General features: G+C 46.5%; 3 protein-coding genes across 6 annotated transcripts; 1 reads left to right on the top strand and 2 right to left on the bottom strand.

Moving 5' to 3' along the window:
* Positions 1-9,670: 9,670 nt before the first annotated feature.
* On the top strand, positions 9,671-28,794 carry EDAR (ectodysplasin A receptor; the record flags this gene model as incomplete). The annotated part of the gene is made up of 12 exons (XM_082851271.1): positions 9,671-9,761; positions 13,054-13,254; positions 13,713-13,873; positions 14,229-14,410; positions 18,357-18,442; positions 23,321-23,407; positions 24,711-24,839; positions 24,922-24,996; positions 25,114-25,186; positions 25,827-25,986; positions 26,793-26,853; positions 28,472-28,794. The coding sequence occupies 12 exons, from the start codon at positions 9,671-9,673 to the stop codon at positions 28,792-28,794; spliced, it is 1,629 nt and encodes a 542-aa protein (XP_082707397.1).
* Positions 28,795-31,748: 2,954 nt separating this feature from the next.
* CCDC138 (coiled-coil domain containing 138) lies at positions 31,749-80,454 on the bottom strand (the record flags this gene model as incomplete). 2 transcript variants are annotated; one of them, XM_082851974.1, is made up of 15 exons in its annotated part: positions 31,749-32,203; positions 33,852-33,990; positions 42,154-42,330; positions 49,091-49,283; positions 58,512-58,628; positions 63,873-64,037; positions 66,504-66,611; positions 66,724-66,801; positions 69,740-69,859; positions 72,640-72,798; positions 74,764-74,951; positions 76,656-76,778; positions 79,231-79,356; positions 79,843-79,900; positions 80,362-80,454. In XM_082851974.1, the coding sequence occupies 15 exons, from the start codon at positions 80,452-80,454 to the stop codon at positions 32,038-32,040; spliced, it is 2,010 nt and encodes a 669-aa protein (XP_082708100.1). In that variant the 3' UTR covers positions 31,749-32,037. The 2 variants fall into 2 exon arrangements, 1 of the variants encoding a protein (XP_082708100.1); XR_014326653.1 differs by lacking the exons at positions 31,749-32,203; positions 76,656-76,778 and adding an exon at positions 34,099-34,196 and having other exon boundaries at positions 33,901-33,990; positions 74,764-74,948.
* A 1,175-nt stretch (positions 80,455-81,629) lies between these two features.
* RGPD4 (RANBP2 like and GRIP domain containing 4) lies at positions 81,630-135,391 on the bottom strand. Of its 3 annotated transcripts, XM_082851923.1 has the most exons (29): positions 135,237-135,391; positions 130,447-130,514; positions 129,047-129,158; positions 128,389-128,541; positions 124,061-124,291; positions 123,579-123,724; positions 121,825-122,017; positions 117,884-117,971; positions 115,780-115,989; positions 114,611-114,792; positions 114,348-114,523; positions 114,066-114,189; positions 113,234-113,395; positions 112,828-112,965; positions 112,605-112,751; positions 111,365-111,544; positions 111,194-111,277; positions 108,190-108,325; positions 104,804-104,898; positions 99,149-103,934; positions 96,037-96,207; positions 95,335-95,427; positions 94,855-95,033; positions 88,702-88,906; positions 88,015-88,116; positions 84,555-84,700; positions 83,391-83,664; positions 82,939-83,264; positions 81,630-82,567 (listed from the first exon to the last, which is right to left on the bottom strand). In XM_082851923.1, exons 1-29 carry the CDS (start codon positions 135,306-135,308, stop codon positions 82,262-82,264), a joined length of 9,285 nt encoding a protein of 3,094 aa, XP_082708049.1. In that variant the 5' UTR covers positions 135,309-135,391; the 3' UTR covers positions 81,630-82,261. The 3 variants fall into 3 exon arrangements, with proteins under 3 accessions (XP_082708049.1, XP_082708050.1, XP_082708051.1); XM_082851925.1 differs by lacking the exons at positions 81,630-82,567; positions 82,939-83,264; positions 83,391-83,664; ... (5 more) ...; positions 96,037-96,207; positions 99,149-103,934 and having other exon boundaries at positions 104,697-104,898; XM_082851924.1 differs by lacking the exons at positions 108,190-108,325; positions 111,194-111,277; positions 111,365-111,544; ... (13 more) ...; positions 130,447-130,514; positions 135,237-135,391 and having other exon boundaries at positions 104,804-105,081.
* Positions 135,392-144,179: the final 8,788 nt, after the last annotated feature.

Raw genomic sequence — 144,179 nt, 5'->3', positions numbered from 1 at the left:
GGGCTGGCCTCCCCCGGGCTCCTGCTTCAACCCCACACACAGCTCGGAGGGAGGATGGACCACCCAGCACCTGCCCACAGGCAGAGCCCGCCAAGCCGAGGCCTTACGACAAAGCGCTGTGGCCAGGCCTCCTGCAGAGACGGGGCCCCTCTGTGGGACGGAACCAGAGACGGCAGAGCTGAACTCCACTGTCCCGAGGTCAAGGCTCTGGCCCCGCGGGGACGGGCCTCCAGTGCCCTGCTCGTCCTGACATCTGGAAGCTTGTTGTAGAGCTCAGCCAACAAAACACATTGACAACAGAGAGAACAAAGTCAGCACTCGAGCAGCTAATAGAACGCGACGCGGAGACATCTCTGAGTTCTTGAAATTTAGTACATGAGATGGAAGTGCATGCAGAACAGACCAGGAGGAGAGGATTCTTCAAAGTCAGCCCGATCAGAACCCCTAGGCGTGCTAATGGCCCCACTGCTGTCCATCCAGGGCTTGGGTGATGATACATTTATTGTGCATGTTGGGTCCCGGTTGCAAATGGGGAGGTGTCACTCACAGATAAGAGACCTGGGCCTGAATTTTATAGCCTAATTTAATTAGCACTGATCTGAGGCTGGTAGTACCTGGTTTTTCCAGTTCTCAGGAAATATACCTTTGCCTGGGGGTGGGTGGTAAGCGGGTACGGAAGATACAGGTTGGGGGAGGGCCGGTGCGGGGAGGGGCCAGGGAGGTGGGCTGTGAGACATGAAAGGCTCAATATTGAATTTCATCTGTGATGTGATAAAACCCCAGGCCTGGCTCTCTTCACGTGCCAGTGAGCATTGCAGCTGAAACCCCAGGAAGGGCAGAGACTGCCCTCTGCAGCAGTACCTGAGCGGAGGATGAAAGGGAACACAGACGCCCCAAGGTAGGAGCAAAACCCAAGTCCCTCTGAGGCCTGTGGAGGTCGGGGAGTCGGTCCGCAGGGCTGAAGGCCCCTAGGGTCGTCCTTGTTTGCAGTCTCTCTGGGACGTTTGTGGTTACTGAAGGACATAACCATGACCTTGGGGACTCAGGGAAAACCCCACCCCCAGACACAAATTTTAACTCTCTGGGGGAATATGAAATAAAGAGCAAGGTTTTAGGAAGTTAGTGTAAAATAAGCAGGTTGCATAACTGAGGACAAAAAGCTTCAGATTGTTAAAAACTACATTTTAAATGCTGAGCGGAACTTCGTAGGACTCAGTTAGAATGAACGAGGTACCCCTACTCTAAGTGTGGTTTGCGAAGCTGCGTGGTGTGTACGTAGGACTCAATTAGAATGAATGAAGTACCCCTACTCTGAGTGTATTTTGCGAAGCTGCGTGGTGTGTAGAGTTAACTGCAGCTCGGGGCCTTGATGGAGAAGGACTGGGTCTCCCGGGAGAAACTTCCCCCCACCAGGGCGGGGACACTCCTGCATGGGCAGTAGGTTCACCTAACAAATGGCGTCGAAGCCAGTGCTTTGTGAGCTCTCGTCTGGATTTACTTCAGTGCTTTTTTCTTCGTAGAATTGGTTTGCTATTTGCTGTTCCTTTTGCTCATAGAAACTTGGTTCTTTAAATAGGGGTCTCTTAATTGTCGAAAAATGATCCTCGTTTCCACCACTGGTTACCATGGGGATTTTTCCCCAAAAGTGTCTGCTTTGCTGTTTAGAAGATGAACTTTTATTTCCCATATTTTGGGTTTCACACTCCATTTAGGGGAAGGATGAGAGAAATGTTGATGGGTTGGTCCTGTGACCTGGGCACGGAGGTCATGTGACCTGGGCGTGCGTCCAGCTGGGGCACAGACTCACTGAAGGCCGCCAAAAAAGTCCTGGACCACTCGGAGCCTCAGTTTCCTTGGGACTGAAGCTCACTGCCCATCCCACAGGGAGGTAGATGGCCACGTAGACATGCCTAGATGCTTAGAACATCTGAGAGGTGAGAGATTGAAGGGCTGTCTCTGTCCTGCCTGGTGGGGTCTCCACTAGCCACAAAGGACTGTACCTTTAAAGTGATTAAAGCTAATTAACGTTCAAGACACAGTTCCCCAGTCACACCAGCCGTACTCAAGGGCTTAGCGGCTGTGTGGACAGTGGCCGTCATCTTGGATGAGGCCGGGCTCAGAAAGCAGTGGGGAGGTGAGTGTAGGACCGGCCGGGGCGGGAGCCGGGGCTGGACTCTGCTGGAGCCCGGCCCACAGATAGTCCAAAGAGCACGGGCATCCTTGCTTCCGCCTCCTGTCCACGTCTTTTCAGGTAGAACTGACAGAGTGAAGGGCCCGCCGTTTGCAGGTGGCAGGTTGGGGCTAGGCACCCCCATGAGACCCTCGGCCTGGGAATTGCCCTGCACTGGTCAAAACACCCAGAGCCCAGGTTCATCCTTCTGCTGAAATGGCAGCTCACTCTTGCAGTTGATGGAGTGTTATAAAGAGTCTCTAGAAAGTTCTCTCGTAGCTGTTCTGTACCACACGCCTGGGAGACACCCGACTACAAAGTTGTGAGATGAGACCATTGGGGTCAAGGGGACATGGGTCCCTCCATTATTTCTCACAACTGCATGTGAAGCTACAGTTACCTCAAAACTAAAGGGTTAATATTTTTGAAAGTTTCCCCCTTGTAGTTCCGACAATGCAAATCTTTTTAAAGTTAAGAATGTCTGCCCTGGGCACCCGAGGAGCAGATTGTGAATGGCCTTTAAAAGCACATTAAATTTTTTCTCATAGCTCCTACAAACGTCCCCTTGACTAAACCCGGACTTCGCGAAGATCTCTTTGCACTTTACATTTGCCCGAATTTCAAACAAGGACTCAGCGTAAAACTACTTGATGGTGTTTCCCAAACTCTGAAGTATCTCTGTGTGTGGGCCCCAGCGATCTGAGTCAGGGCTGTGAGGGCCTGGAGCCCCTTCTGGGCTGGACGTGGGCCTGTGAGTGACTGGCGGCCTTGACCGCCAGCAGAGCCATAGCATTTGGTTCCCTCTGATGGCTTGTTGCTGCCGAAATCACTGCAGGAGCTAGGACGTGGCGGCCCCTCCGCTTGGCGTCCCCGTGAGGCGCCTTCCTTATCCTAGATCAATGCTGGGGGTGTTGGTAGGTCTTCATCATAACCATCACAGACCGAGGGTCTTGGAATTTGAAATCAGTTTTTCTGCTCCGTCTTTTGGACGAGGTGGTGGTACGTGGCCTTGACGTGTGTGTGTGTGTGTGTGTGTGTGTGTGTGTGTGTGTGTGTGTGTGACATCATGCCAGGCCTGGGGGCAGGGTGGTGGCCTTGGGCCGCTTTCGGCCTTGGGTGGGAAGCCCTGGTTTGACTTCCTTCATCCCTTCCTGGTTGTGTGAACGTAGACAGTAACCTGACCTCTTTAATCCCCAGTTTATCGGTAAGATGCACACATGAACCCACCTGTTTCGTAAGATTTTCACGGGCAGTAAGTTGGGTTAGGATTTGGGAGTTAGTGGCTCACGGCGGGCAGGGCGCTGGTGGCCTCAGGAAGCCCGGAGGAGAGGCAGGGGTGCTCTGAACGCGGCCCATGCGGCCCCTGGCAAGTTCACGTTCCCACCTGGTGTCTCCGTGGATTTCCCCTCTGCGCTTTGCGGATAGAGTCTGCACAGGGAGAACATCTCTCCAGGGATTTACCAAACTGCTGGACGCGGGGAGAGCAGGGGGGTGGGAGGAAGGACCCAGCTTCTGGCCGCATTCCCCCCACCCCGCCCCCGGTTTCCCGGAACACAGCAGGGGTCCTTCTTACAAACATCAACTTGGAAACGTAAGCGAAGGCCCGGATGCACGACACAGGGCTCCGGCCTCTGTCCTTTGGCAGCACGAGGACCCCTCGCACAAGGCAGTGGCCTCACGCTCAGCCCAGAGAGGTTAAGAGCCACCCCCACCGTGAACCTCCCTGCAACCTAAGCCTGAGCGGCCCAGGGCCCCTGCATGAGAACCGAGTTCATTCTGACCACAGGGCTTTGGGAAAGGAACAATTATAACCTCTCTGCCAGTAACGGTCACTTGGTGCGTCTGTACTTCTCAGAATCGCTGTAATCAGAAAGGCAGTTCCACCTTGGACGTGTAAATTTGATGTTTGTCCCCCAAGACCTTGGCTTGTCCCTGTCTGGGTCCACTCTGCTCCTTGCAGAGATTCCAGGTGAGGGTGGCCTGGGTGGAAGCTTGGGCTCCGGACCATGTGGCTCCCTCCCCCAGGAGAGGAGGGAAGGGCTGGGCGGGGCCTTTGGTTTAGCGTCCTCTTCACTGTGCGTCTCCGAAGTCGAGTCCGGGTGGACCGGGCCTGGCCGTGGGGGCTGCTCTGCAGACTTCGCCCCACGCCACACCCCACTGCATCTCTTGGTCTTGGACCCAACAGTTCTGCCGCCAGGAGTGTTTTCTGAGGAAGAATCAGAGTCCCTCACGCTGTGTGACTTATATACGGCGTCGTCACATTGATGACAACAGTGGAAGATACTGGGATAAACACGAGTGTCCAGCCAGGGGTTGGGTTACCTGCTCCTGGGCCTGTGAGGTGGGATCCACGTCCGCAGCTGTGCTCCTGCTGTGTCGTGACAGATGGAGATGCTGGTTAAATTATTAGGCAAAAAGGATACAACGCTGTATACAGCATGACTCTCAATTCTCTATGTATATAAAATGGAAGGAAATATATCAAAATCTCAATAATGTTTCGAAGAGTAGGACTCTAAGTGACTTTTAAGTTTCTTCTTCATACTTTTACGTATTTGAAAATATTCTATGAAGTTTTTATAGTCAGGAAATTAAGAAAAAAATGGAACAAATGTCAGAGACCAAGGCCAGGTGACTAAGTCCCCATCCACCTTTCCTGGGGGGCCAGTGCAGGCGTGAGTCCCCCATCTGGCCCCTCGGGCCCCATCCCCCCAAAAGTTCCCAAAAATATCTGTCTTTGATGGTCTTGGCTTGAGAACTTCTGTTCTGCACCGTTTGGGAGGATAATGTTTGACCACCATCCACAGCGCCTATGACCTCAACCCACCCTCATTAAACATTCTGAGGTTCCGATCGCCTGCTTTTGTTCAGATCAGGTCCTAAAACCAGAGTTAGAACGTGGCGACCATCGAACACAGGGCTGTCGGTTACCGCCGGAGAAACCACCGCCGGGAGACACGGTGCGCGCGCGGGCGGGGCTGAGCCAGGACTGCCCCTCGGAGCCCGGCCTGCTCCCGTGTGGTCAGGAGCCCCTCCCCGGAGCTGCCTTCCCCCCTGGTTGCTGGTGGGAGTTCCATGCCCGTCCCCCCTGGGGCAGTGTGTCCTCAGCTGCCAGCCCCTCCCTGAGGGCCTCGTGGAATCAGTTCACTCGTGGGTCACGACTCGCACCCTGCCCAGGACCGGGATGCAGTGTGTGCGCTTCCACGTGGCAGAAAGAAGTGCAGGCCGCAGGTGCCGACCGTGGGTAAGTCTCTTATTTCACTTAGACGCGCGCGTGCCGGGGTTTTACGAGGGGCCCGAGCCCCGGGGTGAAGTCCTGCGGGAAAGCCCGCATCTCAGAGGGTGTGTCGTTCTCGTTTCCCCGCACCGTCTCCGCCAGGCTCTGCGTGACCACGCAGGACATGGTGGGGGAGAGCCTGGCCTGGCCATCAGGACAGCCCAGTGGCCCGGCCACTCCCTCCACTTCCAGGGCCACGTTCGCAGGGGCCCCTCGGCCCGGCGACTTCCTTGGAACCAGGGTCCCTGGAAAGCTTACAGCCTGAGTTGTTTCATCCCAGAAAAGCGAGGTGCGGAGGGACGCAGCGCCAGGCTGTGACAATCGAGAGGCCCCTCACGGGCCACACGGTGACCCCTCGTCCGGCTCCTCCCTGGACTCTTTCCCCTCTGCCACAGGCGGTCTGCTGTCCACTTTCCAGACTTGCCTCCAGGGGCCGCTGCTGTAGCCCCTGCGTCTCCGAACTCGGAAAGTCCCTCTCCTCCCCAGCCCCTTCCTCTCTGGGGAGAGCTCAGCGCCTACCTCAGGGCGCAGCCCCAGGCCGCCACGTGGGTGCCCTGACCCCGGGGCAGACTGGGCCCCCGGATGCCCTCGCTGGCCTCGCTGCAGCTGATGCTCCGCCCCCGTCACCCCCGACCAGCACACACTCCGTCAGGCCTGAGTCCAGCACGTTCTCAGCCGGGAACCCCTGGCAGCCACGGGGCTGGGCGCCGACTCCACTGCTTTCCTCCCTGGTCCCTGAGCTCAGTGTCTGCTCTCCAGCCACGGAGGCCGCTTCCTGGGGACGTGTCAGCGGGGAGGCTCTATTTCATTAGCACTGCAGCTCCCAGATGCTCACGACCTGCGCCTTCGTCCTGCTGCAAACCCACCGCCTTCTCTCGTCTGGGAGCCTGCAGGACCCGATCCCCATGCCGATCTTTCTGATGCGCCTTAAGCTCTCAGCATCCCGGTCCAAAGCCTTGCTCTGGGGCTTTACCCGTGGGGGTGGGGGTGGGGTGGGGGTCCAGCAGAGGGCAGCCCGCAGGCCCGGGCTGGACTCCAGGGGCCCCTACACTGGAGGGTGACGGGCGGAGAGGCAAGTGCCCGGCTCAGCTCCGCCGCCGCCCAGCCGCGGTCCTGGGGCCACAGAGTGGCTGTGAGATACCCGCCAGCTGCCCCTCTGCCCTTGGCCCCGTGCCGCCGCGAGCCTCGGCCCATGGAGTGCATTCGCCTGTTTGGGTTTTGTACCTGCTGAAGGAAGGAATACTTCACGGTTATTAATGAAAGTGATAGCGATCCCGGGTGTTTATCTTGGATTACGCGATCGTTACAAGATGAAGCACCCAGCCCGTCGGCCTGTGGCTGATGCGAGAGCAGGCGAGTCTGGACGACGAGCATGAGGGAAGGTGCTGGGTATAAACCTGGGCTTCAAACAGCCAGGCTGCATTCCAGACTTCGGAGGCGCTGTGTGTGCGGGGACTTCTCCCCCCTTCCTGTCCTCAGCCCCGGCCTGGAGGAGGATGAAAGTGCAGGCGGGCGTGCGTTTAGGCTGACGATGAGGGCGAGGCTCGCGGGCACGCTAATGTGGCAGCTTCAGCGCTTCCTGTAACAGTTTTACTTTTTTTTTTTTTTTATCCAAAGCCTGCTTAAAGACAAACATTTTTTGTGAAACTGCTGGTAGTTCATTTTGTGCAGGAACCGTGCAATTAATCTTGTTTACATTAAAGAGACAGGCTGCCTTTGCCAGCTTTCTTGAGCTATAATTAATGAAGATCAAAAATGTTACAAAGACATAATACTTAGCTCAGTGAAGATGCGGCCGAGCCACAGCTGCACCCATCGTAGGAACACAAGGAAAGCCAGCATCCTTCCCTTCGGAATCGCTCGGATCCATCAGAAGGCGAGGGTCCTCAGGTGTCTTCCCTCCGCAGGCTCCCTGGTGGGCCTGGTGAGACAGGAGGCTTGGGCGTCAAACGGTTTTCTATGCCCCGTCAATTATGCTTTAAATGCAGCTGGAGGCAAGAGCATCTTTCCTCACTCAGCTGAAGTGCATCCAGGTGTGAGGCTGTGGATACGGAGTCTGGGCACTTCAAGCAGAAGGTGGTGACGAACGTGGCGGCCACGGACCCTGGTAGAATCATCAAGCCCATGGCGGGGGTCTGATTTAGAGCCCGCGTTTGACGACTATTGTTAGGAAACGAGAGATTAAATATATAATTATCTTCCCAGTGACCCTTGGCTAAATAAAGTCACTGAGGGACAGGGTACAGGTGAGCAGGCAGAGACTTCTGAGGCTGGTGAAACACCAGATGAGATGCAGGTCTGTGCGGAAGAGGCGTTGAGTACGATATGGAAGGGCAGGCGTGTGTTTCACAATGTTTCCAAGAGGAGTTGGTGCGGAGTGTTTTTCCAAGCATAGTTTCAGGGCTGGTGGCTGCGTGGATGCAGCAGGCCCAAAGCACCGACCCAAAGGTAGCAGGTTCTCCAAACCTGGAAGAGGGCAAGTCGGCTTCAGAACATCTGTGAAATTCTGTTAATTAATGAACCATTCAAATGATAAAACATTAGGATGGGGAAACTGCAGCACATATATCGCAGGTCTTATCAGAACCATCTGCCGAGGGCACCCCCATCCTCCTACTGGACCTGGAACAGGGTCCTTGTTCTGAAGAGCAAATGGTCCAGGACAAGAATTTATGCCATAGAAACGCCTCCTGTGCTACCCAGGCTGCCATGAGTGAAGGATTTTATAAAACAGATTCTCTACAGCACATCATTACACTGTGCAGCATGAAATAAAACATTCCCAGACATATGAAGGAGATGGAAAATGTGACCCAAGAATCCAGGAAAAAGCAGTCGATAGAAACAGACCCGGAGACAACCCAGATGTTGGAATTAACAGACAAGACTTAGGACGTCCAATATTAATAGTGTTGCCAAGAGCTTTCGCTGTGTAGCCTACATGTAACCATGGACTAGTAGAGGTGGAAGGACACAGAAATCGTCTAGCCTGAGACCCTCACTTCCCAGTTGAAGAAACAAGCCTCTTAGTGGGGTTCTTACCCAAGGCCCCACCCTGGTCCAGCACTCTTTCCTCTACAGCACATTACCTCCATCTCTATAGGGCTACACGAAGGATGTGACACAAAGGCCTCAGACATGCATGTAAATCCTGATAAGACTAACCCCCTTCCATCAAGATTGCTTTATATCGGATTCCTTTCAATTTCCCTGAAGTTCACTACCTGTTGGAACGATCATCACAGAAGCCTCTGGTTGAATTCTTGTCTGACCTCGGACACAGCGTTGCCCAGAAAAGAGGAATAACAGGAAGCTCAGCTCTTTGTGATCATCCGCCACGTTTAGAGGTTCCCTAGGACCAGCCCTGTGGTGTGGCCACTAGAATTGGGGCCCACTAGTCTGGACGTGCACGTGGGACAGACGCTGAGACAATTCCACCGCAGCTCCTGCTGGGGGACTGAACCGGCATAACCATTAGGAAGGGAAAGACAAGAGCCCTCGGAGGAAGAGCCTCTCAGGACGCTGGGAACCCCCAGGGTAGGTAGTTATCAGCCTGGGGAAGAAGCACGAGAAGTGCGGGTGGAGTAGAGCCTGAGTGCGCCTCCCAGATGCTGGGAGGATGGATGGCGGGTGGCTAGCAGCTGAGTCCCCCAACCTGGCCACTGCCCTTGGGTGGAGAAAGCTGCCTCGCCCGAGCCACAGCCCGTCATGGTGCCCTTGCTCCCATCCAGGGCAACTCTGTGGGCCCACCCCAGCCAATCTGAGGTCTCTGCTGGGACTGCATCACAGCCCCACTTCTCAAGCCCACCTCCCGGTCAGCATCTCGCACGCAGATCTCCAGTTCAGGGAGTCTCTTGGGGAAGAAGAGAAGTAGGTGACGGAGGAACTTAGAGCCGAGGGGAAGCTCAGGCAGAGCTAAGGGGAGAGCGTCCGGCAGGCATCAGGCAGGGAGCCAGAGCCCGGGGGAGGTGAGGTCTCCCTGTCCCACCCGCAGGCACCTTACGTTGGAACGTGAAAGAATGAAGGTCCCTCGCACCCCCCGACTGACCAGCCCTGGCTGCCCACCTGCTCACTGGCTTCAGCCCTTGTCGAGAAACTCGGTCTTAGAGGCTGTTGTCAGCTCTACTGCACCCGTGGCAGCAGCTCCCCAGCCAGGAGGCACCGTCCTGGAAGTCGCCAGGGCACCGTGGCCGCGGCGGAGCCCGTGACCGTGAGCATCGACGATGGATTTGTCCCGCTCGCTGCACCCACAGTTCCAGAGGCAGGAGTTCCAGCTGCTCCCAGACACACCAGAGTCTTCAGAAACCTCAGGACGTGCGGGGACTAGCCTCAGTCAGCTCACAGGCCTTTAATGTGGAAGGGGCGTGTCATCCTGAGGTCATTTCCAGCCCCATCTGCCTCTAAGGCAGCATGAAGACCTAGCCCACGAGAAATCACAGGCTGTGTCCGGCACTGTTTCCGCTGAGCCACTCCGGAGTTAGGGAAGAAATGAGAACGTTTCCCGTGTGGCATTCAGGGCTGGCGGGAGTGGATGTCGCTTATGTGGGCAAGATTATTTCCCGCAGCCCCGAACCAGTCCTCCAACCTCAAATGATTCTTGTTTATGGGCAAGAGTAGGGATGTCATCACAATTGTTAGGAAAAAAAGTAAAGTGAGTCACGCACTGGTTCTGAGGCTGGTTCTGAGGAGCACGGCAGCAGGAGGATGGTGGTCACGGTGGGTAACTGGACGCGCCAGGCGATGTTCTGCCGGACGGGACACAGGCCTCTACCAACACAACACTTTGTAGGATGGGAAAACTGGCCTCAGGTAGCCCTGTTCTCCCATTAACTCGAAAGCAAAATCACCAAATACTTCGCGTGTGTGTGAATATCAATGCCATTGCTTTAGAGTATGCTTTAGAATAATTATTTTCAAGATAGCCTATGTCCATAGGAAAAAAAAATCGAGCAGTATAAAAGTATGAAGAGCAAAGCAACAAAAAAATTCTACTTCTGCCACCCAGCAACAGTCATTACTAACATTGAGATTCAAAGTGCGTGCATATACCTGTGAATGTGTGAGCGTGCCTGTGCAAGTGTGTGTGTGCACGTGTGTGTGTGTGTGCATGCACTTGTGTGTGTGTGTACCTGTGTGTGTGCATGTGTGTGTGTGCATGCATGTGTGAAGTCCTTGGCACACCTCCAGTGATGAGTTTCTGTCGGCCTTTCTTGCACTGTTCCCACCATGCGGCCTGGGCCCCGTGGCACCCATGGCGTGGCCCCTCCCTCAGGCTGTGACAGCAGTTGTGGTCTGAGACCCTGGACATATGACAAACATATGAAAACAAGTGGGGGTCACGACGGGGAGCCACTTGGCTCCAACAGCTCCCAGACACTGCTGGGGCAGGGCTACCCTCTGTGACGGCTCAGACCTCGGGGCTGCACTCCTGACCGGGCACTGCCCTTGCCTCTCTTCCTGACTCCCTTCCTTCTCGGGCAGTTGGGGTTGATGATGGAAATGCAGCCAAAGCCACAGGCTCTGCTTCGCTTTCTGCGTCCATTCGAGGGTTTGCTCATCCAGGAGCCTGGACAGCCCTGAGCTGTGGCCCGGCCCTTCTCGGGTTTACAGGGAAGGCCTCCCAGGTGCAGCTATATTTAGAAGTCAGTTAAGTGAGAAACCCTTGGCCTTGTCCTTGGAAGGGCCCCAGGGCTGCCGGCAAGGGAAACCCACCATCCCGACCCAGGCCGGCTGACCCAGGGGCCAGTTCCTAAGTTCCGGCCTTTGTTTGAACCTTCCCTCCCCACCTGGCGGGAGCAGACCCGGTCCCCTCGCCTCCCTAGCGGCCCCAGCTTGCTCTTTGCTGGAAGGAAAGCATCCAGGAGTTCAGCACCAGGTGGCTGGGGCTTTAATCTAGCCGCGTCACTTGGCGTTTGCAGCCGTAAACGTAGGTCTGAGTGCAGGACTGTGTGGAACGTGGGGAAGGCACTCTGCGTCTCTTCAGTAGATTTCAGAAAACCACCCCTCCCCAGAGCCACCCGATGTTACTGGGGCAAGAGGCCAGCAGGGGAGCGATCCGGAAGGACCTCCGCCCCAGGGCCCTGCCCGCCTCCCCGTATCTCTCCCTGGGGTCGGCGGGGCATCCTCCCCAAACCGTCCTGCCTCTCCTCCTGGTCACACAGCTCATTCGTGGAAAGGGGTCGCTCCCCATAACCTCCCTCAATCCGTGGTCACCCCTCCCTCCCCCCTCCCTGCTGAGAAGTCTTTGTTGAAACGCCAGAGGCTGTTGCTGCAGAACTGCTTCCCCGCGTGTGGGGAGCTGTACAAACCAGCCGGAGCGCCTCTGGGGAAGCCAAGCCTGCCCTGCACCCCCTGGGCCGGTGGCCCACAGGATGGCGTTCGTGAGAGTGATGAACAAGCACTGACTCCCACGGCCCCACCTGGACCTCACCGACCCCCTTCGCGTGGGGAGCATGGGGTCAGGAGGCCGACGGGGCCGCTCGGACGGCCCGCCAGGGTGGGAGGCGGCTGGACGCAGAGTTCCCGGGACAGGCCCCGGCCCGGCCGCTGGCCACGTGTGTGTGTGTTGGGTGCTTCTCCCGAAAGTGCATCTCCCCCAAAAGTCTCATTGAGCAGAGTCCTGGCGGTTTAGAAAAGAAGGCCCGTTTCACAACGCCGGCTACCCCCGCCCTTCCCTGACCCCCAACTTTCTCCAACAGTGATCTCGTGGCAGCTTTTCTCCCGGGGCCCTGAGGAACCTGATCTGTACACACGAGGTCCCCGGAGCAGGAGTGGGTCCCTGCGTCAGGGCTATGGCTCGAGGCACCTGCTCCGTCTCTGCATGGGTGGGGATTGTGGGTTTCCGTGACCAACGGCGGTCGCCAAGGGGACTAGGGGTGGGGGTGACCTTGGGGGCTTCCCGAGATGAGCTGACCTCTGGTCTGAGTCGGTGGTTGATTCTGGAAGCTCCTCCCACAGGCCAGCGTCAGAACGGGGTGTGTTCTTTTGTCACGAATTCAAACCCCGTGTCCAGGCGAGACAGCAGTGGCCCGAATGTGGCTGCTGGGGAACGAGGAACACCGGGTGAGCCCGGCATCGCTCTGTGCACCAGGCTCCCAGGTAAAATCGCTGTGCGTCGGAAACACAGGCCTCTGATCCTGAAAAAGGATAAGTGACAATGACGGCAGGGTTTGGTTGGTGAAGCGGGCTGCGGTCGCCCCGTCCGTGTGGCAGCTGTGTGGCCTTGGGCCAGCCCCTGACCTATCTGGGCCTCAGCTGTCTCAACAGTAAAACTACAGGGCTGGACCCAACTGTGCTCTGAATGGCTCCAACGGGTGCCAGGGAGGAAGCTCACATCAGGCAGGGGCGGCAGGAGGCGGGGGCAATGGGTGGTCTGGGTTCTGACCTCTCTCAGGGCGCCCCCGCGGCTGGGGGATCGGGACCTGCTTCTTCAGACCCTCCGAGCAGGAGAGTGGCCATTACCCTGGGCTTGTGCATCGGCCCTCCGTGGGCTCTGGTCCTTCGTCTCTGGAGCTCTTTCCCCGGGAGGGCACGATGCTACGGGGGCCGTGGGTGGAGGCCGTCCAAGGGGCCTGGGGCTCAGCTTAAAACCTGCCTTTTCTTTTAGGGCGTATTCATTCCTGCTGTGCCTGCCGGGAGGCCCTCAGACCCGGGGGCAGTGAAGGTGGGGCTGGGTGGGGCCGGGGTCCCGGAGCTGCCTTCGCCTGCAGCCCCCGCACAGATGAAGTGTGTCTTTCAGGTGACCCCTCGGGAGAGAATGGCCCACAGGAGAGGCGGCACACGGATGGCCTGGCTGCCCATCCTGGTGGTAAGTGGCCAGGGCACCTGGGTAGGTTCCAGTGGGAGCTCCACCCGGCCGTGCCCTTCACCAGCCGTGTCCTTCTCGGCCTGTTTGTGTGGCAGCGACACGGGCGATCACACACCCCCTTCACTGCGCTCTCCAAGGCGCCAGCAAAGCCCCGACTGGCCCCGGGCCCCGAGGTGGCCGCTGCTTGGAGCTCCCTTGCCGGCCGCGTGCTCTGCGCTCCTGCAGCCACAGAGCGGGGGAAACCAAGCCCCCGGGCTCCCCAGGAGTCGAGGGCCGTGGGGAGGGGAGTCGGGGGAGCTCCTGGGGTGGAGCGTTTGGGATGGAGCCTACGACAGCAGGGCGGGGGCTGCCTGGTCATTACCGAAGTCGCCAAATCAGCGCCGGGGGCCGCAGGGCCCCGCCAGGTCCTTCCGCCACAACCTCCGGAAGCCGACCCCGAGTTGGGGGGCGTCTCCCAGGGCGCGTGGAGGCCAAAGGAGACCCTTCCTCGAGGCAGGCGTCCCTGGCATGCTGGGCCGGAGCGGAGGACGCCACCTGCAGCGAGAACGAGTTCTACAACCAGACCGCGGGCCTGTGCCATGAGTGCCCCCCGTGCGGGCCGGGGGAGGAGCCCTACCTGGTAAGACCCCGCGCCGCGCCCGCCCCGGAAGTGTAAGAAGCGCAGGCGCGGGGGAGGGGGCGGCGTCCTGCCCCGCGTGGCTGGCGGCCTGGACGCGGCCTCTCCTCCTCCGGACGAGCTCCACGCCGTGATCTCAGGTCCGGGAGCCCCAACGCGGCTGCGGTATTTGGGGTTCTCGCGCAGCCCCGAGAGTCGGGCGCCCAGGCCTGCAGCTCCACCGGCTTGAGTTTATCCGGGACCCGGCGGGAGCGGCAGCGTGGGGCCGGGCGCCGCGGGGCAGGAGGGCTCAGAGGGACCAACATCGGGTCATGGCGGGCGCGGCCGCTGACTCACCTGTGTCCCCGGCCCCGGCCAGTCCTGCGGCTACGGCACCAGAGACGAGGACTACGGCTGCGTCCCCTGCCCCGCGGAGAAGTTCTCCAAGGGCGGCTACCAGATCTGCCGGCGCCACAAGGACTGCGAGGGCTTCTTCCGGGCCACGGTGCTGACGCCGGGGGACACGGAGCACGACGCCGAGTGTGGGCCCTGCCTGCCCGGGTGAGCTCAGGGCCGCCCCGCCCCACCTCCTCTGCCGCCCCGGGTCCCACGGCAGGCAGCCAGGCCTGCGGATCAGCAGGGCGCACATGTCCAGGGTCGGGGTCCCTCCCTCCACCTTCCCCGGGATGGGCCGCCCACCCAGGCTCCGCGTGTGTGTCCCTAAGTGGACATCGTCATCATAGCACCTCTGAGCTCTCAAATCAAGGAGATCTGTTGAATACTTTCAATGAGACAACACATGTGGAATGCTCTGGAGGAAAGAAAACCAAGATTCCATACCAATGTATTATATTTGGTATTTTTAGTATTCTGGAAAAAACTTAGTGTAAAAAGCTACTAATAGAAATATTTGAGACATATGGTGCCTGTAATTCCACCACAATTCTGTTATGTGTCAAAAGTCTTCCCAAAAAAGCAAAGTGAAAGCACAATTAGCCTAAAAGACAGTCTTCCTTCTTAGACAAGACAGTGGTAAGTTCCCCTTGGGAGAAGAAAAGTACAACCCTGACACCCAGTGACTACCTCCCTCTGGTGGTCACACAACCTGTGCTCACAAGGGCTGCAGATAGAGACCGAGAGCAGTGGTGAAAGCCACTGGTGGTGGTGACAATGGTAGAGGTCATGGTGGTGATGCAGGTGGTGGTGATGCAGGTGATGAAGGAGGTGATAGAAGTGATGGAGGTCAGGGTGGTGGTCATGGTGGTGATGGAGGTGGTGTTGACGGACACAGTGATGATGGCGGTGGTCATGGTAATGACGAAGGTGATAGAAGTGATGATGGAGGTGATGGCAGTGGTCGTGGCGGTGACGCAGGTGATGTTGATGGACACGCTGATGATGGCAGTGGTCATGGTGATGATGAAGGTGATGATGGCGGTGGTCATAGCAGCAGCAGTGTGAACAATATTTCGCAGCCGGCTTGTCACTTGTTATCCGCCCGCCCCTCCCACCTGGAATCACTGTATTGAATTAAGAGGAGATAGAAAATAAGAAGACTGTGTGCAAACAAGAGCAGTGGACGTTAGTCTATAAAAAAAGGGCAGTGCACAAAGACCCTTCAAGTTAGAGACAGATTGAAAGTGAAAAACTCTTTAAGATGAGGGAGATATTTTAAGCTCGCAGAAATTAACCTTAGTTCAAATGTATGCTGGGAAGCATCTATTTCCTCCGCCACCCCCTGCTGGTGACCATCCCCACCCCGAGTCTCTGCAGCTTTCGGCCTTCGGTTCAGACCCGCCTCCTGAGCTGCAGACCTTCATGGCCACGTATCTGCCTGATAGGCCCGCATCCCCATCCCGGACACAGAGTACGATCCAAACTGTTTGTCAAACGGGTACAGGAAGCAGGGGAACATTATTTCTCAATGTGCAAAGAAACAGGTAGCTACACCCAGGGAGGATAGTAGGCTGTTCCTTTAGAAAGTTTGATAAGAATAAAAGTTCTCGGGCTTCCCTGGTGGCGCAGTGGTTGGGAGTCTGCCTGCCGATGCAGGGGACAAGGGTTCGTGCCCCGGTCCGGGAAGATCCCACATGCCACGGAGCGGCTGGGCCCGTGAGCCATGGCCGCTGAGCCTGCGCGTCCGGAGCCTGTGCTCCGCAACGGGAGAGGCCACAGCGGTGAGAGGCCCGCGTACTGCAAAAAAAAAAAAAAAAAAAAAAAAGTTCTATAGCTGCCAGCCTTTCATTTAGTTGTGGAGGTTTTCGTGTTGCCCTGTGCCCACCAAAACGAACATATCGGAAGAAGTAGAATTGAGGTTTTCCCACCAGTGACACAAGCATTGCTGAGGACTTTGTGCAGACACTGCCCAAACAAGAGAACTTCAGTAGGACCTTGACCTTAGGTGGCTGGAATCAGTCCCTCGTAACATACACTTCCTAGGTCTTTGCCTTGACTGGTCTTTATTGGTGCAGACACATAATTCACGAGAGAAACGCAGTTTCGAGGATTAACTACAGCTGTGCCGAGGAAAAGCTTGCACACCTGGCCTTGCTCACCTCGGGAAGAAAATAATGCTCTTTGCAAAACCTCAACTTACTTTGAGAGCTTCCGGGTGTGAGAATCGGATCTGACAGGCACAACCTAGCGTAGCAGCTCCTGTACTTACTTTCGTAAACCTCTGACTTGAGAGCCCACCAGGTGGGTAGTAGTAAGACAAAGAGGAGAACTTTGTTCCTCTCTTTGCAGTGGAAAATCAGTGAGGGCAGGTATGCCCAGTCGTCTAGGGGTCCAGGAAGGACCCTCCTTAGTGGCGGGGGACGGGGGCCAAGAAGAGGACAGGGCTGTCTGAGGCAGATGCTCAAGACAAAGTACAAGGGGCCGTGGGGCTGTGGTCCCTGTGGCCAAGCGGAAGGTGCAGGCAAGGCTGTGGGGATGGGCAGGGGGCAGGGATGGCAAGTCTTCACTTGGTGCCGCTGCAGGTCCCCTGCGGACTTCGCGGTCGCGTAGGGTACTGTCGGGCTGCATCCAGAACAAGGAACCCGGCCGCTTGGGGAAGAGACAGAGCCGGGACCAGGCAGGGGAGTCGTGGGAGCGGGCGGGAGCAGAGGCAGAGGAAACCTTTAGAGCAGCTGGAAGATCCTGGTGACGGAGCCGCAGACCGGATCGTGTGGGATGCCTGCCCAGCCAGCCGTGAGGGCGGTGATGCCTCTTGCTGGGATGTGGCTGCAGGAGGTGGAGGGGAGATGGAGGAGGGGTGTGTGGAATTCGAGGCCGTCCTAGTGTCCAGACCAGGACACCTAACACGTGGATGGAGACAGGTGTGGAGCTCAGGTCCGACCTCGGAGTCACCTGCACATTCGTGATCTGGATGGGCTCCTCCCATGATTCCACTTCGCAGGGCAGGAAGCGGGTGGGTGAGGCTCGCCCGGGCCGCTCCGACCCAGCTCAGCCCTGCGAGTGCATCCTGGGATCTGTGTGGCCGTGTCCCTGCCTGTGGTTTGGCAGGCGCTGTGTGTCAGCGGGAGGCCAGGCCCTGGCTGCACAAGGAGCCGTCCACGGGCTTTCCTGTGAGAAAGGCTGTGCAGGAGGCCGGGGAACAAAGCACGCAGAGAGGCTGGATTTCACTGCTTCCCCACGACAAGCTCCCGCTGGCCGCGGCCACTCCCTGCCGGGCCTCCTAGGACGGAGGGAGGATGGGGTGAAGTTCATGGTGGCTTCTGCCCGCCAGCACGGGGGGAGGGCAAGGGAGCGTCCGCTAGCCTAGGAGCCCCGAGCGGAGGAAGTCCTTGGGGAGAAGCTACACCCTGTCGACTCGGAGGAAGATTCCAGAGGCCCCGTATGAATTGAGTCTTGTCTTGGGCCCCCCACCTTAATCAGCCCTTGAAGAACAGGAGCAAACAGAAAACAGAACTGGGGAAGGTCACAGTGTAGACCAGAGTGTGGGCAGTCTGACCTTTACACAGAGACAGAGGGCCGCGGGGCCCTAAGGGAACAGCCAGCTTCGGGTGGAGGGAAATGAAGCAGCTGAGCTGCATCCTCACCCCCCTGTCCCGCCCAGGACAGGCCGAGTGAGCCCCGAAGAGAAAAACGTTTCTGAAAATTTCGGGGCGCAGCAGGTGCTGGAGACCAGCGATGGGTTGAATGCAGGCCCAGTTAGGAGGAGGCCCCTGACAGCTCCTGGAGGAACATGCTAGAAACCCTGAGAACATGCTTCTCACTGGGCCTTCAGCTCATCACACCGCTGGGCCCAGGAGCCTTGTCAGGCTGGGGCACAGCTCAGACAGCCTCCCCAGCAGGGGCCTGTGTGCCAGGAAGACGGAGGAGGGCCAGGGTGGGGGAGGGTCTCGCCTAGACACCGCTGCCCGTAACGCCGCCAGGCTGCAGACTGTGCCCGAGGGGCCTGCCTGCCCTCCTGTGTCCGGCGTTGGTGGCGGGCATGCCGAGTGGTCAGCACGCCCCGTGCTCACGCCTGCTCACCTGTCTGCTTTGTCTTCTCTCCGCCCCGCAGCTACTACATGTTGGAGAACAGGCCTCGGAACATCTACGGCATGGTCTGCTACTCCTGCCTGCTGGCGCCCCCCAACACCAAGGAATGTGAGTGTCTGCGCCCCGGCAGTGGTCCCAGCTCAGCTCCGATACCTCGCGTTACACGGGAGCTTCCCACCCTGGCTCGTGACCGACCGTGAGAGCACAGAGATGATCTGCACGCTGGCAGCAGGCTGCAGCAGGTCCATGGGGCGGGGCAGGGTTGCAGTGGCAGAACCACGAGTCAGATGCAGGTCAGCACCAGTGCAGGACCTCTGTGAGCCTCAGTTTTCTCATCCGTAACGTGGACCATCCATCTCTCACGATCTTTGCAAACACCCACAATGCCGAGGTGTTTTGCTGAACGCTGCAAAGGGCTCAGCAGTTGTGAGTTCTCACATGTGTTTTATAAACCAGACGAGGCCAAGGGAATATGAGGATTGACCACAACGCACGTGCCGTAAACAGTCTCTCAAGTTTAGAGTCTCACCTCGGGCTGCTTCTTTCCTGCTCTAATTTTGGTTTGACGTTCTTGGGTGTCCATTTATGAGGAAGGGCCAGGAATCTCTGCTTCAGAGAAGGCGGTGTGTGGCCTCTCAGGTCTGTGGTCGGGAGAGACACGAACAAGGTGGGACAGGTGGACGGATGGACGACGGGACGGCCGGGAGGGAAGTGGGGGTCTGGTCCTGGGCTGCGTGCGGCCCCGCTCCCATTCCAGAGAGCTTGAGGGTCTGCACTGGGGCCCTGCCCACCCCGCTTTCTCACAACATCTTGTCAGGGAGACTAGAACAAGGGCCTGCCTCCTGAAAGCACCAGGAGGAAGCAGAGGAGGGCTCCTGCCCTTGGGATCGGCTGGAGGAGATGCCTTGGGCAGTGGGAGGGCGTTCCCTCCCGTCCAGAGTCCTTAAGTAGATGAACCTGGCAAGGACAGTTTGCACGGCTTTAAAGCTGAGCTTTCCCACCCAGCCAGATGCTAATTAATTCACAGATTAGAGGAGGGCCAGAGGCCTGGGCTGCCACTTCTGTGGCTTCTGCTGGGGAATCTAAACGGGTCAATCCCAGGGGCCTTTGGGATGAAGTCCTGTCTGGGAAGACTGGCAGACACTCCCCCACCTGCTGAGAAAAAGCTCTTTGCTGTGGAACCTGGGATTCGTGCAGCTCTTCCCCACGGGCCTTCATCTGAAAGCTCACGGGGCCCGTGTCCTCGTCCGGGGGGGACCCCACTAGCCATCCCGAAGCCGGAGAGCTCTCAGCCCGGGAAGCAGCCCCTCCTCTCCTCCAACACGAGACCCATCACACAGGGAAAGATAGCAGAGTCCCCGAATCCAGCAGACTTCGACAATGAGCGCGTAACCCCCGGCCCCCAGCCCGTAATTAACTGCTTATCTCAAGAGCGGCCCCCAGTGGGTTCGCAGGATCCAGCCCTGACGGAGGCCAGCAAGGAAGGGAAGGTGAGAGTCAGGGGACCCGGAGTTCTGCTGTGCAACCTTGAAAGTCACCTGACCTCTGTTTGTCCCTCTGGGAAATGGGGAGATGCAGCCAAGAGGCTCTGTGGGCTTACGTGGGGCGTGGAGCCTGCTGGGTAGGGGGTCTCCAGGGTGGGCTCCACCTCTGGGGTCTGCACCTTCCTCTGTGCTGACCTTTTATCTGGGGCTTCTGCTCAGGGGTCAGCAGACAGGGCCAGAAAGGCTGACAGTGGCCAACTCACGGGGCTGCCAGCAGCCCCATCCCGGGAAAGCCAGGAGTTGGTCAGGTCCCCGGAGTCGCCGGCTGGATGCCTGGGTCCCACCGGTCGGGATCCCAGAGCCCCTTGCCTCCAGCCTTTGGTTGGATGTAATCGCCTGGGCTGGACCCCCGTGAAGCCAGCCCCTTGACACCCCAGGTTGCTGGACAGTGGACCCTACAGACCACGTCAAAGAGCATGGCACGGACCCCAGGGCAGCGTGTGACACAGGCCCCACGTCTCAGTGCTGGAGCAGCCCAGCCAGGCCAGGCCGCGGGAAGCTGTCCTGCAGGCCGAGCCCTGGGTGTGCCCCCTCCCTGCGCGCAGCGCCCGCCCTTGAAGAAAGAGGCCTCTGCACGGCGGAGCCTCGCGATGAGTTTCCACTCCTGGAAAGGTCCTTGACTTTGCGCCCCAGTTTCCTCGTCTGTCAGGGGGACACCCCGACCCCCGTCCAGCATGGTAGGGACAAAGGCGCCCGAAGCGCCCGGTCCAGGGCCAGCTCTCTGCCCAGCAGTGCTGCTGCGCGAAGGTGAAGCCTTGGCCCCAGCGGCAGGATTCCAGCTGTTTCTTAAGGCAGAGCTTCTCAGCCGGGAGGGCGCACACCCGTCGCCTGCTCCTGTCGCAGCTCCCGTGGGGTCCAAGCTGCGTCCGAGAGCAGCCAGGCCCTGGTGCTCCGCCGCTGCCCCAGCCTCTGCACCGGGGCCACCCCGTGAAGCCGTACGAGTCCATAAATCGTCCCTAAAAATCCAAACTGTGCCCTACATGGAGGATCCCAGCCGGACTCTGATACAAGCCGGAGTATCCACAGCTTGTGGATTAATAGACCAAGGGCCGCAGAAACTCCGGTCGCCCGCGCCCCCCAACCCCGGCGTGGAGGTGCGGCCACATTAAGCCACGTGCTCGGTGCTCAGTCCCCAGAGCACGACCCCCACCCAGCGGAGGGCCGCGCAGACCCGGACCCGGACCCAGACCCGCCTGCTCTCCTCTGGGGTCTCCTGCCTCGCCTCACCCCGGTTACAAAACGCCGCCTCTTTGCTCCCTTGTGGGTGGAGGGACGGACCCGCCGACCACCCAGCCCCGAGGAACATTCTCGTCTCAGGAGCCAGCCCGGGAGGCACGTGCTGGATGGACAGAAACCTCTCGACACCAAATACTGGTGCTGGTGCCGAGTCAGTCCTCGTGGGACCAGAGCAGAGCCTGGGACGGGGACTCAGAGACTCGGCTGTGCAGGGTCCCGGTGGCGCTGTCCCGAGGGCGCCCGCCCACAGAGATGCCCACCGGCAACGCAGCCTCCCCACCCCTCAGTGTGCCCAGAACAGTCCGTCTGATCCACTGGAGATCAGCGAGGATCCCAGGGCTGTGCAGGTGACACCAGCTGGAGGCCCCTGGGGGTGTCATGAATCAGGGCAGAGGCCCAGCTGCCACCCGGCGGGGGCGGGGCACCTGCGGGGCAGGAGATGTGGTCACTGTGTGCCAGCCCCTCCCGTCGGGGGGCAGAGGCATCTCGTAAGTCCAGCCGCCAGCAGCTCTGGCTGTGTCTCTCTAGACCACAGGCCTGGGCGCGTCTGTGTCCCCAAGCCCGTCACCAGCCGCATGGGCAAGCCCAGCAGAGAGGGACAGGAACAGACGGAGACGACAAACACCCACACGCAGAGCCCACGGGGATTTGTCTTCCTGAGATGCGGCTCCAGCTGCCTCAAGCCCCTTAGACAGATGGCCTGGTTCCCAGCAACCTATTTGCTTTTGAAAGGAAATCGGGTGGTGCTTGACGCTGCCCCCCACCCCAGGAGAGATGGCGAAATCGATGCCGGTTAAATCTCGCTTCAGTCACGAGATGTGTCGGACGTTGGTGGGTGGGGGAAAGGCCGAGGGACGTCCCTCTAGGCCCTGGACGCACTCAGGAGCCCACCTGGGAGAGGATGCGAAGACCCACCGCGGCCTCCCGCGCCCCTCTCAGCGGGAGAGCTAGGACTCACCCGAGGGCCAGCAGTTGGCAGTGGCGGGGACCACGGGCGCGAGCCTGGCGTGGGGAAGGGGCTGCCCCGCCGTGTGCAGAGGGCAGAGGGCAAAGGGCAAAGGTCGGCAGCTCATAGGGGTGAAGGCCCTGGGCTGCAGGAGCCGAAATCTCCAGCGAAGGCACATCTGGTCCTGGGACACCTGAGCAGCCGGCGGTGTTTTACGGACGAGGGAGGCCGCCCAGGGGGACAGCGGCCTGGTCGGGCTGCGGGGACCACGTGTCCTCCCCCCTCCCCCCCGCGAGGGTCTCCAAACAAACAGAAGTGCGGTCACTCGGAGCCAGTCCCCCACTGCCTGTCCCGCCCAGCCTCCACCCTCTCCACCCGCCCACCTCCAGAGCTGCCCAGGTCCTGCAGGGCCAGGACGGCCGGCTGTGGACACGGGGCCCCGCGCACCTGTCCTCACTCAGGCAAACCCGAGCCGCGAGTGACCCCGGACCAGGAGAGACAGAAGCCAGACAGGAGGAAACGTATTAAAACACGATCCTCTTCCCGAATCACAGAGCTCAGCCTGACCTAAGGAGGTTCCACCGTCCGGGCGGTTTAACAGGACAAACCGCTGCTGACTCAGCCGACCCAGAACCAGACGCTGCGACACCGCTCACGAAGGAGCCAAGTTTGTGCTTCACAGTTTTGAGGGAAGGAAACCTCATCTCTGTTCTTAAACCGTTCGGTCACCACTGTTTCAAAAACGTTATCAGAGGAAAATTCTAGAGGGAAATACGTCAAAATGTCAACTTTAGACCGTGAGGCTGTGGGTGATCCTCTCCCTTCTTTCTTGGGTTCTGATATTTTCCAGATGTTAAATCACGAGCCTGTATTTGTTTTATAACTAGAAAAAGTATTACAAGAACGTCCCTGTTCGATGCAATGGAAGGAATCCCTCAGGTGTCTCCCCCCAAACACGTGCGCACACACCTGCTTCTCTCCTCCCCACGGGTGCTCGTGGAGACCGAGTCTGAATCCCTCAGATTGAGCAGCTGTGAACCCGTGTGTCCCACGTAGGGAGCAACACCGCCGGCGAGGTCCGGGCACCCTGTAGGGTTGTCATGAGCTCTAAGAGGTGAAGGGCCCCCGGCCCAGCCCCTTCCTCATGAGAATTCTGGATCCCTGGGGCCGGGGGCGCTCAGCCCGCAGCCTGTGCTCCATCTCCAAGGCTGGGGCAGCCGGGTCCTTTCGAGGGACCCATTGTCACCGCCGTCCCCACAGGTGTGGGAGCTGTCTCGGGAGTCCCTGCCAGCTTCCCGCGCACGCCCGGCAGTAGCACCCTGTCCCCGTCCCAGCTCGTCCACAAAGGTAAGGCGGCGAGGGTGCCTGCCCCAAGGGGTGGCCGAGAGTGAGGGGGGACAGGAGGGTCATCAGAACGGGACCTTCCCCACCTCGGATCACTCCCCTCGCGTGTCAGTCGCGCTCAGGCCCTGGCTGCTGGAAGTTAGCAACTTTCTCTGCAAGGAGGGGAGCCAATCCCTCCACCGGTGCCGGGGCCCCTTGGACCACGCTGGTGACCCAGGTGTACGCAGCAGGGAGCCGGAGGGGAGGCCAGCCCCCTGGGCTTTGGGCCTGACTCAGGGGAGCCTTGCTGGCTTTCAAATGAACCTGCCCACCCGACACTTTAATACTTGTTTCCAGTAACTGTGCTTCACCCCCAAGTCCTCAAGGCTGGGGGGCTGCAGGACCCTGGCCTTGGTGTCTCTCGGAGCAAGACTGGGGCTTGTTCCCGTGCTGCCCGGTTGGGAAGCACGTTCCGGGCCCACGTCTCAGAATCCCAGGGCGCGCGGCCCACCAACCTGACCCCTGCATTCACACGGAGCACTGAGGCAGGAACTTAGCTGAAGTTCTGGACCTCACTTCCTCCAGGACGGAGGTGGCACCAGCACAGAGGAAAGGAAAACACGAGGACCACCCAGACGCACCCCACCCGAGGGGCAGCGCCTGGCCACCGGCTCTAGTGCCTTTTAACAAAGGGGCCGGGGGCCGGGGGCCGGGGGCCTCCCGCCGGGGGCCGGGGGCCGGGGGCCTCCCTCCGGGGGCCAGGGGCCGGGGGCCGGGGGCCTGCTTCGGGAGAGCGGGTCCTGCTTGGTTCCCTCAGAGAGTTAGGACCGGTCTCCCTTTTTGGGGAGACGAGCAGAGGAGGTGCGTGGCAGCCTGGGCACGCCTCTGCCTGGGCCCTGGGCACACGGAGCCCGAGGCTGCAGGAGAAGCTGGAGCCACACCAGGGATCACGTCTCGGCCCTCGGAGGCGACGCTTCCACCCCGGCTCTCGCTGGGAAAAATCCTGGATTGAACTGTCTTCAGGACAGTTTAGCTCGTGGGCCCGCTTCTCTCCACACCCACCTGCTGGGTCCCCAAAGAAGTAGAACCGAGAGCAAACACCCGGGAGCAACCTGGGCGTCCGCCGCCGCTGGCCAGCAAGGGGGCCGGACGGGCGGTCCCGACGTGACGGCCGGAGCGGACTTTTAGCGCTTGGTTCTCAGACGAAGCCAGCGTTTTGGATCCCGAGGGTCCCCTGGAGGGTCAGCGGCAGGGCCACTGCTCACCGGGGCCGCGGCCTCGCAGGGCGGCCCGAGCCCCGAGTCACGGCCTTCTCTCCCGACCGCAGCAGAGCTCTTGGGCCAAGGACACCTGGCCACGGCCCTGGTCATCGCCATGTCCACCATCTTCACCATGGCCGTCGCCCTCGTCCTCATCATCATGTTCTACATCCTGAAGGCCAGGCCTCCCGCCCCAGGTGCCGCCCCCGTGCCCCGCGCCCGCCCCCCCCACCGCTCCCCCCGACGTGAGCCGGCCGCCCACGCCCTCTGTACCCACAGCCTGCTGCCCCAGCGCCCCCGTGAAGAGCCCGGAAGCCCCCGTGAGCCAGGAGGAGGAGAAGAAAGCGGCCCCAGGTGGGGGGCAGCCCCTGGGCCGGGCGCCCGGGAGGGCGTGGGCTGAGGGCCGGGCGCGCGCGCCCCTCCGGGGAGGCCAGACGCTGACGCCTCCCCGACCTGCTCCCGTCCCCACAGACAGCGTGGTGATGTTCTCCGAGCAGGACGAATTCGAGAAGCTGACGGCAGCTCCGGCGAAGTCGGCCAAGAGGTGAGTCGGGCACAGCAGCCCACGGTGTGGCGGGCGGGAAGGGGCGCTAGGCCGCCCCGCCGCCCCCGCCTGCTGTCCGCGCCGGGCTCCGTGTCCTGCCCCTCCACGTGGCGCCGTGGCGGGGCTTCGCTTCCGTGACCCACTTGCTAGGACACAGGGCTCTTTGTTTTTAAATCGATCTTCAGCCAAACCACAGGAGGCGAGCAGGGTGCCTATGAGGAAGAATGTGGTTCTTCGTCTGCGTGGAGTGATTTCGAGAGCGTGACGAGGGCCGCGGCCTGGGCGGGGGCAGGGGGGTGACGTGAGCCCCCCTGCCCCCCGTGGGGGGTCCCGAAGCCCCCCGCCCCGCCCCCGTCGGAGGGGTTCCCCGGGCGCAGGCTGTGTTCGGCTTTGTTTCCAGTAACTCCAGGCGTCTGCGGGGTGCGGCGCCGGCCCGGGACCCCGTCTGCTCGGTGGAGACTCGGGTGTGGACGGCCAGGAGGTGGGGAGGCCCCAGAGCGGTGTCTCTCCGTCTCAAGGCCCGTGCCCAGAGCCACTCGGCACAGCGGGGACAGCTGCCGGTGCCCACAGTCCCCACTGCTGGGGCAGCGGGTGAGGCCAGCCAGCCCGGGCGCCTTTAACCCTAACCCTGTCTCCGTAGTGAAAACGACGCCTCATCGGAGGAGGAGCAGCTGCTGAACCGGAGCCTGGACAGCGACGAGGAGCTGGCCCCCGACGGGCAGGGCCCCTCAGAGCTGTGCCTGCTGTCGCTGGTCCACCTGGCCAGGGAGAAGCCATCCACCGCCACCAAGGCGGCTGGGGTGAGGCCCACGCCCGGCCCCCAAACACACCGCCCTCCACTGAACAGGCGCTGCTGAGCCTGGGGGTTCCTCCCACAAGCCCCACCAGGAGGCAGGTTCAAAAGGAGGCATTAAGGACAGAAAAGTTAGTTCCCTTACTGTGCAGCTTTATAGAAGAAAAGAAAAATAACAAACCAAGAGGAGAAAGTTTAAATGGCTTGGAACAGCACAGGACAGCACATCCTTTGTCAACATACTGGAATATACCCACCCAGACAAGACACACGCGCACGTGCACACACGCGCCTGCCGCCCAGAGAACGGCCGGGCGCCGCGGGGGCCAAGGTGCAGCCTCGGGGTCACTCCCGACAAGGATGTGCCCTGGCTGCCCAGCTCAGCGACCCTTGGAGGGGGCCTGTGGGGTCGTCCCAAGAGATGGTGGCTCCGAGGGCCACGTGTGCACCCCGAGCCGCCCGCTCTGGAGAGCGCCAAACGGCTCCGTGCCTGCAGGAACCCCCCTGCAGGCTGGGGCCCCCAGGTCCGTCCTGCCATACAGACCGAGGCCAGACGTGGCCTCTGGTCGTCTTTGAGTCTGAATGTCCAGTGGAGCCCAGGAAGGCCCTGTGAGCAAGGAGGGCGCCGGAGCTGGGTGACCCAGGGGAGAGGATTCCTTCTGCGAATCTGACAGCCGTTCCTGCCAGGCCGCGGTTCAGCGTTTCTGATGGGAAATCGGGAAGGCGGCTGCCCGCCAACACTGAGGTGGAGAATTAGGTGCTTTGCTGCCGTTTTCTCGCTTTCTGAAACTTAATACTCACCTTTTTTCGTAGATTCAGAGTCGAAGGAAGAAAATACTGGACGTGTATGCCAACGTGTGTGGCGTCGTGGAAGGTAAGCGGAGGGCCGGGGGCACTTATTCCCGGGGACCCTCTCTGGCTGTCTGGCTGGGTTTGGCTCTTGGGTCTTTCAGTTTCTCTCTCTTGTTCAGGTAGGTAATTTCTATTCCGCTATCCAGTTCACTAATTCTTTCCTCTTTATTCTGCCATATCTCCTGAGCTTTTAATCTTGGTTATTACATCTTTCAGTTCTAACATTTCCATTTGGTTTCTTTTTTTTTTTTTGCGGTACGCGGGCCTCTCACTGCTGTGGCCTCTCCCGTTGCGGAGCACAGGCTCCGGACGCGCAGTCTCAGCGGCCATGGCTCACGGGCCCAGCCGCTCTGCGGCATGTGGGATCTTCCCGGACCGGGGCACGAACCCACGCCCCCTGCATCGGCAGGCGGACTCTCAACCGCTGCGCCACCAGGGAAGCCTCCGTTTGGTTCTTTATACTTTCTTTTGTTAACCTTCCTATTTTTTCTCATCTGTTTCAAGTGTCAGTATGTTTGTAATTACTTGCTGAAGCACGTTTATCGCGGCTGCTCTAAAATCTCTGTCAGGTACCCCAACATCTCTTGTTACCTCAGTGTCGGCATTTACTGATCGTCTTTTTTCACTCATTTGAGATCTTCCTGGTTCTTGGTCATGATGAGTGAGTTTCTATGGAAACCTGAACAGTTTTATGTGATGTTCTGAGACTCAGGGTCTTACTTGAAGCTTCTGTGCAGCTGGCTTCCTCTGACACACCTGGGCGGGGGAGGGGCACCCCTTGTCACCGCCAGGTGGCCGTGGATGCGCGGGTTCCCACTCGGCCTTCGCTGACACCCGTGGGGGTGCGGGTGGGCATCTGCTCCTCCGAGTGGTCCCCACCAACACCATGGGGGCGGGGAGGCTTGTTACCAGCCGGTGAGGAGCAAGCCCCTGGCCCTGGCCCTGCCGACACACCTGGTGCTACGGCCTCCTGGGGGTGGGCGCCCAGGCTCCCACTCAGCTTTGCTGGCCTTGGAGCGAGTGGGACCAGGGCTGTTCTGTGTGTCTGGCTGTAAGAGGGCAGTCACTGTCCGAGTGTTTTCTTCTTGCTGAGAGAGCAGGGGCGTTTTGTCTGTGCTTGTGGGTGTGTCCCGGGTCTTCAGCTGTGCTACCAGGAGGAAGAGGGAAGAGCGTGTCTGCTGCATCTTCCAGAAATGGAAACACGTCTTTTTTAAGTGCCTCTGGCCGAGTCTGACGTACAGTGGGGTCTGAGGAATGCTAGGCCACTGACTTGGCAGTGACTTGGCTCAGATGACACCCACGCCAGGCTGTCCTTGGAGCACCTTTCATGAAGGTGACCGTGGTCCCCATAAAGGGACCTGATACCGGCAGGGGCACCTGACTAAGAGTGGCCCGTATCAAAGGCGCTGGTGATGGCCCACCATGTCCTAGAGGGCGTCCTGGAGGGCTGCTTGGGTCAGGGGAATGGAGGGGCTTCACGTGTGGCTGGCAGTGTCCCGGGAGTTGTTCGCCTTAAGCATATATTCTGTGTGGTTTTCTGCATTTGTGTTTTATTTTACAGTTTTAAAAAAGAGTCTAGAAAGCCTTTTCGAAGGTGCCGCGCTTCTGCCGATCTCTGACCGTGGCCCTTTGTCGCGCAGGCCTCAGCCCCACGGAGCTGCCGTTCGACTGCCTGGAGAAGACCAGCCGGATGCTCAGCGCCACGTACAACTCGGAGAAGGCCGTGGTGAAGACGTGGCGCCACCTGGCCGAGAGCTTCGGGCTCAAGCGGGACGAGATCGGGGGCATGACGGACGGCCTGCAGCTCTTTGACCGCATCAGCACGGCCGGCTACAGCATCCCGGAGCTGCTCACCAAGCTGGTGCAGATCGAGCGGCTGGACGCCGTGGAGTCCCTGTGCGCAGACATCCTGGAGTGGGTGGGCATCCCACCGCCCGCCGCCCCGCCGCCCCCGACGTCCTGAGCGGGGCCCGCGGACCCCGTGGCTGGGCTGCCTCCCGTGCACCAGGGACGCCTTGCTGGTCCGAGAAACGGGAGGAAACAGGCCCGTCTCCCGGTCTAACCAAAGACAGAAATCCACGTGGACACGCCAACCCGCCGGCCTCGCCAGCCCCAGCGAAGTCTGTGCGCATCCGTGCGTCCTACCCGCCACTCCCTCCTCCGCGGACACGGTCGGCCCCACCCGTGTGCACCAGCAGTGCCGGGAGGACAGACGTGAAGCCTCTGGTCCCTGGCTGCGGGGAGTTCACAGCCCGGGAGAGACAGACGTTCGCCTGGAAGACGGCACACAACCCGAGCGGGGGAGCGCTTCCTCTGGGAGATGAAGCAGGTGGGCGGGCGTCGCCACGAGGAACACAGCTCCAAGGCTGGGAAAGCGGCAAGAGGCAGGCCCCGCGCCACGCCCTCCCGCTCCAGGCTCAGCGTGGGTCTGAATCACCCACGTGGCCCTGGGTCACCGTCTCCCTGCAGCCCTTCCGGTCACACGGAAGCCCCTGCCACCGGCCCCACGCGCTGGTCCGCAGGGCGTCCGGTCAAGGGCCGCCGCGTGAGTCCAGCCTGGGGGCCGGGGTCCCTGCACCGCTTCCCGCTCTCATCCGCACTCGGATGGCGCCCTCTGCGGGCAGCAGTGCTCAGGGACACAGGCCACTGGCTTCAGACAGAAACAAGTGGTCGGCTCTGCTTGGAAAAGGAAATCACGACTTCCTGAGAGGCCAGCCACGTAACCCCAGGTTTCCTCGTGGCGCCTTCCGAGCCCGTCACGGAACGTGAGGCCTGCAGCCACGGAGCGCCTGGGCTCGGGGTCTGGGGACCTGGTCTGCTCGTGCCAACGTGGGCCATTTTCGTCCCCTGCCAGGCCTCAGCTTCCGTTCTGCAAGTAAGAGGTTAGTCTGTGATTCTGAATCAGGGAAGATAAAGTTCAAGTGAGCAAAAATGAAATGGAGCTGCAGGAGGGGCCAGGCCTTCCTAACGTCAGCATTCCTGAACATCCCCCGTGCGTCACAGGACTTTTAACAGGCACGTGTCCAGTGTTTCACAGTAACTTTGCTGACTTCGTGGCCCTTACTACATACTGTAGTAAGTTTGATCAGGAATCTAAGTTGAATTATAATCTTTCTAGGCATTTATTGAGTGTATGGCTTTCCACCTTTGCTCAGCAAACACAGGAAACTATATATATATTTCTTTTTTACCAGAAAGCCAACCTGGTATTTCTGGAATGCATGCTACCCTAGTTGGTCATGGATTAATGTTCCCGTAACATACGGTTGGTGTTGATTTGTTCATATTTCTTTTAAACTTTTGAACCTCTTATTCTTACTTTCTTTGACAATTTTTGGTACTGGGTTCATGCTATCTGTATAGAATGAATGTTTTTTCCTACATTCTGGGCCAGTTTAAATAGCTTTAAATATTTCCTCTTTGAAATGTTAAAACAATTCACCTGCAAAACATCTGGAATTAATGTCATTTTTAAAATTAATTTTCACGCTTCTATAAGACTTTAATGATTTTCTATTGCAGATTTCTTGAGGCAATTCTGAAAGTTTGTCTTTTTCTAGAAAACAGTCCATTCCATCCAGATTTTCAAATTTATCAACATAGGGCAATACGGAATTTATTCGTAATTTTAAAAACCTCCCTTACTTATCCTAAATATATATTTTTATTCTTCACATGCTGCTGGCTTTCTGTGTTTTGCCATGTCTGTATACGTATTTTAGTTTTCAGTTAAAAGCAATCTCTTCTGCTTTTAATAGTGGTTACGCTGACATTTTCCAAAAGCCTTCTTCATCCTTCCTTCTTCTGTCGAAGTCAGTACTGAGATGGGCGGTGAAAATGCAGAAAGCTGATGCTTTCACTAGAGCCCCCGCTCTGCACCTAGATCCCAGGCCCCCGTTAATTCTGCTTTTGACATCGATGAATAGAGTCTCATCCGAACGCTCTTAACTATTGCTTTCCCCATTATTTACCCTTTTGAGGAATTTAACATTTCACTCCATTTTATACACAAATTACAACAGATCTTTAAACCTATTTACGTTTCAGTGGTTCCAGAGCCCACTACACTACAGTCTTTCGGTACGAGGCTGAGTTAATAAACTCAATTTTAAGTTGGTCACAATAATCTGTGCAGTTTCTTTTCTCAGGAATGGTACGTAAGTGGATAACTTCTGAACACCTGCAAATCTGAAAACACCGACGCCAGGCATGTTCACTAGGTGTGAGTCCTCCCGATTGACCTCTGGCATCGCAGGAGCTGGCTTGCTTTTCTCCTCCTGCAGGTAGCGGCCCATCACGCCTGGCGTGCGCTCACGGGCCTTCGGTCCCCACTCGACTCCGGCTCTCAGCTCGGCTTCTGCTCGGCCTGTGCCCCGTGGCCCCTTCGGAAGGAGGCGCCAGCCCTGCCGCCGTGCGCCGCCGCCGCCGCCGCCGCCCTCTCCCGGGACCTCCCCTGGCCCCCAGCACTGGCTCCGCCTCCTCAAGCACTGGTGATGGGTTTATTTCTCGCGTTCACTGTCGCTTCTGCATTTTTAAGTGCCTGTAAGCCTCACCATCACATCAGCCAGCTCTTTACGGATTTCTGTTCCTGCTTCACAAAGAGCACAGTCTCTCACATTCTTTTGAAGGGGCCCAAGTTTCCTGAGACTTTCTTCCAGATTCTGAAAATGAGACTAAATGCTGGTAGAGGATAATCTCTGTGAGTCTTCAGGATGATTTCCTCTGTGTATCAGTTTTCCGTCCTACGCCCCGAGCTCTACCCAGACCTCTGGCTACGTCACTCACCTTTGATGGCAAGAGAGCTCTCTGGGTGCGGGAACTATGGCAGCTAAAGTGTGTGTACATACGCTTCTAGAAGGGGGACTTTTAACATATTAAGAAAACAGAACGATGACACGCTCTAACCTTGTTCCCACATGAACGCCAATTTATTCCAAAGAATTTTCCTAAAACATTCTTACAAAATGTAACTCCAGGCTCATTAACCCTGAAAATTCCATCGTGTACATTAGTACCACCTTAGCCGAATGGAAAAAATCCACATTCCACAGCTTCTACAGGTTCCATTTTAAAGGTTAAAAGAATTTTTCCATTTTTCATGATAAATGATGCTACTCATAACTTTACTTGGTCGTTACTTTGGTGATTTTTACAATCTTACAAGTAGCAACACATAGGTAATACCTATAAATAATAATGAGCCAGCCTAAGGGTTTGTACTGGCGGCCAGGGAGCTGCATTTTGTTAAACCCAAATTGAACAGAGTTGAATTCAGGTTAATACAGAGAAATGCATGCTCTGGATGTGTCGTCCTTTGTATTTCTTGAAGCATCAGATGAACTGTAAAGAGTTCAAAGAGCTTCTTATTACTCCTGTAAGAGAATGAGCACATTAATTTAATTACACACTTAGGAACAGTGAGAGATACGTTATGTGTAAGTGTGGGGAAATGGATAACTAAAGGATTAACATGCCAAGACAAACAAAATAGCTTGTATGAAATAGGCCTAAAGTGGAAAAGTATTCAAGGAGAAAAGAGAATATTTTATCATCCTGAAACGTGCACCCTATTCACTACTGGAGCGGACTTTTCCCTCACAGCCGGAAAGAGTGAAATACTTGACCACCTTATTTTAAGTAAGCTGGGCTTTCTGACGCAGCAGAATATTACCTGGCCTCTTGACTTGGCTCCAAAATACCTTTGCAGCCATCCTCTGTATAGTAACCAATCAGTAACTTCACTTTCGATCACTGAGAATGACACCTGGTAGCATATTTCCCATTTCCTTGTGTACATCCATCTGTTTGCCTCTCCAGTAACCCAAGTGACCACCACCCGATACAGAAGGGTTTACAGATTTACCCTGAGACTTGCTTGGGCGTCAGCTTCTCCCAACTCCTCATTCAAGCTTCGTTCTAGTTCTTCATCTACGTCTGAAATGAACACGGACTACAAAACACATTGCCAGCCGTAAAGCACTCTGGCCCAAGGACACAGCTGCACTGGGTACTACTTCAACAAAGCCCAGGGATTAAGAGCTGAGAAGGAATTAAACCTAAGTGACGCCACTGCAGCCTTGTGCCACCACAGAGGGTAAACTGGCGACAGGCCTCCTCGAGAATTTACTGATTACAAATCGAGACAATCACAGCCAGTCGGCCTGCAGGCAAAGGAAGACAACGAACTGACAAGTTTAGCTGATACCAGAGCTAAACTCATAAGTTGGTGAGTTGCGTATGAGGTTACAATTTGACAATAATTCCCTACAGTGCGGGTACGGTGTGCGACATCAAACAGAAGAGACGGACCTGCAGTCACACAACCACAAGGAATTTCAGGATGCGTTGTATTCACCATCCCTGCATGCTGAGGCCTGGCGAGACACCCAGGTCCGCTGCCATGGAAGTCACAGGCGAGGGGACGGGGGCGGGGCGGGCAGAGGAGCTGAACCAGCCCAGCGCTGCACTGTCATAAAAACGCAACGGACAGAAGGTGCTCAGAGGTGCCTCAAGGGAAACACTGGCATATACAAGACTCCAGGAAAACACGGCTTAAAGCCTATGTCCTTTTTTTATAATTTATAAACTGGTTTTACCGATGTGTGCATTGGGGAAAGAAGAAATATGAAAAGAAAGCCCTCAATTCTTGCAATAAAACCAAACCAGTGGCAGTAGCATGCCCATAAGAGTTTGTTACCAGCATCATTTAAAATCTTTTCTGCCTGATTCATTCTCTTCCCTAAACTCACTGCAGTCAATAATAAGGATCTACAAAATAGATTGTTTTATTCTCTCCCTTATTTTCACCTGTTGCGTCACAGAACACCAGTGTGCAGGAAGCTGTTCGAGGGTTCACTCTGTCCCTAAGCGTGTGGTCTTGGATCAGTGTTAATATTCTACACATTTACTGGAAACTTTGATTTAGTCATCACAGTTGAGCCACTACAGGATTCGGAAACATCTAAATGACCACAGTAAGATACGTCCTAACAAAAAATGTTAGAAACACGAAATTCTTACTTGATTTTGGACAGTTTCTGTAGGATGATGCTGAGCTTCTCTAGGATGTGGAGGTCGAGCTTCGGGCCCCGGAGCAGCACCGAGCAGGTTCGGAAGAAGAGGGAGCAGCTGCACACCTGCAGGAAGGGCTGCAGGAACCCTGCGAGACAGGCAGGTCCGCGGTGAGGGGCCAGCGCGCCTGCGGATGGGCTCACCAACACTGAACTGGGTGTTCATTCTTTCCCCTCCTAAACTATGGGGAAAGTACCATCATTTGAAGAATTAAAATACTACTGGCTCTTGTTGAACGATGCAAACCGAAGGTAAGACCATTTCCCCTGGTGTCAAACTTCCATTAAGCGGAATCTAGAAGAAAGTCCGTAAGAGGAGGCTGTTTAAATACTTAGCAGTAAGAAATTCTGTTGGGGTAGTAATTCTTTAAAAACCCTAAATTTAAGAATTTCATTTATGTGCTAATGACAACTTACATAATCGCTGAATAGGAAAAAACTTTTTAAAGCATAAAAGCAAAAGTGGGAAAGATTCATAAAAGAAAAGATTGAAAAATTTTATAAGGTGAAAAACTTTAAATGTCTATGTAAGAGACATGAGAACAAATTAAAAGGCGAAAGCTCTAAAAAACAAGACAAAAGGGAAGTGCCAAACTTGGTGGGGCGGGGTTGGGGGCAGAAATCGCCTCGTAATATATTTGCCAGAAGAATTGATATTTTACTATAAAAAGAGCTCCTATAAATCACTAAGAAAAAGACGGACCTAATATTTTTAGAAATGAGCAAAGGGTGCAGGCAAGCAACTCACAACAGAACAAAAGCAGCAACAACGCTCAGCTCGGCACTGGTGTGGTGAGATAACTGGAACTTGCCAGATTCGTATGAAGAGACTTACGCGTGATATCCTCTGACTCTGACAGAGACGGATACAAAGATGCATGAGAAAGAGTCCCTGTAAAGTCTGTAACCGTGAAAACTGAAAGCTCCACTGAACGAAACAATGTGTAAAAATGCTTTCCAAGGTGTAAGTCACTTACATTTGTAATTAGGGAAGCCTGGACAGAAACAAAAATCATACAATAACATTAAACTGTGGCCTTTGAAATAGTTAAATTCCCCTGTAAAACTCAGGGGCTCCCAAAATGGAGACAGAACTTTATTTCAAGCACGAATCAGTGACTAAAGGACGTAAGAATAAGAGAAGTCTGCGCTCATCATTCTTTTTGAGCACGTAAGCACAGCCGGAAAGACTCTATGCCAGTATTTTGATGGTGTACTGAGGAAAATAAACTATTAAGTGGTGAAACTGGCAAACCCCAAAATAACAGTCGGAGGAATGTTCTGGTAACAGGAAGTGAAAGCTGGTGCATGGAATCAAGGTTGTGCCCTTTGCACGGGACCCCGCGGTGAGAAGCTGGAGGGGAAATGCACACCTCCCCACGGGAGCCCACCAAGTGTCTACATGTGTTTCGATCTCAGACACACAGACTCTTTCTGAAGAATGAACTTTAGGTTACGAGTATGGTGCACATAATCTGCAAATATATTAAAAACACACCCAGAGTTCAAGCAGCTTCGTTAAGCAATTGTACACCTTCCTCGGTTCAGATCCTGAGACCCGTGGTGCAAGTCACTCTCAACCGGAAGGCTGACCACTGCGCGGCTGACGAGTGAGGTCCGGGGAGAGGGACAGCCCCCAGTCACTGCCGGAGCCACCTCGGGGGGTTCTCAACACTGCCACAGGCCACAGTATCAATGCTTTCCATTTAAGAGCCCGCAAAACCCCTAAGCAAGTTATGATAGTTGTTTGTAAATTGCAAAAGTGTAAGAGAGTGCATCTCCCTTTATTTTGCTTTACTTTATGTGTAAATCAGGTCCTGGCATGAATAAAACACAGATATTCACAAGTAAGCACTTCCAAATAAAAGTGAACTTCCTTGTATGACCTCTGTAATGGAAAAAGGCCAAGACCAGGCAAAGAGTTTAACATACCCGCATATTTTAAAAGTAAAGCTTATAAAGGTCTTTTAGGAGCAGAAGAGTTCACTGGCCTGACTTCCAATCTCTCTTCTGACCTGTGAGACAGACGTCAAACAAGAGAAAGGAAACGCAAAGATTCATATATGCATTCGGTTAGGTTTACCTATAAAGGTGAAACATTATAGTCAACATTTTCCTCAGCACTACCGTGTTTAAATTAATTATATATTTTTTAAGCTTAGAAGAATTTCAGTTTGAATACACGTGGCCGGTACGAGAGAGGAAAAGAAGAACCAAAGGCCCAAAAGGCCAGGTGACTCCTCTTCTAAACTTCACTGATGTCTTCACTGATTAAAATGGGAAGATAAAAGTGCTTGAGAGAATTTCTCTCCCCAACACCTAGTCATATGGATCAAAAATTGTAAAACAAATGAAACAAAAAACCTCATTTACAAAAACCAAACCCACACACAGACAAAGGAAGGGGAGAAGTCCTCGTCACGACCTTAAAACTGGCAGCAGGCAGCCCAGGACAGAAGCATGGAGTTCCAGAGCAGGGCCTGAGCCCACCTCGACGCCCCCTCTTCCGCAAGACACGGGGGAGGGGACACAACCTCGGGAATTCTCACCAAACCCCCGCCCCCCAACAAACCCGCAGGGGAGCCACTGCCGCCTCTTCAATCCTCTGACAGGGAATCAACTGAAAACAAAGTCCCAGAGCGAACTGTACTGGGAACCAGCTGAAGCCAAGAGAATTTCTCTATGGGAACAGGACACCCACGCCTCCCACTAACTAGGTTAAATGAACCCAAACGAGATAGTTTAGCAGAATCTGAGAAGTGAGAACACAGCCCTGAGAATCTGGCAAAGAGCACGTCACCACCAGAGCCACCGGCTACAGGAAAGAACGGATACATTAGGGAAAAGGGCGTTCAAACTGTGGCACGGAAGGGAGAGAAAACCTGGACTGGGACGAACGGTAGGCAGAGTGAGGAAGGCCCACCCCGTCCACGAGGACAGGGAACCAGAGTCATCAGAGACAGATGAACCGGTTTGCAAGGCAGAAATAGAGACAGATGTAGAGAACAAATGTACGGACACCAAGCGGGGGGCGGGGGGGGGGGGGGATGAATTGGGAGATTGGGATTGACATATATACACTAATATGTATAAAATAGATTTAAAAACAGACAGCACGTCAACTCGGTGAGCATGTTATAGCAATCAATCAACCAATCAGTCAATCAACCAATCAATCAGAAAGGGATACAGCACACACAAGGCAGAGTCAAACTTAAAAGAAAACACAAAGAACAGAACAGTTTTCCATAAGAGTTCTGAGGTCTCAGTTAACCTAATAACAAGGCTAGTCAATAAAATAAGAAAGAAAAGATGATAAACAGGATTTAAGAGAGAGAGAATCTAAACACCACCATTAAAGAAGTAATAAATTTAAACATCAAGAAACCGAAAGGACAGAGCTGAAAATTAGATTACTATCATAACAATCCGATCATCACAGAGAATGAAAACAAAAATGAAAGGACCAGAAAGAAGCCAAGATATGGAAAACCATCAAAAGAGATCCATGAGGACAACTGGTGTTCCTAACGATATAAAGTTAATCAAAGAAAAAGATTACATATTATGTTATATGTGAAATGCTAAGTGGACACAGAACTGGACCTGCGGATCCAACGAGCACAACAGCAACCCAGGCAACATCCAAGGGCTACACCGTGGGCTTGAGGGAGGAAGCAGCTATCAACCACCCAGGAGAGCAGCAGGGCACCACTGCTGGGAAGGCCGGGCTGCCCTCTGGCCTCTCGAGACAGCCGCGAAGCACCACGTGCGACCCAGCATGAGCACTCAGACGGGACCTCCTTGAGTGCAGGCGCCCCGGCAGCGCTTCCAACACAACACGAAGCAGCCTCCACAGCACCTCCTAAACTGGGGGGTGCACACAGGCGAGGGAGCAAGATTAAGAGATAGTTCAGGGGCTTCCCTGGTGGCACAGTGGCTAAGAATCCGCCTGCCAGTGCAGGGGACACGGGTTCGAGCCCTGGTCCAGGAAGATCCCACTTGCCGCGGAGAAACTGAGCCCATGCGCCACAACTACTGAGCCTGCGCTCTAGAGCCCGCGAGCCACAACTACTAAGCCTGCGCTGTAGAGCCCGCGAGCCACAACTACTGAAGCCCGCGTGCCTAGAGCCCGTGCTCCATAACAAGAGAAGCCACCGCAGTGAGAAGCCCGCACACCGCAACGAAGAGTAGCCCCCGCTCGCCGCAACTAGAGAAAGCCAGCGGGCAACAACAAAGACCCAATGCAGCCAAAAATAAATAAATAAAATTAATTAATTAAAAAAAAAGAGATCTTGAGAATTAAGAACAGAAATGCAGAGGTTGCAGTCAAAGGACTAATCCTGAGCACTGAATGTGATTAAACGTAAAACTAACATAAAGCAAAGTAAGAAGAAGAAACTAGCATGAAGCAAATGTGCAGATTCTGCCGTCACAGGAAAGATACAAACTAAACGGCCGGGAAGTGGAGGTGGGGAGAAGGAAAGAGCGGTGGTGCCAGTGCCCACCTTCCACGGCTGGGTGTCAGCACTGCCTAAACCAAGCGGTGCAACCAACAGGGCACACTTAAAAATGGTTAAAATGTGAGATTTTATGTTGTATATATTTTACAATAAAAAAGGTAAAAATAGACTCGATGTTTTTCACCTTCTTTCTTTTTTTTTTTTTGCGGTATGCAGGCCCCTGACTGTTGTGGCCTCTCCCATTGCGGAGCACAGGCTCCGGACGCGCAGGCTCAGCGGCCATGGCTCACAGGCCCAGCCGCTCTGCGGCATGTGGGATCCTCCCGGACCGGGCCACGAACCCGTGTCCCCTGCATCGGCAGGCGGACTCTCAACCACTGCACCACCAGGGAAGCCCTCACCTTATTTCTTAACAGAAGAAGCTTGTGAACATTTTTGACTCAACTCTGCTTCATTTTTCCTGTTAGATTAAGCACGTCTCACTAAATAACGTGTGTAATGAGCCCCCTGTGTTACAGCATCTCCACCTGCCACCCACCCACCCGGCCCCCTCCTCCAAGGACACACGCACAGGACGGTGTCTGCAATTACATCCACCGAACACTGATGATAGGTATTTCCAAATGACAAGGTTTCCGGGGATTTTTTGGGAAAAAACACTTAATGCTCTCTACAGTTCTGCCTTGCTTGAATGGTTTTTTTTTTTTTTTTGAGTACTAAAAGTTCATTTATATTTAATTTTCAAATTGTGGTTAAACATGCGTAACATAAAATTTACCATTTTGACCATTTATAAAAGTGTAGTCTTTGTTCGTGTGAAGTGCATTCACGCTGTTGGGAAACATCCCCCCGACCCCCCCCCCCACCCCGAGCTCTTCATCTTCCCCAGCTGACTCTGTCCCCGTGAAACACCAGCCACCCCTCCAGCCTCTGCCCCCACCACCCTACTTCCTGTCTCTATACATCTGATGATTCTAGGGCTCTCACATGAGTGGAATCATACAGGATTTATCCTTCTGTATCTGGCTTATTGCACTGAGCACAATGTCCTCAAGGCTCATCCAAGGTGTGGCAGGTGCCAGCACTTCCTTCCTTTTTAAGGCTGAGTAATATTCCATTGTGTGCAGACCACACTTTCTCTTGCTGCCTTCAAGATTCTCTGTCGTTGACTTTTGACAGTTTAACATCATGTGTCTCCGTGTGGGTCTGTCTCTCTGGGTTTATCCTGAACTTCAGTGAGCTTTGGCATTTGCTTAGCTTCTTAGATTTGTAAAACCATGTCTTTCCTCAAATTGGTAAGCCTTCAGCCCTAGTTTTTCATATCACCTTCGTGAATTCTCTTAGCTGGATCTTCTGGATAACTCGCTGCAGCTTCTACGCCAGCACTTGCTGCTTCCTCTCGCTCTTTTATGTTACGGAGGCAGCTTCTTTCCTGCAACCTCATGCACCGACCTCGCCGGCTTCAGACTTTTCTCCTGCAGCTTCCTCGCGTCTCTCAGCCTTCAAGAACTGAAGAGAGGCAGGGCCTTGCTCTGGATTAGACTTTGGCTTAAGGGAACGCTGTGGCTGGTTTCATCTTCTGTCCAGACACCGAGACTCTCTGCAATCAGCAAGAAGGCTGTTTTGCTTTCTTGTCATTCCTGTGTTCACTGAAGTAGCACTTTTAATTTCCTTCAGGAGCTTTCCCTCTGCCCTCACAGCTCGGCTAAGTGTTTGTTGCAAGAAGCCTGCCTTTAGGCCTGTCTTGGCTTCCGACACGCCTTCCTCACTAAGCTTCATCATTTCTAGCTTTTGATTTAAAGTGAGAGACGTGTGAGTCTTCCTTTCACTTGAACACTTTGAGCCACTGTAGGGTATCAACTGGCCTAACTTCAATACTGTTGTGTGTCCGGGAACAGTGGCCGGCAGAGCAGTCAGAACACACACATTATTAAGTTAACCATCTCCTAAGGGTGCAGTTCATGACCCCCCACAAACCATTACAAGAGTAACATCAAAGACCACTGATCACAGATCACCACAACAAATATAATAATAATGAAAACGTGTGAAACACTGTGAGAATTACCAAAATGTGACACAGAGACAGGAAGTGAGCAAATGCTGGGGGAAAAATGGTGCCAACCGGCTTGCTCAAGGCAGCGTCGCCACAAACCTTCAGTATGTTTAAAAAAAAAAAAGTACTTGGAAAAAGCACAACAGAGCAGGGTGTGCTTGCAAATGCACATATTTTTGGATACTAAGACTTTTGGTTTTTTGCCAGTTTCCAAATTTCTATTACTTTTATAATAAAAGGAAATTATACTTGAAAAAAACAAGGTGTGCAAAATGTACTCAAATACATTGTTGCCATTCAGGTGTGTCACCTCGGACAAGATGGTTTCTGGGGCACACAAGAGAATAAACTAACAATACAAACACAAACTTAAATGTTCTATTCAAACTAGGTCTGACAAGAAAAGGAAAGTATTCTTTAAAATAAAACTACGTCTGACAAGAAAAGGAGAGTATTCTTTAAAATAAAGTAAGACTCATGTCCTTACACAGCTAAACCCAGATAAGTCACAGCTTTTACCACTGACAGGAAGAAAAAAGAGAAAGCACTGAGTAGTCTTCTAAAAGCACACTGCTCAGTTAGTGTATGACTTACACTCACGCCCAAAACAGATAATCAGAAGCCCTCAATCCAAAAGTAACAGTGTGCTCACAATACGTATGTTCAGGTAAATCAACGCACAGACCTCAATTTACACTCAAGGAGACGCGTCCCAGCAGCTTTCAAAGAACTCTGCCTGCACAGCTAAGGGCAGCCCTCACGCCTGGGGAGCAGCGGGGCCGGGCAGAGAAGGGACCCTGCGGCCGCAGGGGCCCAGGACGGACGGAGCTCCTACCGCTTCTCCACCTCCGCACCAAGGACCAGTCTTCTTGAACTTGCCACCCAGTGCTGGGAACCCAGTACACTTTCCCCAAATACTGTCACGACAGTCAGTAAACAAGGCGGCCACCAGACTAGGTGGCTCCAGTCCCCCCAGGTCACAGCCCACCAGACAGAGCAGAACCCAACCAGAATCTGAGAAACCGAACTCAAGAACAACGATCCTACCGGCCAAATAAGGCAAACATTATATTAGACACAAATACACAGGTGCTTCGCTTTGCTTCTGTGTCTTGCCTACAAACCCCCTGCCCGAGGCCGGCCACCGGGCACCCAGCCTCGCGCACTCACTCCCAGGCTCAGGTCCCGTCTGTGGGCTCCGCTTCCTGAAAGGCATAATCAGAAATGCAACACAGGGAAAAGGAGCAGCTCCACGTGAAAAGGAATGACCGAAGCGAAATGCTGCTTCTTACAAGTCGAGAGCTCACCTGGGGCCCAAACAACAAGGCAGCCAAAGCGAACCAGAGCACCCGGGCTTGGCACCCCCGTCCGTATCCGGGCTAGGTGAGGGGCCACCGCCCGCAAGTCAGAAGAGCGCGCTGCCCCAGCACGACCGCCGGAGGGAACCGGGTCCCCACCCCCCCTGCAGGTGGGGACGTGTCTGAGGGCCCCGCTCCCTCCCAGCCTCAGGGACAACACGGGACACAGAGCGCAGAGAGAGGCTCGAGGACGGGAGTGACGCCGCAGAACGAATCCACACAACCGGGGCCCCCTGGAAACTGCGCCGATTTCGTGGAAATGTGGACGAAGGGTCAGGGGTGGGACTAAAGACGCTACCACACAGCATTTAGGGTATAAGAGGCACCAGGGCCTGACCCGCAGAGTCACACTGTCAGAAGAGATGTAACACTCACTGGATTCCACTGTCATCTGCAGCAGGCTGTCGACGACGCAGGACAGGAGCCCTTTGCTGGAAATCTTCAGGTGGCTCAGCACCACCGGGACAGCCTGGTACTCCAGGAACAGGCTCTTCCCTTCATCCGCCTTCAAGTCCAGACACAGAGAGTCAAACGCCTGCGCCAGGTAGTCGGCTGAAAGACAGGGCGTCAAACAGCGGCTGCGTCAGTGGTCCATCTGGTAACGGACGCGGACGGCAGGAAGGGAACACCGCCACTTCCATGGATCCAGGAGGAAAGGAAAAACGGAACGACCAGAGGCGACAGGCTGAAGGCCAACGGGGAGGGACATTACATTATGACAGGGCAAAAGTCGTTCAGATTTCCCTACTGTAACGCTTAAGTCACAATAAACATCGTTCCTTCTCTACATCAAGAAAGAAAACAATGGATGCTTAACAGTAAACACCACGAGTAATGTTGGTCCCCGTATCCGACTGTAACTACCGCGTGCGTCCACAGATCTCAACAGCATTAGTACCGTGATCTTGACAACGCTCCTGAGATTACTGCTGCCACACGGTCACCTGTTTCAAAATGCAAGTTCATACAAACGTGCTCAGTGGGTTTTAAACCAGGGTTTCTGCCCTCTGACCCAGACCAAGCAGGAGCCCCTCAAAGAGCCTCAGGAGACTGACCCGCCCGGAGTCTCCTGCGATGCCTCCACCGTGACGAATGGCTGGAGATCCGAGCACAGCCGACGCAGGGACGGCACCTGCGGTCAGGAGCCCTGGAACGTTCTCCAAGATGTTCCACGGGTGACTGGGAAGCACTGATGTGACCGGGATCAACGCAGATGAGTTAAGATACTTCAATGGCTACAACAGTTTACACCGTGCTTTCAAATGTGCAAGAACATTCCAGTTTTCTAAAACTCTTTCAACACACTATTCGAAGCAACAGAAACTGTTCATGCTGTTCACGCACTAGTGAGTTAATTTTTCTGCTGAAAGTTCTGTTTAAAGAAGGCTCAGAAGTGTTGTGAAACACACTGAAAATATGACAGGATCACCACTAAATTCCTGTGCTCTGGCCTCAGGTTTTGTCTCTTCTTTGCTGTCCATGCTACGCAAACTAAAGAAATAATTAGAGCCCTAATTACTAAGAATGAGAAGCTGCTGGGACTTCCCTGGTGGCGCAGTGGTTGAGAGTCTGCCTGCCAATGCAGGGGACACGGGTTCGAGCCCTGGTCCGGGAAGATCCCACATGCCGCGGAGCAGCTAAGCCTGTGCGCCACAACTACTGAGCCTGCGCCCTAGAGCCCGCGAGCCACAACTACTGAGCCCGCATGCCACAACTACTGAAGCCCACGCACCTAGAGCCTGTGCACCACAACAAGAGAAGCCACCGCACCGCAACGAAAGCGGCCCCCGCTCACCGCAGCTAGAGAAAGCCTGTGCGCAGCAACGAAGACCCAACACAGCCAAAAATAAATAAATAAATTTATTAAGAAAGAAGAATGAGAAGCTGGGAATAACCTGTGTGAAATTAAAACACATGTGAAAGAATTTTTAGAACTTAAGATCTGTGCCTCTGCGTCTATTTATAACACACTTCATCTTTACTTCTGGTAGCATCTAGCCCAAGGCACACTACTGCACTTAACTTCTGAGCTTCACAGAGCACTGCAAAGCGACCGTGTATCTAGGTCGGCAAAGCTGCAGCTGCTCTCCGGAGCTGCCGTGCTGAGGCGGGAGAGCGCTGACGGCCGCTCCCGGGTACAAGCACCACTATACATGCTGCCCTGCTGCATCTGACACCAAGTCCTCTCCCTTCTCACTCGGCATTGCCTCAGATTAAACAGGCCGAAGGCTGCACGATACAGCAGGTTTGCAAACTTAAAAAGTAGTCCTTTATTAATTTGGAGGGGATACAAAGATGGTGTTTGGTTATTTTATTTTTATTTTTATTGGTACACAGGCCTCTCACTGTTGTGGCCTCTCCCGTTGTGGAGCACAGGCTCCGGACGCACAGGCTCAGCGGCCACGGCTCACGGGCCCAGCCACTCCGCGGCATGTGGGATCTTCCAGGACCAGGGCACGAACCCGTGTCCCCTGCATCAGCAGGCGGACTCCCAACCACTGCGCCACCAGGGAAGCCCTGGTTATTTTTTTGAAGTGGTCTAATCTTTCGAGGGGAAATTAAAAGTTACCTCCTTACTTTAATTTCCCTAATAATGAAGATTTCCTAAAAACCAATTTAACCTCTAAAAGAGTATTCTAAAAAAGTTTAGTTACCAACTGTGCCAAACCTGGTTTCTTTCTATACACATGCTGTACTACTGAGTGTTTAAGAAACGTCCCGACGTTCAACAAGACCACCTTTTAGTCCTGATCAGAGGCCATCGGTGGGCAACGGCCGGCTCGAGGATCGGATGGAGTCTCGGCAGTGACTCAGCCTCTGCGGCCGGGCCCACCTGGGACTGTGACCGCAGAAGGCGGCAGAGACCTCCAGCCCAGCAGCCCCTGGTGCGGTGTAGACAGGTGCAGGCGAGGGGCCGCATGGGGGAGGAGCCCAGCCCAGCCCAGCCTCCCAGCGGAGCTGAGCCCAAAGAACCAAGTGTTTACGTGGTCCATTTGAGCAGCGACAGAAACCCAACGGCATCCAACAGATCGATTCTGTCTCAGGGGAAACCAACCCTGAGCGGTTTAATAACAGCAAACAGCAATGACGGCCACAAGGAGCGTGGCCAGCGTACTGCTTAGGGGCCTGCTGGACGCCAGAACGCCGCGGTGCAAACACAGAAACGGGAGGGGCCCACGCTGCACACCACTGACGGGGCCGAGCCTGTGGCTGCAGAGCTGAGCTCTCACCTGCCGGTCACGCTGCCGCCTCCCCAGGCCAAGCCTTCCTGCCCCTGAGCACGGCAGTCACACCCCGCACCCCTCTAAGGCTGAGGGGTGACAGCATAATCACAAACACACAAACCTGTGTAGGTCGCGGGCCGACAGTGGGTAGGGCAGGACTACAGAACAAGCCCTGACGCACACATTAAGTCCAACAGGAGAAGGCTGTCCCTAAGACAGGTAATCCCATCACGTAAGATTCTTATCACTTCTTCTAATCCTCGTATCTTTACACGGATCAAGTGTAAAGATCAAGTGTGCGTGCACAGAGAGTTGTATTAAAATGTTTCACGCTGATTCCCACACCTATGCAGTATCATTGTTGATGACGCATGACATTTCTCTGTCCTCGAGAAAGATCTGGCTCCCTTACAGTTTGTTCTTCTGTAAAAATGACAACCCCACGTCCCTCCTCAGGTTCCTGTGGGGAAGAACCCTGAAACCACCTGAAACCACCTGAGTGTGGCTAGAAAAAGACCGGCAACAGCACGAGAACCCACCCACTTTCTCCACCAGCGCAGACAGCACACCAGCAACCTGGGACTTCGTTCCCTTTTGAACTGTTTCCTTACAATAAGTCTTATTAAACGTTAGCATACATCTTGGTGGCTCCTGAAACCAGAATGCACTTCAAAAGTGATCCTAAACTACAGTGCAATCAAAGCTGTACATGTCCCCTCCGGTGGCACATCCCCCGATCACTTCGCTTTGTGTGACGGGTCTGAGGTCGCAGCTCACAGTGAATGTCAGAGAGCCGCACAGCAGTGACGGAGGGCGCAGGCTTAGCCTCCACGTATCACCTGCAGGACGGGGGTGAGAGAATGCTGCCCCCTCGCCACCCTGCTGGAAGGGTCGGAGCAGCCAGTGTGCGGCGCTTAGCCCAGGACAGCAGGCACTGTGTAGGTGTCTGCTATTACTACCTCTGATGGTCTCGGGGAGTCACACTGGAGGGCCAAGAGGTGGGCTTTAGAAAGAGCTGAGCTGAACCACGCTGTCAAACACTGCTGTGTGGCCCCGGCACAAAGGTCTAGGCTCTGTGACCTAATAACCACTCAAATGGGGATAACCATGTTCAGACAACATACAAAGGGCTTGACAGGACAGTGTCAAATCCACACCAAGGATCACTACCTGCGTCGATTCTCAGGAGCAATCTACCCACACTGTCCAGTCAGTGGAACAGGAAATCACCTTACAGACCCACATATTTTGGGGTTATTAAGCATTTAACATTATGTGTATCATCCAACACATCTATTCTCCATTGTTTCTACTAAACTTACCGATATTGTAACAGACGCTTCTATTTTATAAGTAGGAGATGTCCTCTCACCAAGTCTACTGTTTAATTTAAGAGCTTTTCTTACGCTTACTTTTTTACTTTTCCCGGAACTTGCTGCAGTGCGTGGCAAGACAGCGTGTGCCTCAATCCCCTTTTCCCCACACTTGCACCACCGCCCCTAACGGCGCTTCCTAGGTGCCCTCCTGCTCTCCTGGCTCTTCCTCGGCTTTCTGGCTGAGCCCCAACGGCCCCCTTCCAGCCCTCAGGACCTCTCTGGGGCACCTGACAAGTGAAGGCTGACAGGGGACCAGGGGACCAGCTCCACAGGGACTGGCTTATGATTCCATGTTCTTAAAAAACTGACTTGGACCAGGAAGCAATCAAATTCATTAATTCAGTAAGTGCACACGAAGTGCCGGTTGTGTGTCAATTCGGGACTATTTTCCTATTATAAGGTTTTATATCAATATTACTCATTTTTATTATTACACATCACAGTTGTTTTACAATCTGCGAAGGCAAAGCCTCCGCCCCAGGGCTGCTATTTCACTTGTTTCCTTTAAATTAGCACACTCACTGCAAATGTTCTTTCAAATAAACTTTTCTACTACTCTCTCAGCTTACACAAACCATATTGGAATTTTAATTGGTACCATTAGATGCAGCCACCTGGGGTGTCTTATAGATTCTAATAATACTCTTGGTCTTCCCGGGTAAGAAGAATGAAAGTCCTTTACTGCTGCCCTTTAACTTCGGCGATAATCTTTATCAACCTGTTCATTCACCCATTATTTACCAAATCTTTACTTATGTCCTGTTATATTTCACAACAGATGAGGTTTTACAGATCCCATGTTAGATTAATATCCACATTTTTTACATTATTTTGTTTTGCTTACATGAACAAGATCTCTTTTTTTCACACATTACAGATGCTTGTTACTGATGGTCACGGTAGTTACGCTCTAGTCACGACAGTAGTCAAAAATCAACGGACTTTTGTGAATTTCCTCTGGAGCCCGTTTTCTGAAACCCAGATTAGGCCTTAGACCACTCGGGCTGCTGTAACACAATGCCAGAGACTGGACGGCTGGGAAAGGACAGAAGGTCCTGCTCGCAGCTCTGGGAGTCTGGGGTCGAGGTGCTGCCGGTTTGGCGTCTGGCGAGGGCCCTCCTTCCCCTTCACGGTCTTCTTGCTGTGTCCTCGCGTGGTGGAGGCCCGAGGGAGCTCTGTGGGGTCTTGTTCATCTGGGCACCACCCTCACGACCTGAGCGCCTCCCAAAGGCCCATCTCCTGACACCACCTCCCTGGGGATTAGGGTCTCCTCAGGTGAACTTTGAGGGGGACACACATTCAGACCACAGCACACTGATCTCTCAGCCAGTTTCTCTGACTGTCAGACTTACACAGAGTACCCATGAGTTACCAGTTTTCTCTATTCCTTTCCAATGTTCATTCCCACTTGTTTAAGGTCACCACGGGTGGTCAGCACGGCCAATACTGTGCTGCACAGAAGGGGGACAGGAGGCACCGAATCCCTTCCTGCTTATTTCTCCTTTCCATTCGTTCCGTCGGTAATGAATACCACTTTGTATCAAATGACGCTATCATGTATGCTGACATGTGGTGGACTCTGGCTTGGCTAATACCCCTTCTCACAAACAACCTTTCAGGCAGTTACCACCCTACCTGTTAAGAAAATAAGAGCCACAGTTTGGTTTTTCCCTTAAATTCCTTATCATCAGGAGAATATACTTCAGAGAAAGTAGTCAAAATAATTGACCACCACTGCGCACTTAAAAAAACAACCAACCAGACTGAGTTATATAATTTAACAGGGAAGGAAGAAAGATGGTCTATTTATTGTTTGACTACATTGCTATCACTCACCTTAACACAAATTCTCATATTTAATAATCCAAAAAAGATAACTACTTATAGCTGTATATCAAAACTGTACTAAAAACGGCCAACTTTGATGGAAACATTTTTTTTTGGGGGCTATGCGGCATGCAGGACCTTAGTTCCGCGACCAGGGACCGAACCTGCGCCCCCTGCAGTGGAAGCGCGGGGACTTAACCACTGGACCACCAGGGAAGTCCCTGAAGGAAACATTTTTAATGCATTCATTTCCTCGTTCCCTCGTATACATCAAGCACCAGGCTGGGTGCAGGGTGTACAGTGGGCAACAAGGCGGTAAGCTTACACACGAGTGTGGGGGCTGAGAAACCTTTTCTGTGAAGGGCCACATAACAACTTTACAGGCTCTGGAGGGCAGGCTGTCTCTGTTGCCAGCTACTCAGCTCTGTTGTTATACGGCAAAAACAGAGACAACAGGAAACAAATGAACATAACTGTGTTCAAATAAAACTTTATTGACAAAACAGGTGGTGGGCCACATTTGGCCCATGGGCTCTAGTCCGCCAGGCCCTGCTCTAGTGGGAATCAGTAAACTATTAATAGCAATCTCAATACCACGCGGGAAACGCAAGGGCAGTGGCAGCAAAGGTTGCTATGGGCACGTGATCTAAGAGCATCAACAAGGGCCTCTGGGAGGGGCAACAAAGCCAACCCACCACTCATTTTTCTCAAATTCAGCAATTAAAGTAGTTTCTAACAGTGGGTCACAAGTATAAAACAACTTAAAAGCTCATTCTGAAAATGTAAAATATATTCAACTATATAGTGTAAGAACTGCTCCACTACAGAGGATTCTCTTCTGGTCACTGACAAGAGATTATACCACAAGCACATCTGAAAGCTTACCTTGTGTGACTGTTCTGAGAACAATTAGAGTTGATAAAAATCTCAGTGGTAAACTGGAGCTCTTAAAGAAAGCAGCTGTCTTTGGTTTACTCTCCCCAGAATGGTCGAAAGAATTACCCTGAAGGCCCTTGGTCACTACTCCTTTGAATATGTCTTCACCCAGTCGCCTCAATGTTGACGTCATAGTCGAATGCTGTTAAAAACATGTACTGTCTTAGTACACTTACTCAGGTTCAGAAAATATGTATTTCAAATACTACAATCCAATATATGAACTAAAAATAAGCCAATCTTTTGCTAACTGAAAACAGATCAAATGGAGCTGGAAATATGCAAGACTGGAAAGCAGTAATTTTATAATCAACTTTAAAAAATTATTTATACTACATATTCCTCTAAAAGAAATGGGTACAACTAAGAAATGAGAAACAGTAATTTCCGAAGAATTAAATTAGGAGAAGCACTATGACAAGATTCCATTTCAAAACATCTAAGAGCAGATCGTGAGAGAGCTCTGGCCCAGAGCAGCCAAAGGAACAAGGAGAGGCTTGTGGGGTCTGGGCTGCCCGCCTCCCCCACTGCCGAAGAGCCCAGCATCCCCCAGTGCCCGCTCACACGCGATCATCTAGCGCCTCGCTGCTTCACAGCCCAGTCAGATGGTAAATGTCACCACGATTGCGATACATTTTATCCATTTCAGAGGAAAAAAATGCTGGGTTAGAATCATGGACAATTCTCAGCGCGAATCAACTCAAACAAGAAAATGAGCAAAACAGAAATGATGGCATATTAACTCCCTCTAAAACAACACAGGCTCTGACGGTTTTCCACAAATGCGGTAAGACGCCAACACAGGAAAAGCATTCAAACTGCTGCAGATGGGAGTGCTGAAGCCACACGCAGAAATAACTTAAAATTCCCTTTGTTATAAACCCGTATCACTGACTTTTGTAACGGCTTCCCCCATCTTCTGGGGATTTCTGACCCATCTGTACCCAGATAAGAGCACTGATCTTGCAATGTGGATAAAAAGCATCAGCTCTAGAATTTCTGCACATAAAATGAGAGACAGATATACTGAGATTTTATGAGTGTCAGAGGCCAAATGATGTGGTGAGTCGCACAAGCAGTGCCACCTAATTCACATATGTTATCAATAAGCTTTTGATATCATTAGGAAGAGATAATACATTTGCGCTTTAAAGCCTCAGTGTGAAAAGGTAATAGAAGAAAATATTTCAAAATCCTACTCAGAATAATGCATTAGGAAGACAGGATTAAGGGAATTTTGCTTATGTCTGAAAATAAGCTTTTTGTTTTCCTAAACGTGTTGATACTACTTCCCTCTAAGTGGAAACAGAAGACAAACCAAAGTCTCTGCTGAAGAACGTGATGTCTCACGCACCTGTGCTCAGTGCGGCTCAGGACCCGCCTACGGGGGTCGCTCGCCCCAGGACTTCACCCATATTTTATAGGACAGGTTGCCTTCTCTACTATAAGGCAAAAAACATGTCAAAAACAACTTTGACCCGCCCCCCAGGTTAACAAACTTTTTAAAGTAGAAAATAAGATTTCTGGCCACAAGACTGAGCAGGTATTACCTCCCCCAGTCTTCCTGCTCTGAAGACAACTAAACCCCCTGGACATTGTACAGAAAACAAACACCAGATGACTGAAAGGCGGACAGAAGAAAGCAGGCTGGCTGGGGCCCCAAACACCCAATACGGCTTCAGACTTCCCAGATCTGGAGCCAAAAAAGCGGCCACCAAAGGATAGAGAATGCCCACCCTAACGCCAAGCGCTGATCTCTGGCCACAGGGCGGCAAAGGGCAGACCTGCGAGACAAAAAACGTGCAGACAAGACTGCGCTCCAGCCAAACACCACAGAGCAGCCCGTGGCCCAGCCCCCCAAAGCCAGCAAGGTCGTCAGGAAGGCGGGGACTCCCACCCCCGCCAGGCGGAACGGCGGCGTCAGCGGAGGCCACGTGGGAGCCGTGAGGCGCCCCCAGCCCCACCCCGGATAGGGAGGGGCCCAGACCCCCCCACCGCCTCCCACGGCCACACAGGCTGGCGGGGAGCCAGGGCTTTGACTGAGGAGGCCCCTCGTCTGCAGAGCAGCGCCAGCCAGGCGAGACAAAACGTTTACTAACACCCGGAGTCTCTGACACAGCGCCGGGACGCCCGGTTTCCAGCAGAGAATCGCTAATCACACCAGAAGGACCTCAAACTGAATGAAGAAGGAAAACCAGTACTTGCCAACACCAGCATGACAAACACGCTAGAGGAGCTGTGACGAAATGAGAAATTACAGACATTTTTGAAACAAACGAAGAAAAAAACAGAAAATCTCATCAAAGAAAAACAAAGTCTAACCAAAGAAAATGTAAAGAAGAACCAAATAGAAATTTCATAACTGAAAAACACAACGACCAAAACAAACCCCTCAGTGAACTGCCTGAACAGCAGAACAGAGAGAACAGAGGGAAGAGTCAGCTAAGTGGGAAATACAAGAACAGAGGCTGCCCCATCTGAGCAGAAAGGAGAACAAAGTAAGACTCAAGAAGCTGAGGGACCGCCACAAAGGCTGTGACAGCAGCGGCAGTCAGAGCCCTGAAGGGAGCAGAGCGCCAGGCGGGGCCAAGGGGCAGCCGGAGGGACGCGGCTGGAAGCCATTTGCGGAGGTTGAGGCAGCTGAGCAAGCCCTAAGGGGGACAGACCCAGAGACCAACGAGACACAGCGCAGCCAAGCCCGCGGCAGCTGAAGAAAGGCAGCAACACCGAAAGCAGCGTCAGAGATGGACACACACGGGAAAGCGCTCCAAATGGCAGCAGACCTCTTCACAGGAACCACAGAGACTGACTAGAAGGGACTGGCACAGCATGTCTCAAATGCTGCAAGAAGAGCACCGTCACGCCCGGTCCGGGAAGATCCCACATGCTGCGGAGTAACTAAACCCGTGTGCCACAACCACTGAGCCTACAATCTGACATCCAGTGAAAATATGCTTCAGAAATGATGGGGAAATCAGAGCATTCTAAGATGAAGGAAAAGCTTCTGCACAGCAACGGAAACCGTAAACAAGATGAAAAGACAACCCTCAGAATGGGAGAAAATGTTTGCAAACGAAGCAACCCACAAGGGATTAACCTCCAAAATATATAGACAGCTCAGCAACTCAATAGCAAAAAAACAAACACCCCAATCAAAAAATGGACAGAAGATCTGAATAGACATTTCTCCAAAGAAGACATACAGATGGTCAAAAGACACACGAAAAGATGCCCAACATCGTTAATTATTAGAGAAATGCAAATCAAAACTACATTGAGGTATCATGTCACACCGGTCAAAATGACCATCCTCAAAAAATCTACAAACAATAAATGCTGTGGAGAAAAGGGAAGCCTCTAACACTGTTGGTGGGAATGTAAATTGGTACAGCCACTGTGGAGAACAGTATGGAGGTTCCTTAAAAAACTAAAAATAGAGCTACCATATGACCCAGCAATCCCACTACTGGGCATATATCCCGAGAAAACCACAATTCAAAAAGACACATGCACCCCAGTCTTCACTGCAGCACTATTTACAATAGCCAGCACATGGAAACAACCTAGGTGTCCACTGACAGAAGAATGGATAAAGAAGATGTGGTGTAAGTATATACAATGGAATACTGCTCAGCCATAAAAAGGGATGAAATCATGCCATTTGTAGCAACATGGGTGGACCTGGAGATCATCACACTAAGTGAAGTAAGTCAGACAAAGAAGAACAAATATCATATGATATCGCTTATATGTAGAATCTAAAAAAAAAAATGATACAAATGAACTTACTTACAAAACAGAAACAGACTCCCTGACTTAGAAAACAAACTTATGGTTACCAAAGGGGAAAGGCTGGGGGAATAAACTGGGAGTTTGGGATTAGCATACACATACTACTACATATAAAACAGATAAACAATAAGGACCTACTGAATAGCATAGGGAACTCTGCTCAATATTCTGTAATAACCTAAATGGGAAAAGAATTTTAAAAGGAACAGATACATGTATACGTAGAACTGAATCACTATGCTGTACACATGACAATAACACAACACTGTTAATCAACTACACTCCAACATAAAATAAAAATTACATAAAAAAAAAAAAAAAAGACAAGACAGTTTGTCATCAGACTGCCTAAGGGAAGTTCTCCAAACAGGAGAGACGGAAGAAGGAGCTTTGAGACATCGGGAAGGAAGAGCACGGTGAGCTCAAACACAGGTGAGCAGACAGACTTCCCTGCTCATCTTGAGGCATGTTCGACAGCGGAAGCAAAAGTGGTAGCACTGTGCAGTGTTAGATTTGTCCTCAAGAAAACTACTTTACCAGAGCCTAACCTACTGGAGTTTTACCGGCGTCCAATCAGCCTAGGGGAGGGGAAATGACACCCAACTCCAGTGAGCTCTACGCTGCTGCCCCACCTCAGGGGCAGAAGACCCGAGAAGCACCTGTGAAGTTCACAGGCCAGGGACACGCGCTCCCTGGAAGACTGAGACCTGATCACACAGCCAGAGCACTCCCCTCCACACACCTGCCACCACAGCACTGAAGGCCTATCTGCAGCTCCGGGGCACAGTGCGGCACGTCCAGGTAGCAAGGAAGACACGAGGCACACAAAAGGCAAAGCACAGTTTGAAAAGCCAGAGCAAGCAACAGAATCAGACCCGAATACGGCAGGAATGCTGGAATAATCAGCCTGGGAATTTGAAACAACTATGATTAACATGCCAAGAGCTCTAATGGAAAAAGGAGACAACACAAAAGAACAGACAGATAAAATAGGCAGAGAGATCAAATTCTGAAAAAGAACCGAAAGGAACACCAGAGATGAAAACCACTGAGAATGGAGAAGAGCTTTGCTGGGTTCGTTAGTGGGATCTACGGGGCTTCAGAAACAACCTCTGAGCTTGATGATACCGTCTACAGAAACTTCAGAAACTAAAAAGCAAAGAGAGGGACTTCCCTGGTGGCGCAGTGGTTGAGAATCTGCCTGCCAATGCAGGGGACACGGGTTCGAGCCCTGGTCCGGGAAGATCCCACATGCTGCGGAGCAACTAAACCCGTGTGCCACAACTACTGAGCCTGTGCTCTAGAGCCCGCGAGCCACAACTACTGAGTCCGTGTGCCACAACTACAGAAGCTCACACGCCCAGAGCCTGTGCTCCGCAACGAGAGAAGCCACCGCAATGAGAAGCCCATGCACCGCAACGAAGAGCAGACGCTGCTCACCGCAACTAGAGAAAGCCCGCGTGCAGCAACGAAGACTCAACGCAGCCACCCCTGCCAAAAAAAAGAAAAGCAAAGAGAAAAAAAAAAGACTGAAAAAATGGAACAGACTATACAAAAATTATGGGACAACTACAAAAGGTGTGACATACAGGTAAGGGGAATACCAGAAGGAAAAGAGAAAAAGAAACAGAATACTTGAAGCAATAATGACTTGAGAATCTCCCTCAAATTAACGTCAGAAACAAAAACACAGAATCAGGAAGCTCAGAGAACACCAACTAGGATAAGTAGCAAAAGAAAAAATAAAACAAAACACTACACCAAAGTGTATCATAAACTACAGAAAATAAAAGCTAGGGACTTCCCTGGTGATGCAGTGGTTAAGACTCTGCACTTCCACTGCAGGGGGCACAGATTCAATCCCAGGTGGGGGAAGTAAGATCCCGCATGTCGCGCAGCTGGAAAAAAGAAAGGAAAGAAAAGCTAATGAAAAGAATCCTAATAGAAGCCAGAGGAGAAAACAGCTCACCTATAGCAGAGCAAAGATAAGAATTACATCGAGGTTCTCTTCAAAAACCACATAAGCACGAAGAGAGCAGAAGGAAATATTTAAACCGTTGAGGGAAAAAAACCCTCCAACTTAGAATTCTATATACTGCAAAATTATCCACCAGAAATGAAGCGGAAATAAAGATTTTCTCAGATCAACAAAAACTGAAGGAATTTGTTACCAGTAGACCTGTCTTGCAAGAAATACTAACAAAAATTCTTTAGAGAGAAGGAAATTATGTATCTTGGGAAACTTGGATGTACATAAAGTAAGAGCATTAGGGAAGGAAGAAGTGCAGGTAAAATAAAAACACTTATTTTTCTTATTCTTAATTGGTCTAACAGATAACAGTTTGTTGAAAATAACAGCAACAATGTATTCGATTATGTATGCATGTGTGTGTGTGCATGTGTGTATAACATATACACACGTGTGTGTGCTTATGTATAGGGGTGATGAATGACAGCAATGATACAAAGGAATAAAACACAGAAGGAAAGAATTAGGAATATTTTGTTATAATAAGGTACTCAACCACTAAAAAGAGTTAAAAAAGTAGTACAATTGACATGCGAAAAAGGATGGAAAGTAGACTATCATATGTCCAGTTAAAGCCACAAAAGAAAGGAAAAGAGCAGAAGAACAAAGAACAATGCCAACAAACAGAAAACTGACAACTTGGGTAAATATTAACCGAACAGTATCAATAATCACTCTAAATAACAACAGTCAAAATACACCAAATACAAGAGACTGTAACAGAAGATCCCTATACACTGTGTACAAGAAACCCACTTTAAATCTAAAGGCACATACAGATTAAAAGTATTCAACAAATGGATAAAGAAAGATATGCCATGCTGACAGTAATCACAAGAGAGCTGGAACGGCTTCGAAATCTTACTTTCAGACAAAACAGGCTTCAGAGCAGGGAAAGTTACCAGGGACAGGAGGGGCATCACATAGTGATGAATGGGTCAATTCTCCAAGAGGGTGTAACAACACCTTGGGTACGGTGATCACTTTTTAGATACAACACCAAAGGCACGATCCGTGAAAAATAACTGATAAGCTGGACTTATGCAAAAGTGCGTGCAAAAGACACATCTGATACAAGACTGTTATCCAAATATACAAAGAACTCTAAAAACTCAGCAATAAGAGAATACACAACCCAATTAGAAAGTGCACAAAGGACCTGGACACCTCACCAAAGAAGATATACAGACGTCAGGCAAACATAAGATGCTCCACATCATACGTCATCAGGGAGACGCAAATTAAAACCACCGTGAGATACTGCTACACACTATTAGAAGGGCCAAAACCCAGAACACAAACAACACTGAGTGCTGGCGAGGATGTGAAGCAACAGGAACTCTCATCACTGCTGGTGGGAATGCAGAATAGCACAGCCACTTTGGAAGACAGCTTGTAGTTGCTTAAAAAAAAAAAAACAAAACATATTCTTACCCTACTATCCAATAATCATGCTCCTTGATATTTACCCAAAGGAGTTGAAAACTTATATCCACACAGAAACCTGCACGTGGATGTGATAGCAACTTTATTCATAATTGCCAAAACTTGGAAGCAACCAACATATCTGTCAGTAGGTGATGGACAGATAAACTGTGGTCTATCCAGGCAATGGAATATTATTCAGGGCTAAAAAGAAAAGGGTTATCAAGCCATGAAAAGACAGGGAGGAACCTTAAACACATATGACTAGGTGAAAGAAGCCAATCTGAAAAGGGTACACACTGTATGGTTCCAGCTCTACGACATTCTGGAAAAGGCAAAACTCTGCAGACAGTAAATGGACTGGTGGTTTCCAGGAGTCAGGGGTTGGGGGAAGGCAAAAATAGGCACAACACAGAGGATTTTTAGGGCAAACGATTTTTTGTATCAAATTATTCTGTACAATGACGGTTACATGCCCTGATACATCTGTCAAAACCCAGAGAACGTACAACACCGACACTGACCCTGATGTGAACCTCACACTGTGGGTGATGATGACGTGCACGTACAGATCCATCAACTGTGACAAAGGTCCCATCTGGTGGGATGCTGGTAGTGAGGAGGCTGTGCATGTGTGGGGCAGGGGTTTACGGAAACTCTCTGTGCTCCATTTCGCTGTGAACCTAAATTCGCTCTAAAAAATAAAGTCTATATATTAAAAAAGCAACATAAGAAACCTTCATGGTGATGAAACTGTTCTGTTATCTTGACTATAGCCATGTCAGTATCATGGTTGTGGTACTGCAACTAGTTTTGGAGTATGTGACCTTTGCGGGAATGGAAACAAGTGATCGCTCTATTATTTCTTATGAATACAAGTGAATCTACAACTATCTCAAAATAAAAAGCTTAATTTTTAAAAAAGTACTTGCAATTAGACAATCGTTAAAACTAAAATGTTAAAAACCCATCAGTAAATGTTGACCAAACGAATGGGAGAGTGGCAAGAATGCTACTTTTCACTAGAAAGTGGGTGCAGGCTGGCAGTGCACACAGAGTGGTGCTGAGTGGCGATCTGAAGACAAGAACAGAGTACAAATTATCTGAAGAAAAATGAGAAGACTCTTCTGGAAGGAAGATAAAACAAAGTTTCACTCAATTCTGTGAGTCTAGCCTTTGGCGGCTGAGAGCAAAGCATTCAGCCGACCTTTCTCAGAAACCATCACGTGAACAGCAAAGTCAACAGTGACATTAACCGACCAGCTAATTTCCATAACTTTGGTGAGACACATAGTTAAGGTCAACTGTGTGTATGTGTGTGTATGTGCTTGCACGTGTGCACGCGCACACGTGCTCACGTACTCGCTCATGTGCGCCACGAAGGCAAAATATTTAGGAAATCCTCAGAAAGCCATTTTCCCTAAACCTCAACCATCCCACTACTTAACCACCAGTCCTGCACTTAGTAGTTTAGCCGTGTGCTTCCGGGGCTCCACAGGACCAAGAGTAAGCTACCCGAGCGCTAATTTGTTTTTCTCCATTTTTAACCAAATGAAAGCTGTAACAGCTTTCATCAATACTAACTGGGAAAGTAACATTTTACAAACCTACTACAATTCATAGCACAATTGGTTATATATGCACGTCATATTTGGATTAAATAACCCTTACGTGAGCTGGTAACACCTAGCCTTCATTTTATAAGATGCTGGAATAATCTTCCCTCTTTGATTAGGTTATCCTAATAATCACTGTTCCATTTAGCTAGTGTGTGTTTACTGGCATAAAGACAAAAAACCAATTTCTGTTACCTTCAGAAGAATATGAAAAACTATAAAATAAATAATGAGGCGGGGGGCGGGCAGTTGGTTTCAACAATAACCTAACGCAGTGAAACTCCTTATTACACAATTCTGAAACTCAAAAGCAATGTTACACCCTGAATCCGATCTACAGCACTGAGAAATAGGATAGTAAAAGAGGAAAGAAGAGAAAGTGGTGAACAAAGCAATGGAGGCGAGGAAAAGTCCCGAAACAGAACAGGACGTGTGGGGAAAGCTGTGCGAGAGTAAGATCAAGAGCAAAAGGGTTGTACTTGCAGACAGACTCCCGTTCACCAGTTACCTGTGTTCCGGCATCGAGCTGCCTTAGAGACCAATATATAAACTTTACGAAAGGCTCGTGAAGCTTGGCATTCACAAAAGGCATCCACTGTAGCTGCTCTGTCATCACAGGCAAAAGCTAAAGATAAAACGATGGAAAATACAAACACACACTATTTTTAGATGCCTGAAATCAATTACCACCATTTTCCAAAAATTATCTTTTTCCAAAAGAAAAAAGAGTTCTCTAACAAAAAAATCTTCACTTTAAAACCGTACGTAACACAATAAGGAAATATGTACTTGAAACATTACGTGTCTACGCCCTTGACCCAGTAATGGCACATCTAGGATTTTAAGACTAACCTATAAAAACACACCCTGAATCTTAAATGGTTAAATAAACTTATGGTGCATATATAACCATTAAAAATGATAATGGCATCTATATTTATTGCCATGGCATATTCTGGGGTTATAAAAGCAGGTTACAAAAAGTTTAATAAGATTCCACTTACATAAAATATGTCTGTATGAATTTATATTGAAAGAGATAAGATATTTTTAAAAAATATTAACAGTGAGATTTCAGTAACTGGAGTGATATTTACTTTCCTCTTTATATGTCTGTCTTTCATAAATATCTTAATTAATGTCAACTTATAAAAATAATGCAAATCTTTAAAAAAGGTATTTATGAACGCTGCTTCAACAGTATGTCATTTTGCTGAAAGATTAAGACCACAGCGATACATTCTAGTTCTGTGAAAAATGCCAGTGGTAGTTTGATAGGGATTGCATGGAATCTGTAGATTGCTTTGGGTAGTAGAGTCATTCCACAATGTTGATTCTTCCAATCCAAGAACATGGTATATCTCTCCATCTGTTGGTATCATCTTTAATTTCTTTCACCAGTGTCTTATAGTTTTCTGAATACAGGTCTTTTGTCTCCCTAGGTGGGTTTATTCCTAGGTATTTTATTCTTCTTGTTGCAGTGGTAAATGGGAGTGTTTCCTTAATTTCTCTTTCAGATTTTTCATCATTAGTGTATAGGAATGCAAGAGATTTCTGTGCATTAATTTTGTATCCTGCTACTTTACCAAATTCACTGATTAGCTCTAGTAGTTTTCTGGTGGCATCTTTAGGATTCTCTATGTATAGTATCATGTCACCTGCAAACAGTGACAGCTTTACTTCTTCTTTTCCGATTTGGATTCCTTTTTTTTCTTTTCCTTCTCTGATTGCTGTGGCTAAAACTTCCAAAACTATGCTGAATAATAGTGGTGAGAGTGGGGAACCTTGTCTTGTTCCTGATCTTAGTGGAAATGCTTTCAGTTTTTCACCATGGAGGACGATGCTGGCTGTGGGTTTGTCATATATGGCCTTTATTATGTTGAGGAAAGTTCCCTCTATGCCTACTTTCTGCAGGGTTTTTAAATTGAGTTATTTGTAGTGAGGTTGATGGACTTAGAGTGTGTCATACAGGGTGAAGTAAGTCAGAAAGAGAAAGACAAATACCGTAGGCTAACACATATATATGGAATCTAAGGGGAAAAAAATGTCATGAAGAACCTAGGGTAAGACGGGAATAAAGACACAGACCTACTAGAGAATAGACTTGAGGATATGGGGAGGGGGAAGGGTAAGCTGTGACAAAGTGAGAGAGTGGCATGGACATATATACACTACCAAACATAAAACAGATAGCTAGTGGGAAGCAGCCGCATAGCACAGGGAGATCGGCTCGGTGCTTTGTGACCGCCTGGAGGGGTGGGATAGGGAGGGTGGGAGGGAGGGAGATGCAAGAGGGAAGAGATATGGGAACATATGTATATGTATAACTGAGTCACTCTGTTATAAAGCAGAAACTAGCACACCATTGTAAAGCAATTATACTCCAATAAAGATGTAAAAAAAACATGGCAAGAAAAGAATGTTTGAAAAAAAATAATAATAAAAGCTAGGATATAGAACCATATGTAATTGGACCCCAGATGTGATAAATAAGGTATAAAGATAAACCTCTGAGTCTGGAAGGACATATATGACCTACGCACTCCTCCGGAAACACCCCACCCTGGCTTCTGTGTCACCAACTTCTCCAGCGACACCCAGCTCTCCTCTACTTCTCGGGCCACTACCATTCTCTCCTGCTGGCTGGTCCTCATTCACCTGACCATTAAATACCGGAGTTCCTCGACTCAGCGCTGGCCAGTCCGGACTCACAACCCCCATGTCCACACGCCCAGCTCGGGCCTCTCTGCAGAGCCCCTCCCCAGCCCCCGGAGCCACACCTACACCTACACCCACACCCACACCCACACCCACACCCACGCACTCCAGTGTCTGCAACTCAACTCATCTAAAACTACCTTACCGACAGTGGAAGCTCAAACCCAGATCTCGTGTAGTATTTCCTACTTGCAGTGAACGCGACCAACGTTCATCCCGGTGCAAAGTCAGGAGCCTGGGTGCCAACCCTGAGAGCCCACCTTTTATACGGGATCCATCGCCAATCTCGTCAATCTTCCCCCCTAAACATTCTCTAGACGGCCCATTTCCAGCTCACAGCCACACTGTCCTTCCCCTGAACCACCTGCGTTTCCTAAGTGTCCTCCAGACCCACTCTTGCATCTCTTCGACCCTCTTGCCGCATCACAGAAGACACGACCCTTTCAAAGCATAAACCTGACGTTATTTTCTCCTGAAAGCTCTTCATTAATTTCCTCCTAGTCTTAGTTATTTTCTAGAATGAAATTTCAAGCAAAACTGAAAACTTACAGACATCCGAAATTGAGTACTTTTGTGGATGAACAGAATTTGATAACCACCTACTCTGTTAAGGTCAGAGTCACAGGAACATTTTGTATTCTTAATTCCCCCACCCTTAAATTACAGTATTTAAAACTGGTAAGGAAAGTCTTCCGTTGCAGAGAGAAATCTTTCAGCTGGGACCACACATAGGTATACAAGATAAAGTACACAGAACTATGTATAAAGTGCTTCTGTCACAAACAAGGTACATAACACGAGGAAGCACGCAGGAAAATCAGAAGTGTGAGATATTCAGTAAGTTCACCAGGTTACCAGCATGAAGCTGGGGAAGGGAAGCGAGGGGAGGGGGAGGAGGCGGAATGTCCCAGGTCTACGGACCCAGGGGACGCCAGGAGCAAGAGCGCCTTGTGCGGGCCTGGTGTCTTTCCCGCCTTTCACGGCGGCGGTGGTGAATTTGCCGGTAATCGTTTTAGCGAGATATAATTCACACACCATACGAGGCACCCATGTAAAGGGTACAACTCAGTGATTTTCAGTATATTCAGCGAGTTGTGAAACCATCGTGAGAATCCGTTTGAGAACATTTCCATCACCCTCCCCCGCAAGAACCCTAACCGTTAGCAGGCATCTCAGCATCCTGTCCTCACAACCACTCGGCTACTTTCTCTACACTGATTTACACGGTTCCAGGATTTTCATATAAATGGAATCACACAATATGTGGTCTTTTGTGACTTGCTTCTTTCACTTCCAGTATTTTCAAACTCCACTCACGCTGTAGTATGCATGGATACCTCATCCCCTTTTACCACCAAGTTACATTCCACAATCTACATACACCATTTTACTGAGCCATCTGTCAGCTGACGGGCATCTGGGCTGTCTCCACGTGTTGGCTATCGTGCGTCATGTTGCCATGAACATTCACGTATGAATCTATGTGCGCACACGTCTGCGTTTCTCTTGAGTACACACCTCAGAGTGGAACAGCTGACTCGTTTGGTAAATCCACGTTTAATCTTCTCAGGAACTGCCAGGCTATTTTCCAAAGTTCCTACTACACCTTTTTACATTTTCACCAGCAGCGCACGAGAGTTCCGATTTCTTCACATGTTGGTCAATGCTTGAGATTCTCTGGCTTTTTTATTTTAGCCATCCCAGGGGGTGTGAAGTGACAAAACAAAGTGACCCGGATTTGCATTCCCCAAATTACTAACGTTGCTGAGCATCATCGGACACGCCTATCGACCATTTGGGTGAGTGTTAGAGAACCGTCTATTCAGGTGCACTGAGCATTTTCAATCAGGCTGTCTTTAATTACTAAGTTGTACGGTCTTTTTGTTTAAATACTCAAGATGGAAGGAAGTCCCTTATCAGATCTGATTTGAAAAATATTTTTTCCATTCATTGGGTTGCCTTTGACTCTCACGATAGTATAGTTTGAAGCATAAAAGTTTAAAAAAATGTTTCGACTCAAACTTCACTTTTTTTTTTTTTTTTGCGGTACACGGGCCTCTCCCACAGTGGCCTCTCCCGTTGCGGAGCACAGGCTCCGGACGCGCAGGCTCAGCGGCCATGGCTCACGGGCCCAGCCGCTCCGCAGCATGTGGGATCTTCCCGGACCGGGGCACGAACCCGTGTCCCCCGCATTGGCAGGCGGACTCTCAACCCCTGCGGCACCAGGGAAGCCCCCTCTTCCTCATCTTCAAAGCCACTGAGGATGCGAGGATGCACTGAGTGTCTCACCTACTCTTCTGCCTCTTTTGTCTGGCCTGAAGTGCTCACGTGATTACTGGACCCACCCAGATCATCCTGATTAATCTCTACTTGAGGGTCAGCTGATTAGTAACCTTAATTTACTTTTTCCATGTAAATGTGACACATTGACAGGTTCCAGGGCTTAGGTTATGAACATCTCCGGGGCCATTATCCTGCCTAGCACAAAAAGCATTTAGAAGAAGCTTTTTAGGTAAGGATGAAAACCGGAAATAATTTCCTCAAATGAAACCCTGGCCTGGATTTATTAATTTGTTAAACCAAACAAACAACTTTAGATATCCACTCTTCAGAGTTTTAATGTATTTCTTGTAGAATGCAACCGTCAATCTCTAATGACAATTTATACTGACTGGAAATCCTGAGTATCGATATCCAAATTAATGTCTGTAATTTAAGAAAATGGTCATTGCTCTTTGTTAATGAGAAGCCCCTTGAAAATACTATTTAATCCTTCATGACAAAAGGCAAAATAAAATTATTTTAGTGGGATTTGGATCCTGAAATGATGTGTATCAGGAATTGTTCCTATCACTGATTATCTGCCTAACTCTGATACACAATTATTTTGCCATTTTTGGAGTAGGTTTTCAATTTCTGGTCTGCCTTTAAAAAGAAATTTCCATCATGTTACAAAAAATATAAGTATGAATTAATTTTTTTTTAGTATGAATTAATTTGAATTAAGTCTGAAATGAATCTTTTTAGAACTGACTATTGGTATAACCAACTTTCTATCAAAAATACTTTCAATATTTTTTCTCTTGTAAAATGTACCACTTTTTCAATCTTCGTGTCTACCGAGTCATATATTTCAAATTAAAAAACAAACCTTCACACACTTCTCCTGAATATCATTTCTCTGAGAAGCAAATGTGGGTAGTGCCTTTTCACCATCCATTCCAGATTCTTCATGTTTCAATTTGCTAAGGTGATGATCCGAAATCCAGTCCATGAAGACAGTTAGAAGTTCATAAACTTGTCCATTAAGTGGTACCTATATGCAAAAAAACTAAATCAAGCACTTCTTTCAATTCACAGCCTCCTAAAACTTCAAAGGCAAGTTTTAAATTTGGTAAGTGATTATGGCATAATTTATCTAAAACACTAAAACATGTATTGGATGACAAATCTTCTCCAAATGAAAGAAATTCCAAATCAAATATCTCTAATTAATATTAGAAACATGTTAAATGCTGGTTGACAGAAGGGGAGAAACCCACCATAACAAGGAAATTGAAAGAACTGCACCTTATAACCAAAAGAGAGAATTTTCATTAAAATTCTTTACCCAAGTTTGATAATGGAGAAGAGTAAAATTGGCCTTAACTCAAGAGCATGAGCCACCATAACTAATAGATTTTAACAAATTTAAAGGTCTCAAAAGCTAAACAATTTCCACCATGAAACTTCATATCTTCTTTTTCCTTTACACCGTAACATTCTATAAATAGGGTATGAAAAATTTTTCCTGGAAATCCTGTTCTCTGAGAGTCCACCAAAATGGGAGGAAAACAAGAGCAAACTGCCATGAAAAAACTATAAATTCAACTAAGCTGATTTCCGTGTTCCTTCAAATCACTTTCAGTCACTTCAATTCAACATTTATCACACACTTCAACGGGAGCTATGCTAGATTTAATTTTAGACAGAGAAATACAAAAGCAAATTAATAAAAAGGCAAAATTAAGCAGACAGCAATCCACAAAAACAGAATCAGATGAATGAAAACAAAGTTACACTATTCTGACCAAGAGTCACTTTTAACCTTCTCAATTTTCTTCAAATAGGAACTTTTGATGAAAACTGCAATCATCTTGACTAACCTGAGTATAAATCTCCACTTTTTCCAATTTACTTTATTATTTGTTTTTAATTAAAAAATTTTTTTCATGGGACTTCCCTGGTGGCGCAGTGGTTGGGAATCTGCCTGCCAATGCAGGGGACACGGGTTTGAGCCCTGGTCTGGGAAGATCCTACATGCCGCGGAGCAACTAAGCCTGTGTGCCACAACTACTGAGCCTGTGCTCTAGAGCCCGTGAGCCACAACTACTGAGCCTGCATGCCACAACTACTGAAGCCCGCATGCCTAGAGCCTGTGCTCTGCAACAACAGAAGCCACTGCAGCGAGAAGCCTGTGCTCCGCAACAAAGAGTAGCCCCTGCTCGCCGCAACTAGAGAAAGCCCACGCGCAGCAACAAAGACCCAATGCAGCCAAAAAGAAAATAAACTAATTAATTAAAAAAATTTTTTTTTCCACAGCCAGCATCCATGACAGGAAAAAGGAGGCGGGGGAGTTAAGTACGATCTGTTCCAACCACTAAACCCTCTGCGCACAGCCGGGGCCTGGTAGAGGTGAGGGCAGGCGGGGCGGCCACAGGCTAGGGCAGCCCCGTTGGGAGTGCAACGTGGGGCCCAGGAGGGGTCCCTGCAGGTCAGAAGGGGGCCCTGGGCCTGGAGCCCCCGGGAGAGCCACGCGGCCGGTGCTGCCACCCTTGCTGTGACTGCCGTGCTCCTCCTGGACGAGACGCGGAGGCCGGGCCAGCGATGCTGTGGGCTTGGCTCCCTATCCGCCCCACGTCGATAGTCCGCCCCGAGATGACCTCCCACCGCAGGTGCCGGAGGGGGACACAGGCCGGGTCCTCTGTGCTCTCGGCAGCACGGCCCAGAGCCGCGGCACCTCCCTGCTGACACCCCGCAGCACCGCCAAGCGGGGGCCCCGAGAGCTTGGCACAAGCAGCTCCCCCAGGCCTGGCCCTGCGGACGGATGAGGTCCCCGGCCTTCCGTCGAGGAGGTCCCGTGCGTGGACCCCTGCGCAGGGCTGGGAGCGTGGCGGCTCCTGCTTGATCCGCGCCGGCCCGTCACAGGCCAGACGGTGCCCGTCCCACGGCAGCTCCTGCCTCTGCTGCTGGGGCTCCCGTTGCCATCCTTAAACAAGGCCATCCGCCCAGTTCACTTTATGAAAAACTACAGCATTTATCAAAACCACTGAAGCCCAGTGAGGTATCACTACCCACCCACTGCAAAGGTCAAAATAAGAAAGACTGAAAACACCAAATGTTTTTTGGTGCCATAAAAGCTGACAGCAAACTTTTTAGCCAAGTTGTCACACACATTGCTGGCAGGAGTATGCATGGCGTGACCACTCTGGAAAACTGGCAGTTGCCCCCCAAATTAAATATACCTCTACCTTATGACCCAGAAATTCCAGTCTTGGCTATATTTCCAAGAGGAATGAAAATACATGTCTCTAAAAAGCCTTATACATGAATATTCTTAGCAGCTAAACGTTTTGTTTTGTTTTTGCAAACAAAAGCATATCTGAAATATTATAGCAATCCTTTTCTACAAAGAAATTATCACAGTGAATCCTTTCACACTAGGAAGAATGTTTGCTAAAGGGGAAAAAAAATAAGGAAGAGAAAAATGTCCTGGCTTTCCAATGGAGAAATCATATCATACCTTATGAGGTTTTGAAACTGGTACTTTTTCCTGTTTTAAACTTTTTGCTTCGTGAGCGGCGTGGGGATTTCCTTTCAATCTCTGTATTGTCATACACTCATACTTCCTCTGTGACAGTACATATCCGTGAATTAAAAGAAAATTATATTAAAAGTGAGAAAGTCCAAAGGCAGTCATTTTAAATTTCACTTGTGTCTCAAGAGAAGAGCAGGTACCTTACCTGTAAATTATCTAAACGAGCTTGAACTCTCTTAGCCTGAACCTCCAACTTCCTGTTTTCTTCACTTACTTCATTTAACTAAGGTAGGAAAACATTAGATATTTCAATAGAAACCTCAAGCCAGTTTCCTACTGAAGTTTTCCCAGTGTACCATCTTATCTAGTCTGTGTTACCAAGCAACATAACGTAACAGACAGAGGTAGCGTCCATGATTAAAGATCACAGCTAAAACCACCATTTGGTCCTAAAACATTAAGAGTTTCTAAGAAAGTTTACTTCATTCTATGAAAAATGTGCAAGTCTCCTAACATCTTACACGTATACATTTTAATAAGAAACGTCTTTTAGTTGAACTTTTTATTGAAGTATAATGTATGTACAGAAAAGTGTACCAATCATTAAATATCACCATAACGAATTACTGCGATTGGAGTAAATGTATCTGTTAATTTAGGAAAACTGACATCTTTACCATATTGAGTCTTCTCATCCCTGAACATAACATAGCCTTCAACTTACTTCGGTCCTCTTTAGTTGCTTTTAATTAACATTTTGCACCCCTCAGTATGCATGTTTTATACATGTATAATCTTTCTTTAGATTTATTCCTGGATAGCCAATGCTTTTTGATGCTACTACCCATAGTATCTTTCAATAAACATTCACTACTTGATTATTGTTGATATACAGAAATACACTTGATATTTCATATACTGAACTTATACCCAAAGATTCTCCTAAATTTGTTTAATTCTAATAACTTGTCTGTATGCTCACTTGGATACTTACTACATCTGTGCATAATCATGTCATCGGAGGATAATTCTTATTTCTTCCTTCCCGACCCTGACTTTCCTCTCCTCACTGCACTGACCAGGACTTCAGCACAAAGTTCAACAAAACAGTTAACAGTGAGCACCTTTATCTTGTTCTGATCTCAAGGGAAAAGATTTCAATAACGTACATTAAGTGTGATTCAGAAGTTGGTTTTTTTTTTTTTTTGGTAGGTACTCTATGAGAATTAAGTTCTCTTCTATTACTAGTTATTATCTTTGGGCTGGTGCTGAATTTTAAATCAAGGAATTATACGATTTTTCTCCTTTTATCAGATGATGTGTTAATTTTCCAATGATAAATGACCCTGTATTCCTGGACCAAGTCCACTGAGTTGTATTATACTTTTTGTGTACCTCTGGATTCAATTTGCTGATATTAAAAATTTTTGCATCTGTACTCATGGGAGACTGGCTTGCATTTTTTTTTTTTCTTGTAATGTTCTTGACAGGTTTCGTTTCAAGGTTATGCTGGCCTCATACAACAAGAAAGGGAGCATTTCTCTTTTTCTGTTTATGTAAATAAGGTACATGATATTTCCTCCTTAAAAGTTAGCCAATAGTCTTATGCTCCTTCTTTGAAGGTAAGGTGTCTTATTTTTCTCTGATTTTATCTTTATCTAAAATCTTCGTGTCTTAAAATAGCGTGCTTATATGGTTTTCCTCAATATTTACCCTGCTTAGGGTTCACAGAATTTCTTAGAATCTACAGGTTGGCATCTTTCACCAGCTTTGGATATCACCTCTTCACATATTACATTTTTGCCTTATTAACTACTTTTGGAACTCCCGTGTTAAACTTCTTCATTATGTCCCACATGCCTCTCTTGTGAATTTTCCAACCTTTCCCCACTCCTATCAATAGGTTCAAACTCGTAATAATGCACACTTCCCGTCACCACACACTCATCAAACACACGCAAGATTATCAAGGATTATATCCACCTAAGAGACAGGTATGGGCAACAATGCACCTACACTAGCAGTTAAAGAAACCCTTCTCAAAAAAGAGTGCTCGCCTGAGACTGTGATGGGAAAAGGCAGTCTCTCCAGGATAAGGAGGCTTCCAGACAACCGTGAGTCAAGTTCACACGCTAATTGTGGGAGGTTAGACCTGATTCAGAGAAGCCAGGTCATCAGGTGAAGTGAGAAACGGGGGACCTAGTTATCACTGCCAAGGGGAAAGGTCGTAACAAGTAGTGAAGAGCACAGCTAGCCAAGGGATTCCAGGAGCCCAGTTCTCTCTCAGGGTACGAGCTCACCAACATGTTGGAACCCACGAAGTTCCCCAGCCCAAGGCCTTAACCACTAAAGTGACGAGCTTCACCTGCCTCTGCTCATCTATGCGTCCCTCCCCACGAACACACACAATCACTCTCCTGTCCCTCTTCCACAGAGCCCGTCACTTTCACGTCTTTCAGGCAAAAACTGGCAAAGGGAAGTGAAAAAAAAAAGTACAACTCCTAAGAATTTGGTGCAACTTGAGTATTATTAAACACGGAGCTAAACCACAGCACTTACACACGTAAGGGTAGTGCACCGTGACACAGTGGGCGTGAGCTCACACTCCACTTACACACGTAAGGGCAGTGCACCGTGACACAGTGGGCGTGAGCTCACACTCCACTTACACACGTAAGGGCAGTGCACCGTGACACAGTGGGCGTGAGCTCACACTCCACTTACACACGTAAGGGCAGTGCACTGTGACACAGTGGGCGTGAGCTCACACTCCACTTACACACGTAAGGGCAGCGCACCGTGACACAGCGGGCATGAGCTCACACTCCCCAGCACAGGATCAACACATCACAGACACTCCAAAAACAAAGAGTGGTGTGTTACAGCAGGTGCAAGAACAGCACAAAGCTACAAACCAGCGCCTAAAGTACCCAGGTTAGCAGGTTTTCTTTTGCTTGTTTTTAATCTAGTCATTGCTCTTAATAGTTTAAAAAGTTTCAAGTTGTCAAACGTCTCAGCTGGTTGTCAGAACAGATGATGAGAAACCAAGAGCTTAATAATACTTTATTTATATTTGGAAGTATTTTATAAAAAAGGTAACAAATAAAGATAATCAAGGTTTTCTCTAGCCAGAATATGTTCTAAGATTTTGACTTACAATTTGTTAATCTATATAGTTCTAAGAATGTCTTAGAATCTAATATAGATAAAATAGGTCTTACCTGTTTTTTTAAGCTATCATTCAATTCTTTCAATGCATCAAAAGAGGACCTTAGCCTCCTGCTTTCTTTATTTCTTTCCTTAAGAACTTCAGTTAAGCGCTCAACTTCTGCATCATGTTGCTAGGAGGGAAAAAGTACAGATTCTATGTCACTAATGCCACTGAACATAAATTAATTAAAAATTAAAACTCCTTGAATCACATGGACTTTAATCAGTGTATTTAAGCATAACGACTAATAATGCAAATGATTTATAAAAACTGTATAATCAACCAAACTAATAACAAAACATTAAGAGCATATGTTAAGTACCTATTAAAACATATTACACAAATTAATTAGCAATAAGGCTACTTTCTGTTTCTGCTCAGAAAAATCCACAACAGAAACACACTGAAATAATTTCTATTTGACATCATGGAATGATAAAACAATGAAGGATTTCTGATCCTTTTCAGAGACTAGTTAATTATTCATAGCTTTGTGAATTAAAATTTAAGGTTTAAATTACCCTTGTGGAGTAGAAGTAATATTCCACAGAACAAACTAATTTCTTGTTCTCATAAATTAGCTAAAATTGTACATCTCAAGAAACTTAAATACATAATAAAATTTCCTGAGACCCAAACTATTCGACTTTCCTTAACCAGTTTTATAAATGATTAAAATCAATTTCCCCTCTAATTCCATTTAAATGAGAGCACTTTTAGATTTAAATTGTGAATACTTATATAGTTTCTTTCACCTTTTACTCTCAAATTTATGCGTAATGTATTAAAACAAGCAAGTTTCCACAGGAAATCAAGAAACTGAGTTAATTTCCTTCTTTCAAGTAATCATCTAGTTCCCATTAAAATAAAGCAGTTAGCTTTATACTTATTACAAGTAGCATACAAATCCAAAGAGCAAAATATCAAGGCTAAAACTGGATGGAGAGCGCTGAGAATCCAAGCATTCATTCTTTTGCCCTGTTTAAAAATCCAAGCTTGTGAAAAAAATTAGCTTTATGCAACTTTATTACATTAAATGACTCCTTAAATAACTTAGGATATGGTCACATATACTATATGTATTTTAAAAATTAGATTAACATTCTCACTGTACAAATCTTCCACCTCCAGAAGAGATTAAAAATGTATGACGTGGGTTCCATTTCCAGAGGGATAAGCCCCACTGCACTCTGCCTCTCTTACCGATTACAACTAATTACAACTAAAAACCGTACACAAAACACAAAAAGCAACTACCTAAGGAATGTCAAAGGGAAACAAAGCAGGGAATAGCAGAAAGGAGGGAAAACCTGGAGAAGAAACCATCAAGAGGCTGAAGTTTCCTGGGTTTCGTTTTCCCTTGCAGTCTTGCCCCAGGGCAGGCCCCAGACACTGCTAATTGGAGGGAAACTGCTTTTCAGGGCTGGGAAACCAGGAAGAGGGGACCCCAGGCGCCAAGGACTGTGCTCAAATCTGGACCAGCCCTGAGCCGGCGAGAGCAGCAGAGCGAAGGGGCAGAGACAGGAGCTCAGTTAAAAACAGCCCCACTGTGCGCAGGCACCTTAAAGACCCAGAGCATCACAGCAGAGGCCGAGAACCCCCAGCGGTGCCCGCAGGACAGGCTCCAGAGCAACAGCACAGGCTTTGGAAACCGAGCGAGGGGGGCACAGCCCACACGGTGAGAAAACACTCAGCCTCAACCCACTGGGCTCACTGCTTCAGAAATGAACACATACAACCAACGTTCTCCAGAGTGTTACGAAAGGATCCAGAATCTATACAAAATTAATAATATCCAAAAGGTCCCAAAGACAATCCCAAACTCACCGCACATACAAAAAACCAGAAGAATGTGATTAGGTTTCAAGAAAAATGCCAACCCTTAGGTGATCTAGAGTGGTATTTTTAACTGAATTCCAAATGCCAATGAATGCAAATGGAAAGACAGAAATTCTCATGAGAAAAATTGAAAATAATTGGAAAATTCAGAACTTTAAAATGCCAGAAATAAAACAATTCTCTAGACAAGATCAACTGCAACATGGAAATGAAAGAAGAAACTGTGATCCCGTGATCAAATCTGAAGGGTGCACAAGAAAAGGACTGGAGAGAGGAACAGACTCAGAAACCTGCGGGGTGACAGCAAAGTGGGAGGGGGGGAGGGTGCTTGCTGGGGGGTGCGGGGAGGTGGGGGGGACGGATAGCTACGAGGAGCACGTGGGAACCCTGGGGGCCGGGACTACTCTTTTTCTTGATCACGGCGCCCATCGCGAGACTGCATGCGCTTTCAAAACAAATAGTAAATTCTCCTCTATGTAAGTTGCACGTATAGTAACCCATCTCTCGATAGGAAACAAAGAACAATGCCGTACAACCTACCTGACAGTCTCGATAAAAATATTTAATCTGAATATAAACATTAGGAAACAATCAGGCAAATACAGAATAAGACACACTCTTTAAGACTACAGGCCAAAAGTCTTCAAAGAAAAGCCTCAGAAAAAGCAAAAATGGTGACGTGGATTGCTCTAGATGCAGAGAAACCAATGAAATTTGCCTGCATTTTGTCTAGTTCCTTGATCAGAGAACAAAACAAAAAGCAATAAAAGACAATTTGGGGACCCACTGCGAAAGTGAGCTTGGACTGTGTATGTATTTTAAGTTAAATTATATAATTAGCATGCATTTCCCGTTCAACGGTGGTGTGGAGAACACCCTCATTTCTGAGGCAATTCACAGCACGGAAGAAGGACTTAGGGTGCTGGGTCTTGATTTTTGCAACCCACCTTCAACTGGTCCAGGAAAAATGTGAGGGCGGGAAGGCTGAGCAAATGTGCAAATGCGAACGAGTAGGGAGCCCAAACCAGAGGAGGAGGGCCCTGCCCACTAAAGTCAGCGCCATGCGCTTACCTCCTTCAAGATCTGGAACCTTGTAAGAACCTCTTCTTTGACACCTTTAATTTTATTCAAGGCACTTTCATGTCTGAAAAGCAGCTCTTCTCTCTCAGCCAGAAAACGTTCTCGCTTTTGAAGCTCTTCAGCAAATTCCTGTTGTGCTGCAGTTCCACACTGCATAGAAAGGGCAGAGTTTAGTGTTTTTCAGAAGCACACGTACCAGCGGTACAAGTGAGTCTCATTCATTGAGATGGCAGCTCAATCGAACGGCGTTTCGGACGCATGGGAACCAAGTGAGCGCAGATGCAGCAACAACCAGACCGGCATGCAGGTAACCCTGTACTTTGCAGGATCCACCAGTGAGATTCCACTGCGAGGACTCGAGAGAATTTGGGGTGCAAGCAAGGTGAGCGCCGCGGAGCTCCCCGCGCCCGCCGGGACGCCCGCCACCCCTCCCCTTCCCATCGCCTGGGATGCCCTCCAGCCACCTTCCCTGCCCCGACGCCAGCTGAGCTCCCCTGGAGAAAGCCTCATACCTGAAGAGGCACTCCCGTGCGGCCCACAGATCCTCTCCCACCTCCCCGCATTCCCCACGGTGCCTATGCAAACCTTCTCCACCCTCCACCCCGAATCCATCACCTCCTCCAGCCTCTGTGCAGGCAGCCGGTCTCTGCCTTCACGGGGGAACAGAAGACAGCGCGAGGACGCAGCCTTACAAAGGGAGGCCGGCCTCCCACTGCCTCTGCCTCCTGGGGAGACTGCTGCCACTCAGTGCTCTATTATTTCCAACACTCCCATCGCATCAGAAATGAAATCTCTCTGGATCCCGCCCACTGGCCTCCCCTCCTCACAAACTTCTTTAAAATGTTGTCTACGTTTGCTGAGCCCTCTTGACATCCCAGTCACTCCTCGATGTACTGATACTTTCATCTGGCCTCAATCCACGTCCCCTACTGAACCAGCTGCCCAATCACTGAACCCGCAGGTCCCGCTCCAGCCCTGGTTTCATGCATCGCACACTCTGGTCCCCTCCTTCCTCGCCTCCCTGACACCACCTCCTCCGGGTCCCCTTTCCCCGCCACGGGCTCTACTCCCTCCACTGCCCTTCAATTACTGCTGCTCCTCAAGACTGGGGATTAAGCTGCTTTCTTCCTCCATACTTTCTCTGCTTGGTTCCATCCACCCAGGGGCTAAAAGCACTGCGCACGCGACTCACTGTTTCCAAACTGCGGTGCTCAGCTCTTTCTCCCAAGCTCCAGACTCAAGTCCACACTGCCTACTAACATCTCCACCTGTGTGCTTTCAGGTGGCACAAAATACTCATGTCCAAAATTGAAATCAATTAGCCATCAGGGGAATGCAAATCAAAACCACGAGACAGCACTTCACATCCACTAGGATGGCTAGAATCAAAAAGACAGAGAAAAACTGGAACCCCTGTGCAGCACTGGTGGGATGTAAAATGGTGCAGTCGTTTTGGAAAACAGTTTGACAGGTCCTCAAAAAGTGAGACATGGGCTTCCCTGGTGGCGCATAGTTGAGAGTCCGCCTGCCGATGCAGGGGACGCGGGTCCGTGCCCCGGTCCGGCAGGATCCCACATGCCGCGGAGCGGCTGGGCCCGTGAGCCATGGCTGCTGAGCCTGTGCTCCGCAACGGGAGAGTCCACAACAGTGAGAGGCCCGCGTACCGCAAAAAAAAAAAAAAAAAAAAATATATATATATATATATGTGTATATATATATATATACACATATATTTCCAACTAGAAGAATTTCAAACAGAAATTGTCATTACATATACTTCTGCTTCCTTCTGTACTCCCACATAGTGGATGCTTGAGAAAGACGTGAATTACATCCTTTAGAGACAAAGAAGATAAAGGCCACTGTTCTGAACTGAATTCTGGTGAGAGCTGACAGGAGAACTTTTTACATATAGGTATTTAAAACAATGAATCTAGAACACCTACTTCAAAAAGCATACTTTACTAGCAAATTCTGTTTTATTTCTTCAGTAAGGATGGGATGGAAATAAACACTTAACTAACACAAAACGAAACAACTGTGTTCGTGTTTCCTCAATGTTCGGCGCTGACAACATCAACATTTCCGGACCCTCGGTTCGGCCTGAGGGCTCACCTGCAGTTTCTGGTGTATCTGGAGTAACTCATCGTAGATCTGGTTGACCTGACGTGGAAGCACACCCTGCTTGTTTGAGGCTCTGGACGCTGGGGAGCTGACACGTTTCAAAGGAGACTCACTAGCGTCACTGCAACAGTCAGTCCAGTTCCTTGAATCTGAGGCCAAATTAGTTGGTTCAGCAACTGCTAAGAAAATTAAACTTAAATTAAAAACTTAATTTATAGTTTTAAGTATCCTCATAGTATTGTTAAAAAGTTTCAAGGACTATATGCAGAGAGAAAGAATGATATAGCAAACAGTGAACATTTAGAAAATTTGGATGAAGGCCACACAGGAATTCTTTGTGGTCTTTTTGCAACTTCTCTGTAAATCTGAGATTACTCCAAAAATGAGTGCGCGAAAGCACTTATGGATTAACTACCTAGGCCAAGAAATGGAAAGTTACCTCAGAAACTCCGGAGCACATTCCCTTCTCTCCCTTACACCAAATTAACCGCTAACCCAAATACAGTGCTCATCACTGTTTCACTTCTTTTTAATTTTTACTACTTATGTTTAAAAAATTATTTGTTTTGCCTGTCTTTAAACTTTATATAACGTCTGTAGTTAAATAATCATATAATTACACAACCTCTATAACCTCCCCCGTTAAATAACGCGTTCCTGTATTAACGATGGCGGCAGGTTCACCACCCTCCACTGCTTCACCTGTGCTGGGTTTTTTGCGCACGGACACCTGAGCAGTGCTGCCTGCACAGAGGCCAGGCGGCCCTGCACCTGGCTCCTGGCGCCCACGGTGAGCACTCCCCTAGGGCACACGATCAGCAGCAACGCTGCAGGGCTGCCGGGTACACGTGCAGAGTCAACTGCATGGTGCCCAAAGCTAACCAGCTCCCCTGACAGCAGTGGAGGGCGAGGTCCTCCTGCTTAGCTCCTCGCCAGCACTGAGCTATCAGAACTCACGCTCTGCTAATCCTGAGCACAGTGGTTTTCCCTTGCATTGGCCTCCAGCTGGGGCAGCGCCCCGGCTTTAAGAAGGGCTCTCCCACAGTACTCCCCGTCTTGGACAGACTGGGGAGCCAAGACAAAAAGTAGGAACGTTTAAAAAGGAAAACGTCTCCCTTCCCTCACTTAGCAGATGCCCTTCAAGGGGAGACACCCTCTTCGGGCTCCCGTCCCCCCAGCCCCGGCCTGAAGACTCCTTAGTTCTGTCAGCCTTTACACACACTCAGCACTTGTTCAGTGGTCATCCGTGGGAAAATCCACCGCACAGCAGGAAATACAAGCCGGCAGTATTCTTCATGCTCCTCGCACACTGAGACGAATGATGAAGAGGACGGAGCAGCGAGTGTCCTGTGTGTGCGGGAGACGCAGAGGCTCCCAGGGGCAGCTGGGTCCTGCAGCCAACAGGGGAGGGCGCCAGCCCAGCTGCCTCTTTTCCTGGAATCCTGGCAAAACTAGGGTAGGCAGCCAGGTACACAGAGAGCAGCTACTAGCTCGGCGCCAAAGGGGGCCAGACCTCAAGTGATCTGGACTATTCTCCTAAAATGTTTAAGGAATAGCCACCTACTACCATAATTTTACTCACTTCCTAACAAATACTGACATGAAAAAGAACTGAAGAAATTATAAAAATATTCAGTTGATTATTAAGCGCTTTTGATAAACTTTGAGAGTGTACAAATTCTACTGGAAAATCATGAAGTTTATTTTTTCTTCTCCTTTAGCTTAATGACAAGCGCAGTAACAAGCTCATGGCTTACAAAAATCCAGGACACAGAAATACAGACCCCTGAGAACCAGGGTTATTACTATGGGGTAAGCTTTATGTGCCCTACTCGACAGAGTTACTGTTTAAATGACTGTTCCAAAATGAGTATTTCTCTTACCTTTGTTTATCTGTTTAAAAGACTGCTTGTTTATTTCGGAGGTACTAACCCTATGATCATTCCCAATGAACTCTTCTTCTGTTTCCCGTTGTTTTAAATCTTGAAAAGAATCCAGTTCCTCATCTAGGCTTTAAAAAAAATTCTATCACAGCATTCTGGAAGATTTCTATAGCATTTAAAGCAGGTGAGACTGCTTTTCAAATATTAACAGCGTAACAACTGTGAAAAACGTAACAAGTAAACATGTTTAAAAAAGCAAAAGGAAAAAATGTAAAGTACCAATCACTGATGCTGAAAACTCACTACAAAGATCCTTCTACACATTCAAACAGGCTCAACTGCAAACTGCACACCCTGTGGATGCTCCACACTCCTCCTTCTGACCCTGGATGTTGCTGTGCGGCAGATCTGACAGGCACTGCTTTCTCTAATTGTAACTAAGAGAAATAGTGTTGAAGGTGAGAAAACGGAACCCTGAAGTTCAATTAACTGACAGGTGACATAACCAGCAAAAGGTGAAGCAGAACTAGAATCCCAGGTACTCTCTCCAAAAAGATCATCTGAACGTTGACATTTCCAGACCAGTGCTGTTCAAAGAGAATATACTGCAAGTCACAAAAGATAATTTAAAATTTGGGGCAATTCCCTGGCAGTCCAGTGGTTAAGACTCTGTGCTCTCACTGCCAACAGCCCGGGGTTCAATCCCCAGTCGGGGAACTAAGATCTCGCAAGCCCCTCGGTGCCGCAAGAAGAAAAAACAAAATTCTAACAGCCACATTGAAAACATAAAAAGACATGAAATTTTAAGAATATGCTATATTTAACCCAGTATATCTAAAACACTGTCATTTTAACATACAATCGATATATATATATATATATATACATATATTTTTTTTTTTGTGGTACGCGGGCCTCTCAGTGCTGTGGCCTCTCCCGTTGCGGAGCACAGGCTCCGGACGCGCCGGCTCAGCGGCCATGGCTCACGGGCCCAGCCGCTCCGCGGCATGTGGGATCTTCCCGAATCGGGGCACGAACCCGCGTCCCCTGCATCAGCAGGCGGACTCTCAACCACTGCGCCACAAGGGAAGCCCAATCAATATTTTAAAATAAGACATTTTACATTCTTTTATCCATCTTTAAAATCAGCTGTGTATTTTATACTCACAGCACATCTCAATTCAGACCAGCCCCATCTCAAGAATCCAACAGACACCTGCAGCCTGTGCTGGGCAGCTCTACGACTCCACCCTAGATCACAATTAGGGACTGTGGAAAAACTGTCCAATGTTAGAAACATTCACAGTCCACAAGCTTCAACTTGTAACTTGAAATTACACCCCAGACTGCTTACCTTAAAGATGATAAAACCATCAGTTAAATATATGAAAATAATTTCCATGAATTCATAATTAACTTCCAGCAATTTTCTCTTTCCTTCCTCTATATTCGATCAACCCCATGACCAAATCTTGACTCCAGATCAACTAGGTGACTTTGTGAGCGCCAAAGGAAACAGCAGTAACAGTAATGATGATAAACAGCGGTGCATCTGAGTGCTTCTCTACATACTGAACACTGTTCTAAGTCCTTTACATGGATTAATTCGTTTAATCAGAGAATGAAGCAATTCAAGCTCCAAAGTATCAATCACGTTAACAGATACTTTAGGCACAACTTTCTCTTTTTCTCTCCACAATACCCCAACGTTTCATTTTGTATACATGCATATCTTTATGGTTTAACGTTATTTCAAAATGTCTGCTCCCTCTCCATACCTAAGCACTTCCTTCTGCCACATATTTTTGGCATTAATAGTATTCAACTTAGAACTTTATTTCACCTTAGCTTCCATTGTTTTTACAGTGGTTTTATCCAGAGTAAAATCTCTTCTGCAAAACTGCTGACCCCTCACAGCCCAGCACCACATCATACATATACTGTAGGCATTGATACCAGCTCCCTGGGCTGACTTCTTCCATCTCTCTCTCTGCTACCTGGAACACAGTGCTCACCACACCAGGAGACACACGACACAGACTGAGTTAATACCGCCGCCTAACAAACTTATACTCGTTTTTACCCTAATTCCTTATTTAATAAAAAAAAAACAGGGGGAGCTTCCCTGGTGGCGCAGTGGTTGAGAGTCCGCCTGCCGGGGCAGGGGACACGGGTTCGTGCCCCGGTCCGGGAAGATCCCACATGCCGCGGAGCGGCTGGGCCCGTGAGCCATGGCCGCTGAGCCTGTGCTCCGCAACGGGAGAGGCCGCAACCAAGAGCAAGAGGCCCGCGTACCGCAAAAAAAAAAAAAAAAAAAAAAAAAAGGGAGGTGGGGAGCAAGGTCTTCATTTGGGTCCTGGATGAAGAGCCATCTATCACACTGTGTAAGTAACTTTGCATTATGCCAGCAAACACGATGCTAGGTTTGTGCTTTTATCAAATTCTCAGTAACAATCACTCAGTTTCTCCAACCACTCAGCAGGCTCCTCTCAGAGAAAAGCAAACACACAGGCAGCCCCTGACCCTCCTTAGTTTCCCGAGATGCCCAGGGAGGCCCGAGCAGGACTCGGGCTACCTTGCCATCTGACGGTCCCACGCTTGAGGGCACCACGGGGGGATGCGGGGCCGCGCCTCCTCTCATCAGAGTAACATCTCAGCGACGGACCAGCTTCATCTCCACGTGAGCAGAAACCGAAGTCCTCTGTGAACAGGAAAGACGACTGCAGAGGCTGCTCACTAAGGTTAGATATCAACGACCTCATTCTCGACCCCGAAACGTAGGAGAACAAAGCTACGTACCGATTTCCTTCCTGTCTCCCTAATGCAGACTTTTAGAAAACAGGCATCAAGTCAGCTCTTCAAACAGCACTGACGTTCATCACCGCCCCCCACCCCCGCACGTGACGCCGTCAACGACGCGGGGAAGCAAGCAGAGCAGGTCCCTCTAACCCTGTTCTATGGGTCGGTACCTAAGGACCGCAGGCGGTAGGCGAACTCCCCGAACGTTCAGAATCCGCCCTCCTTCCACCTCGTCACGACATCCCGCCAGTGCCGAAACGTTCAACACTTTATTTCTCCCCTTTATGCACTTCAAGCATTAAACGCTGCGCAATAAACTACATCTCCTGCGGTGAAAAAAGGAGCGAGCGCCTCCCCAGCCGCGCGGACACCCGGCCCGCCGCCCTACCTGGGGTGCAGGAAGGCCGCCGTCGCCGCTCCGCCACATCCGGCCGCCGGCGCCCGGGCTGAAAGAGAGCGACGGAGCAGTGACCGGGGCGGGCCGGGCCGCCCGGCGCCCCCGCCCCGCACAACCGGCCTGATCCCGGGTCCCCGGCCCGGCGCAGCGCTCCCTCCCTGCCGCCCCGACACGCGCGCCGGGTCCGCGCACAGAGGCGGCCACCGCGGATCCACCAAGCCGGGCGCCCGCACCTTTCGGCTTGAAACCGGCTCGGACTCGCCGCTATGGGGCGGGACCGAGGCGGTTCCAACCCGCACGCAAGTCACAGCCGGGAACGCCTGCCACGCATCTACGCGCTGACGCGCACGGCCCCTCCCGCTCCCGATGCCCGCCGAAAGCACCCTCCTCACGAGTGCACGCACGCCGCCGCCGCCGCCGCCAGGGGCCCTGCCTCGCGCCCACGCTCCGACCCGCAGATCCGGCGACCCGCGGACTTGGCATGCGCCTACAGGCAGGGCAGGACCTCACCTCGGCGGGGCAGCCGCCCCATACGCCGTAGCGCCTTTTGAGGCGCTCCACCATCAGGTCCTGCCCGGGCGGCTTCACCACCCTCGGCTCCATGGCCGCGGCCGCCGTCGTCTCCCTGGCAACGGCGCGCGGCCGGGCGGGGCGGGCGCAGCGGATTTGCGCCGTGACGCACGGCGCGCCGCGCCGCCGACGTCTCCCCGACAAAAGCGCGGCCGCTGGCGCAGGTCCGTGCTCGCGGGCCGTGGGGGCGCGTTGCGGGCCGGTGCGCGGGTCTCTCCTGTTTTCCTTTCCTTCCCGAGGGTCGCGCCGAGGGGCAGCCCGCGCGGGTCCGTCTCATAAGCGCTCGAACCCATCGGAAGCAGCTGTGAGACACTAATCTTGGAGAAGTCGGTTTCGGCCAAAGCATCCGTTACCAAGCTTGTGAGTCCACAGTTGTAATCTTTAGGGCGCCTCCGAGTGCCTCCCGCAGCCTGGAATCCCTCGGGAAGCGCCCGGAAACCCGCATGCATCCACCCACCCACTCCCCGCCCCCCGCATACACACACACGCAAACACCCCCACACTCGGAGGGTCGGGGCCGTCCGCCGCGTCCGGCCCACGGACCCCACATGACCCTTGCACTACGGGCGGTCAGCAGGTGCTGTCCCAGGACTGCCTGTTTCCAAACCCCAAACGGCGCGACAGCCCCACTGCCTCACTACCCGAAATGAGGCGGCTCCGCTGGAAAGAACCCCGGAGGGCAGAAGGCACCGCCGGCAGTGGTTGGAATACGCAAAACGTGCTCTCCCGGGGTGCTCTGTGGTGCCACACGAGTAAGCTGATGAGAACGTGCCCCCTTTTTCTGTCGAACTTTTGACACTAGCCATTTCCAAGTAAGTTTTCAGTGTATACCCAACTGGAAAACAGTCCTCTCCTTGGGAGCTCTGGAAATTAGGTGGCAGTTTAAGTTTACGGATCTTTATCTCCTTACTTTGGTTCCAGAATGAAAAAACAACTAGATGCACAAGTAATGAATATTTTAAATGTCATGGCTGTTAACAATTGTCACTTTATTTTTGCTACAAAATTCACCAGAAAAAGGTACTGCAACAATCTAGTATAAACCAAATCTTTAACCAAAGAACATGGTATAGATAGACCTTTTTAAAATACTCATACTTTATCACAATAACTGCAAGGAAAAATTCAAGTTCTATCAGAACCAAATGCAGTTTGAGGTAGTAGAAACAGATGACAGGTTTTTTAAAAAGTCTAAATACTCAACTTACTTAAAATGTAAAAATTAATTTAATACCTTGGGAAGAGCACAGGAAGCTACATAACATTTTAAGGAAAGAAGGTACTCTGTTAGCTATACAGGAGGTGCAAGAATTTATAGAAGAGCACTTTGGTTAAGTCTCTACCCTCTGGCTCTACCCACTCCCAAGTGAATCTTTATTCATAAATGAGCACACCAATAGTGAAAATTACCAAATATATTCCAAATCTGAAATAAAAACTATCCAAGTCATGGTCCCTTTATCCAAACAGTAAGTATATCCATGCAGGAAGTCTAATATCTTAGAAGAAACTAAAATTGCATATATCATATTCCTTCAATAGTTTGAGAAGGTCTATTGCTTTTAACAAGATTAGTATTACTCCATTTTAATACAAATATGTCAGGAGTACATAAACACAAGTACACCTGAAATACACCAGTGTTTAAACTTTTATTTCACACCATGCAAGGTCAATTATAACACATTAAAAAGTGACAACAGCTATAAGCTGCAATTTTATATTTATACATTGGAAATGTCCATTTTCAAAAGCTGAACATAATTACCATGTTGTCATAACAGCTAGGCTTCAATTCAACTGTTTATACAGGTAAAATCTACTATGAAAAACAATGATTTTATATCTGTCCACATTCTGTGATAACAATTCTTCGACTAACAGACCCTTCAGGAGAACCAAAGGATTCAATCTTTTTCACAGTATCCATGCCATCTTTAACAAACCCAAATACTACATGCTTAAAGTCCAAATGCTCTGCTTTTTTCAGTGTTATGAAAAATTGAGAATTATTGGTATCCTGGCCTCGATTGGCCATGGATAGTAAGCCAGGACTGGTATGTTTCACATCAAAATTTTCATCTTCAAATTTATCTCCATAAATGGACCGTCCTCCTGTTCCATCGTGTTTGGTGATATCTCCCCCCTGAAAAAAGATTTCAATTAACAGGAATCCCAAATAAAATGTTACAAATACATACAGAACTAACCACTAAAGGGTAGGTCCTCAACACCCAGCTTCTTTGAGAACGCAGTCTGAAAACTAAGAAACACCCACTTGTGAAAGAAGACAAACAATGAAAAGATCTTTTTCCCACCCTTGATTTCCAGCAGGTTCAAGGCATTAAAAATACGAACCGTTTTAGGCTGAAAGTTCTTGTGGGGACAGAAGCTGGGGCTGTGGAAATGCTAAAGAAGTCTAAAGAAAATCGTAAGTAAGGAGAAACACCCAAATTCCCCAAGTTGGTGTGCTGCACTTTTTCTAGACACCCATTGTGATGTACACTTAAGACTTACTTGGCAAACAAAATTTGGAATCACTCTGTGAAAAATGGAGTTCTTGAAACCAAAGCCCTTCTCTCCAGTGCACAGTGCTCTGAAGTTCTCAGCAGTTTGAGGAACAATGTTTGAAAATAATTCCATGGTTATACGTCCCAGAGGCTCATCATCTGCGCAAACATCAAAAAACACCACAGGATTTGTCTCCTTTGCTCTCGGTGATACCTGTTCTTCCTGGGGTTTCAATAAATTCTGTTGACATTCTTCAAATTTTTTCTTAAAACCATCAGCCATTTCTTTAGTTTTAAATCTCACTGCAAGCTGTTCCACTTTGGCTTCTCCATCTATTAAACAACAAACAACACAGTGACCTTTGTGTTATAATAACTGTTATAAATTGTTTTATGTATTTGTTATCAATTTTAGAAAAATCCCCAAACCAGAAAGTAGCATTTGAGTGTAGAGCTCACCAGCATAATCTGAGGCAGTCCAAACTAAAGCATTGTTGGAAACATTCAAGGGTTTCAGTTCCATTGTTTTGGTGATGACGTGGTTTGCACACACTTTGAGCACCTGGTCTCTTCTCATCAGGACCCGGTAGTAATTCTTCATCGTGTGCCAGAGGATCTTCATGTCTCCAACCCCACGCTCCTTCCACTGACTGGCCTCTCGATCCCACCTGTAAAGTTTGGCTCTCTCTTTAAATAAAATTTCTTCATCTTCTTCTCCAGATTTTACTTCTACCTGTGACAGGACATGAAATTATCTCTAAGATGCTGCTTATAAAATATTCCATAACAAATTCCAAGATCCAAATTCCTTAAGACACTGGCATGAACAGAATTTGAAAACAGTTAACATCCTAGGGTTACAAATACATCTGATTTGGATGAGGCAGGGAAAATCTGTCATTACACATTTTCCCCTTATGTAACATTCTTCCTCATTTTGGAAACTAAATACATTCTTTTACAAGAGAGGTTTCCAAAAAATGCTTGTTCTTAAATATTATCTACTGATTGAGGTTGAAACTGATAAAAGTAATTTGCCTAAAACAACATTCTTGTCCAGAAAAAGTACAATTTACTTTTTATTGAAAGGACTGTGGCAAATATGAGATTAGATGTTGGTTGGGTTTTTTTCTTTTGCCCCTAGAATTACGTTACTGAAAACAAACATGCAAAAATTAAGTTCTTCCCAAGGATTTCATATAGAATTTACCAAATAACATTTGTATGTAAATTTCTTTAAAAAGACTATTTGAGGGCTTCCCTGGTGGTGCAGTGGTTGAGAGTCCGCCTGCCGATGCAGGGGACACGGGTTCGTGCCCCGGCCCAGGAGGATCCCACATGCCGCAGAGCAGCTGGGCCCGTAAGCCGTGGCCGCTGAGCCTGCGTGTCCGGAGCCTGTGCTCCGCAACGGGAGAGGCCACAGCAGTGAGAGGCCCGCATACCGCCAAAAAAAAAAGACTATTTGAACTTAAAGGCTGAACTTCTAATAAAGAGCTTCCATTTGAAACGGTCAATGTTCTGAAAGAAATGCAAACAAGGCCAAGCCCTACAAATCAAGCCCATGTCAAGTTTTAAACTTAAAATGTGAAGTTATTAGTAAGGTTTTCACTCTTTAATATTTACCTCTGGTAATGACACTATTGGTTCAAAATGGATATCTTCATTATGAACCACCTCTTCATCACTACCATCTTCATCTTCGCCAACTTTACTGGTTGACTGTGCTCCGAACACAGCTGCTCCAGTGTTTGCCCACTGGAAATTTTTATCTGATGAATAAATTAGGATACTTAAACAGTGGTATCTATTTTAATAAGCTCTTAATCCCAGTTAGATTACTTTATGAATGAATCTAATTTCCAATGATGTAACATACTTCTAATAAAAATGTTTAAACTTGTACTATTCTGGCAGATTAAACTCATGTGGTGAGTACACAGGACTTTTAGTAACATTTATGTCTAGATACACAGATAGGGTCTAGGATCGTCTGAGCCTTAGGTCTTCATGATACTGAACTACAGAAGAACTTTCAGTAATGAAGCAGGTTCTTAATTAAAAGTACATACTTTGAAACTCTGAAAACCCAGCTCAGCGCCAAAGGTAGTTCATTTCATAAAACATTCTATCACATGAAAAATATAACTTTTGAACCTAAAAATGTTCTCAAAGAAGCCAAATCTGCTACTTCCATATTAGCCAAAGCAGACTAAACATGTTTATAACTTCTCTACCTCAACTTCCTCCTAAGGTAACTAGAGCTGGAGCTTAAACTTCTTGGCCAGGTGGCACTGCAGCCTTGGGAGAAGCTGACCCCCACTGTCTTCAAGCAATACTAGGCTTAACTTAGTTAAGGGGTGAAAAGGCTCCCCACTCCCACGCAGAGGAACAAAGACTTTTACTCCCCCTCACAGGGAGAAGGTGAAAACTAAAAGCTTCTTCATCCGCATCTCGAATGTGAGGACCCAGCCTGCTAATACATTCCCCACTATCTTAGAGGAAAGAAACCTCTCAACTCTTCATCACTTGCTGACAAAATCACTGCTCTCTAAACCTACATCTGATGCAAAAACTCAGGAGAAGGCAAAAATGTCACGCATCAGTTAAATACAGCACCCTGAAGAAAGAACAAAATTAGTGTCTAAAGCAGTAACTCCTAAGTGAGGTTTAATGGGGAGAAAAAAACAGGAAAAAAGAAAAAAGAAAAAAATTATTAAGAAGATACAGCAAAAGAATGCTCTGAAACAAGAAGAGCACAATCTCAGGTTGTGTGGGGGGCTTCCTGAGAACAGTAACCACAGATCTACATGATACACAGGCGTAGGGCTCAAAAATAACTGGCTCAGGAACTCCCAAGCAGAAAAAAATTTTAAATTACCCCAATACCCTGAGAGGTATGGCAGAAAGTCTCAAAATTCCTCTAGAAGCAATGGTTCTTAACACTGGGTGCATATTAAAATCACACCAACAGCTTCTGTAAAATACCAGTGCCTGGGCCGCAGGCCCAGAGAGCCCAACATAACTATCAGCTGTTTCTTTTTTCTTTAAAAAGCTCCCAAGAAATTCTAATATGAAGCCAAGAGTTGAAAACCACTGTTCTAAAGGGACAGGAGAAAGAACTTATACAGTAGGAGTATAAAGATGTGCACATCAGTAATATCAACTTAACAACAACTGTGTTCTAGATAATAGTACCTAGGAAGCTTCCACTCTGAGTCCGGGTTTAATGAAAACATTACAGAATCTCAAGGAAATAAGATAAAACGTCAAATCACGGACAAAGGGGAGCAGCAGATAAACATGTGTTCCTTGTGTTCTCTTAGTTTCCATATGAAATATTACACAAAAGACAGGGAGTGACTGACAGACCTGCCTGTGAAGAGGACTTTCAGGAGAAGACAGGAAAAAAAAGGAACAAAAGAAAACATGAAACAAAAATAAAATGAACGGATGAAGAAAAAGTAATCACCACAGAAATAACACATAACAGAAGAGGAGGAAAGGATTAAAAAAAAAAAGACTCCTCATAGCTTAAAACCAACCAAAACAAAAAGTTTAAGATCAAAAAGGTCCACACAATGCCAGAAATAAGTTTAAAAAACAAAAAAACATTCTGGTGAAACTGATTACTTTAAAAAAAAAAAATTAAATCCCACAAGCTCTTAATCAAAGAAGGCAAGATGAAATTCTAAAATATTAAAAAAACTTATAGTAGTGTGAAAATTCCCCATGAAAAGCTATGAAATTGATTCCAGGGGAATTTATTCTGTGCTTACTAGCACAATCTAAATTAAATAAAGCAGGCATTTAACACGCAAGAAAACCAATGATAATTTAAAGGAAAGTAATGACAAAATCTGAAGATAAATAAAAAACATAAACAAAAGAACTGATAAAACCAAAAGCAGCTTCTTTGAAAAGACAAAGCACAAATTCCTGTGAGATCTAAGAACAAAACAAGAAATGTAGTTTAAAAAAGAGCTTGGTAAATAATCTCATGGAAAAAGGAGTGAACATCAGCAAATAATACTCAGGGCGAGCCTCCCACGTGGCATGAGTCTTGCCTACCTCACACTTCATTGTACAGTACTGATGGAGTACTTTGAAAAAGGTATACCAAGTATCAAGCAACCTAACACATCAATTTTTATTTGGCTTTTTATTTGTGGATAATTATACCTACTATACACTGTTGTATCTGTTGACCTATGACCCTGTGACTTCAGGCTACTTATTAATAAAAATAAAGCAACCTGACATCAGTGAAGCTATGAATTCCAACATAACGTAGCATCTGAAGGTAATTTCTAAAAGTTTTATATGTGTTTCCATAAATGACAGGAACTGTTCTGGTTTTTTTATTTTGCTGATTGGCTAAACCCAGTGTTAGTGAAACAAGTAAAAATATGTGAGAGGGAATTCTGAATTAGATTATCATGTAAGTATGTATCTTCAACAAAATTTATTCGACAATTCAAGCATCTTGTTCAATTTAGGTGGTGCTATAATCAGATACATGTAAGCTACCTTAAGAATGAGAAAATATGCTAATTTTTTCAAGCTTCTGAAACAAGGAAAAGGATTATTTTCTACAAATGATACCCAAATGGACCAAAAATAGAAAAAGATCACTGGAAAAGGTGGGAAAGCTCACCAGTTATAAATGAGCACAACCCTTATATTAAAAAGCACAATCAAGGATATTGCAAAAATTAAAAACTGCAAAATCATCTCCTTAAAAATTACTGATGCACAAATCTTGAAATATTAGTAAATCAAAAGTATAACTAAAAGAACAATGTGCCAATCCCAAGGTTATTCCAAAACTGGAGTGATGGTTCTGCATTTCAGGATGGGGAAGACTAGCACCATGAGTTACAATGAATGACGAGAAAATTCTTATGGCTATATTAATAATAGCAAAAATAACAATAAAACAGAAGCCCTTCCTTTATTACAACACTAGACAGCTGGAGTGCAGGGCTGGGGAAACAAATGGCCAGGTGAGTGACAAAGGTCTTGCTCCCCCCAGGTGTGCATATTTCTGTAATACAATCATTAAAACCGCTCCTCCTGATCTTACCTTTGGACCCAAAAGCAAAATCCCCAGAATTACTGGAAGCCAAGTCTGCAAATGACAGCCCTGTGCTACTTCCAAATCCAAATGACACTGTTTTGCTTTCCACTGGCAAAAGGAAAAGAGCAATTTAATATTTCATTTAATACATGTTGAACATCAAAGCTTTACTCAGGACCCAAAGAGAATGGGGGTAGGACCTGCTGTACTACTGAGAGGTATGGGGTGGGATGGGGTGTGGAACATTTATAATCTGGTTATCTCTCTGAAGAAAACTTATAAAAGACATCCAAGTTCTGAGCTTCTTCATTGTTATTACGTTTTCAGGTACTATTCTCAATGCAGAATATACCAAGAGCATACCCAAAATAATTTTTTAAAAATGAGATGTAGATCTATACTAAATCAGATAGAGAGCTATACAGTTTCTGCTTTACACAATCTAATATAATCTAAAACATTCATTCAAAGGCAGGATTTCAGGAAATATCTAAAGATTTTTTGTATTCTCAATTGTAAAAAATAAGCTCATAAAAGCGAAATATTTCATGCCCCTTTATAAATCTCAAATTTTGTTTTAAGAAAGGGAGTTTCTGGATTTGCATTTAAAAGTCTATCGTCTCAAAATCACAGGTGTACCTTATGTAGTAATGCATGCCTAGAAGGTTTTTATAAACATGTATCAAATTGTACCTTGGCTTGTAGAATCTGCATCATTTTCCTTTCTAGTACATAAATCCACAGGTTTATCGACAGCTTCAGAAGAAATAGGTGGTGAACTAATACATTTGGTAGTAAACTCTGGTTCTTCAGATTTACACAAAAATGGTAGAGTCACTTTACTGCCATCCGTACACACACTGTCAGCCGTGCTAGTTATGCCCTCATTCTGGGATTTCTGCAAAGAGGAAGTAACAAATAACTATGACATTAAGTACTGATTGACAAAAAGGATCATATACCCTATTTTAAAAGAAACCGAGGACTTGGAGTTCTGGACAAAATGGAGTAAGCACACTTTTCTCTCTCCCACTCCACCTTTCATCCTACCTCTCCCAGCACCTACAGCTGAATTGGACTGAAACAGATAAAGCGACTAGAAGAAGCCTCTGAAAAGTGGATGAAAGCAGAAGGATTAAAAATCTCAAGACATGGGACTTCCCTGGTGGCGCAGTGGTTAAGAATCCACCTGCCAATGCAGGGGACACGGGTTCGAGCCCTGGTCTGGGAAGATCCCACGTGTCACGGAGCAACTAAGCCCATGCACCACAACTACTGAGCCTGTGCTCTGGAGCCTGTGAGACACAACTGCTGAGCCCACATGCCACAACTACTGAGCCCACATGCCACAACTACTGAAGCCCTAGCGCCTAGAGCCTGTGCTCTGCAACAAGAGAAGCCACCGCAATGAGAAGCCTGCGCACCACAAGGAAGAGTAGCCCCTGCTCACTGCAACTAGAGAAAGCCCGTGCGCAGCAATAAAGACCCAACACAGCCAAAAAAAAATATATATATATATATGTATGTATTTATATATGGCCCACTGGTGAGGAGCAATGGCTGAGATGTAGGTGGCAGCCAGGCCTGGTGATGAGACCACGGACAACTTGGCCTCCACGGGCCAGCCCGTCGGGGTCCCCACACCACAGCCGGAACCCAAGGAGGTGCTGGCCTGAGCCATGTGCCCCCGTGCACACTGCTGGGGCGTGGGGGCACCTCCAGGCCACATGGCCCATCATCCACAGCTGCCTGCCCCCAGCCAATGAGGGCAGTCCCTGCCTCCTGGACACAACCTCCTCCCAAACCCCTGCGGCAACCATGGGTTCTGGAAATGGACTAGGCTGAGCCGACGAGGTCGTGCCTGGGCCCCTTTCCTGACCTGCTCCCTACCTGCCTACAGCGGGTGTCACAACAAGAAAGTACTAAACCTGGAGGAAGAGGGTTTCTGGCCAGAACTGCTGGATGGTGGCAAGAGATTTGAGATTTTTCTCTGACTGTCCCCCAGTTTTACAGAAAAAGAAAGCCCCTCACTATGGTAGATGGTCCCCAGGTGTAAAGACTACTGGAGAGACAGGCAAAGTGACCATCTGAAATTCTGGCCTTACCAAATTCACTTTCAATCAAGACACCACAAACTTCCCCCTTCCTAAGAGCCATCTCATTAGAAGATGTATTTATAGTAAACTTCTGTTTTTTACTTAGGAAAAAAAGAGAAAGAAAAAAGAACAAAAAAGACTCTCAAGACCTGAGAGGTAATCTTGGTGAGAACCCTGCGGGAAATTTTTCCTGCCCCCACCCACTAACCCACATCCCAGGCAGGGTACCAGAGCTGTCCAAAACTGCAGCTGCCGACGGCACAGATGGAAAAGGGTCCAAGAAAAGTCAACTCTCCTTGGCCGAGGGTGGGGAATGTCATGAAATGATCCGTGTGCTGAATGATCAGAAAAACTTTGAAAAGCTCTTCTAACAATGTTCCAAAAAAGGACAAATACTCTTAAGACAAATGAAAAGATAGGTGTCAGGCAAAAAAATATAAAGCACAAAAGAAAATCAAATGGGACTTCACAACTTAAAAATACAATAACAGAAATAAAAATATTTACAGAATGCTCCATCCAACTGCAGCAGTATACATGTTCCTCTCAAGCACGCATGAACATTTATGAAGAAAGACCACATTCTAGGCCATAAAACAAACTTCAGCAAGTTCAAAAGAACAGAAACCATACAAAGTATATTCTCAGTCCATAGTGGAATTAAACTAGAAATCACTAACAGAAATATAGCTGAAAAAGAATCTCCAAATATCTGGAGATTAAACAACACATTTTTAATACACATGTCAAAGTCTCTGGACACATTAAAAATACTATGAACTAAATAGAAGTGAAACTACAGCTTACCAAAATTTGTGGAATGCCAACAAAAGCAAGGAAGGGGAACTTTGTAGCACTAAATGCATATATTAAAAAGAAGATCTAAAATCGATAAACTTTCACCTTAAAAAACTAGAGAAAAAAGACCAGTATAAATGGAAGGCACAAAGAACTAAAGAAATAATGAAAAGCAGAGCAGAAATCAATAAAACAGAGAAAAATTAACAAGATAAAAAATGGATTCTTTGAAAAGGTCAATAAAATTTGATAAACCTCTAGTCAAGCTCACCAAGAAAACAAAATAGATGACATAAATGACTAATATCAGAAATGAAACAGGAGCTATCAACACTGATCCATGGACATTAAACGGGTAATAAATTTCAATGAACTTCACACACTTCACAAACACTGTTATGCCCACAAATTTGATAATGTAGAGGAAATGGACCAACCAATTCCTCAAAAGACACAACCTACCAAAACTGACATAGGAAATAGATAATATGAATGGGCCTATATTTATTAAAGAAAATGTACCATCAATTAATGTCCTTCCAAAAAAAAATAATGATAGTAAGTACCAGGCCCAGATGGTTTCAGTAGTAAATTCTATCAAACATTTAAGAAAGAAATATTACCAATTCCTACACTGTGTTCCAGGAAGCAGAGGGAACACTCCCTAACAAACAAAGTATGTGAAGCAAAAACTGATAGGAGAAAAACAAACATGCTCAGCAACACTCCTCTCAATAATCAATAGAACGAGCAGAAAAAAATTAGCAAGGATAGACTGGACTTGTACAGCACAGTAGCAACTGATTCGATCTATTTAGAAACCTGTTTTCCCTGCAGAAACAATAACGAATGAACTGTGGTACGTCCTCACAAGGGAATACCACCCAGTGACAGAAAGAAACACACTAACGCTACACACAGTAACTGGGCCAAATCTCAAAGGCATTATGCTGTTGAGCATAATGAGTGAGTGTAAAAAGCTAGTATCAAAGGTTACACAAAGTATGATTCCATTCATGCTAGTCTGGGAAAGGCAAAAACGTAGAAACAGAAAACAGATCAGCAGTTACCAGAGGTTCCGAGCGGGGGAGGATCTGAACCGAAAGCGACAGTAGGAAGGAATTCTTTGGGCTGTTGGAACGGTTCTGTACACTGCCTGCCTGTGGTGGGGATTACAAGAATCCAGGCATGTGTAAGAACTCACAGAAAACACACACACAGGGAAAAGTGAATGTTCCTTATGTAAAATTTAAAAATTAATACAAATGAAAAAATCATTATTTCTTAATGACTGAAGCCCAAGAAAACAGTCCATTCTGTTCGTGTCAAATGATTTAGGCTAACACAGCAGTATTATTCATAATAGCCAAGAAGAAGAAACAACCCAAATGACCATCAACAGATGAACGGGTAAACAAAATGTGGTATGTTCATACACTGAAATATTATTCGGCCATAAAAAGGAACGAAATACAGATAAATGCTACAATGTGGATATACCTCAAAAACTTACTAAGGAAAAGAAGACAGACACAAAGGACCACACATTATTATTTGTTTATATGAAATGTCAGAATAGGCAAATCTACAAAGTACATCATTGGTTATTCCAGGCCTAGAGAAGACGGGTGGAAATGGGGAAGGGTGGTGACTGCTAGAGGTTAACAGGGCTTCTTTTTGGGATGATGAAAATGTTCTAAAACTGACTGTGGTAAATATACGAAAACCAACTGAGTTGTACATTTTAAAATGGGTGAATCATATCACAATTAACGTTACCCAAAAAATGTAGGCTAGATTACTTGGGAGAGGGGAGTGCGTAATCCAGCGCCTAATACATTCGCCACCTAAGAGTCCATGAATGAACAACTCTTGTAGACAAATCAAATACCGTATCCCCAATGCCGAGCACAGTGCCAGCTCACACTAAGCACTTACACATACAGTACACTTAGGTGTTTTATGCAAGGGATGCCTATCTGAAGATCTCGCATAGTCCAAGATGAATCTGAGTGGAAAACAGGAAGGGTGCATCCTAAGAGGATGTATATCTACACCCATTACACGGCACATTTCAGCTTTAATGGTTGTTAGTTCTCTGTTTCGTCTCTGTGTATTAAAGGGTGCTCTCCAAAATTACAATTCATCTTGGCAATTTTTTTTCAACCCTTATAATGATTTATCACGTTTAATTTCTGTACCAAAGGTATTTCTGAACAGCTCTTAGGACCGCTATTTAATGAACATTATGAGAGTGTTACAGGATATTTTACAAAAAGATTTTAAGTTATAACAATGATAACACAATAGTCACTCAAATAAGCCATTTCAACGCCTATAAACAGCACAGTTCACAAAAAACTGACAGAAGGTACCAAGTCCTGTGTGCACCACAGGTGGGAAAAGAATAAACAATGTACAATTCAGTCGGTGCATCAGCATAGAGATTATTTTTCAGTGTTCTAAGTTTTGAAAAACATAAATTTTAAATAAATAATTAATTTTAAGTTTTGCACACAAAAGAGTGAGGCCAAATTTAAAATGCATTGTTTCAATTTGCATAACCCAACTTTATATTATGACTGTCCTGTATTTGCTGAATGAAAGACTGGATGCTAAAGCCTCCAGCAGGGAATTCCCTGGTGGTGCAGTGGTTAAGAATCTGCCTGCCAATGCAGGGGACAAGGGTTCGAGCCCTGGTCCGGGAAGATCCCACATGCTGCGGAGCAACTAAGCCCGTGCACCACAACTACGGAGCCTGCGCGCCCAGAGCCCAGGCTCCACAATGAGAAGCCACCGCAATGAGAAGCCCGCGCACCGCAATGAAGAGTAGCCCCCGCTCGCTGAAACTAGAGAAAGCCCGTGCGCAGCAATGAAGACCAAACGCAGCCAAAAAAATTTTTTTAATAAATATTTAAATAAATAAAGCCTCCAGCAGCAGCAATTAGAGAAGATGATTAAGAAATATTGCATATTGTGTACTTCCACTGAGTCCAGGGAAACTGCTGAGGGATTTAAAATATACTTCAGATTTAGTATAGCAAGGCCGCTGATGGAAAAACTTCAGATAGGGCTTCCACAAATCTACTTGGTTATAAAAAGGGAAGTAATGTCTTTACATTAGCTGATGGCCACTAGCTATACGTGCACCGATGAATAAGCTGAAGCCTGTGGAACAGGCGGCATATGCTAGGTGGACAGCTAAAAAAGCAGGCCACCTAAGACTCCTCAGAGTCAGACAGACAGTAAAGGGTAGTAAGTCTCCTACAGACTCAGGCCACGTGTTGGGCCACGTTTCTCTCTACCCACGTATCCTTTAAATAAAACACTGCATTCGTAACTAACTCCAGGACTCTGGAGTTTTTAACCATCTTTCCAACAATTTTTAAAAAACAGTATTTCTTGAGAGGCAAGGAACCATTCTGAATATGTCAAAATTAAGACTGTAAACAATTACAAGACCGGGACCTTGTCTTCTAGTTTCTGTGGAATACAAATTAAGACACCAAGGTGTTGATAGCTACTAAAATGACTACACCTGAGCTAAGAAAGTAACCAAATCACAAAGTTACTGGCAAAGCAAGGTATACAGGTCAGGGGAACTAAGTTTCAAATGCTGCTATTTCCTATCCACCCTGCCCACTTCACAATCAGTTACCTTGCACAGAAAATGAACTATTTAACACCGTTCTTTGCAGGGCGTAGACCTTCTTAGGGACATCTGCACCGCCATGCTGCTGCCCTGACTCCCCAAGCCCAGCACACGCACCGGTTGCAGGGGTGCCTCCGGTCCTCCGGGCAGAACACGAGTCCTCCTCCTCTGGCCAGAGTTGCCTGAGGTGTCCGACCGCTTGCCAGACACACCCCATTATTACCACGTGGTGAGGACCCTCTAGCTTATCGCGTCAACAGAGGCAACTGGGCCAGAAGGAGCACACAGAGACGGTCTTACTTGAGCTTCCTGAACTTTGTGAAGCTCCGATTGAAAGTCTTCCCCACTTCCATTGTCCTCATCAGTGTCACTGCAGACTCCACAAAAAAATGTAGGTGGAAGCTTTAACGTATCTGCTTTTGCCTTTTCTTCAACTGTTGGTTTCTTTTCCCAAACAATAATACATTCTTTCTCATTATCTGAAAATCCCATACAACACAAGGAAAAGCAAGTTAAGACGAAAGTAGATGAAGTCCAACTACTCCACAAACAATGGCCCTCAGTGTCATCTACAGATTATAGACCCAAATAACAAGACCCTGGATGCTGATGGAGAACCACCACCACCGGGAGCACAATGTTTTTCACTTCACGTTATTTTTAAATATTTAAAGTCACCAAGGCAAAACTGGTAATTACAGAGGTGACCAGATTGCAAGATTCCTTTTAAACAGAAAATTTTTAAAAAACATTGTAACTAGTAATTTTACTGTTACATACCTGTTAGATTTTCTTCTAACGGTCTACGATTTTCTGAGTCATCCAAATACAGTTTTCCATTAAGCTTCTTGACAGCTGTGTCGAAATCTTCATCTTAAAGTATAATTTGATTAAATAAAAGAACTTCCAGTAAATTTCAGGAGATTTTCCAGCCAGGAATCTAGGAAAATTATCTCCAACTTCACACTTTCCCTTACTCCCCACATCCAAATAGCAACCAACTTTGCCTATTCCACACCCCGAACGCCTTGTCTGAGCTGCTCTGGCATTCTGGCTCCCCCTCCCATCTCCACTTCCCACAACCCAGTCCTCCACACCACTGCCCAACTGTCCTGCTGAGATTATTCTGAGCACGTAACTCCCCTGCTTGAAAACTTGGACAGGGCCCACAGAGCTTTCCCCAATAAGACCCTGTCTCTGCCTCACAGTTCCCCCACCCCTCTGAGACCCCAGGGAAATGAGATTTGCTTTCAGTCCCCTCAAAATGCCTGCCCTGTTCACGGCAGCCACCCAGGGAATGCTAATAAATGAATGCAGCTCTTTCAGTCGTGACGTCCACTGACTGCTCCCACATACATTGAGGCTCCATACCGGCCTGCAGGGCAGCAGGGGTGGGCTCCAGGAAGCAGGCTGAAAGCAATTCATCACCCCACTCACTACGAGGACCGTGAGCAGAACGCTTTAAAGCAACAGGAGGCTCACCGTCCCCTTCCTCTTCGCTGGCGTAGTCTGGCCTGTTCTTGTAACAGAAGAAAGTGGGAGGAAGCTGAAGTTTGCTTGCAAGAGCTTTTTGCTCAGGGGTCGGGGTCAGCTCATACACAATGAGAACATCGTCATCTGAGGGAAGATCTTCGGGCTTTTTCTTCTCTTCCACTGTAAGACAAATCAAAAAAACTGATAAAGACACGGCGTTAAGTAATTAATTAATGTCAATATTCTAACTGAAAATAAAAATCATGGAACTTAATCAGCATGCTGATAAAAACACACATACTTTGATTTGGACACAGCTCATAATAACCATGAATTAGAATTAGAAGCCCGAGGTAATGTTCTATCAAAAACCCTTAGAGGACACAGAATCTACTTAATAACCAAAAAAAAAAAAAATCCTGCTTTTACTTACTGATCATTGAAAAAACTACTATTAACAGCTATAAATTAAAAAGGTATTTAAAAAGTGCAGCCACAATCATACTTGGAATACTAAATGGTTTAGCAAAATATCCATACATTTGCAATAACTGAAACATTAAAGAAGTCATAAGCAAAGATTAGTATAAATACAAAACTAAAGCAAAGCCAACTCGATGAGACCCTACAAGGAAAGTTAACAATTGCCAAGGATGGCGGGTGATTAGAATTACATCCAATTTTCTGTATTTCCAAGCATGATAATAGATAAAATTAAATTAAACCCGTTATCCTCTGGGTAAATAATCCTGTAGGAACCTAAGACAATTTCTATTAGCTGAAAGACCAAAAACAACAAAAAGGCAAAAGATGGAGAGAAAAGGAACTCTTCGTACAATATGTTCTGGTCTATAAAGAAGGATTTCTGGCTAAAGGAACTGATAAGAGTAAACAAACCATGAAGCATGCTCTGTACCAACTGGCACTGTCAATATAGCCGCCTGACCACACTTGGCTATGAAGCACCTGCAGTGCAAGCAGTCCAAAGTGAGATGTGCTGCAGGTGTAAAAATACACACTGGGTTTTGAAGATTGATAAAAACAAAAAACAAACCAAAAAAACCCCACCAAAAACAAGGGGGAAAATATCTCATTATTAATTTTTTATACTGATTAGAAGTTGAAATCGTATTTTGGACATAATGCGTTAAGCTGAAGAGAATAATAAAATAAATTTCATCTGTTTCTCTTTTTAGTTTTAAATGTGACTACTAGAAGCTTTTTGATTACACACAGGTTGCATTTTATTTCTACTGGATGATGCTGATCCAGAGAACAGCCCTTTTGCAATACTGAACTTGACTTTCACCCTCCTTTGTCACAAAAACATAGCATTAATTCCTAGCCAAGGACCACAAAAAGACACTGTGAGATAGAGATTCTTGTTTATCAGACAGCCTCAAGTCTTCATCTCTACAGTCCTTTGAAACCATGACATTCTCAGACTTGAAACAGAACAGGACTCTTTGTCCTGCAGCAGTATTTTGGTAAATTTGCTCTCAGACCAAGGACTCTTCACCTAGGGCCCACAGAGTCTGTGTACAAGTATGTACCCTTTATAGAAAAAAGTCCACACTATTCACATAATTTTTCAAAGAATGAATCCGTAAGAATAAAGGCTAAGAGCTGCTGTAGCCAGTAGTATGACTGGTGCACTTTAAAACTGAGGGTCCCAGAACTCACAGGTTGTCATGTGGTCATTGTAGTTGTTTGACAACTTGTAACACAGCTGTGTTGCTCAAGATACATTATTAAACCCTAACAGTGAGTTTTCCTCTCCACAACCTGCTCCTGACCGTCTCTAATAGAGCCAGCTGCCAAGTACTCCATTACAGCACCAACGCTTTCTCCCACAAGTGGTCTGTACTACACCGGGAACACACCAGGATATAATGGTAGCTCTTATACGTGGGGCCTACTTTCAGACACAGCATCTTCCATGTCCAAAAAGAAAGCGCTAAAAGAAACACTCGGTTCCCTGTGGTACACACGCTGCTGCCATCACGTTTGGACACTGGCAGACGATAAAGGTTAGGTAACATACAGGTCTTCATTAATCACAGTTGAAAACAGCATCTGATGTGCAAAACAGAGAAAGGGAAAGACCACACGGATCTACCTCAAAACAACGTTGTAGTGAAGCAATTATACCCCAATAAAGATGTTAAAAAAAACACAAAACAACGCTGTACAACATGTGAGAAAACATGACATCCAAGTACACGAGAGCAGCATTAAGGGGTCACGCCAGCATTCTGTCACATGCATGCTGCAGTGTTAAGCCCTTAACTGCACACAGCCAGTTACTCTGCTGAGGACCAGCAGCTGCTGAAAGACCGATGTCCTCTCACACTGCCAGTGCCAGCTCTGTACCTTTATTCTCAGGCTGGGAGGAAGGAGTGCTGCTCCAAAATGCCATTGGATTAGATTTAAAAAGGCTAAAATTAAATCCTAGAAAATAAAGAGTATTTCATTTTTGAATATATGGAGAATCAAAATGAATATAATTTTAAAATATAAAAGCCAGAGTCCATCCATTTACACCAATGTGGCCGTCTCACGTACCCATTTATCCCGAGGGCTTCATTCTTTGCTCATTTAACAAGTGGTGGCAAGACTGCCTTACATAAAATGTGAACATCTCAGTACCATGCTCTCTGAGTGACAAGAACATAAGGATAATAACCTGAAGAACGAACCTGCTCATGATTCATGCTCAAGGCCCTAAGCTGGACCCAGTCCTGAGCTGAGTCCTTGTGCTCTGCTCGGACAGGTGCATCTCCCAGGAACCAACATCTCCTAAACAACTTACACACAAGCTCTCTGCTGCTGTTTGAACATTTGAACACTCACCAGTAAACTGCTTTAGGGAGGAAAAAATTCTGCACAAGTATTTTTTGGCTGTTCACAGAGCACTGTGTTTATGAGCCGACTTATTAGCCTGCTATAAAGAGTCCACACCAAGATAAACATTAAAAAAAAAAAAATGACGGAGGAAGAGAGGGAGAGAGGGAGGGCGAGAGAGAAAAAAAGAAAGAAAGAAAAAGGAAGGAAGGAAGGGAGGGAGGGTGGAAGGAAGGAAAGAGACAAATTCTGCTTAATCTAAAGGCTACGTGCTTACCCTTTTCTGGTGTTTTAAACGTGTGACTGGTTGAGGACTGCTGCTTTGGAAAAGCAGGAGAGGGGTTTTTGACTTTGCTGTCGGAAGACGGTGTGAGATCAGAGCTCTGCGACTCTTGGTGACCACCAGGCTCCGCTCTTTTTTCAGATCCACTCTGGGCTGCTGAACTGGCCTCACTACTGTTATTTTTCAAAGGTGCATTAAAACTAAATCCAAACAAAGACCCGGTAGCTGAACTGTTGCCAAATGCAAATGGTTTTGACTTTTCACTGCTAAAAATGCTTTTAACAGACTCAGAACCAAATACAAACTTTGGAGGTGAAACCACTGCTTTTGTTGTTGTTTCAGGTGTGCCAGACACCCCGCCAACTTCTGAGGTTGCACCTGCCGCATCATCACCCTGTGCCGAATCCGTCCGTTCTCTGGTGGTTTCCTCTAGCACAGCTACGGCGACTTTGCCGCATGGTGACTCTCTGGGAGTAGTCGAACGAGAAACATGAGGTGTTATCAAAAAATCTTTTTCTTGGGCTAGTTTTGCTTCATCAAATATTTTCTTAAACGAGTCTGCAACATCCTGTAGTTTAAAACGGACAGCTAAATGCTCTACTTTTCTTTCTCCGTCTGCAAAATCACATGCGGTCCACACCCACACTCTTTCTGTCCCTTTCATATTTTGCAAAGTCATGTCTGGAGTTATTCTGTGGTTGGCACAAAGCTTTAATACCTGGTCCCTTCTCATCACTATGCGAACTTGCTTATTATCATAATTCTGTAAAATCTTTATGTCGCCAATGCCTCTTTCTTTCCACTGCCCAGCATCTTTATCATACCTATAGAGTTTGGCTCTGTGACTAAAAACAACTTGTTCATTTTCCTCACCACTGGACACCTCGACTAGATCAGGCAAAGGGACGACAGGTTCGAAGTGCTGTCCATCTCTCTCCTCCTCCTGAGTGACATCAGAGTCTTCATCCGTGCCCACTGAGGCCCCACTCTGATTTAACTTGGCAGGAGACTTAGACGGGCTCAAAGCAGATTTAAAACTGAAGTTAAACCCGGTGGTTGACTCACCGAAGCGGAAGAGATTTTTCCTCACGGGGCTGCTGGCCAGCGGGGAGGCGTGCACTGAGCTGCTACTCACGCTGTCGTCCAGAGCGTCTTCCCTTAGGTCATAGCTGTCCCACTCGAGGGTGGGCCCGGCGGCCTCAGGACTTGGCATGCCACTCACGGCCGCAGCACTGGCAGCTCCTGCTCCTGAGCTCTTACTCTCTTCATCAGTGACTTTTGCTTGATCGTTTGTCAAAAACGTCTTGAAATCTTTTAATCCGCTCTTCATCTCTTCCGCCCTCTGGATTAGCTTGGCAGCTCTGCCAGTATCCACAAGCTTATGGGGAGTCTGCAGTGGAATATCTAACAGAAGTCGCTGGCATTCCTCAAATTTCTGTTTGAATTCTTCAGCCAGCTCGGGTGTTTTGAATTTTGCTGCCAGCTGCTCTAGTTTGGCATCGCCATCAGAAAAATCACTAGCCAACCACATCCAGGCCCTGTCCGACCCGGAGAGGGGCTTCAGGTGCATGGTGGTGGTGATCCAGTGGTTGGCACACACCTTCAGCACCTGCTCTCTCCGCATCAGCATTCTCAGTTTACCGTTAACTTCATTTTTGAGAATTTTTAAGTTCCCCAAACCCCTTTCTTTCCACTGACTTATCTCAGCATCAAACCTAAACAATTTTACCCGCTGTGAGTAAAGAACTTTCTCATCTTCTTCTCCTGTGACAAGCTCCACTTTCTCAGGCATCTGGACGACTGGTTCAAAATGGATATCGTCACTGTCCTCAGTCTTATAGGCGTCATCATCTTTCTCAAGGTCAGCACAAGTGTCGGCTTTATCAGCCATTTTACTACTTTGTGAGGAGAATAACTTCTCTCCAGCACCCGAAAAGCCCTTGAAATTGGGGTCTTTTTTGCCAAACTGAAACCCTTCTCCTGAATTTGATTTTGCAAGATCTGCAAAGGTAAAAGTGCTGCCAGTTTGACCAAGAACCACAGCACTCCCGTCTTTCTGACCGCCAGCATCCTGAGCCTGACATCCAGCGTCATCTCCAAAGGGCTTTTCACTCTTCCTCCCCTGACTTCCCGGCTCCTGCATGCCAAATTTAAACCCGTCAGCAGACACAGGGACAGAAAAACTAAATCCTTCTTTTGTTGACTTAGAGTCTGTATTAGAAGAACTCTGAAATGTAAATGAAGGTGTATTTTCTTGATCCACACGCCCAAATTTAAATCCTTGTTCTGCACTGCCAAACTTAAAGGCTTTTTCTGAAAAGCTACTTTTAAATCCTGTTCCCACCTGACTTCCAGAAGAGTCATTTGCCTTAGTTGTTGAGCCCAAAGTGAAAGCTGAAGGTTCTTCTGCAACAGGTTTATGGGCTGGTTTAGAGACATCACAAGCCACACATTTTAAGGAAGAACTCTCATTTCGCACAAAGCAAACGCTGCAATCCCACTGTCCTTCCTTCTTGGTGAATATCCCTTCTAGACCACTCTTTGGAGCCTTGCTTGTCTCTGAGGTGCCAAACTTGAAAGAGGCAGGTGCTGGGACAGCAGAAGCAGGTAAACTCTGTTTTCTTGGATTCTGACAAGCCACACATTTTGTAGAACTTCCTTCATTTCGTACCAAACAAACGCTGCAATCCCACTGTCCTTCCTTCTTGGTGAACATCCCTTCAAGTCCACTGTTTGGAGCCTTGCTTGTCTCTGAAGACGCAGGTGCTGGAGCAGCAGAAGTGGGTGGATTCTGACAAGCCACACACGCTGCTGCACTTGCCTCATTTCGCACTAAGCACAGACTGCAATCCCACTGTCCTTCCTTCTTGGCGAAAACTCCTTCAAATCCACTCTTTGGAGCCTTGCTTGTCTCTGAAGCACCAAACTTAAAAGAGGCAGGTGCTGGGACAGCAGAAGCAGGAAAACTCTGTTTTCTTGGATTCTGACAAGCCATACATTTTGCAGAACTTCCTTCATTTTGTACTAAGCAAACACTGCAATCCCACTGTCCTTCCTTTATTGAAAAAACAGATCTGAAATCACTGCTGGCAGATTTAGGAAGATCTCCCTGGCCAAATTTAAAGGAAGGCTGCTGAACAAATGAAGATCCACTTTTGTTAGCAGACTTTGTATTCTGACATGCAATGCATCTAGATACAGTGGGTTCATTTCTTACTAAACAAATACTACAATCCCAGTGACCTTCTTTCTTTGGAGTAATCAATGCAAATCTATCTGGAGTATTTTCTGAGCCAGATTTAGGAGTGGAAACAGTTTCAACTAATGATGAGCTAAGGAGCTCTTTACTGCTTGGGTTTAGATTTTGGCAGGATACACATTTCTCAGCAGCTGCGGCATTCTTTAATGAGCAGCTGTTACAATGCCACCAAGACCCTTCTTTCTTTGCAACCTGAAATTCAAAGTTCATGTTTCCGGCAGCAGATTTGCCAATATCCTTGTCATGACCCGTGGGTTCTTTTATAGTTCTCGTAGACTGACTGGAAGTTGTGGCTCTGTTTGCTCCTGAGGCTTTTAACATGCTCTGGGCCTCTTCAAACTTGCACTTAAAAAGTGCTGCCTCCTCGGGTGTCTTGAATCTAATAGCAAGCTGTTCCGGTTTGGGCGACTCATCTGCATAGTCCAGAGCGTACCACACAAAGGACCTGTCCGAGCCGGCGTTGGGCGCCAGGGCCATGTCTGGGCTGATGTAGTGATTCGCACAGATTTTCAACACTTGCTCACGTCTCATCAGTAGGCGGATTTTACCGGAGGTTTTGTGCCTTAGTATCTTTACGTTACCAATTCCACGCTCCTTCCATTCTCTTGATCCCGCATCAAAACGATACAACTTGGCACGATTGCAGAAGAACTCTTCCTCGTCCTCCTCACCAGTTCTCACTTCAATCTTATCGGGAAGAGGCACCACCGGCTCAAAGTGAGGGCCGTCGTCGTCCTCGTCCCCGTGCGCACTACCCCCATCAGTATCATGACTCTTGTTGGCTGGCTCTGCAGCAGGCGTTCCAAACACTGATTTCCCTGGACCGTGGAAAGTAAACATATCATCACTCCGTCGAAAACCAGAATTCTTTTGCTGATTTGGGCCCATGTTTTCAGTAAATGAAATTCCAGGCACATTTTTGCTTCCAAAATTGAATGTATTTCGAGGTCCAATGGTCTGAGCAGCTTTTGTTCCACCGTAGCTATCTCCTTGCAATGGTTTGTCTGAAGTCAGGAGACCTAAAAGGCTTTCACTATTAGTGTAAGTCGTAGAAGGGGGCTGTGCCACAACCTGTGGTGAGGAAAATGTGAAGTCGCCATCATTTGATTTGAAATTTGAATTAAATTTAAAAGGAGTTGGCTGTGATGTACGCACAGGTGCTGCCAAAGATGGCCCCATGCCTTCACCTGGCACAGGCTGGACAAAATTGGTTTTTCCAAATTCCATACCCTTAGATTCTGCAGATCTTGAAGCATGAGCTGCAACTGGAGGTTTTGTAAAATAACCTGGTTCTGGTAAAGGTGGATTTGTGCTTGTCTGTTGAACATTGTAATTAAAGTAATCATCACCCCTAGGTGATAGAATTCCTGTTGCAGGAGACTCAAAACGCAATGGGGGACCATACATCTCTTGAGAGAACATACAAGCAGACGAACTCTGCACTGGTGGTGTGTGCATCTGCTGTGAGTAGGCGTAGATATGCTGCTGAGGTGGAAGCCTATTCATGCCATAAACTGGTCCCTAGGAAAAAAAAATAAAGAGCACATTTTTGTAGGTTGTCTATAAAACTATAGCTTAACTAGATACAACCCAATTCTCATAAACCTCAAGCATGAGTACAGGGTAAATACATCACTAGGGCATACAGTGCATCCTTAAGAGAAGACACTTCTGCATTACTGCAAAGATACTTACAGCTCTAGTCCTCCTTGGAATATAATGAAAATTGCCTTAACTAATGACAGCACCTTAAAAACCTAATTCTCCTACAACAGATTCATAGAATAAATACCTTCCTCACTCCTAAACAAGGTATCCAATGATGTTAACAATGATGATGATGACAATGAGGACTAACGTTTGTTAACGTGCCAACTGGGCACAGTTCTAAGCACTGTACATATATTATCTCATCTTAATATCCTCGAACACCCTATGAATTAAGGCATTATTATCCCCATTTTACATATGAGGCAACTAATGCATAGAGAAGTTAAGAACTGAAGAGCCAGGGCCTAGAGGCACCCAAGCCCGGTGTCTCTGCCCGGCTCTGCTGGATGCCGGTCTCCGTGGACACTTGGTCACAGCGCCCCAGGCCTGCAACTTACACACAGCACTCCAGTGAGGACATCACAGTCCTGCTTCTGTCACGACCGAAAGACGAACGACCCACCACCATCCCAATTTAAAAATATTCTAGATGTTCACATTTATTGTAACATAGAAATTAACTGAGAAACATACTTCTATATCTGAGAGAAATTTAAAATATCTGTTATCTGGTGGGACATTTAAGTTTTAATGCTGAACTACTTCTTGAATTTCTCTGTAGGAAGCCTGGACAGTTAAAAAGGAGATACTTATAAATGTATAAATTATTCCTTTGTTACCTTTGTGGGAGTAACATTAGCTGCTGGTCTGAGTAGATACTGGGAATTATATGCTGGTGACTGACTATAATACATTGAATGGCCAGTAGTTGCAACTAAAAAAAAAAAAAAAGAAAAGAAAAAAAAAGAAAGAAAACACTGTTAAAAAAAGTCTATGCTGCAGTTAGGACTATCTAGGCAAGAACTATAAATACAAAAGCAGTAGAAATCAAAGAGAGATTTAACTACACAGATTTTTTTTTAATTTCTATACATCAAAATACATCATCATAAAGATTACCAAATGACAAACTAGGAATGACCGCTAGGTGTGACACAGGAGTGAGAGCAGCAGCAGGGTGTCAGCAAGAGCAGAGTCCCCACAACAAGCACCACAAGGAGCCAAGACGAGCGGTGGGGCCGCACCCTGAGAAAGAGGGGCACGACGGGGAGGCACAGTCGTGCCGCGTCAGAAACACGGGGGATACACTAGTCACAGGAAGGACTTAAGGAACCAAAACGCACGTCATGGCCTCAGGGCCACATTTTTGAAGTGAGCCTTGAAAATCTGCAGAATGACATGGCTGCATTTTTTAAACTCAAGCTGAGAACGTTCAGGTCAAAAATCACCTAACAAATCCACGCAAAGGATCTCACAAGTAACACAAAATGCGTTCCCTGGCTTAATAAAAAGGGCACAGCATGACTGACACTCATGCTGGTGTCCAAACCATCTGCTCCATCTGTTTTGTGTGTGTGTTATCAGGAAACCAGCAACTAGAAGACACTCATGTTGATGGTAAAAACAACCAACAATCATTTACTTGATCTGTTTTAAGAAAGTTTTAACAGAAAACAAAACAACTTAAAGATCATTTATACCTTTACACAGAAGAGGAAGCAGAAATTGTGACCCAAGAGGTGCTGGGCAGCTGACTGTGGAAAGCCCTAAAGACCAGTAAAGGCGAGCCAGGCTGTCTGTCCTCTATGCAGTTACCAGAGAAACAGAGCCACTGCAGAGGCCCAAGCCTGAGCGTGGAAAACTAACGGGCTGCCTGACGATGGCTACCATGACATATTCTGGGGAGAAAACAGGCAAAGAACACAGAACAAGATGATGGATATAAGCCAAGAATCATAAAGTCTGAAACTTAACTGGTGACTTTATCAGGGATAGTGAAAAAAAGTACTAAAAACATCCTACAGAAAAAAGGCACCCAATGAACAGATAACTCATGAAATATAAAGGATTATAAAGTGTTGAGCATGCCTAGTACTAAAAAAACAAAAACTTAAAAGCTGGTATTATTTTTGTTTTTAAAAATAGGCAAGGTTTTTATAAACTGGTAATAGCAAACACCTGGCAAGAGTGCAAAGAGATAGGCACTACCAGATACTGGTGGTAAGAGTGTAAAACCGGCACAGCTTCTCAGGAAAGCAATTTCCCAACACAAGAAATTTTACAAAACCCTAAAATCCTAGGACTGTGTTCACAGCATTATTTACAATAGCAACAACTGGAAATTTAAAAATAAGGGAATAAAATCTGCAGAGCTTCCACATGATGGATACCTTGTATTCCTTAACAGTACTGTCAAAAAAAACGTTGAGTAGAAAACTGCTCAGAACTTAAATATTTAAAAACAGGCTACTCGTCTCCATACAACGTGATAAAGTTCTCTAATATACAAAGAGAGAGGACCAGAAGGAAATGCTCCAAAATGTTAGCAGAACTCTGTGTGATATGGTTAGTGTTTACTTTTCTTTACACTGGTCAGTACTTCTGAATATTTCTTTATTATAAGCTTATTGTTTTTTAATCATCTTCTTTTAAAAAGACAACGACCATCTTGGCACATCTGCACCTTCATTAAGAAAAACAGTCTGTGAACACAGGAATGGGAATCAGGAGACCTGAGCTCTCCTCTCAGGGCCACAAAGCTGCCTGCAACTTTGTCAAATAGTCACTTGGGGTCTCCATTTTTCTCACTTGTAAAATGAGGATGTGCTGCTTCTACCCATTTCATAGAGTAACTGCAAGAATAAAATGAGACAATGTGAATGTTATGCTTATATGTGTGTGTAACAACCAGAAGACCTGTTATGCCTGTACAAAGAAGAAGAAAACAGAACTTGTGACCCACAGGTGCCAAATGATGACTCCACACAGCACTCGGAGAGCCAAGGAGAAAGCCAGCCAGCTTGCCTATCTTCTGTAGTCAAGGCTCTACGCAGTGCACACGGTTTAGGTAAACAATGTTTAAACTCTGACTTCTCATGTATTTATCTGTGACTTACATATGACATTTAGTGAGTTTGACTTCACAAAGATTTTTCTATTACTTTGCATGCACTTGGAGGACACTGTTATGAGAGGACCATGAGTTTGCCTTAAGTATGGCCCTATGGACCATCACACAAATGTGTGAAACTAGGCCACACCATTCTGAATCAAAACCAATTAATCTAATTACCAACATTTCAGGAATCTGTCTCATGTGAAAGAAGCCTATTTTCCCCATCACTCTGGCTGGCTGGGGACAAGTGGCTTTAAAGTTATAGCACTAGAGTTCGAACCCCGGCTCTACCAATAACTATCTGTACAATAATGGGTAAGTTACCTAACCCTTCCAAACCCATTTCCTCATCTAAAAAATGTGGATTCATGATGGTACCCACCACTCTGGGTCACTGTCATTAAATAAAATTACACACACAAGCACCTTGGTACACAGACAACCACAGGAGACACAGTCCGTACCCTTTGGTTCATTAGGTGTTTAATGCATATTCTAAGTAAATGCCTAATGCACACCACCCACACACAAATGCTCACAATAATCATGTGATGCAAAGTATTAGTTCCAGGTTTCAAACAAACTGGCTCAGAGAGGTAAGTTAAGAGAGCACAACCTAAAACTCTAGTATGCTCTAGCTCCACACTCTTTCCTTCTATATATGACCACAGTATTTCAAAATAAAAAGTTTCCCAGGACTGTCATACCTCTCAGTATGTCATCAAAATAATTCCCAAGACGTTTAAGTTCTTAACTAGCCATCTCTTAATGAATAACGCTGTCAGTTAACATTTTTTCAATCATAAGGCATAGTTCCAACTCAGTCTCAGCTCCTCTGAGATGTGCATTAAAAGGTTCTTTAAGCCTTTAGCCTTTATATAAACAGGGTCAGATAAAGCTTGTTTTGTTTCTGCTTAGAGTTATAGAAATCCTGTTATATAATCCTGTTATAGAAATACCAAATACAGCTTAAGTAACATATAGGCAGACATAGACAGACATGTATATAGATAAATGTATACAGACAAGGTGATTTCACAAGTTACCTGTTCAAAGGAGGAGAAAGTACAGACTTCACTAATACCTGGGAGTATCCAGTTGCCAACTCACCTGTTAGTGGGGCCCCATGAAAATTCTGTGACCCCTGATATCCATCAGGCACTGAATCTGGTCCATAATTCTCTGTAGGCCAACGATGAGGGGACCCTGAGTTACCGCTATTTAGTTTCAACTCCTGCATTTCTTTCTGTTGGAAGAGGAAACAATTTTAAGCAATTATATCACGGCAGACACAGTGCTAGAGCAAACTTAATACTTGATGATGCCTTTTAAGAGATTCTATACTCCAGTAGGATCTGAGTACCAGGTGCTGATTTAAAACATGATCCTTAATTTGTCAAAGCTTGTTATTTGCTCCCATTCTTTCACTCCTTAGTACCATTACCTAATTCATTCATTCTAGAGTCAGCTCTAACCTAAACAATGGCCTCATCTCCCTTTCCATTCTGCATTGGCTTAAAGTAATCTTTCTAAAGTTCAGCTATAGCCAAGACACTTACCTCCTCAAAAAAACAAGTACCTACGAAATGAACTTCTTTCTCTGACACTGCCAGTGCTCAGCAGCATCGCCCCAAACGCCCTTCCAATGCCTCACTGCACCTGCTCTGCTCTTCAGTCCACCTGGACTGCTCTACACCCCACATTCCCTCCCAGACTAGCCTCCCACTCAGCCGCATACGCGGTGCCAAACACTGCCAACCTCTCAAGGTAAAGCTCAAATGCTCTACTGGGAAAGGGAAAACTGCTAACACTTGCTCGGAATATATTACCTATAGTGTACCGTATATATTATGTGTATACAATGACACATTCCAGACAATTTACTTACGCTCTTAGCTCTTAATTCTTACAAAGTTCCAAACCGGCAGACATAATGCCTTCCAATGACAGCTAGTGGTCAGCAATCAGATCCATCACTTTGTAGACAACCAAATGACAACGCCCTCCCCAACCCCAGAACCTACAAAGCAGACACTTTTCAGGAATAGTAAAATTAACAAATGAGGTCAGAGACAAATCCAGAATGTCTGCTCTCTTCTCCTACAAGTATTTTAGAGGGAATTCCCTGGCAGTCCAGTGGTTAAGACTCAGAGCTTTCACTGCCGTGGCCCCGGGGTTCAATCCCTGGTCGGAAAACCAAGATCCCACAAGCCGCACAGTGCGGCCAAAAAAACAAGTGTTTTAGGAAAAGAAATTTTCTGAAAACTGTAACTCTTGAGGTGAAAAATATCTTGAATTTTCAAACTAAAATTTTCCCCGTTCGTCTATCTACTGTGTCTAGTCCAGATGCTACACATCCAAAAATAAGAAACTGATGGAATCAACTGGAGAGCTTTACTGGTCACTACTGGTATCTGGACCATAGATTTAAATATGCAATTAAAGCTATAAAAATAATTTTAAAAATTCAAACAACTAGAACATATGATGAAAACCGGTTTCAACAATTCTCACTCAACTTTACAGATGAGAAGCCAAACAGACAGAAAGACAAGGAACTCCCTGACCCGAGATCATTCATCAATGGCAGTTAGTACTAGAACTCAGCTTTCTAGGCACACGGACTAGTCCTCCACTACTAGTGCTTCCAAGAATACAATGTTGGGTACCAGAAACCTACATGGTAAGTATGTAATATCATAACAAGCCACGATCATAAAAAATTAACATACAAAATCTTTGTGCAGGGACTTCCCTAGTGGCACAGTGGTTAAGAATCCGCCTGCCGATGCGGGAGACATGGGTTCGATCCCTGGTCCAGGGAGATGCCACATGCCGTGGAGCAGCTAGGCCCGTGTGCCACAATTACTGAGCCTGTGCTCTAGAGCCCTTGAGCCACAATTATTGAAGCTCATGCGCCCTAGAGCTCACGCACTGCAACTACTGAGCCCATGTGCTGCAACTACTGAAGCCTGTGCACTCCGGGGCCTGTGTGCTGCGACTACTGAGACCGAGTGCTGCCACTACTGAAGCCGACACACCTAGAGCCCGTGCTCCGCAACAAAAGAAGCCACTGCGATGAGAAGCCCGCGCACCGCAATGAAGAGTAGCCCCTGCTCGCCACAACTAGAGAAAGCCCGCAGGCAGAAACGAAGACCCAACACAGCCAAAAATAAGTTTAAAAATTAAAACAAAAAAACTGTGCAAATTCACAAGTGCAAAAAATACAAATAGTATTAAGTCTCACAAATTGCTGACAGCACTGCAATAGTCACACACATACCAATACTTCCTTGCTGTAACTTTAGAAATATGAATGACTTAGTTCTTGTCAATGAGCGTGAAACAACTTACCTGCACTTCCAACTTCAAAGAAGTAAAGCTCCTTTGAGTGTTATGGTTAAGGTCACTTCCATAAAGTTAAAATAAAATCATGTTCACATAACTATTTCTTTACATAATTAAGTCAAATTCATATGAAATATTAAAAAGATAAAGAGGCCTTTTGAAGTTTAGACCACTTGTGAAGTCCTAGATATAAACTTAACATACACAACCACAGTCAGTCTGAGACAAACTCACACACCAAGGTATGAAGAGTATATTTCACTAGTTCAATTCAATCACCTGGGAACCTCCTCTATGCCAGAAACAAGGCTATGTTTTGGATAGAGGAGTCTCTACCTTTGAAAGATTCGTATCTAGTGGAGGACGCAGACACTTAAGTAGTTTCAAAAATATGCTAAGTGTAGCGCTTCCCTGGTGGCGCAGTGGTTGAGAGTCTGCCTGCTGATGCAGGGGACGCGGGTTCGTGCCCCGGTCTGGGAAGATCCCACATACCGCGGAGCGGCTGGGCCCGTGAGCCATGGCCGCTGAGCCTGCGTTTCCGGAGCCTGTGCTCCGCAATGGGAGAGGCCACAACAGTGAGAGGCCCGTGTACCGCAAAAAAAAAAAAAATGCTAAGCGTCAAGATGAAAGCACGTAAAACACAGTATGATTCTACAGTCACATGGCAAAGGAACATTTTGAACAGTTTTAGAAATAAGTGAGAAAGTGGACAAGGAAGGCATCTAGGAATAAGAGAGGCACAGTTTAGAGAAATCAAGTGATTTACCTTAATGGCCTCTACTTGTTGGCAGATCATTTTCAATAAAGAATTTTGATCTTCTGCCCATGGAGGTGGTGTTTTGGGAGAATACTGAAAAAATAACAACAAAAAAGTACTTAAAACATTTAAAACAGAAATGTATTCCACAGTAGAGTGACTCATTTCTTCCCCACTTACCTTGTAACTTTTATTTGGTGATAGAGAGTATTTGGTGGGAGATGGTGTAGAATGTTTTATTTCTGAATCTGCATTTCGCAAAGAACCATGTCTATAAAGAGGCCCTCCTTCACTGAAGTCATCGAGCTCCTGCATGACTAAATTAAGCATCTCTTTTACAGATTCCAGGGGCACGGGCAACTAAAAACAAAAGGCATGAATCAATGGCTTTAGCCTGCAAAATTACCGAAGTAGAACTCTCTCTAAAATAAACACAGATTTTTTTTTCTTACTAATTTACATTTTTCACTTTTATGTAACAAGCACATTATACTTTATGTAACAACAAACATGAAACTGCTGTGTAATCAAAGGCTTCCAACCCTCAAGTCCATGCTGTTTCTATCCCTCGTTAGCCACAGTAATGGCAGAGCAATGTTAACTGGGGAAGCTTTTCCACGTGAACAAAATTAAGTTACTGACGTTTACTGATTTTTTTTTTTTTTCCGGTACGCGGGCCTCTCACTGTTGTGGCCTCTCCCATTGCGGAGCACAGGCTCCGGACGCGCAGGCTCAGCAGCCATGGCTCAAGGGCCCAGCTGCTCTGCGGCATGTGGGATCTTCCCGGACCGGGGCACGAACCCGTGTCCCCTGCATCGGTAGGCGGACTCTCAACCACTGCGCCACCAGGGAAACCCTAACTGATTTTGAATATGAGGAGAAACACAGATGTTGGAATGCACCAAACATAAATCCTAATCCAAGAGCAGCAACACAAACTAATCAACAGAACAGGTGGAAGGTTGAATGTAGTTAAGGTTAATACCATCACAACAGCCTCAAACTGCTGACAGCTGGGAAAAGGTAGTTGTTACATCAGATGGTCATGATGAGAGAAACGCTCTCAAGTAGTCGGTGACATGTTTAACTGTGAAGTCCGTGCAGAAACAGTCCTTAGGTGGCAATATTTGTTGATTTCATTGCCAAGATAACAAAAATAAATGCATACCTTGGAAACCTTTTCTAATTCCCTAACAAGCATTTTTTGTAAGAGTATAAACTTAAGTGCCCAAGTTTAAAAAAAACACACACCCCCACCCCCCCAAACCTAAGGCAAAACAATGCTAATTAAATATTTAAACACCCTCCATTTTCCGCATTAACAAGGCACCACTAAGCATTTTTGAAATTACCAAAATATAAAACCAAGGCAAAAGTACTTATCAAAATAATAAGAAAGTACAAACAACCTGCAACTTACTTTCTTAACCACTGAGAGATCTGAATCGCTGTCATCTAAAATCTTTATCAGGTAGTCTCTGGTCTTTCTCAGGTAATTTTTGCATTCTTCTTGTTCTTCAGAAGAATGTGCATCATTTTCAATGTCTTCTGCTTTTCTGTGAAAAATCTATACACAGAGTGCTTTTATGAAACAATTATGTTTTAAAACAAAAACCTTTTAATTCAAGTACCACACAACTTACCAGTGCAAGATTCCAATAAGAAACGACATTATTAATAGATTCAAAAGCAGCCACAGCATCGTCTATATTTCCATTAACTGCATCCAATATAGCACATGTTATGTGTGCTTCCTCTTCATATTCACCCATTTCAGATGCCTAAACATATTGGATAACTTTTAGTCAAATTGCCTCTACCCAGAATATCAAACCCAAACGATTTCCCAAAGATTTTACACGATCTAATGAGATTAGCATCGCAGTACTCTCTTCTGCCATACTGTATTTGTGACAGCTAGTGGACTCAGAAAACAAGACTTCCATGAGATAGCCAAGCAACAAATTTAAGCAGTTTATACTCCCACTTCTTTGTTTATAAATTGGAAATCCACATTTCCAGTTAGTTCACAAAGGGATCCTCCATTACCTGAATGTCTGCACTATGAAAATGTTTAAACAGAGGGTCAATAGGTTCAGGGATACTGCTCTTCTTTTTAAGTATCTTCAACAATGGCAAAACCTTCTTCCAGTAATGAACACTTCTGCCTATGTATTCTCGTTGATCGTAAAAAGAATTAAGACCACTGCCCTAAAAAAATACAAAGTTAGAAGAGACACAAACGATCAGATCCAAAAATTCATTTATAGATGGTCTGAACAACTGGTTAAAATTTCAAATCAAGGCAAAATAGAATCTCAAAAGCCATATGCTCACCTTTCCAAATACTGGAATAACTAACCACTTTAATACCAGTGATCATTCTAGAACCAACTTTTACACACTTTCAATGACACTAACTAATCAGGCAGCCCACTTTATTTTTTTAAAGTTGCTATTTTTAGACAGCCGAAATCTGCCACTCTTATAGGTGCCACAGTTTGGTCAAAGGGCTAAACTAATCTAATCTTGCCACAGAACAGACCTCAACTACTTAGCAAGAGATAATGCCCTTACCTACAGAGTCTTGTGCCACCAAACACGTAAAAGAATCTTCAGGTTGGACAATATTTATCGTAAGGTAAATAAGTAATAATAACAATGACTAATACTTATGGAACATTTACTGTGCCAGGCACTGTTCTAAGCACTTATGTATTAACTAGACTAACCACTCTGTGGCAAGATTAAGAAAATACGTTTCACCTGACATAATATGAATAAGCTGTTTTTAAAACTGAAAGGCTTTCAATGTAAAATCTGTGATTTTAAAAAATGACAGTAATGTTCTTAAAAACTGCTTCCACTTCAGTGAACTCACCGTTTTCTGAAGGCACTTTGCCCAGTGCACAAGTAGAGCAGGCTGAAGGCCATGTTTTTCCTGGCCCCTTAGAGTGTTTATGTCATGCTGAACTAGAAGTCGCAATTTTGCTGAGGTTCCAGGTCTAAAAAAAGTTGTATTTAATAAAATTGATTTATAAACATGCAGTTCAACACTTACACGTATGTAAATCATCACATGATAATTAAAAATTAAAACTTCACATGAGAATTAAAGTCCCTAGGCAATAAGTCAAAGGAGTATTCTTATTTGACTACTTACATTGCTTTTCTGTGGATTAGATTACAAACTGCATCCCACCAAGATTTCTGTCTTTCTGTGCAAAGCTGTTTACACACAGGAAGTGGCAAGCACAGAGGCTGATAGAAGCTGTAGTGAGAATTACACTTCTCCTTTAATTGTAAGTGGCTGGTATATATTACTCCAAGTAGAAATACCTGTTTTTATTTAAAGAAAAATCAATTTAAGTAGAAAAAAAATCAAACAATACTCATAATGTTTAAGTTGTTAAAATCTCTGCTTACTTCAAGATCTAAAATACATATTGATTCAGGTGCATTTGTTTCAAGTCTTGAGGTTTCCTGGGGCAAATGATGAAAAAGCTGTTTTAGCCATTTTCGAATCGCAGGTAAGGCAGGCAATGAACTCCACTGTAAGCCAAGCCAGGTGAGGTGCTGAAGACTACCATTATGTGCTCGAATGGCACCTGAAATACAAAAAAAAATTGGCTTGAGGTTTTGGAAATCTTTGCGTCCCATCAGTTTTGCCAACATAAACAACTGACTCATAATAAATGTACCTTAATTTTATAACTGCTTTTCTATATCAGAGCACAGGGGAAATCTATGATAAGCAAAGTCTTATGTTCTTATTAGAAGTATTCAAACTCCATCTAGGAACTTTAATAAAGACAGTTATAATGGAAAACGTTCTTTTGAAGTCCATCTAAGAAGAAAAAAGAGCCTCACTAGAACTCAATAGAACAAAATCTACTGACAGAGGTAAAATAAAGAATAGCCACCAGTAAGCAATCTTGAAACAACAATTTTCCTTTCAGTGAAGAAATATTAAAACAATGGGATACCACTACATTAGTCCATTAGGATAATAAATAGATCTTTTCCTCTACAAGAAATTCAATACTAAAAAAGTTATGGGCTTCGGAAAGCATAAATAGGCACAAGTTTTCTTGTAATATGGCAATTTGCAAGAGACTTAAACACGCTCATCCACTTTATCCCAGTAATTCTGTTTTTAGGAATCTCTACGGGATAACTGAAATGGAGGCACTTTATAGTAAAGTTTTCATCAGCATTTTAATATAAGTGAAAAAACTGGAAACATCTTCAATACCCAACAATAAAAAGTGGCAAACAAATTATGGCTACTTCACTAAAAAGATCATATTGCCACTAAAAGTGATAGTTAGAGAGACAGGATTAGTTCATGAAACTAATCATGTGTACAGTATAAACAACTATTTACAAGAAAAACATATGCCACCACTACAGCTACCCCAACCCCTCATACTACCCCAACCCTTCAAAAAACTTGCAAGGAATATAGGAAAATATTAAGTCATTATTTCTGGGTAATGAGATTATGGGCAATTTATTCCCCTTGTTGCTATTATTTGTCTCCTAGTATAAAAGGATTAAAATGCAAAATGTTTCCTTAGAAAGATACAACTTACCAACATCATATCGAGCCAAATCCTCAGGATCTGGTGCTTGTACATCAAGGTTTCCAATATCATCGCTACCAAGGAAAGATCTATCCTTAGGTGACTGACTAGAAAACAGAGCATCATATACAGCAGACTGCCCACTTTCATTGGCAAAGGATTCTACAACCTCTTTTAAAAAGTCTTGCTTGTCACGACTTAAGTTTAGCAGCATATGCCCTGAAAAACAAATTATTTCCATCATTTAAAAAATAGATTGTTTTTATTCATCTCTCTCAATAGTTTCATTCACATACCCTAAGGGGAAATAACATGACTATCTCAGACCCAGCCCTCCAGCCCAACAACCACAGCTGGACCCAAAAGGGTGCTGATGTGAAAAATGAATAGACTACAGTGTAACAGTATCTGTATCTACGTACTAGAATAAAAGGAAAGAAAAAAATGTGTGCGAAAAATACCAAAAGGATTTCCATTTTAGATGGAAAAGTGTGGAATTCAAGTGGCCACAGGAGAACAGGACCAAGCTCAAATTTTCTGACCTGATAAACCTAACTTCTAAACCTGGCTGGTCAGAATCATCCTTTAAAAAGCTTAAAAATTTTCTTTTTTTATTTCCAGGCCCCACTCCCAGAGATTCTGATTCCACAGATTTGGGGTGAAGAATCTATTTTAAAAACGCTCCTTGGATGAAGTTCTAGGTCACATTACAACATGGATGCACCTTGAAAACACTATGCTAAGTGAAAGAAGACAGTTACCCAAAGACCACATTTTGTATGATTCAATTTATATGAACTGTCCATAACAGAGAGATATAAAGAGGCAGAAAATTAGTGGTTGCCTAGGACGAGGGGGTCTGGAGGAATAAGGAGTGACTGCTAACAGGTACAAGGTTTCTTTATGAGGGGATGAAAATATCCTAAAATGAAAACTGCTTCTTACAAAAACATTTCCCCATGGAGTCTTCAGTTCACTGCTTGATTCACTGCCTGCGTGAACACCTGCAAGTTTCTGCCTTAACAAAGCCAGATAGTCTGTAACAGACCTTTAGGATCCATCCCAAATAGTCAAAACTGGGAATAAATCTAAAAATTCCAAGAGCCTAACAGAATGTGAATATATACCTTCTATCTCTGTTACTATGATGTCAGTTCCTTAAGAGAGAGATCCAGAACTTTTTCATCTTTATATCCCCCATAGTAATGTCTTAAGCAACTGATGAGTAACTTATTCTTAGTTTAGGAAGTGCTTTAAAATATTCTGGATGGAGGGACTTCCCTGGTGGCGCAGTGGCTGAGAATCCGCCTGCCAACGCAGGGGACGAGGGTTCGATCCCAGGTCTGGGAAGATCCCACATGACGCGGAGCAACTAAGCCTGTGTGCCACAACTACTGAAGCCCACGCGCTCTAGGGCCCGCATGCCACAACTACTGAGACCGTGTGCTGCAACTCCTGAAGCCCATGCGCCTAGAGCCCATGCTCCGCAACAAGAGAAGCCACCGCAATGAGAAGCCCATGCACCACGACGAAGGGTAGCCCCCGCCTGCCACAACTAGAGAAAGCAAAAAATAAAACAAACATAAAAAAAAATTTTTTTTAAAAAAGGAAAAAAAGAGCTTCCCTGGTGGCGCAGTGGTTGAGAGTCCGCCTGCCGATGCAGGGGACGTGGGTTCGTGCCCCGGTCCAGGAAGATCCTACATGCTGCGGAGCGGCTAGGCCTGTGAGCCATGGCCACTGAGCCTGCGCTTCCGGAGCCTGTGCTCCGCAACAGGAGAGGCCAACAACAGTGAGAGGCCCGTGTACCGCAAAAAAATAAATAAATTAATTAAAAAAAAATATTCTGGATGGAGGCTCTAGCAGCTAGATTAAGGGGGGGGGAGGGGGGTAAGCAGTTTCTCTACCCGGGAGCAAACAATATTTGTTCCTTTTAAAGAATATACAATTTCTTATCATTCTTTCTGTATCTCGCTCCCTTATCCAATATGGCAAAGAGAAACAAATGATTATGACAAATTATCTCCTGGACAGAGAGAAGATACTATCATAAGATGTGCCCAAACAGAAATTTTCTTTTCTTTTTAAAATAAAATCAGTTAAACATTACTATTACCTGATTGGCTCAGACGATCACAGGCCATCATTTCCAGTAGATTTTGTCCAGCTTCTCCTTTTATAAATTTAATCTTTGGTCTTGGAACCTGATCATTTTAGAATCAAAAATCTTAATTTAGTGATACTCACATTTTTAATAGTAAGATGTTCCTTTCTATTACACTGTACTTTTTCGATAAAGAATGAACAGTTAGCCAATGTTAAACAGAGTTGGAAATCTAACTGCAAAACACTCGGAACCAAGAAATTTAGATAATCTATAAAAGATGCCTACGAAGAGCACTTCTGAGAAATTACTTTCTACTAAAAGCACATTCAAGTTACAGCTGGGGAGTACTTGGTTAGAGACCTTTTCTACCCTGCATAAACAGAATGAGAGCAGTGGAAGAGATGACAGCTCTCCATGATCTGGCGCTGGGGGGCCCATACTTGGAAATGCCACACTGTGGACAGCACATTTCCAGAGAATAATCTGAGATACCACTGGGATAACTGGGACAACCAAGAGAGTAAAAGGGCTCCAAGCCATATCCTATGAAGAAGAGCTGGAACAATTATGAATAAACAGAATGGTGAAAAGACGACAGCTGCGTTCAGATATTAGGAAAAGTATCTTGTAAAAGAAGGGCTAGACTTTTTAATAGCACTAAAAGGAAAAACCACCACCAATGGGTAGCAGCTTGAGAAATATTTTTACTCCATATAAGGAAGCACCAAGAACCAAATTATCCAAAAACGCAACAGGCTATCTTGAAAAGCAGCAAATGTCCATCACTGAAAATGTTCACTTCCAGAAAACGAACACTTACTGGAGATATCCTAAAACTTAACTATATGGATGGTGGGTGTCTAAATGCTGTTAAACCTCTAATGACTTTCTTAAATTGGTAGTGGGAGTATCTGATACAACCTCTGTGAGGCTAGAAATTTGGCAATAGCTCTAAAACTTATAAATGCATAGATACACTTTGATCCTGCCATTCTTCTCTCAAGAATTTATTCCACCCGCAAATTTTCACATGTGAAATGGCATAAATTACTCGTTGCAGAATTATTTTGAAGAAGCATAACAAAAAAGTAAAACCTGGTATCTTGGTTTTAGGGCACTGGTTTAAAGAAACCCAATCTATGGTACATCCATAGAATGAAATAACATGCAAACGTCAGAACAAATGAGGGTGCTGTACTCATGCTATGTTTTCTGGGCTGATATGGAAATATCACCAAGATATATTTCATGGAAATAAAGCAAAATAAATAGAATGTACAGAATTTCTTCTTTCTGTATTTTCTAAGAGTGTGTGTGCATAAAACATTTCTTGAAGAAGTCATAAGAAACTAATGACATTAGTTCCTCCAGGGAAGAGAAGTAAATGACTAAGGAACAGACACAGGAAGGAGTTTTCACTGTATATTCTTACATGCCACTACAATATGAAACCATGTGAATATAACCACCTTTCCAAAGATAATTTTTCAAAATAAATATATTACTTATGAACCTAAAAACTTCTGATTTTGAATTTTAGAAACATTAGTTTGACCTATGCTTTTACCCAGAAGTTTTTTAAGCATGAAGCCAAACTTAGTCATCTATAGATAGATGTTGAAGACCACAGAAAATAAGAAACAAAATGTGACATAATTCTTTTTGCTTTCAAACTGACCTCAATTCATAACACTGGCACCTTTTCCAGAACTACTCAACCACTATCATTTGGGACTAGTAAATTAGTTATGAATGTACTCAGTCACATCATCTCAAATCAACATTTCCTCATCTTAATTAAAAGGTTTCAAAAGAGGGAATTCCCTGGCAGTCCAGTGGTTAGGACTCGGCGCTTTCACTGCCGAGGACCCCAGTTCAATCCCTGGACAGGGAACCAAGATCCCGCAAGCTGCACAGTGCGGCCAAAAAAAGGTTTCAAGAGAGAATTTGCTTAACTAGCTGAAACACAGACACGCAGATCTTCAACTTAGGATGGGGTTATGCCCCAATAAACCCGTAAGTTGAAAATATCCTAAGTTGAAATGTATTTAATACACCTGACCTACCTTCAACGTGCTCAGAGCACTTACATCAGCCTACAGTCGGGCAAACTCATCTAACGCAAAAAGCCCATTTATTGTAAAGTGCTCAATATCTCATGTGACTGAATACTGTACTAAAAATGAAAAGCAGGACTGTTCCTGTCTGGGTACAGATGGCTGTAAGTCTTCATGGTTGTGTGACAGATGGGGGGTGCAGCCTGCTGCCACTGCCCAGCGTCACAGGAGAGTATGTACCACGTATCGCCAGCCCAGGAAAAGATCAACATTCAAAGTACAGTTTCTACTGAATGTGCAGCACTTTCACACCGTTGTAAAGTTGAAAATCTATAAGTCTGACAATCGTAAGTGGGGGACTACCTGGACTCACTAGAACTACAGCAGTCCCCTAAGCATGGGTCTGAAAACCCTACCATTAAAAAAGTTAGCCTCACGCAATCAATTAAGAGGGAGATTTAGTTTTTACTATTTAAAAAGGTCAAAGTTTAATACAATAAACTAATGAATACAATAAAAAAGAAACAGACTCACAGATATATAAAACAAACTAGTGGTTACCAGTGGGGAGAGGGAAGGAGGGAGGGGCAAGGTATTGGTGGGGAGTTTAGAGGTGCAAACTATTATGTATAAAATAAGCTACAAGGATATACTGTACAACACAGGGAATACAGCCAATATTTTACAATAACTATAAATGGAGTATAATCTTTAAAAATGGTGACTCACTATATTATATACCTGTAACTTACTCAATACTGTACATCAACTATGCTTCAATTTTAAAAAGGCCAATGTTTAGGATGGTTGACTGTGTGTTAACTTAAAAATACACATTTTTTAAAAATTTAATACATTTTAATTTCCATTAAAAGTAAGAGAACTGTCAGCTACTTGAGGATTCTATAAAAATATTAATCATAAGTACCTTTTAGTGCTTATATAAATTAGCAAACTTCATTAACTTCACTAATTTTCACTAAAATATATTCCTTATGAACCAAAATGCTTCCACTGAGCACACCATAGCACTGTGGACCACATATCAACAGGTTTTTAAAAGATCTAGGTAATATGAACTAGAAGGAGGAACATTCTCTAAAAGTAATTCTATAGTGAACCCCTTTTTCTTTCTCTCAGGCAAAAGATTATTCTCCAAAGCTAACAATAATTTTTACAAGCTGGGCTTAATTCATTTTTTGGAAGACTGCTCATTTCTTTTCACTTCAGAATTACTAGAAGCTCACTAAAGAAAACATTAAAACTGCAAAAATTAATTAGGGAAGGGAAAAGAGCCAGCATCTCATCATCTAAAAATAATGGTTAATATTTTGGCATATTTTCTTCATGTCATGTTCTATGTATAAAGAAGTTTCATGTTTCCAAAGATAAGTAAGTATACTGCTATACATTAAATATACTATTAATGTTGTATACATATCACATACGCATGTTTTCAATTAACATGTTGAAATGCGGGTGGTAAACACATTCTTCGATCATAGCTTACGCAACCATACCCCAAAATTTACTTACTTAGTTTTTCGTCCAAGTTATGCCTATCTTTTTGAATCAAGTTTTATCCATACTTGAGACTATTTCCATACTACAGGTTCCCAGAAATGGCAAAGTAAAAAGATCAAATTCTTCAAATTGATCTTCCAAAAAGCCATAGCAATGCCAACTGCCACCAGCAATGCATCAATGTACCTGTTTCACCAGCCTCACCAGTACTGTATAAATCTTGTTACTCTTCACCCATCAAAGTAACTATTTCATTTTAATTTTACATATTTACCCATATTTTCATTACGGACCAGGACACACCTCCATGTGAAATACAACAAAGTCTCACTGAAATGTCAACTGCATGCAAAACTGGGAGTGGATTACCTGAAAGGCTATGAGATAGCACAACGCAGCCAGCTCAGAGAGCGCTCGCCACTGCACGTCACTATGCTGACCCATCTTCAAAAGCAGAGAACCAGCATGCATGTAGAAATGTCCTCTCACTTCGAAGAAAGTAGCTGAGAGTTCATCATTTCCACCCACACAAGATTTCACAGACTGAAGAGCACTATCAAAACTATAATATTAAAGTATTAAACACACATTAAACTACTGCATTGTAAATAATCAGTTTCATTATTTAATTCAAAATAAAATAAAACTATTTCAAGCTTCATCTTCCACATTCTAACTCTTAATAATCCATATTGTTTTATGAATTATAAATCATCTAGCGCTTATTGTTATTCCACACACTTCCTATACTTCAAGCTTAACCTCCAGAATGTCTTATTCCAAAACATCTTCTCCATCATATGGTTTTGTTATTTAATTCAAAGTTGAAATTTCTCAAATTAAACATGCCATTTTCAAATTATAATAACTAAAATATGTGCATTATCAATACCATAACTGCTCTTCTTACTATACACATAACTAGAGATAAATAAATTATATTTCTCACTATTATTTGTAATCTATGTATTAATGCTTTTGAATCCCCCCGCCCCACCCCCAGTCCCTGGTGCCAAAAGGGTTGGGGACCACTGCCCTAGAGGGTCTTAACACCCCTCCTAGGGATCCATGAAGTTAAAATTATTTTTTAGTACTACTAAAAAATTGTCTCTTTCTCCTTTATTTCCTCATGTAACCAAGTTTTTAAGTATATAACCACACCAAAATCAAAAAAACATAAAAACCTAAATATTTTCTAAAATGACCTAAAAGTTCAATTTAGTTTTTTTTGGATACTCCCTTACCCTACCCATGTTAAGACACTAAGTACTTCCTCAGGAAAACTAACTCTACACTTCAGTGAAAAGAATTACTTTTCAGACAAATGGAGAGTGTAATAAACCAGGGAATGTCCAACTTTTCCTATAAAGGGCCACATACTAATGTGGCTTTGCAGGCACACCACCTCTGTCACAAGTGCTCAGCTCTACCACTGCAGTGTGTAAGCAGCCATAGATAACACATAACAACGAGCATGGCTGTGGCCAGGAAAACTTTATTCATACAATCAGGCTGTAAGCCTTGTTTGGCCCACAAGCTCTAGTCAACCCCTGCTCTAAACTAACACACAAATCCAAGTGATGTTTCTGTTCAGCGGAATTTATTTTAATCAAGTGGAGATACTGGTCCTCAAAATTAAAACGTGGAAAACAGAAAAACCATGTATTATATTTTAGTTATCTTGTTGCTAAGCTAAAACATTGCTTTCTGAAATATCAGTCACGTTAACAGCTTATACTAGAATATCTGACAAGAAGTTTATTCTCTGATTTTCAATCAAGATTGTATCATTTTTTTTGAAACAAAATATGGAACAGCAGTTAGAACATTCATTTTCAGGCTCAACTCTTTACTAAGTATGCCAAAACTAAATATTTAAATATAATTTAATAAAGCCTAAGCAGTAATACAGTTCTCTAGAAATCAAAGTCACACAAAACCAATTACAATATCCCCACAAAAGATAAGTAGTTCATTCTAAGTAGTTCATTATGTTAACTATTACCTTTGGATATATTACAGAAAAAATAATGCCATTAAGATGTTTAGACCAATGAACAGAATTACCACAAACAGAAAATCTGTAGCTGACACCGAAGTACTCTCTCTGTAGGTCAACATACCTCTCCAACAATTCCCTGCTCTCGTGCACATCTCTCGTGGACAGCGTGAGAAGCATAAGGTTAGCATAGGCTAGAAGTAAGTCCTGATTGGTTGCTCGCCAGTTACTTTTATCAGACTCCAAACACTGTGAAGATTCCAGATATTCCTATTTTGCAAAAAGAACTCCAAGTTACAAAACTTTATCATGTGTTACAAAACTGAGTGCTTTATGCCTACAAATTCCTTTGCCCATTCCTATGCTGTAAAACCATGTCGATTTTAAATCAGCCTATAAAAACACCAAAAAATATATAAACATATTTCTCATATTTATTTCTCCAATCCACCCATTATAAATTGAAATCATGGTAGCAAAAATCTCATTTCACAGCTGCTTTACATAAATGAAAGAAATTTAGGTCTTGGAAGGCAGCGCTTAAATACAAAGGGATATATGGTAACTGTCCATCAAGAAGTGTGAGACCCAACAGTTTTTACCTACCTTAAGGGTCTGTACAACACAGGAATTCCACTCTAAACTTGAACGCAAGACTATGTTTCTCTCTGCCTGGTGGCAGTGGGCCACAGCATCCTTCAGTCTATTGTTTGAGCGATACAGCTCTACTAGTCGGATGTTCATGTGCACATCATCAGGTCTTGCATAAAGTTCTGACTGAATCAAGTCGAAAAGTTTATTCCATCCATCTTCACCTTTACAATCTAAAAGCTGTTCCTATTTTTAAAGAACCGTTAATTAGAGAAACATCTGTGCAACTTTAAACACATCATGGCTCCTATGAGCATCATCCCACTGTGTCTGGCTTTAGTAAATTCCCACTCTACCTACCTCATTAGCCCCTCAGTCACTTCCAGCCCAGAAGCTAAACCTCAAGAAATGTACGTGGGGAGAAACACCTGGGATGACACAGCAGCAGTGGCTGCCCATGCTCACCTCAGAGTGTGCCAGGACGACCGGCCTGCGTCCCTACACACTCCGGTCACTACCAGACGCCTAGCCTCCCAGGAACCCTTGCACCAGGGTCCTCACCCTCAATGTGCTCTGCATCTCCCTAAGGCTGACTCATCTCTGCCCACTCTGCTCCCACTGTGGAGCTCCTACTGCTCTGCTATCTTCTCAAAGTCTTCACCTTCTGGCCTTTCTGAATGGAGTCCCATTCCAAGACAGCTGCCATCACTTCTCTGCTAGCCTACGCACAAGTAGAGGAGGTGGGGGTCTCCCAGCGTCACCACCACATCCCTGCTCCTAACTCTGTTTTCTAAAGGACTTGCTATCCGGCTACTCCTGCCAGTCCCCCCTCATTAGCAACTGGAATAGAACCGTCTTCCTTTATCCCTAACAACTGCCACTGTCAGTGGCAACTGAGAAGTGCAAAAGACACACAATAGCCTGGGCATTCTGCTCTTTAATGACCTCATCTCCAGTGCTCCACACTCCAGCCTCAGCCATCCATTTGGCCAAATCTGTATTTTGATCAAAGCGCTCAGACCACCACACCCTCTCATTTTCCCACCTCACAGAGGCTCACATACCCTCACTGCCACATCTCTTTGCCTCTACCACCTGAAAAGCTTTCAGTACACTGACATCACTAAGTTTTAATTTTCCATGAAATACACACATACACTTTCCTTCCATGTCAAGCTGAAATGCCACAGTCCCAACATCCACAATTACTCCTTACTTATAGATGCCTTCAATTAACTCTCTCCACCTTTCCTGGAGACCCCGCCACCTGCTTCCTCTGCGCCCATACATGAACAGATGAACAAGTGAGTGTAGGGCATTCGGGAATTTGGGAAATCACAAGCAAGCTAACTGATTTACTTTCATAATCTCAAACTGCCAAACTGGTAATGCCTAGAAAAAATAAAGCCCTATTTTACTTCTAATAAACTCACTTTCTCCATTCCCTGAAGAGTTCACTTCATACTCCTCTTTCCTCCAACTCTCACTTTCAACTTATGATCACACCTCATGCCCCGCAGAGAAAATGGAAGCCATCACCCCTAAGCTCCACTCGACCTTCCTGCACTCACCTCCCCACCCCGCCACCTCGCAGACCATGCTCGCCATTAGTGCCGTTTCTCCCTCACCAAGCTCTCTCCTCCTGGATCAGTTCCGTAACTTACACTTGGTGTGTCTATAACTGCAAAAAAGCCCTAGACTTCAATTATATGTGTAAAAATAAGTAAGTAAAAAATCAACACCATTATGGATGCTTTTCAAAAATTCTACTCTCGGGACTTCCCTGGTGACGCAGTAGTTAGGACTCCACGCTCCCAATGCAGGGGGCCCAGGTTTGATCCCTGGTCAGGGAACTAGATCCCACATGCATGCTGCAACTAAGAGTTCGCATGCCACAACTAAGGAGCCGGCGAGCTGCAACTAAAGGAGCCTGCCAGCCACAACTAAGGAGCCCATGAGCTGCAACTAAGACCCGGTGCAACCAAATAAGCAAATAAATAAGTATTAAAAAACAAAAATTCTGCTCCCATACCCAAGAGAAAATGCCCTCTCATTAATAATATTGAGTAGTTTTGTTCATTAAAGAAATGTCAAAAAGCTATTTACTGTAAGTCAGCCTTAAATTTTAGGAGAAATAGAATTACTTTGCTAGATAGCTACAAATCTCATGGATTTCTATCCAAAAGATGGGGGGGGGGAATCTGACATAAGATTTAGTTTTAGACAACACTGTCTTTAAAGAGTCATTAAAGGGAATCAGGATGCTTTAGAAACATTTAACTTTGGTTATACTGCAAGAAAAATAGTCCCCTCCCATTTATACATGGTCCATAATGTCACAATGGAATGGATTGTCATGGCCAATAAGGAAATTATGTTTGAGGCATAAAACAAAGATAATAAGGTAAAGAAATCTACACACTGAAACCTAACATTTTAGATTAATTTTGTTTGTTTGTTTTTGCAGCATGCGGGCCTCTCACTGTTGGGGCCTCTGCTGTTGCGGAGCACAGGCTCAGCGGCCATGGCTCACAGGCCTAGTCGCTCCGCGGCATGTGGGATCTTCCTGGACTGGGGCACGACCCGTGTCCCCTGCATCGGCAGGCGGACTCCCAACCACTGCGCCACCAGGGGAGCCCCTCGATTAATATTTAAAATCCAGGTGCCTATCACAGGGAGAAAAACTTAATGTTACTAGTATTTATCTCTAGGGGTTTTTAAAACACTTTTGATTTAAAAATCTGTGCACAATTGCTCATACCAGGTTTGTAATCGCTAAATACTGGAAACAACCGAAATTTCCCTCAAAAGTAAATGGTTAAACTGTGGAACACACCCATATGACGAAATACTACTCAGCAATAAAAGGAAGGAACCAACTACTGACTGATACACACAACCTGAATGGGTCTCAAGGGCACTGTACAGAATGAAAAAAGCCAACCTCAAAAGGTCACCCGATGCCTGATTCTATTTATACAACATTTTTAAATTACAAAATTATAAAGACAGAGAACAAATTCACAGTTGGCAGAAGTTAAGGACGATGGGAAGGAGAGGTGGATGTGACCACAGAAGGGCAAGCATGAAAGACGCCCTGTAGTGATGGGGCAGTTCTGTCTCTTGACTGCAGTGCTGGTTAAGCAAATTTACACACATGATGAGATGAACAAGAACTGAACACACACTGCACCAACGCCAAAATCCTCGTGTGATATTGTATTATAGTTACATTAAGAGGTAACCACTGGGGAGAGCTGGATGAAGTAAACTCAGGACCTCTCTGTGCAATCTTTACAACTCCCTGAGAAAAGTCTATAATTATTTCAAAATAAAAAAGTTAAAAAAATTCTATCGGAAACATGTATAAGTCGGGATGGAGGGGGTCCTGTTAAAAACAATGTACACTGGGACTTCCCTGGCGGTCCAGTGGTTAGGACTCAGCACTCTCACTGCCAGGGCCCAGGGTTCGATCCCTGGTCGGGGAACTAAGATCCTACAAGCCACCCAATATATTGGTTACAACCCAACATACACTTAAAATTCTGTTTGCCTAGTATATTTGGAAAGACTTTCTCCAGAAGAGTCACTCAGTAAACTATATTTTACTCAGTAAAGAAAAGCAAGCAGAATGAGTTAATATATTAGCAACAAGTTTCTATCATTTTTAGAAATTACCTATAATATGCTAGAGAAACTGTCTTTTAACTTTTGCTTGAAAACCTCACTATCCCATAACACAGTCCTTTCCAAATTTAGATAACAGTTCTTTAAAAACCTTATAACTCTGAACTGCCACCCTATGGGTAATTTTCACCCAATGAAGCAAAAATTTCATATCAGATAGAAGTCAGTTTAATTTTAGCTCCACCATCTAGCTAACAAACCGTAAAATCCCTAAAATATTAATCATTCCAAAGGGTAAATGAGATGCCATGTGTGAAGCAAACTCGTACCTAATGAAAAAGCATATTGTGATAATGTATGTACTGTGACATGGCTTCCACAATAAGTTAACGTCCATCACCTCACCCAGCTACAAATTACTTTCTCTTGTGATGAAAACTTTTAAGACCCCCTCTCAGCAACTTTCAAATGCACAGTGCAGTACTGTTCCCTATAGTCACAAGCTGTACTTCACATCCCCAGAACTTATTTATCTTATAACTGAAGGTTTGTACCCCTGTGACCCCCTTCACCCATTTCCCATACTCCCCATCCCCACACACACCGGTTTAAAGGTTACTACTGAAATCATTTAAACTCCAAATATTAGAAATAGCTGTGTCTTAAGTTTTCCCCAACTGCTTTTATTATATGCTTTCTTTTGCTTAATTTTTTACCTTTAGTTTATAAATTGCAGGACTTCCTGGAAAAAGTTTAGCTGCTCTTTCAACCCAGTATTTAGCTCTTCCATCACTAACATCATTTTTACAGAGCAATTCTGCAATCTTCAACACAAGATCTTTTTGTGTTGGGTTTAATTCCACTGAACGCTGATATCAAAAAAGAATTAAGAAATTAGTAGGATTCCTAAAGTCCATACACTCATACACAAGAATTAAAAATTTATCAAGTGACTCTATTAAAACTCTATTTCTAAATGACAGCATGTTATTTCAAGGCTATTAAAGTGTCTGCAAGTTTTCTGAAGATGAATTAAAAAAAATTATCTTTTTATTTGGTAAACGCAAAAAAGAAAAGGAAGAGAGGGAGGGAACCACACACATAAGAACAGCATTTCTGATCATGGTAAACTTGAAATTTATAGGTGTTAATCTTCTTTTACAATCGCTAATCTCTTAATGATAAAATACAGCATTCTTTGAGCTAAGAACTCCAAAATCTGTTTCAAGCTGTTTCACTTAATAGTACGATGATACCAGTGCTTGTTTTCAAGACATCCATAAAATATATGTGAATTATTTATTACATAAATTAACCTGGGCATTATGTGTGTTTGGCTATGCGAAGGCTATGTTTTAATCTTATATAGTTTACCTTGTAACATTCAACTGCTTTCTCTATGTTTTCCTCCACTTCATAAAGAAGGCCGAGAAATCTGTGAGCTTTGGGATCCCTTTCTTGTACGTTAATGTATGTAGATATATATCTGTTTAAAAATAACAATAATATAAAAACAATCTTTAAATTATCACATTTAGAACTGCATTTAACTGCTGAGAGAATATCTTAAGCCAAGCAACCACTAAACTAATTTATATTGTTATTCTAATTCTTGACTACCACTATTTAAAGTAGAATATGCAGATAACTGAAAAGCATCCACAGATAGAAATAATACTTAAACACAAACACATGTACAAAGTTGACAACATACTCATTTTACCATTAAATGGTACATTTACCAAATTTTTTTTTCTAGTGTTACCCATTCTTAAGAAATGAACACATAAATTACCTTTTTTCTATTATTACACTTTGGGAATAGCACTAAGTTTTGCACAGACATTAGAAAGTGATTACAATAAATCTTTAAACTATCATAATGCAAAACACTAAAGAGCAACAATTTCCAAATAACAACTAAGAGAACGTATTCACCTTTTAAACAAGAAAATAACATCTAACGGGACTGTACCCAGCTAAAACAGCACAGAAGAAAAATCACTCACTACACCACCAAATGCCGGTGACTTCCATTCTCTAACTCAAGTGACAACTAAAAATAAGCATATTCTAGGTCCAGTGAATGTTATCACAGGAGATATTAGACCAAAGATCAACACTGGAGGAAAAAGTGTCATATTAATAAGGAACAGGGTTAACAGGCCCAATGCTGCCAGTTAAATAAAGGCGCTAACACTTTCCTTATCAGAATTTTCATCTTCCCGTCAATGCCTTTAATAGCCTGCCTCCCTCAGAATTTCCAGCTTTAAGTCACTATAAATCAGGAAATCAGACCACCAAGCTTCTTGGCTCTATGGTGAGACAAAGCCTCCCAGGATCACCTATCCAGTCAATTAAAGATCTTTTACACAGCTATTCTCCTGCCCAGAAATTAGTTTAATTTTGTATTCATTGCCATTTTTTTCCAGCTGATAAAAGTAGCAGATATCTAACCAGGAAGAAATTAAGATATAGGCATGGTTCTCTTTTATTCTAACCCAGAACAATCTTTAGCGAAAATTTAATGCCAAACGAGTTCTTGCCCTGGGTGTAAATAAGCAGCAGACATGCAGAAAGTATCATTCTAGACTCAACCTGCAGATGGAATCCAGACTAGTTCTTATCACCAATCTGAGTGATGAATCCCTTATTTCCAGGACATACTTAGGAAGAACTGCTAAAAAAACGTGTATTTATCCATGTCAAAGAAGAACATGAAGTTAAAGCACCGGTTTTAGAAAATTAAGGCATGTTTACAGTTTGGTACTTACTTTTTAGCAAGATCATATTCTTTAGCTTCGTAATACAGCTTTGCAAAATAGAATCCTTTCATTGACTTCTAAAAAAAATTGAGAACTCTTTTATTTATCATATTTTGAATTCTGCATATTTTTCACAAGAGCTAAAATCTGTCCTAGCAAGGTTAATATTAATATATTTGATTTTTGTTCACTTAAAAGATTTAAAAAAAAACTGCCTGTAGAAATGCACATGTTCTAAAAGTCCTGAGTCCATGTTTTCTAATTTTTATGAAACAAAAAAATTAATTTAAGAACATCAAGACAAGATGACATCAGAAATTAAGAATTTATATCAGCAAGAAACCTTAGAAACCGTGTGGTGCCCCTCTCACTTTACAGATAAGTAAACAGACAGAAGCCCACTTTTCTAGGGGAGGAGAGGTATACGACAGACTTCACTTCTCCTGCCGTGTGTAAGCCTTTATGGGGAGAGTACCAAAGTACTTCAGACCCATTAAGGCACTGGGGATTCCCTGGTCCAGTTACTGACCGCTCCACAGATCATTATTCTACACTCAAGGAGCTAAAGAGGCAGAAATAAAAATTGAACTCTTCTGGTAATAATCCAAGTCCACACCCTGGCTCTTTTATTTCTATAAGCTCCAAAGTCCAGCCTGCTGAGACACACCAGATGATGTTACACACATGTGACAGAAGTACACAGCCATCAAGCATCTTATTTTTGAAAGCTATATAAGGACACAAAAACAAAAATCAACATATACTAAGTGAAAAAGCAGCCTACAAAGCAATGTTTTCTTTTACTGATTTTATTCCTAAATATACAGGTGTTAGATTTGTTTGCTGTGCCTGCTATTCACCAGGCACCATTCTGGGCACTGGGGAATGGGCAGGAAATTAAGTCTCTGTCTTCATGCACAAAGGCTGCAGTTCAGGAAGGGTGACAAGCACAGAGGCAGGAGAGAGTGCTATTTTACAGTATTTCACCAATTATGTACAGTGCCCTGCATCTTCACAAGGCTACAATCAGATTCAGCCCATGAAGCACAGGCACCCTATCGCTGTGCCTGTCCAACTGGCAAAGCCCCAGGAGTCGGTCTTAAGTCCTCTTCCCTCTCAGAGCATCTCATCTGGGATACATAATCCATCTCACCCATGACTACGCTGACTCTCAAATGTGTATCTCTGGCTCTCAGCTCTCCTGAGCTCTACACTTATGTGTAAAATATTAAGACCTGTCAGTTCTACCTTCTGTGTTACCTCAATCCATCCATTTTTCTGCATCTCTACTGCTACTACCAAAGTACAAGCCTGCTATGATCTCTCTCTGGGACTACCAAAACGACTAATTCCTTCCTGTTTCCCTCCCAAAATTAATTCGCCAAAACATAAGACAAACCACACTGTGCCTTTCTTTAAAATTTTAAATCCTTTTACGCCTTTCATTACATTTTGAAGATACCCATATTTCTCACCAAAGACTAGCATGACGTGGCACCTGCCCAGCTCTACAACTTTACTTCATCTGCCCCTTGCATACTATGGTCTAGCCTGTGACTAAAACCAGAATGCATCTCTCCAACTGGGGCAGCCGTGGGGAGTCTCACTGCTTAATTTAAACAAAGGCAACTGTAGGTATTGATGTGATGTGATTTCTGCCCAGTACATTCAATGTCAGGGTAAAGAAATTCAATGAAGGTAGTAAATAAACGGCAGAGTAACTATGAGTCTCTTAAGGTAGTCAGATGCCTTATCATCTAATGAGAGATTTACGAATTAACGACCAAGATTCTCACTAACCTAGTCAAACAACAGCTAAGGGGCAATGACTTGAAAGGATCGACTGACAAGGAGGACCATGTTAAGCATGACTCACGTCTGGCACATAAACAGATATGAAAAGTAGAGTGAGTGGAAAGCCCTCAGTGCCACTCACCTCCCTCCCCTCTATACCTTGGGGAGGCAGAGCTGGGTCCAGTACACCTGCCAAAAGCATAACACAAGTATATCCATCACATTAAAAGTGCAAAAGAAATAAACCACAAGATCATCTCAAATGCCACCAAAAGAAAAAAGCATGTGACAATATCCAACACCCGGGCTTCCCTGGTGGCACAGTGGATAAGAATCCACCTGCCAACGCAGGGGACACAGGTTTGAGCCCTGGTCCGGGAAGATCCCACATGCCGCAGAACAAATAGGCCCGTGCGCCACAACTGCTGAGCCTGCGCTCTAGAGCCCGCGAGCCACAACTACTGAGCCCGCATGCCTAGAGCCCGCGCTCCGCAACAAGAGAAGCCACCGCAATGAGAAGCCCACACACCCCAACAAAGAGTAGCCCCTGCTCGCTGCAACTACAGAAAGCCCGCACGCAACAACGAAGACCCAATGCAGCCAAAAATAAATAAATTAATTTTTTTTAAAAAAAGGAATACATCGTAGGAAATTAAACCAACCAAAAAAATAGAGCAATTATTATTTACTCTAGGAAAAATAAAACTACACAATAAAGGTGACTTGAATGCAAAAATATTTACCTTACAGTAATTATATAAACACTAGATATTCACTTAACTAAAATTTACAAGAACAGAACTGAAAAAAGGAAGGGAAAAGTAAATACATCTGTGGACCGGTCTGGAGGAGAGGTGAAAGCCAGTAGAAAGTGTCTAAAATGAGGAAAAGGAGATAAAGAAATAAAAGTACAGTCGACCCTTGAACAAAGCAAGGGTTAGGGGCACTGACCCTCTACCCAGTTCAAGATCCACATATACATACAGTCAGCCCTCTGTATACACACTCGGTTCCTCCATACCCAAGTTTCCACATCCTAAGAGTCAACCAACCGTGGATCGCATAGTACTCTAGCACATATTTATTGAAAATAAACCCACATTTAAGTGGACCTGTGCTGTTCAAACCCGTGTTGTTCAAGGGTCAACTGTACATATGTATGTTATTCAGAAGTATGAAATACAGATGTTAAGGGTAGAACAAACACCTAAGAGCTGTCAAGTTGCCTCTAAGGAGCAGGAAATCAGGGGTGTGGAATAAAAAGCCAACTAGACAGAAAACTAGGAAAACTAAATAGAAGCCATCTGGAAAAAAAATTGAAGAAACGTTAAGTGACATTTTCAACAAGAACAAAAACACATGTAAAGGAGTAGAAAATGGCAGAACAAAAGATGAGGTGAACAAATGAAAGCACACTGGAAGCCTGGGAAGATGGGAGGCTATGGACCCATCACAGCACCTAGAACTTGGACATCCTAGAAAGCCTGGTCTGTTCACACATGGCCAGTCTCTGCCAAACTGGGTACCAAGTAGATACCAATCTCTTCCTACTCTTCACAGCTGCTGTCTCTGCTCACTCCACCATCTCCCGCCCAACCTGTCCACAGCACCCTGTTCTGTCATTTCACTGAGACCCAAATTTTCAGAATTACTGTCACATGTTCCAAAGTTACGCACTTGCTAGTCAATATTCCACTGAAGGCCCCAGGTTCTAAAATCAATGATTTCTCCTTGTCTGAAGAAAAACATCTGCTCAAAATACTCTTTATAAATGTAAAAGAGGTGAGAGTAATAACCAACCCTTAAAGTTTTGTCCCCACTCTTATTTATTTGACAGAAAAGTTCCTTAGTTCAGAGAACATTCTAACTCCTGTCTAGACAGTGGTTCTTACTCTTTTGAGACCCAGGGTCCCCACTCAGAATTTCATACAAGCTCTCAACTTGCTTTAGAAAAAAAAGTTACACCGTCTTCAGGGGTACAGAAACGCTCAGTGAGCTTCCGGCTCAGGCTCTGGTCCCACATTTGCATTCATGAGTACGCCAGCAGGTGGGAATTGCAGTCTGCGTGTGAGCACCCGGTCCCCTCCTCCGGAGGGGTGGGCTGTCCGCCACTCCACTGGCCCTAAGAGAAACTAAGCCACACCCACTGCCAATCCTGCCGAGCCACCTGTGTCCCCAGGACAAGCATCTTGCATCTCTCCAGGTCGCAATACCCACAGCGTCGTCGGCAGTAACACCACACACACCTAGTGCGTGGCTAAAGACACAATTACGGCGCCATTAGATTCCTGACTGTCGCTCGGTTTTCGGCTTTTAACTTCCTCATGCACCTTCATTCGCACAGGCCCCTGCCCAGGACGCCTGGAACGACCGTCCCTCTCACAGCCACATCCGAGGGCTCAGCAAACGCGCCGAGCACGGCCCTCAGTGTCTAACGAAGACCCTCCTAAAGCTCCTGTCAGCACCCTAACGCCGCCCTACTGCTGAAGCAAGCTGCACTGACCTCAAACCCCACAGCGCGTGCGGGGCAGAGCTGCATTCGACCCCGGACAGCGACCAGGGATCCGACCAGCGACTGGCGGACCCACGGTGCACCCAGCTCGCTATCTGCCTCCAGGGAGGAAAAGCACCCCGAGAGGCGCCGCCGGAAGGCCACAAAATCTGCCCCGGGCACAAGGCCCGGGGGGAAATTCAGACCCCACCAGGCTCCGCTGAAAAACAAAATGCCGGTAAAAGCAGCTGTGAGCAGCGGCGGGGCGGCCGGGCCTCGGCGCGGGGCCCGGGCCGTGGGCGCAGCGGGGCCGCCTCCCTGGCCGCCCGGGCGCCGGGGACGAAGAGGAGAGGAAGTGGAGGAGGAAAGAAAGAAGGAGAAGGAAGAGAAAGCGCCAACGCCGCCGCCCGCCCCGCCGCCTCCCCGCCCCCTGGCCGCCGGCCGCGCCTCAGCGCGAACCATGGCGCCGCCGCCCACGGGCCCGCCTGGAGGCCGCGCGCCCCGGCCCGCTCACCTCCCGGAGAGACGGGGCGGAGCCCTGCACCGAGGCGATATACCGCTCCACGTCGGCCTTGTTGCGCCTCATAGCGCCGCCGACCAGGGTTCGCGCGCGGGACGCCAGCGCCTGGGCCGCAGCGGCTGCGGTCTCGGGAGCGCGGCGCCCAAAGGTCCGTGACGCAGCGCCGTCGCCGGCAAGAGCCCGACGCGCCTGCGAGTGTGCGTGCGTGCGTGTCGCGTCAGCCCTGTGCGCCGCGCAGGCCCGTGGGCGCCGGCGCGCGGAGGTGACTGCGCTTGCGCGGCGCGGAAATGAGAAGCTCGCGGGCTGTGTGACGCGGCGGAAAGTGCATAGCGACTACGTGGGCCGCGAGAAGCAGCGTCCGTGAATAGCCCGCCCCACAGGCGCTGGAGGCGGACGGGGTGTACCCGGTGCTGACGTCACTCTTCGGCGCCAGTCGTGTGCGTCAAAGCGCTCGTTTTTGGAATTTGAATTTTTAGGTCTTAGCTTAAAACAAGTTTCATAAAATGTTTTCAGTAGGTTTTAGGATTAAAAAGATCACATCCGTGTATACAGGGAGTTTAGAATTTATGGTTATGGATAATTTTGATCCTTTTTTTATAGACTTAAAACAGTTTTATCCAACACATGGAACTAACCTGGCCTCTTACAGCCTATCCTTTTTGATTTTTCAATTTTTCCAAATTTTCCACAATGAGCAATTATTGCATTTATAAAGAGGGAAAATAAAACAGAACATTCTGGTTCTGTTTTATTTCAATCATATTGGATGTGAATAAGGGTGGCTGGTTTGGAAGAGCCTACCTTGGGTAGTTGATCTTCCTAGTATTGGGTGGGCCGAAAGTGCCTTACGTTTTTTAAGTAAAAATAAAAGACACATTTTTCGTTTTCGCCAAGAACTACATTGAACAACGTATTCACCCTTTTGTTCCACTACCTTCTGCCATTTTTCAGGCAACTTCGTAATCCCATTTTACCAAAACTTTTTATCTTTTTGAGCAAAGAACTGTTCCAGGTGCCTTTTACAGTCTTTCAGGGAACTGAATTTTTTTCCATTAAGAGAATTTTCTAAAGACCGAAATCAATGGAAATCCCTAGGCGCAATGTCTGGTGAATATGGTAGATGAATCAGAACTTCCCAGCCAAGCTGTAAATAACAGTTTTTTTTATTTTGCCTGGTCATCAGAGAAACACGAAGTCTTGCGTTATCCTGATGGAAGATTATGTGTTTTCTGTTGACTAATCCGGACGCTTTTCGTCGAGTGCTGTTTTCAGTTGGTCTACTTGGGAGCAGTACTTGTTGGAATTAATTGTTTGGTTTTCCGGAAGAAGCTCATAATAGAGGACTCCCTTCCAATCCCACTATAGACACAACATCACCTTCTTTGAATGAAAACTGGCCTTTGGTTCATTTTGCTTGCCGCACAATCTTTTCCGTTCCACATTGTTGTACATATCCACTTTTCATCGCCCATCGCAATCGGTTTTAAAAATGGAACCCTTTTATTTATGTTTCAGTAGAGAATCACGTGTGAAAATATGGTCAAGGTTTTTTGCGCTTAACTTATGTTGAACCCACACATCAAAGCGATTCACATAACCAAGCTGGTGCAAACGATTTTCAACGCTTGATTTGGATATTTTGAGTATGTCGGCTATCTCCCGCGTGGTATAACATTGATTGTTCTTAATTATTGTTTCGATTTGATCGCCATCAAGTTCAACTGGTCTACCTGACCGTGGAGCATCGTCCAGCGAGAGATCTCCAGCACGAAACTTCACAAACCACTTTTGACACGTTTGATCAGTCACAGCACCTTATCCATACACTGCACAAATCCTTTTTTGCAATTCGGTTGTGTGTGTGTGTGTGTGTGTGTGTGTTTTCTGGTTGTGTTTTTACCTTTCTTGAAATAATAGAGCATAATATGCCGAAAATGCTTTTTTCCTTCCATCTTCAATATTAAAATGGCTACACAAAAATTCACCAATTTTGATGTCTTTTTTAAAATGCACGCTGATATGACAGCTGTCACATACAGTCTAACAAAATTGTTTCGAATGAAGTTAAAGACCACTAAGTGCTGCTAGAGGCACCTTATGGAAAAAACCAAAAGAACCTTTGGCCCACCCAGTACTTGCCCCAGGTCCCAGCTAATGATAGCTTATCAAGGGAGTGGTGAGGGGCCTGCCCCTCTACTGGTTTCCCTGGTAACTAATGAGCCCACCTGAAGTCAATTCCCCTATAACTGGTAATCCCTCTTTCCCCGAGGGAGACGCCACCCTGTCCTGCCCTCGGTCCACTGCACACAGTGGGGTGTTGCTCCAGGATCTTGCTTCAGACGTGTAAGCTCCCCCATCCATTAAACTATCGATGTCTCTGTTGCTGACTCCGGGCTCTTCTGTCTTGAAGCTGGGCAAGCACAGGGCTTGTAGGCCTGCGGGGTGCAGCCCAGCAGCTTCACATGTATTGACTCGTTTGATGCTTCCAACAACTTTGTGAAGGTAATGTTGTTTGTTATTATGCTCAAGTCGACAGATAAGGAAACCAAAGGAGTGGACAGGAAAGCAACTTTGCCAAGCACACCTGGTAAAATTACTACCTTTAATCTGTTTTACTAGAATCTATTGAAAAGGAGTAAGCCAAAGAAAAAACCTTGAGGCACTCAAGAGGCTTTTCTTAAATACGTTTATTAAGCTTTGAAACTTCAGTTTTCACCAAATGGGAGGATGAGTCTGTCCTGCTGGGCTTTAAAAAGAGACATTCTTCTCCAGGAAGATGTCCATCGTAGCCCACATCTTTTCCCAGCATGGACCAGATCCATCCCAACTTGTTCTCACAAGTAATTATCCCTCCCCCAAATCACACAGCTAACTGTAATGTTCTCTCCGAGGACCACCTTGCCGGTGGGATGGATTCCACTCTAATGGCTGCATCACTCATGTTGATGCATTACAAATTTAATTCAAATGAGAGTTGAATCCATAGAAATATCTGACTTATGACGTCTTTCATCAGCCACAGTTTTACCTGATTAATCTGAGTCCTCAACTTCTGAATTAATTGAACTGACAGGCATCCAGCATTGATGCTGATCAAATCAGGAGCTTTTTCATCTCCTCAAGTCCACCTGTCCTCTGCGGCGGCTTATCATCCCTGGCAGACACCTTGTCTTTCATGTAATCACATGACTCTTTCTTCAGAATCACTCATGCCGTCAGTTCATCCCATCATTTTCTCAGCACCCTTATTTTGTACGATTCCACAGCAATCCTAAACTACTCGTAGGTAGCACTGGGAATATTCTCATGACATTTTTTTTGTTTTTCTCTTTTTTTTCTCTTTATTTTTTTCTCCTGACTTTTGAACTTAGTAGACACGACGAGGTTAAAATGTTCATAGAGAACCTCAGAAACAGGAGGAACCAACAGGACTGCACGTTGCCACCGATGCTCTCTTTTGTTCTTGGACATAATTAAGTTTTCATTTCAAAACTTTTGCTTTCATCACATCTGTAAAAATAGAGGCTTTTGTACATGCTACTCTCAATGTCTGTACAACCTAAACTGCCTTACAGGTGCAGAAATGGATCCTTCACCCATGAGCTGAGGAAGGATTTAGAGCTATCACATGATAGCACGACCCTGCCTGGGATCACGCAGGCAGAGCTTGCACAAATCATAAATTAAGAAATGTGTATACACACGTATGTATATGCATTTGTATGTGTACATCTATATGTGTATACATATAGATGTATGTATATGCACGCACATGTGTGTTTGTATGTATGTGTCTCTGGAAATTGAAGTCCCTAAATCAGTGCTGTCTAATATAATGTGACCCAACATGGATTTTAAAATTTTCTAGAAGCCACACTTTAAAAAATAAGAAGGAACAGGAGAAATTCATTTGAATAACCTTTTATTCAACCCAGTATATTTAAAACATTATAATTTCAGCATGCAATTAATATGAGCAAATTGTTAATAAACTATCTTACATTCTTTTCTTTGTACCAAGCGTTCAAAATCTGATCTGTGGAAATTGAATCTGCGTTTAGATTTCATAAAATTTAGGGTTGAAAAAATAGATTCATATACCCAAGTTGTCCCGAACATACTTAGAAGTTATCAATAATTGAATTGAATAGCAAGTTTTAAATTTTAAATTAATTAAAATTAATTAAAAATCCAGTTCCTCAGGAGGACCAGCTACATTTCAATTGCCATGTGTGTCTGGTGTGTTGGATGGCAAAGCTCTCATAGTTCTATTGACGTCGAACTTAGAAAGGAAAGAGTTGTGTTGGAAAATAGATACTACTTGTAGCAGTCAGTGTGGCTGACAGAAAACCCAAAAACTACAGCGTCCCAGAAGCTAAAACACAGAGCTTTAAGGACAGAATAATCAACAGTGTAAAATGCTGCAAAAAGATCCGGAATGATGACTGAGGAAAACTCTTTAGACTTGTTTCCTATAAGTTGATTTTTGAAAGAAATGGTGCAGGCAAAAAGCAGCCTGCAAACGGTTGAGGGATTAGGTGGTGAAGAAATGAACGCACCTAAGTGATGATTACTGTCTTTTTATTAGGGAAAACTGACGTTGGTATTCTTTGGTAGATAATCACATAGAAAAATTGCCCATTGTGGGGTGTATAGTTTCATGAATTTTAAGGCATGCATAGATTCATGTAATGACTACCACAGTCGGGATACAGAACAACTCCATCATTCCCCACACTGACTCACACGACTGCTTTAGAATCACACCCTCCCAGCACTGATCACTCCCGACACTATAGTTTTGTCTTCTCAAGAATGTCTTATGGATGGAATCATACGGTGTGTTTTCATACTGGCTTTGTTCACTCAGCATAATGCCTTTGAAATTCATCCAAGTTTTTGCATCCTCAATAGTTCATTCTTTTTCATTGCTGAGTAACATTCCACAGGTGAACGGACCACAGGGTTATCCATTGACCAGTTGTAGGGCATGTGGGTTGTTGCCAGTTTCTGGTGGTTGTGAAGAGAGCTGCTGTAAACATTTTTTTATCAGTTTTTTCTTCAATGAACACAAGTTTTCATTTCTCTAGGGCAAGGGTTTGCAAACTATGGCCTGTGTGTGGACTGGCTGCCTGTTTGTTTTTTTTTTTAATAAATTAATTTAGTTGTTTTTGGCTGAGTTGGGTCTTCGTTGCTGCGTGCTGGCTTTCTCTAGTTGCGGCGAGCGGGGGCTACTCTTCATTGCAGTGCGCGGGCTTCTCATTGTGGTGGCTCCTCTTGTTGTGGAGCACGGGCTCTAGGCGCGCGGACTTCAGTAGTTGTGGCACGCAGGCTCAGTAGTTGTGGCTCGTGGGCTCTAGAGCGCAGGCTCAGTAGTTGTGGCGCACGGGCTTAGTTGTTCCGCGGCATGTGGGATCTTCCCGGATCAGGGCTCGAACCCGTGTCCCCTGCATTGGCAGGCAGATTCTTAACCACTGCGCCACCAGGGAAGTCCCTGGCTGCCTGTTTTTGCAAATAAAATTTTTCTGCAACACGACCATGCCCATTCGTTTATGTGGTGTCTTATGGCTGTTTTGTGCTGTGAGAGTTGAGTAGTTAGTTGTGACTGAGACCTATGTCCTATAAGCCTAAAATATTTACTCTCTGGCCCTTTAAGGAAAACTTTGCTTGTAAGTCCTCTAAAGAAAGACTCAGGCCTCCAAGCCAGAGTCTCGCCCAAGGCTCTCACCTCCTTCGTGCCACCTCCTTGCCTTTCCGGCATCCACCTCTCCCACGCTCTCTTCTCTGTGTGCCTCAGTCTCCTGCCGGAAGAAATGGGTTGAGCCCCAAGGAGGCTAAGGAGGGATGGGGGAGGGCCTGGGGTGGGTTCTACCCACCGCCCACCCCAAGCCAGGGGCTCTAGCCAGGGCCTAGGAGAGGAGGGCGCTGGCTCGGGGCGGGGGGGTAGCTGCCCCCGTTACTGCTGCTGCTGTCTTGCTGTAGCCACCTGTCCCGTCCCCTCCCTCTTTCCCACTGCTGTCCATGGTGAGGAGGGAGGTGCAGTCCCCAGTCTCTACCCCGCAGGGCTGTGTTACTTGGTTTTTAAACGACTGGTTGGGATAAAATCCTCAAGAAATAAAACTTCCAGTGGATTAAAAAAAAAGACTGAGGAGTGGGACTGTCAGGTCCTCTAGTGGGTGTTCTGTACAGCTTTACGAGAGGCTGCCGAGCTGACAGAGTGGCCGCCTCAGTGCTGCGTTCCCGTCAGAAGTACGGCGCCCTTGTCAGCACTTGGTATTGCCAGCATTTTTAAATTTAAGCCATTCTAAAAAGCGTGTAGCAGAATTTGTCGTGGTTCTGTTTTAGCCCCTCGCAGGTAATATTGCTGGACATTTTTTCATAGGCATATTTGCCAGCCATATATCTTGTTTGGTAAACTCTGTGTTTTACTTGTTGCCCTTATTTTAATCCAGTTGTTTGTTGTGATGAGATAAAATCTACATTTTAAGGCAGAACAAGAGAATTTAAACATCAAGTTCTCTGTCTGTGTTCCCTGGGTTTTCCCCCTCCCTCCCTAATGAGCAGTGTGCATCTGCATTACACATTAACCAGACCTCCTCAAAGATGGGAGTGCCTGCTCGAAGGTAAAGAGCTTTCCTTTTTCCTTTCTTCTGAGCTAGCAATGTGACTTCTTGAAAGAATCACGCTCTTTCCCAGCTCTGCAGGGGGTCATGGTGACTTGCACCTGGGCTACGTATCCTCCGTGAACTTTATGCAAAATAAGTAAGTCATTTTGATTTAGGATCCTTTGTCTTGAAAACTGTTTAGGACTGTGCCTTCGACATCTAACAGGTAGAACAGTTCTCAGACCTTCCGAGAGTCGGCTTCCCAGGTTATAATCCTCAGTTTGGCTCGAATAAAATTCCTTTTTTTTCCTTCTCACCTTGATTGTTAATTGAATTTTCATCAACAGTTGTCTCACTGTTGAGTTTTGAGCGGACTTGAGGTATTCTGACTGCAAGTCCTCTGTCAGACATGTAACTGGGAAACATTTTCTCCTAGTCTATAGTTTATTTCATTCTCTCAACAGTGTCTTCCACAAGGGAGACATCTTTTGATTTTGATAAAGTGCAGCTTATCAATTCTTTTGTTTTCTGAATCATGCTTTTGCTGTCACATCTAAGGACTTAGGACCCCTGGTCATGAAGGTTTTCTTCTGTCTTACACTTTATATTTAGATGTAGGACCCACTTTGAGTTAATTTTTTCACTAAGTGGAAGGTTTTTGTTCAGAGCCTTTGTGCCTATGGATGTCTAATTGCTATAGCAGTATCCTTTTCCATTAAATTGCTATGGCCCCTTTATAGAAATCAAATGACCATGGTAGCATCTGTGTCTGGACTCTCCCTTTCGTTTCATTGATTTTTGCATCGAACTTTTACAGATACCTCACTGTTTTGATTGCTGCAGCTTTATATATATCTTAAAATCAAGTAGTGTGATTCTTCCAACTTGACACTTCTTTGTCAGAATTGTTATGTTCTAGTTCCTTTGCCTTTCCACATCCATTCTACAATCACATTTTCTGTATCTATAAAATATTCTGCAGGAACGTGATTGTAGACGTGTTCAATCTGTAGACTAGGGCAGAGAGCATCACCACCTCTACCATGTCTTCCAGTCCACTGCATGGACCAGTTATTCAAGGTCTTCAGTTTCATCAGTGTTTTGTGGTTTTAAGTATACACATCCTGACATGTTTTGTTAGGTTATAGCGATTTCATTTTTCACAGAGCTGATGTAAATGTTATTTTTTAGATCTCAGCTTACAATTGTACATTGCTCATACAGAGAAATACAACTGATTTTTGTCTGTTGACCTTGTATCCTGTGACATTGCTAAAACTCACCTATTAATTCAAGGAGTTTTTAAACATTTTTTTTGTAGGTTACTTGGGATTTTACACACAGACAGTCATGTTATCCAATCTGTATGCCTTTTATTTCTTTCTCTCGCCTTACAGCATGGTCTAGGAATTTTAGTAGAAGTTTGAATGAGACAGGTGAGCGAGGACATTTTTCCTTGTTTCCAGTCTTAAGGAGAAAGACTTTCACCAATAAGTACAATGTTAGCTATAGGTTTTTTGTAGACGCCTTTATCAAGTTAAGGAGATTTCCTTTTATTCCTGGTTTGCTGACAGTCTTTATCATGAATGGACATTGAAATATGTCGAATGCTTTGTCTGTATTAGTTGATACGATCATGTAATGTTTTAAGTTGTTAATATGATTACATTGGATTTTAGAATGTTAGGCCTGCCTTGAATTCCCAGGATATACCCCACAGGGTGGTGTCGTGTTTTGCTTGTTTCTTTTTTTTTTTAAAGATAGAGAGGGACTTCCCTGGTGGCACAGTGGTTAAGAGTCCGCCTGCCAATGCAGGGGATGCAGGTTTGGTCCCTGGTCCGGGAGGATCCCACATGCCGCGGAGTAACTAAGCCCGTGCGCCACAACTACTGAGCCTGTGCTCTAGAGCCCGTGTGCCCCAACTACTGAGCCTGCATGCCACAACTACTGAAGCCCGCGCACCTAGAGCCTGTGCTCCACAACAAGAGAAGCCACCGCAGTGAGAAGCCCGCGCACCGCAACGAAGAGTAGCCCCAGCTCGCTGCAACTAGAGAAAGCCCGTGCACAGCAACGAAGACCCAATGCAGCCGAAAATAAATAAGTAAATAAATTTATATATTTTTTAAAAAAGCTCAGGGCTTCCCTGGTGGCGCAGTGGTTGAGAGTCCGCCTGCCGCTGCAGGAGACATGGGTTCGTACCCAGGTCTGGGAAGATCCCACATGCCGCGGCTGAGCCCGTGAGCCATGGCCGCTGAGCCTGCGCATCCGGAGCCTGTGCTCCGCAACGGGAGAGGCCACAGCAGTGAGAGGCCCGCGTACCGCAAAAAAAAAA

Source organism: Leucopleurus acutus (assembly GCF_964270905.1).
Source record: "Leucopleurus acutus genome assembly, chromosome: 12".
NCBI classification, from domain to species: domain Eukaryota; kingdom Metazoa; phylum Chordata; class Mammalia; order Artiodactyla; family Delphinidae; genus Leucopleurus; species Leucopleurus acutus.
The sequence above is the reverse complement of the archived record's forward strand: the minus strand, read 5'-3'. Positions and strand labels throughout refer to the sequence as shown.

Bases quoted from the DNA above. Each gene is read 5' to 3' on its own strand.
- RGPD4 (XM_082851923.1), bottom strand. From the start codon at position 135,308: ATGAGGCGCAACAAGGCCGACGTGGAGCGGTATATCGCCTCGGTGCAG. The intron at 117,972-121,824 runs GTAATCCACTCC...TAAAATGATCAG, and splicing joins GCTATCTCATAGCCTTTCAG to GTTCCAAGACCAAAGATTAA. The intron at 82,568-82,938 runs GTAAGTCTTAAG...ATCTTTTTTCAG, and splicing joins TTCCAAATTTTGTTTGCCAA to GGGGGAGATATCACCAAACA.